The 144,179-nt window shown below is 38.5% G+C and overlaps 1 long non-coding RNA gene, 1 other non-coding gene and 1 pseudogene across 3 annotated transcripts; 1 reads left to right on the forward strand and 2 right to left on the reverse strand.

Moving 5' to 3' along the window:
* Positions 1-29,017: 29,017 nt before the first annotated feature.
* On the reverse strand, positions 29,018-95,255 carry LOC106843188 (uncharacterized). 2 transcript variants are annotated; one of them, XR_011495362.1, is made up of 4 exons: positions 95,168-95,243; positions 42,527-42,590; positions 37,617-37,685; positions 29,018-33,038 (listed from the first exon to the last, which is right to left on the reverse strand). It is a non-coding gene; the product is annotated as an uncharacterized lncRNA (long non-coding RNA). The 2 variants fall into 2 exon arrangements; XR_011495363.1 differs by lacking the exon at positions 42,527-42,590 and having other exon boundaries at positions 29,024-33,038; positions 95,168-95,255.
* Positions 57,017-57,754, reverse strand: LOC106843187 (large ribosomal subunit protein uL30 pseudogene; annotated as a pseudogene).
* A 43,932-nt stretch (positions 95,256-139,187) lies between the features above and the next one.
* LOC123278393 (U6 spliceosomal RNA) lies at positions 139,188-139,295 on the forward strand. The gene has a single exon (XR_006515755.1). It is a non-coding gene; the product is annotated as a U6 spliceosomal RNA (small nuclear RNA).
* The last annotated feature ends 4,884 nt before the right edge of the window (positions 139,296-144,179 follow it).

Genomic DNA, 144,179 nt, shown 5'->3' on the forward strand with positions numbered 1-144,179 from the left:
GATGTGAAGGCCTTTTCCCGCTGCCGAAGCTCCCCTGATGGCCAGCTGAGTTGGCAGCAGAAATACTTTCCAAGCTAGAAAGTCAATGATAGTGGAGACTTCCAGAAAGTTACACCAAATCTCAACTAAGCCATTGCTCACTCTAAATATTGAGCTACCTGTGTATGGGAGGCAGCAAAGAAATATTTTGGTTAATGATTGAGCACTCTTTTAGTACAATGTTATAGTCCTCATGCTTTTAACAATTATTACCTTTGTTGTTCTGAAATGCTCATTTTAAAAGGTTGTTTAAATCTCATAGAATAAAAGATATTTTGCCTTGCTAGAATAATGGAAATAGCTTTATGATTCAGTGTCTAGTGAACTCAAATTATCTCCTGGAGACTCACCCCGAGTGTTTCAGAGAGGGATCCAAACAATTTTTATTAGGGAGTGTCAATATTCATCTAGCATATAAAATTAAAGAACTTACCATAAAGAGTCCTTCAGTGCAATCACTTATTTCCGCAGTTGATAGATTCCATTAGCAGAGTCATTTTGGCACAGGCTTCCAGATGGAGCATGATTAATCATGACTCCTGCAAGGCACTAATTCATCATTAACTGAGTAAATAAATATTTTTACATCTTTAATTCCAATACCTAAATCAACCAGACAAAAATTGTTTTATTTATTTGGTAGTGAGAGAGCTCTTCTGTAGAACTGAAGGTCTATGTTGACCAGGAAAGAATCCAGGCATCACAGCAGGGTCATAGCACAGGAATGGACTATGAAGGCAGGAAGCAGAGCCCACAGCCTTTATTGAGGTTATGATAGGAAATGTGCCAGAGATCCCGGTGTTCATAGAGGCTGACTCAGAACTCAGAGTAGGGACTTGGGTGAACTAGGAGTTGTCAGGGAATATGGGCCTTGAGGCAATGAGAAGCAAAGTTATAGATGGGCTTTGATGTGATGCAGTTTCACATGATGTAGTGCAGCTGGGAGGGCCTGGCTCAATCGTGGGCTCAGAGGAGGTGGTCAGGAAGTTATTATTTGAATCAGATGCTGAGAGGGTCAGCTGTGCTGCCACTAACCAATGCGGGTGGGCATTGTGTAGAGGATCTTCTAGAACAGTGATACTCAAACTTGAGCATGTGTCAGAATGAACTGGCCTGCTTATTAAAAATGCAGCTTCCCTGGCCCAACTCTAGAGATTCTGATTCAATAAGGCAGGGATGGAACTCAGAAATCTGCATTTTTAAAACTTGCCAGGTGATTCTGATGTAGATTTCTGGTGAGAAACCAGGGCCTAGGTGCTACTCGTGAAATAAATAAGATAAAGAAATTCTCTTCTACCAGGCAGAGTGAAACACAATATATATAATACAATAAAGTATGACTGATGGCACAAACAGAAAGACGGAATTGTACCATTCCCATCCACTCTCAATCTAGCTACACTACAGGTAAATGTAAGTGCCAGATTACGTTGCCTCCAATTTCAGAGGTCATTAAGAAGCTGCTAAAAACATTTCACATTTTTTTAATTCAAAAAACTTCAATTCACTTTAACATACCAATTGAGTGCGTAATACGTATTGAAGCTAAGAACTAAGGAGTTAAAAAATCTTCCCTAGAGTGAAAACTTTAAGATAAGCTTTGCTAACTGCAGCTGTGCATATTCAGCATAACCAACTGTTGTTTAAAACTAACCAGCTCTTTGTGTCCCTCTTTAGTATATGAGTGAGCTGTCTTTCCCAGAAATTCAAGGTCCGGACATCAAGATTCGGTCTTCAAGGCCAAACGCAGGCTGGTGTGAAGGCACCAACCAGCAAGGCCACAGGCTCCCCCTACCCTACCTAAAACCCCAGCACATGCTCCCCTTCCCCTACCTACAACCCCAGAGAAACGCCCCTACCTTTTCCTTTTGAAGAGGTGGATCTGAGTTTTAGCTCCGATCTCCTCATCTGGCTGTCTTTCGAAATAATAAACCTTCTTTCCTTGCCACAAGCCTGACATTTCAGTTATTGGCCCTATTGTACAATGGGTAAAGGAGCCTGTGTTTGCATTCGGTAACAGTATTATAGTGGAACATATACTTGATACTAAAGGGAAAAACTGGATTTGAATCTCAGTTCTATTTTGGGTTAAATTTGTCATACTGACATGTTACTAACAGCTCAGCATCTCAATTTCCTTGACTAAAACCTTGAAATAATAATAATACCCGTGGAGAATCATGGTTGTAAGAATTAAACGAGAAGCATATGCAAGCTCTGAGCATGGCATCCAGTACCTGGAAGAAACTGAGTTTTGGATGAATAGATGAATGAACAAGAACATTTGAGCAGATGAGAAGCTCTATTGAAATTAAATGAAGGCTGAAAAACGTTGACAGACATGATGCGTTAGCTTTCAACTTAGCAACAAATATAAGGAATTCTTTATTTTTAATTACCAAATGTACTTCCTTTTTCCAGTGTGTTTTTCCCCACTAGGAACAGAAGTGTGGTCATTCTTTATTTTTACCCTGCTTTGCTTTGATTTCCTACAGAGCCCTGGTGTAAATCATTCAAAATACCATTTAAGCCATAGACCAGCAGAGCCTAACAGTCTTTGGATTCAGTGCTGTTGAACCTTGCAAGAAAACTAATTCATTCATTTGGCTTTCATTTTGTATACCCTTCCCATCTTCTTCAGCACTCTTATTAATTTCTAGAGCATGGCCTGTGAGTAGTTCCACAGAAGTTCACAATTATGCAAGGCCGTCTTCCATGTTACCTCTTCAAATGGCTTCATTTACAGGCACAGCTGTCTCATCTAGATTTCACTGGGAGAGAAGCAGAACAAGCATTTCCCTTCTCACAGGCCATTTATTTTTCACACATGTTGTGGCATACATTAAGTGCAATTTCTATGGGGTTGTTATTGAGGTGTGGAACTGTGCACAGTTGGATGGCATCGTGCCCTTCAAATGGGACAGAGAAGAAGAATGCAGACAAAAGAATGGACACAGGAAAAAGCAAATTTTCAAATCAGTGGCATTCATCTAATGCTGTGGAGATCCCCAAGCTTTCTCCAGGAAAAGAAGAAACTGTGTGACTTGGACGTGGATGGCACTTTTCTATTTATAAATAATTTCACACATGTCATTTGATATTCTATACTATGGCATAGGTGTTATTATAATCCTTATTTGAGGAAATAGAAGCACAACATGGTATGTAAATTACCCAAAATCATACAATTGGCAAGCTATATAGCAGGGACTAGAAATCAATTTTTTTTTTTTTTTGCTTAGTCTGTACGGCTGCTGTAACAACATCCCATAGACTGGACGGCTTATAAACAGAAGAAATTTATTTCTCACAGTTCTGAAGGCTGAGAAGTCCAAGATCAGGCACAGCATGGTTGTTTTCTGGTGAGGGTTCTCTTCCTGGCACCTTCTTGCTGGATCTTCACATGGTAGAAGAGAGGAGCTAGCTCTTAGAGACTCTATTATAAGGGCATTCCTCTCTTTCCTGGGGACTCCATTCTCATGACCTAAGAACCTCCCAAAGTCCCCACCTCCTACTTCCATCACATTGGGCATTAAGATTTCAACATGTGAATTTTGGGGTGACACAAACATTCAGATCGTATCATTTTTCTAACTCCAAATCCCAAATTTCCTCCAAAATGACACTATTTCTCTGAATTCAGATGTGACTCTAGTGTTAGCAGATTTCTTAAAAGAGGAGAAAATAAGACATAGCCAAGGAAACGCAGTTTTCCAGAGACAACCTGCATCATTTGATTCAAATAAACTCCCCCTCATTATTCTGCTCAAAGGCACTTTGTGGACACAACATTATTAATTTGTTGGCAGTCACTAACCACAGGAGATTCACTTTTTCAGATGGTCACCATTGTCTGCGTTCTTTACTTTAGCCACAGACATCTGACAGCTGCCAAGACAAACAGCGCTGTGGGATTGTGGACTGATCTGGACACTCTTTAGTCCTATTTGGTTGAATTCCTTTGGACCTGAGTGTTCTGAACTTGATTAGTTTGCAGCAATCATTTTCACAAAGGAGTTGCTTCACACAATTGAGATTTTACTTAGTACATAATGGCATTTGTTCTAAGTAAATTTTGAAAAATCTCCAGTTCAAAGGATTCTGCAGATATAACACCTACAGACATAACTCTCTCCTTCCTCTTCCCAAAAAGGCTAAAGTAAATTCATTTTTCTCTTATAGTTCATGTAAACTGCACTTCTGTGACTAAGGTAGGAACGTGTTCAGGTGAAGGATTACATGTTCTGCATTCTCAGGTCAACCTCAGAGGATCTTGTTTACCTTGTTTTATTGTGGTCTAGCAACGTCCTTATATCAATGAACTAGAGGCTTTTCTGCCCTCAGCTGAGAATCCCTTACTGAACGTTTGATTCACTGCCTTAGATACATTTTCCAGGCTCTTAAAATTGCTAAACACGCCAGGTACTATGAGCGTGAGCAGGAGATTAAGCATTTGGTTATTTGGGTGAAACTCCCCCAAACCCATGGAGAAATGCAGCTAATATTTAGAGTGAAGGAAATATGTCTTCCTCCTTTCCTCACACCACTGCCTGGGCCCAGAGTGGTGGATGTGTTCTTGGTCCTCTCACTTCCAACCTATCTCCCCACCTGCTTCTGCTCCTCAACTCTCCCCTTAGTGACTCTTCCACAGGAGAGGAGTAGCTAATCATGAGACATGGTGATGTTTATGCGCACATTGTACTAGGTGTCCTAAATATTAAAATGTCCTTAAAGAGTATCCATGAAAGCTCTCTGCCTTTTCCTCCTGCTTTCTGGCTTTGCATAGTAAGCAGACCCAGGCAAGCCCTGAGTCTCCAAAATGTGGTTTATTTCTCTCTCTCTCTCCTTTCTCTCCCTCTGAACATGAAATTGAATAGTATTAGATTCAGGGGAAAAGAAGGAGTCCTCCTTCTGGTTTAACTGATGAGCCTGTATTGAGAGACATTAATAAATTCACATCTCACTATTAATGAAATGGTACCCTACTTCTCTTTTGGCTATTAATCCTTGAATTTGTCATTCCCTTCATCAGGCATCCTGCAAGGAGAAATTCTAGATGGCAGAGTTGTATTCACTCATTCTTGGGACCCAGTACCTTCCAAATATATACCACACCTCTAATCTTCAGCATAATTATAATACTTAATTCTACTCAATCAATCAATCAATCACTGGGCCCACTACTAATGATGAAATCCCAAAATGAAGGAAACTAAATGTGTGATGGGAATTTGTTTGGGAAGATTAAGTCAATTCGCCTGAGTCCTTATAACAGCCTTATAATTTCAATATTTCATTTAATTAAATTAAGCCCAACATGATAGGTATCCACCTCATTCTCAATTTTTTTTCCTCCATCAAAACTAGCTCATAAGAGGGGTTGGCCTTGTGGCACAGTAGTTAAGTTCTCATGCTCTGCATTGGTGGCTGGGGATTCATGAGTTCATATCCCAGGCGCAGACCTACACACCACTGATCAACCATGCTGAGGCAGCATCCCACATATAAAATAGAGGAAGACTGGCAACAGATGTTAGCTCAGGACCAATCTTCCCCACCAAAAAAAAAAAAAAAAAAACTAGTTCATAGGATGTTTCTGCTATGTCTTAGCCTGTGTTCCCCTGAAAGAAGATCCTGAGACAAAATCTTGAGTGTAGTACATTGTTTGGGAAGTGATTCTCCTAGTGAGCAGGAATGACGGACTTAGGAAGTAAAACAAAGAAGGAGGGAAATTCAGTAGAAGAATGCTTTATTAAGCTGGTACTTGGTGCTTGATCTCCCAGGACCTTCTGAGAACTCTTATGAAATATGTTTTAGAACTCTCTGCCTGAGGGAAGAAAGCATTTAGCAACTGGCTTTCATCTCCCATTGGGCAATAGTTTCCCCTAGGGTATTGTCTCCCCCAACACCCAGATTGCCCACATGTGAGAAACGAGCAGGCTCCCCAAGGCACCAGAGAAGCCTTCGACAGGAAGTCAGAGGAACATAACGAAGGCACAAGGTGAACACTCTGTCAGGTGGTGTCTGTGAAGAACTAGCCAAGTCTTGCATGGAATTGCTGGTCATGGAAATAGATGGAGTAAAAGGTGGTACCACGTTCCACATAGTCTACAGTCTTCCTCTAGCATTATACAGTTCCTGGAATGCTTTCCTTTAAACCCAAAATGTTACAGAATATCCGTCCAGCTATGACCAGCCACACTGTCTGCAAGGACCTAATACAATGGATTGATGGAACAATCTCTGCTGCTGCTCCAGTCAGCCTGAAATCGTAACTGATATCCACTATCAATCTCCTCCATCTTCAATTTTCAAATTCCCTCAACCTTTGGCAACTCTTGGTTGCCTTTCTGGTCAGATGACCTAGACTTTCATCATTTAGGAATCTGAGCCTTTATTTTGCTTGTCCTAGTTGGGCCTAGGTTATTCCATTGCCTGTTCATAGCTGTCACGGAACATAGAAGCATCAAAAGACACCTCAGTGAATTCCAAAATTACAGAGCTCTCCTCCTTGACCCTACTTTGTAGCAGTAGTCCTATCTCCTCATGATAATCAGACTCAAGTCCCCCACCAGTATAGTAACTTCTGTCTTTGCCTGCTGGTCCTCTGACATGAGGATACAAGAGTGACAAGAGATAGTACGACTTCATTCAGTGGAACACTTACTGTGTCCCCTGTAGATGTATTATACACACAAGAACCAGACTTTCTATTCTGGAAGAGCCTAAGATTGTGAGGACAAATCTGCTCCCCACATGAGTCTCTAGGAATGATGTTTAAAAGAACCAATCCTATTTCCATCCCTTGTTTCCTAGATCCCCTGTTTTCTAGCCGTTGACAAAAGAGTATTATATATTGACCGTATTCCTCTGGAAGCAAAGCCTGAGACAAAAGTTCATATATCATGTCCAGAACATTTTCCCCATCCCAAACTGAAACTCCATACCCGTTAAACGGTAAGTTCTCATTACCCCTCCCCAAAGCCCCCGGTAGACACTTTTCAACTTTCTATCTCTATGAATTTGAGTATCGTAGGTCCTCATACAAGTGGAATCATAGAATATTTGTCCTTTTGTTTCTGACTTCTATTCAACATAGTATGGGAAGTTCTCACCAGAGCAATTAGGCAAGAAAAAGAAATAAAAGGTTTCCAAATTGTAAAGTAAGAAAAAATTTTCTTGGGGCTGGCCCCGTGGCTGAGTGGTTAAGTTCGCGCGCTCCGCTGCAGGCGGCCCAGTGTTTCGTCGGTTCGAATCCTGGGCGCGGACATGGCACTGCTCGTCAGACCACGCTGAGGCGGCGTCCCACATGCCACAACTAGAGGAACCCACAACGAAGAATACACAACTATGTACCGGGGGGCTTTGGGGAGAAAAAGGGAAAAATAAAAAAAAAAATCTTTAAAAAAAAAAAAAAAGAAAAAATTTTCTTCTGTTCACAGATAACATAATCTTACATGTAGAAAACATTAAAAATTCCACAGAAAATTGTAGAGTGGTGATGGTTGCACAACAATGTGAATGTACTTAATGCCACTGAATTGTCGATGTAAAGTGGTTAAAATGGTAAATTTTACATTATGTTTATTTTGTATTTTATCTATATTTTATCACAGTAAACAAAAGAAAAGAAAAACAAATTGCTTTTGATTTTTCTTGCTGCTTCGAGTTGAGAAAAATAACCATAACCATATGCCAATGTCAGAAGTTGTAAGGGCCACATCCAGCCCAGCAGCTATGTTTAGGGGTACCACTTGATAAACAAATGGCTATGTGAATACATGCAAGGAAAACAGCATTTTAACTCAGAGAGACAAGAAAGGCATCATGAAGGCATCTCATGCTAGAGACCTTGAGGACAGGAAGAATTTCAATGATGGAGATTGAGGAGGAGATTATTCCAGGCTTTCCAACTGCAGGAGAAAGACAACCGCCCTTCTGCCTTGGGAATATTGAAATCGTCTTTATTCAATTACATTTAGGACATACTTTGAATAGGCTGCTAAGGTAATTTTCATTTTTATGATTGCTAACTAGCCAAGAAGAAGTAGAAGCCATCAACTCCAGGAAATATTTGACATTTAGGAAGAAAGAGGCACCGAATGAAATCCGGGCTCTCCCCTACACCCATTCAGATTCTCCTGAAAATATTTCCCTCTGCTCCTCAAGTTCAAGTGAACTTAAGAAATCTATAATTTCCAAGTCCTTTAGGCTACTGGAACAAAATTAACTGTAAATTTGAAAGTCTCCTAAGATTTTTCAATCCTTAGAATTAAAGATAATTATTACAAAATATATTTATAAGTAAATCACGTATATCAAAATACTACTAGCATGTATTTTATACGAACAGCCCTTTCAACAACAACACAAACTCCCTATATTTTTCCCCAATGCCTCATTTTTTTCAGACCATTTCTTAAACTGTGTTTCAATGTCTTTCTTCTTTGCGGCCAAATGAAAGATGGATCTGAAGCCCTTTCTGTGTTCACATATCCAGTTGCTACACTTTCTCGTAGCATCTTTGCCAGTAGCCTTGTCCAGAGTATGAGCCTTTATGCCTCCTTCTTATAAGCAACCTCATTCTTTCATACTATAGAAATGAAAAAATCTATAGAACTTCATCAGATTTCCTACATGGACCCAAGTTAGAAAGAATAGTCTCAGAGTTAATCTTTGTTGTCTGCAGAGTAAGCTGGTGAGAGGCAGACTGTGCTGGGACTCTGTCAGCTCTTTAGTAAATTACATGCGAGGATAAAGAGGATAAAGGATAAAAAGGACGGCCCTTGCCTGCTGATAAAATACATTCTTTATTCTCCTTTTTCTACAATGTATTGAATAACACCATACAGCATGTCATTATATACTTTATATAACAAATGTACAATTACAACACATAAAGCCAAAAAATGCACCTCAAAAAACATCATGTTTCCTAACAGGAAGTGGAGAGATATTTCAGAACAGTGAACAAAGGTTTTCTCCGCTGAAATCTTTTAAAAGAGTGGTGTTTTTGAACATCTAAACTAGATTGTGATTCTGCCAGCTACATGAGTATTTCAGCCTTCTGTCGTGCATTAAAACATGAGTAGCAATTACCATTAGAAAATTTGGAATAGAGGGAGTTTTTAAAATTTACTTTATTTTCCTAATTTTATTTGCATAAAGCACTTGCTTGTGACGTCATTGACTCTTCACAGCAACCTAATGGAATGGGCATTATTACACCATTTTATAGCAGAAGTTGAGAGATGCTGAGAAATTTGCCTGAGGTCAACCTCTGAAGAAGTAAAACCCAGATTCATACAAGATCTGTTTGAATCCAATACCCTTGACTCTTCAAAGTCCAGGATACAGTTACCACTGAATGCAGGGTATAAAATTACCATTAGAGGGGCCACCCAATGACACAGCAGTTAAGTTCACACGTTCCACTTCGGCAGCCCAGGTTCGCTGGTCCAGATCCAGGGTGCAGACATGGCACCACTTGGCACACCATGCTGTGGTAGGCATCCCACGTATAAAGTAGAGGATGATGGGCACAGATGTTAGCTCAGGGCCAGCCTTCCTCAGCAAAAAGAGGAGGATTGGCAGCAGTTAGCCCAGGGCTAATCTTCCTTAAAAAATAAATAAATAAAATAAAATAAAATTACCATTAGAGTTTCTGATTTTATGGAAACAAAAATTTAAGTTTTCCTTAAGAATGAATTTAGCATGTACAATATATATCAATTATATGTCTACAAAATCTGCACCTTGAAATTTGCTTAATAAACACTTATAAAAAGTTTTTATGGTTATTTGACCTCTCAATGTTTAGTCCTATTCAGTTAACACAGTTTGCTGCAATCTAAAACAAAAAATGTTATATTTAATGGCATTAATTCTGAATAGTTCACTAGCATGATACTCGAGGTACTTTTCTTCTCTATAAATTTTTTTAATACTTAGAATGTTAGCATCAATCCTTTTAAGGATTTTAAGGAACTTAATCTCTATATATTTCAAGTCAACAAAGCAGGGAGGAAAAGGAAAATTAGACGGAGGAAAAAGAAGGTGAAATAAGGAAGCAACCAAGAGATTTACAAAAATGGAGCTCTTCTGCCACCTGGTGGCTTTTCTGTGTTATAACCAGAGCTACTTAAAACTTTTTTTTTTTTTTTTTTGGAAGAATGTTTCTGTAAATTTTTATTTCCAAAAGACAGATCACTCACTCACTGGCTTCCAAATCTGAATGGCCAACACAGTCACCCAGAAAACTTTTTCATGGGAGCCATCCCTTGATATTTTTATCTCATAGTATTTCCAGAAAGGACTTTTGTTAGTTTCTCAGTAATTCCAGTCGAGAATGATGCGGTAGATTCTCGACTGACGAGTCAGAGTTTGCAACCTTTTCATAAACAATCGTTATCGTCTTCTTTCTGGGCTCACAACTAAGCTCCACTTAGTACCTCTCTTTAACTGGGTATTGTCACATGACTGAGCCTGAGCTTTGGCAAATGGAATCCCTCCGCCTTCACCTTTATTGAATGCGGTTGTCTTGTTTTCATTGTCTTCTACCTGCATATCTTGGCCAACTTTGGCATTGGTGACAATCTCTTTCTTGAAACTTTTTCTTCTGTTGGGTTAGTTAGATTTTCTCTCCTCATTCTCCTACCGAACAAATGAACATCATCAGAGTAAAAGTCAAAGATCTCGCTCCACTCCTATGAAACTGGCCTTCCTTCTCCTCCAACACATCAGACGGGCCCCAGCTTAGTGCCTTGGACAACCTCGTGTTTCTGGCTGGAGCGCTCTTTCCTCAGATACACGGGGCCTGCTCCGCCTCGTTCAAGTCTTTGTTCAAACATTTCTTTCTCACTGACCCCTCCCTATTTGTAAATGCAACTTCCTCTCCACAAACAACTTATTCTTACCATGCTTTATCTTTTTCCATAGCAATTGTAAAATTCAACATACTACACAGTTTTAATACTTAGTATGTTTATTGTCTTCTTTACCCTGGAATATAAAATCCATAAGGGGAGGGAATTTTGTTTTCTCCGACGCTGTGTGCTCAGAAACCAGGACGGCGCCTGGCACACTGCAGATGCTCAAAAACATATTTCTTCACTGATTGAAGGGAAGAAGGTGTGAATGAATGAATGAATGATGAATGAATGAATGATAAGCCACCCTGTTGATAAACGAACACATGGGACAATATTAAGCCTCACAAGTACTCAAACATCCAAATTAACACTAATCACCATATTTTTCTATTAATTATTCAGTTATATGATCTTCAAATATAGTTCCTAAACCAGTGGTGTTATAGTGAATTACATACACATTTTAGTTAAATTTATGCAGTTACTTTTTAAATCAATTTACATGTAGTCATAAAGAGTTTATAACCTTTGACCCAGTAATACTAGTTTTGGAATTATGCTGCAACAAAAACATTTTTAAATACATATATTCTACGTAGCCATCTACTGCAGCATTGTTAATAATGATGAAGAGCTGAAAGACACTATTTTGCAACCATTTTAATCATAAGCACTGTGCTTCAACATGGAAAATTGTTTATGGAAAATGCTGTGTTATAATAAAATTTAAAAATCTGTGATTACACAGTTTTTATGTGTATGTGAAGAAATATTATAAGGAATGTACAAAAATTAGAAGAATTTTTGCATATACGCATGATGAGATTACATCTTATTTTTGTCACCATTTCCCAAATGTTTTGATTTATCACAGTAGTTTTTACAATTCTTTAGTACTGGAAAGGAAAATAAATTATCTTATTTCCTAATGTTTTACCCTCGCCTGATGTGAATTTATCCTAAGTTCCAAAAAGTGATCATTACTTGCTTTTATTGTATTCATCAAGAACAATTTACATCGCTGTGGAAATATCTCTAACCAGTCTTTAAAACAGATTTACTTGCATGGAAATGAGCAATTTAGCCAATAAAATCAGGCTGAATTTAACATTAATTTGAGAATTAAAGTGTTCTTTCTATTTTCTCATGTGTCTACCTAGCTCCCTGCATGGAGTCACTTTCTAATTGCTTGGCTTGTATAGATATAGTTGTGTCCATCATCCTTCCACATTTTAATAAATAGGATTGTCTGTAATTGTCCCTCTTTTACACACATTAATATCCATTGGTTCATAGCACACTATCCAGGAATTCATGGAAGGGAGAGTTTTTCACACCAAGAAATTCAGGGCATGGAGCCACCCCTCAAAAATTAGTTTTTCCCATGGATAACTGAACTAAACCTTCAGCCTTCAGCAGACCGTGGGATTCCTATCTCTGTGCTTGATTTGCCTCTCCCTGGAAGCTCTCAACCCAGGTCAGTCCTTACCTTCTGTCTCATGTGACCTGATGGATTGTTGAGACTCAGTCTTCCTCCAGGTGCCTTGCTCAGCATGGATGTCGGCTGTGGCTAGCCCCCACCCCTTACTGGTCATGGTGAGGGGTAGCTGCTCTCAATTTCATAGTCTCCCACTGGCATGATTCTTTGCCACCTTGTCACTCCCCATTCTGTACTGACAGCCCAAGAACTAACTTTTGGGGTCATAACATTAACTCCTTCGTGTGAAACAAAGTTAATTCAACCGTTCATTGATTCTTGTTCTTGTAAAGCTAAGGATTCATGCGACCAAAACCAAAAAACAGAAGACCCTCCCCCTGGGTCCTCTTACTCCAAACGCCCTCCCTGCAGAAGCATGGCACTGCTCACACCTCTGGCAGGCTTGCCACATAACTTACTTTGGCCAGAGAAATGTGAAAGAAAGTGATACATTCCATTTCTAATAGAAGCTGTAAGAGCCATCACATACGTCTTCTATTGCCTTCTATTTCCTCTGCCAGAAGACTAACAATGACCTAGACAGGGGCTGCTTCTTCAGCCAAAGTCCAGGAATGAGCAAGTGTCCTGCGATAGAATTTAAAAACAAACAAAAAATGTTACTGTTGGATACCACTAAGATTTTTGGAGTCATTTGTTACCATAGCATAACCCAGCCAACGCTGCCTCATACAACTTGCGTCTTCATAGCATTTGAGGAAGCAGTATGATATAGTGGGCTAGCTGTGTGACCTTGGGCAAATTACGTAATCTCACTGTGCCTCATCTATAGCATTGAGATAATACCTATTTCATGAGGTTATTGTGAAAAACGAATGAAAACTTATTAATACATTAACACTATCTGGTACATAATCTATGCTTAATAAATACTAGCTACTGCTTATTATTATTGTTATTACTATTACTATTCTGCAACAGACATGGGTTTTATCTAAATTCTGTATATTAAAGCATTGCAGAGTGTCTGATTCATATGATTAGACACTGGCTTCAACTAGACCTGTTTGCCAAATGTCTTTAATTGATCAGCCACTTCCCTTTTGTTTAGTCCTTTCATATGACCACTTCCACTGATTTCCTTTTACCATCTTTTCTTTTCCCTTTTCCTTTAAACTAGCAAAGATTTTATAACACAAACTTAAATGGAACTCAAATACCTTCAAGTCATTTAGCTCATCTTTATTGATACCCTGAAATTTGTACTGTCATAGACTTCAATCTATTCTTTGCCCTAAATGGAGTTCCAAATAAATCATCATATGTACCAAAATTTCTGCTTAAAGGACATCCTAGGACTCAGTGTGTTCAATTTGTAAACACTTAGAAGTACCTGAAATGGTCGTAAGTTATGGAGCCAGAGCTTCAAGGAAAACTCTTCTTAGAAACCAATCTTTTCTGCTGTCATGTTCTCAAGGATGGGGAATAGTGTTCTGTTATCTTTTTCCTACATGGGAAAATTATACAAGAAAACAATCTTTGTTTCCTAGAAATCCTATATTTTTTGTGTCCTTAGTTTCTTTACATCTTTCTATTTTTCTCACACAAAGCATCTTTAATCATCCATGACATTGATTTTCATTGCAACCCATTTTCCTGGGTTCTGTAAACAAAAGACACATGCTTTCCATTACCAAAATCTCACCCACCTCATTTTTCATTGCAAGAAAATAAAATAGAAAGTTCTTTCTCAGAGTAAAAATTATTCTTTTCTGTTCAACTTTATAGATGTAAAGCCTTCAGGATTGTTCTTTTCAACTGATTTTCTAACTTGCCACCTGGAATTCAGTTTCTCCCTCTACACAATCTTTTCCTTATTCTGTTGCCAAAATCATCTTAAAATTTAAATTTGATCATTTCACTTTCCGGAGTAAAAACTTCCATAGGCTCTCCAACCTCAATAGAATAAAGGCCAAATTACTCAACATGATTCTCTTCAGTATATCTTCCTCCTAAAGCCCCCTCTTCATCTCGTTCCTGTGATAGTACCTTCTTCTTCTTCACCTTCTCTTCTGTTTACTCTCTGGCTCCTTTCCAACCTCTTCCTCCTTCTAGACCTAAGAATGTGGACATTCTACGTAACTATGTCCTCAACCTTTTACATCTCCTTCTCTATACTCCCCCCAGAGATCTCAACTCTTTCCAAGCTGTCACTACCACAATCATCATCTAGAGCAGTGCTGTCCAATAGAAATATAATGCAAGCCACCAATACAAGCCACATATGGGATGTTAAATTTTCTAGTAGGCACATTTAAAAAGAAGAAGTAGATGAAGTTAACTCCAATAACAAATTTTATTTAACCCAATATATCAAAAAAAACTATGATTCCAACATGTAATTAACATTTTTAAAGTGAGATATTTATCTTCCTCCTTTTTGTTTTTTGGACTGTCTTTGAAAGGAATGTGTACTTTCAACTTACAGTCCATCTCAGTTAGGTTTAGCCACATTTCTTTAAAGTCCTCAGTGGCCACACGGAGCCAATGGTGACCATGTTAGGCAGATCTAACACACTAAATTCACTAAATACTTTACTGATGTGAGCCTTTAATGATCTGCTCAACGTCTTCTCACCATTGCCCTACCAGCACTTCAGATTGACCAGGTGTAAATGAAATACATTTTCCCCCTACATTCCCTAGTACCTGACAATAGCACCAGCTCATCCTCCTGACTTCCTGGTATCTATCCATGACCCCAACAATATGTCATTACTTAAGTTCTATAATCATCATAATACTGATAAAGCAGAAGGAATCTTTCAGGTCATCCAGTTCTACCTCCAGGATTTTCTTCTACAAGAGGGCTTCTTAACCTTTGGCTAATACATCTATGAACCTCCTGGCAGTGTAAGCAAAATGTGTGTACTTGAGCTCTTCTGGGGAGACTATCCTTAACTTTACAACGTAAAAGAATTTAAACACCATGACCTAGGCTCAGCTGAGCCTCTTCCCCCTTCTATAATGGCCACACCACAGTTTATTTATTACCAAATCTGTCCGTTCAACCTTCCAGACCTCTCTCATGCCAAGCTACTTTTCCCTTCCCACTACCATTGACTTAGATCATACTCGTATCTCTTGGATTGCATTACCTATGAAAGCAAGAGATTCTACCAGGTAGCCATGGGTCAATCTGTCACTCATAGGAGGGCAACTGTAGCTTTATCACACATGACCACTCATGATAGGGGTTCACACATGAATACCCATGACAGGGCCAGATAGGCCTAGATGATTAGAAATGGAATCAAAACCAAGTCAGTGGGAAGATGACTGTGACTTGTGCTGTGGCCAGATTCTACCAGATGGTGTCTGAGCCATTTGAATAGGTCATGTCTGAGATGTCACTGGGGTTCCCAGATTGTGGGTCTCAGGGCTCTGAGAAGATGCTGGCTGTGGTCTTTTGGGGGGGCTCCTCATCACTTCCCTGCCCAGGTACCTAGAGCAGACATGCTTCCAATTCTGGTCCCTCTTGGCTGCGCTTGCACCTCTGCCAACAGATTTGTTCTCATTTGCATAAGATGGTTCCTGGTATCCTCTGGTTGGGGATGTAGTTTAAGAGCGTGTCCTCCAGGTCTGAGTAGAGATTGTTTCCTTCCAGAGTCTAGTGATTCCTCCAGGCCCTGCCTTTTCCAGGGCTGATAACAGTTACCTGGAAATTGGACTGTGGGCTAAAGCCTTGACAACTGACCATCTCTTCCCTGGGTTTCTCTCTCCATTGCATTCTGCAGGCCCTCTGCCTGATTAAATATCCTGTTTTATAGATACAATGTCATTCCCTATCTTAACTATTTTTTGGGTGCTCCTCAGCCAAGAAATGAAATCAAAACTTCCCGGTATTGAATTAAATACTTCTCTGGGATCTGCTTTCAAAACCACTTTTGGATCCTATCTTCCATATTTCTCTACCCATAACTAACACTCCAGAAGGAGGCTATCAGAGCTTTTGATCCTTATGCTACTCATTTGCCTCATATTTTCAAAAGAACAATTTCAAATCTTCGTACAATCAATGGCATTAGATAAGAGTTGCTGCACCCTGAAACAGTTCCTATAGAGGCGGATCAATACGTGTTAATGAAGGTAATAGACAGGCCATAAATAATTTAAAGTACTTAAGTTGTCAGACCTTCTCAGACCACAGGAGTCCTGACTCACATTTATAAGCTCATTCATGACACCCTTTATCAGACCAGCTCCGTGAAAACCTGAGCAGGCAGGTGACAAGCCATCACTGCTTATGTCAGACATTGAAACTGAAAAATGTCCCCAGATTGCAACAAAAGAGACCACATTGTCCTCTAGACACTATTTTGGCCCTGATGCAAATTCCTATATTGACATCCTGTCGTCTTCTCATTTCTACAAAGATTTAAACTGCCTGGAGAACGTTGGTATTTCACAAGGCAAAGGGACAGTGGGACCCTCTGCCATGTGTCCATCAAGCAAGGGCTGGTGACTCTGAGATCCAACCCTTCAGTTGCTTGATGTAAAATGTCCTATGTTTTACACCAGCACTGTAACTAGAGCCACTAGATTTATTTCTCCTTCACACCGTTCACTAATCAGAGTCCAACTTGCTGTGACATCATTGTCTTTATCACTACCCAATGGTACAAACAGAATCAGATCTGAGAGACCATTGAGTGTGTTTAGTTACCCATGTTATTCATCAAAATGACTACCTGGAAAAAAGAGCTCAGTGCGGGGAGAAATAATGCTCAGTCTCACATCTCCTAAGAGAGAAAATATCCAAAGCTGCCAGAATTTAGGCCTTGTCAATAAACCACTTCCCAGCACCTCTGGTTCAATGCTAAGGATTCAAGGAGCTCATAAGCATGAATGGGAGGTTGCTGATTTCTACACAAAATCTCTTGTGAATTAGTTTAAAACCAGTATTTAATAATTAAGGATATTTATTTTCAAACAAATTTATTTAAAACAAATAAACGTTTATTCAAATTTGAGATAATATGATAGATGAAGTGGTAATTCTATGCGTAATATCTCAATAATATAATGACAACTCTTTTATGGCACAAATTAATATTATACCTTGAAGGTCCTCTTTAAAATTCTATAAAACAAAATAGAGGATAGAGGAAGAAATTGAGGGAAGGAGGAAGGGAGGGAGAAGGGAAAAAAAATACATCTCTAATCACACAGTAAATGAATGTTTTATTTGTCACATAAAAAAATAGATTAATTAATCACCAGTGGTGACTTTTCCTGTGTAATCGAAATGCTTATTGATATTGTCTGCATTGATCGTGGCCAGTGAAAAGCTACAAAAATCATTCTTTCTGTAAATTTTTTTTTAATAAATCTAGGGAAAATGCAGGGTTATTTGGCAAGTTCAATAAAAGCTTTCTAACTAAAGGTTCCAGATTTTGAAATTCATCACATCTATGATTCTCACAAAACACTGTCAGGTGTTGGGATCTTTGTTCCCTAACCTGATTCCAGATGTGCTCCCTGATGCAACTGTGAGGTGCTCTGCATTCTGAATTTAAACCCTGTTCTCCAGAAGAGGGCCTTGAGTTTTTAATCTGTTTGCTAACATAACGTAAAGGCAATTCATTCAGTCAGCCATATTTCTTAACAACAATAGAGAATGCATCTGATATGTGCTTTGCACTTCATAAGGTACTCAGAACTCTTTCTTATGTGAAAAATAATCACTGTCTCTGTTTTGAAATATTCCATGTGAACTACAGATATGGCAAAAAGTCTATGGAAACAAAAATAAAGCTAGGAAGAAGTATATAAAAGGACGAAAAGAATACAAGTTACCACTCCCTTCTGTAAATCTTTGTACATTTTCAGGAAATCCATATTTGCAGAAATTTGGAGGAAAAATCAAAATGAGACAAAAGTTTTCCGGTTTCTTTTGAGTGTCACAGGTAGGATTTCTAGAAGCAGATCCTAAAGATGGAGTTTGGGTACAAGATGTGTATTAGGGATCAAAGTCTATGAAAAGAATGGAGAGGAAGCAAGATTATGTAGAAGGAGAAGTCACTCTGGGACCAGGCCTCTCAAAGATGGTCCATGTGCTTTCTCTCCTCAACAAATAATATATTGGAAATACTTTGAAGCCATTGTTTTTAAAAAGTTTTGATAGATCCTTAGAATGTTCTGTCTTATTCATCTTTCCTAAGCAATGTTTATAAAAAGTTTTTAGTTATAAAGGAAATATTCTTTCATGCTGACAATGAACCATGATTGGTAGAGAAATACACCAAAATGTTAACTTTGGTGATGGATATTTTTTCTGCTTCTATATACATTTCTTCATTTACCAAATTATCTAAAGTGAACATGGATAACTCTTAAAAGAATTATAAAAATATAACAAAACCCAAACTGAAAGGGATGGGACAAGTGTATATGGGGCAATGGGTATGGGCTGAGAGAATCTGGATTAAAAAAGTAATTAACAATTATCACTGGTTAACTTTGGTTGAGCAGAACCAGAAATCATTTTGCCCTCTTTTTGCTTTTCCAACTTTCCTATAATGAGAAGTTATTACCTTTATCACAGTGAGGGGAGGGGGAAGCAAGTCCTCCAAACACATTTAATTTTCAAAATAATATTTAAAATATTAAAGAAAGAAGCTGGGTGGAGTTAACATACTTCTCTGAGCTGAGAGAAGGAGTTAAACAGCTGCCCCTGGTGGAGGCCTCCCTGTGATTCCAGTTGTAGTAGGAGGCAGTGCAGGTCTCCAAAAGCAATATTTGGGGTGAAGGAGAGGGCTCCAGTACATTGACTAGTTAGATAAATACTCTTTCAGTGATTCTCAGGGTTTCTGAAAATAAAAACTCCTTTCCTTGCTGGAGCACTTTTGAAAGAGACAACATCAACCTATCTTTCCTCCATGTGGGGGCTTTCCAATCGTATCATATGCAGACTACAGCTAGTGGCATCTGATTGAGAGCCCTGCTCACGCCCCCCTCCCCCATGAGTCATTCAAGCATTCATCACACCCACAGACCCTCCACTCACACCATCATCTCCCACCATCAGAGTGGTTTGTGAATGTGTGACTAGAGGTCTGCTGGATTCTCTCCTCATCCACTGAGATGAAGCTTCTTAGAAACCACACCATGAACTCCAGACAGAGTCTGTGGGGCAGGATTCAGCCTCAAGGACTCAGAGACTGTTCTTGGTGATCACAGAATTAGTCAACAGGAACTTGACTGTGTTGGGGGAGTTTTCCAGGCCTCTTCTCATCTCTCAATTCCAGAGAGCTAATATGAGAAATAAACTAAACCTACACGAGTAGTGCTGTAAAATCAAAAGGAAAATCATAAATGTTGTAAAAAGTACAAGCCCAATGCCATTTCAAATGTCAAAGATATTAAACCTTTCCAGTCAATGCAGTTACTGAATTATATTCTATCTCCTTCAAATTAAGCAGTCCACTTAGTGAGATAAGCTGGGTATGAATACATTCTACTTTATGACACTCTAGAGATAGAGATTAAATGGATTCTTTTTAGAACTTTAGAAACCTGCAACTAATTACCTCTGTAATATATATCTATTCCAGGAAATTATTGTCTAAAAATCACCACTGGAAGAATTTCCAATGTATGTTGTTACTTATAGTTGGAATTTCTGATTGTTTACACAATGTAATCTTTTAATTGTCTCATTTACAATAAATGTTCCATTTAAATAAAAAAAACTTTCCTTTCAGTTTCTGAATTTAAGTTCAATCATCTTGTAATTATAATAAAATGTTCTAAAAAACTGTTTTTTCTGCTGTGGAAGATTCACCCTGAGCAAACATCTATGCCAATCTTCCTCTATTTTGTGTGTGGGTCGCCACCACAGCTTGGCTGCTGACGAGTCATGTAAGTCCACACTGGAACTGAACCTGGGCCACTAAAGCAGAGTGTGCCAAACTTAACCACTAGGCCATGGGGCTGGCCCCTAAAAACCACTTTAATCTAATATCTGATTTCATGGGATTAATTTTTTATTCTAAACAAGTTGAATCTTAACTAAAAATGATTTGTCTGTAATCCAGCCCTCAAAATAAAATTCAACTAGCTATAAGCCATTAGATGCCTGGCTTATGGGAAAATGAAATATTATTTATGAAGGAATTCTAGTGCTCATGTCCTAGAGGCCTAAAACAAGAGTATAAGATTTCTAACAATTGAAATGAAAAGTTCATAAATTAAGTGTTAACTGGACTAAAGCATAAAGGGTAGAAGGAGTTCTTTAATGAGATTTGAAGAAGACTTGTTTTAGAACAGACTATTCCAGAATAGAACTTGTGTCTTCTGGTGAGATTTAGAATGGTAGATAACATACCAAGGAAAGTAGTTCATTAGAGAAAGGATAATGCAAAAACTTTATTTGGAGAATAGAGCGTGTGGGTGGTGTGGGTGGCACTGTATGAGAGTTGAGGGTTTATCCCAGGATACCAGAGTTTTCTGGTGTAAGAGCAGTGGAGAACAGTGCTTGGCACATGGTGAGTACCACATAAGTGTTTGTTATTATTAACAGGTCAAAACATAGGAAGAATGTATTAGGTGGCACATGGGTTTTGCATCACTCTAAGTGATGTCATATATATGACAGCTAACTATTCTAGCTATATTTAAGGCTAGCCTTGGAGAAAAGGATTTTAAAAGAAAAAGGTTATTTATTTGAGTATGGTTCTTTGCTTATCTAAACACAAAGCAAATTTTTAACAATCTTTTTCTTCTTACTTTAAATTTGTCACTGTTAATTGGGTGCAGGCCATTTAGAGCATAGATGAAAGAGCATATGAGTTAACATAAATTCTCATTTAAAGCACTATTCAAGTGAAGTCACAGTCATGTAATCCAATCTTAAGATATCACTGTATTCTGAGGATGAATGATCCCAAACCCCAGAGCCACAGTCCCCTGGCTTGAAGCAAGGGCCCATGTGGGGACCTTGAATTTAACAGTGAGAGAATGAAACCCAGAAGGCCTGAAAGGAGGAGACAGAGAGTTGGAGAGAGCAAGCAGGTTGAGCCAAAACTTCACTTTTAATGGTAACCTCTGATTAAATCCGATTACACGTGATGCAACCATGAAAAAATGAGAAAGATTTTCAATTAGAATCAGGATGCATAGAGTTCATTTTATGCTCACACTTTTGTGTAGGATGTTAAATATGTTTATTCCTCTTTTCTCTCTACACAAGGGCAAGGGATCTCTTTTTTATAAACCCATTTAAAAGTAGATAAAATCCAAGGAACTTTCTTAGTGTGGGAGTCATGTTATGGCAACTGAATAGAGATGTCCATCCCAGTGGAAATTCTGCACACGGGCAAGTTTGAAATATCTATTGAGGACATACATCATGTAAAACAATGTTCTCATATATTATAGTCCTCAAAAATGTTGATAAATTTAAGAAAATTGAAACAACATTTGTTCTTTCCTAGGGCTGGATTTATATTGGAATATTTTAATATCAGTTAAATACACAAACTTTAGGAGCATTCTAAAGCAGGATATTACTAGTCAATAACTTGTAGGAGCACTTGGAATTTTGAGGAAAACTTAAAATAAGTCCTAGAGCTGTGAGGAAATGACAGACATTCCAAAGAGGAATTATTAAACTCTGTAAAATAAAAATTCTAAAGGCAAGTTTTAATTTATAATATGATTTTTCATTGAGTTCTATCTTGTGTTATTTCAACAGTAAAACTGTATGGTGATTAATTTTGTATGTCAACTTGACTGTGCCACTGGATACCCAGACATTTGGTCAAATATTACTCTGGGTGTGTCCATGGGGGTATTTCTGAATGAGATTAACACTTGAATTGGTAGACTGAGTTAAGCAGATTGCCCTTCTAAGGAGGTTGGGCCTCATCCAATCAGCTGAAGGCCCAAATAGAACAAAAAGGGTGGCCCTCCTACCAATAAGTGAGAACTCCTCCTGCCTGACTGCCTTGAGCCAGAACATCGATCTTTTCCTGCCTTCAGACTGGAACTGAAACATCAGCTCTTCTTGGGTCTTGGGCCTGCCAACTGCAGATCTTGGGACTTCTGAGACTCCATAGCTGCATGAGCCACGTCCTTATAATGAATCTCATTATTTATTTGTATATGTTTATACATATATACATATTGATTCTCTATCTCTGGAGAACCCTAGTAATAACTAGGACTCCCATAATCACGATGGGCATATTGAACATTTGCCCAGGTGAATTGCCCAGAACAAGTGATCTAGCCCAATTCCTTACCTGTGCCTAGCATTTCACCTATTTCTTGAATGCATGGATTTATGAATGCACAAATAAATGGACACATGAATGCATGAATAAACGAATGATTAAGTGTTCAAATGATAAGATGGTTTCTAAGCATAAAAATTTGTGATTCTTCAGTCATCTAGGATTGAAAGTATTTCAAAAGTAAGTGCTCAGATGGCCAACTTCTTTCTTGCACAAAGTAAAACAATGCCAAGTGACCTAGAGAGGTTTCTGGGAAATGAAGTTTGGCTATGTCCATGTAGACCAAAGATAAGGTTGAAAAATGACAGTGGCAGATGATTGTTGATGCCAAGTGAGACTGGCCAATGTGTTCCCACAAATGAACGAGTCTCAAAGGCAACATTATTCAAAGTCTACACCTTGTTAGGCAATTCGTGCTCTCTCTACTCTGCTGAGAATAGAGCTGACTCACTACTGTTTTCTTGCAACTTCTTCTCTCCTGTAACAGACACCCATCTAAGAGGCTGAAACAAGAAATGGAAAACATACTCACAAATCTGAAACATTTATCCTTTCTATCATACTAGAAACCTGGAAAAAAAATGACATTCATTTCTTGCAAAATAAAATTAAAAACCAGGTAGAAAGGCATACTCCTTTTACTCTAAGCTCCATTAAGAGTCTATATTGGTTAAAAAGTATTAGAAATGGGGATTTTTTTAAGCAATTGAAAAATCACCTAAATAGATTCACCTAAAAGTTATTGAGTCCTAAACCTCTGTCAGGTAATTTCATGTTTTTTTCTCAACTAATCTTTAAAACAATGCTTTAATAAAGGTATTACTGTCTTTATAATGAAACTGATATTCAAGTGGGTTTAGTAATTTGTCCCCATGCAGATTTATTGGATGTCAGGATCCAAATTCATCCTGTTCTCTCTGATTCCTGAAATTTAGATCTATCAGTCTGACTTTAAAGATAATTGTACAGTAAGATCTGTAGTTGGCCATTCTATGAAGTTCTGGCCCAAATGTAGCAAGGATTTTGATCATTACGAATGCTACTGCAGACATTCAAACAACTAACACCTTGAGAGACATTCTAGGTTAAGTGGTTTTGAAAGTCATTGCCTCTTAGAATTTTCTAATACTTCCTGACATGAGTATTCCTGGTGTGTTATCCTTGGTGATTGTGTCCTACTTGCAGGACTAACATCAGACATACTCGGAGGTAGAATTCAAGAGGCCTCCCTCATTTTTATACATCACGTGTCTGAGTCAGGAAGAAAACAGAGAAATGAAATCGCAACCTTTTAAAATGTTTGTCTGCTTGCATTACTTCACTCAGTTCAAGCAGTGGTTTGCTGGCAGTCACACCACTCTACAATTTAACTGCTCCAGAAACAAAACCAGACCTTCACATTTCCCTGGAGTGACTCCATCTATTGCACACACACACATACACATAACTTCATTGCTCAACACTTTCATTATTTCATTGCCTAAGTGTGGACCCTCCAATAGGGGACACTTTCAGGAATGTCAAGCAGTTACTGACATCTGAGCCTTTGTTAGCAAAGCACGATGAAATAAACCACAGTTTCCTGCCCCTGGCATGTCACCATATGGTGCTGGTGCAGTGCCTAGCCACGAAATGCCAGATGGCCCTGAGACATCAATTGTTAAAGAATAACATCATACACACTTTGAACAGAAGTATATTTTAGCAACATCTCTGTCGTTACCATGGGCAACAAGAAGTCTACAGCTGCCTTCACACTTGACCTTTGACAATTAGCATAGGTCGCAAGATTCTTTAGAAACTCTCCAGAAGAGTTGTACTACTCTCAACTATGAATTCCTCTCTGTAGCACTACATCCAAAGCCTAGAACCAAATATTTATTTGGAATTTAGAAAAGCAATATTGAATATTCATGCCATGAGACATCACGTTACCAATCTCCAATTATGTTGTACTGTGTCATTGAAAATGTTGATGTTAGAACATCATACCCTGCAGGTATCTCTGGGGAATGCTAAACTATCTTAAGCTCAATGTGGAGAGATTATCTAGCAGAGAAATTGCCTAGGGAATGAAAGCAATTACAACTCCATATAACACTCCTTAGATTAGAAAGTCTGCATTCAAATGGAACTCATCTTGATATTTTGTCAATTCTACATAACACAGAGCAGGGATTTATTTCTGTGAAGGCACTGAATAAAAGCGAAAATCTACCAACCTGTTAATTGATTTTTATATAGAATAAAATTTTAAGTAAAAATAGTATGTGCTATACTACTTAGCATAAAACCACCGAAAGTAATTTTACGCCCTTGGGAAGTGACCAAGAAACCTTGGGCAAAAATCAATATTGACTTTTCAGGGCTCTTCCAAGAGAAGAAAGTCTGGATTGTGGTCACCTCCTTTACAAAATGAGCTGTAAAACCCATATAACCATCTTAAAATGCTGCCACTATGGTCTCATAATTGTGATTGCCAGACACTAACATTTCTGCCAACTAATCTGAATTTTCATCAGTTGAGCTAAAGGAATTTTTACAGAATTTTTTTCCAAACAATGTGGATGAAAAATGCAGATGAATAAAAATGTGCTGAAGTGCACTGCTGAAGAAGGCTGGCCAAATAGAAACAACCAACATAGGGTCTCTATCAATTTACAATTTGTGCAGCAAATTGTAAGGTGATGCAATATATTGTCATTATCACAGGATGTTAAAATATGAATGGATTTTTCCCTAAAGTTTCCACTTTCCCTTTCCCACCTGCACACCCAATTCAGGCAAATAGTGTATTCTGAGTTACTTCCTGAGGATGTGATTGTGACAGGGTGGGGTGGAAAACAGAAACTTCCTATAAGTCTCTGGTTTATATTTTCCAAAATCCTAAACCCATAAAGGAGTTATTTCCAGGGCAAAAATGAATCTGGGGGAAACAGTCAAGATTTATATAAGGAGGGGTTTTCCCTGAAGACTATAGAAATAATCTCCTTGGCTGGGAGACAGCAGAAGAAAGACTTAGTATGGTGGCTTAGAGAAAGACACTATTGACTCTGCTTTCCATGTGAGGAGGCAAGACAGTGATGTGGTTTAGGAGAAAGAGAACAAATGTGCATATTTGTCCCTCTTCTTAGGTCATAAACCCATAGAAGTGATAAGGTAAGAGATTAGGCGTCAAGGCAAATGGGGCCATAGATATGTTCCAGGGAAAGTCTCATGCCAGAGAATAGGATGGAAGCAATAGAATGATGCCCCAGTTCTCAAGCCTGGCATGAAAGTAGTAGAGAGACCCATTGGACATGCAGCCCTAGGTGGACAAGAATGAGAGTTGTCCCAATGGTTTACTACATGGATCAGTGAGCAAAGACCAAACAGCTAATATCTGTGTGGGTAGATGACTCAGGGATAACACAGATCATAAAACACCTTGAAATTACATAAATATCCCTGGAACATAGACACAAGCCAGGAAAAAGAGAGACAGTTTTAATGTCTGATGTCCTGAGGAATGGAAGATTCAAAGAAAAACTTAGTTGATATGTAGAAGAATAAAATTATGTTTCCTACACATTGGTTTATTTTGGACTGAGATTTGTACCTGTTCTGACATAATATAATTAAGACCTATCACTTATGTATCATTATTATTTGTACCTATTAGATAATATAATTAACGCATATCATGAATGACAGTTTATGAGTTAGCTTTCAAGTACTTGATCTCCCAGATTTTCCCAACATCATGAACACAGTGAAATTTTGCTGCATCATCTGTAGACCCATCTAGTTTGTCATCATCTGCCTTCACAAATGTTCTTTTAGCTTCATATATTTGCTCACAATGTGCATTTCGCTTCTCCTTTCTTCTTTCTCCCAAGTTTTTCTAGAGAATACCTATGACATGTACAGCCTGATAGAGTAATGGTCTCTCTGTCCTTTAAGGTCCATATTCTGTTAAATTCTTATATGAACTATCATTTATTGTACATTAACCATAGTAGGAGCTTTACAAGAACTCTCTCTTCTTTACAAACACAAAAAAAATTGAGCTCAGTATTATGATCCCCTTTATATAGACAGAAAGCAGAGGTTCGGAAAAGCTGCATAACTTACCTAAAACTAGATTGTTTGAAAGTCAAGGAGGCAAGCCTCAAAATCTTTTCTATTTCTAAATCTCCAGCCCAAGTTGATCTCTAGGCTATCTACCACCTTTTAAATGTATTGTCACCTCGATATGTATTACTTTATTTTCTTTTCCTTTTTTTTATTTTTCATCATACAACTAGGTTCTTTATTATAAGATATCCTAGTTGTTACTTACGTGCTAAATTTGCCTTCCAAATAAAACTGGAAACAACCAAAGGTCATAGATGAGACATCCTTTGGGGAAACTTCTTTTTCCTATATTTCTTACGTTTTCCTAAATAGTAGTGCCCTTCCAGTAATATTTCAGCTTGCCATAGTTTCTCCTCTCAAAAAAAATTGGCATTCCTTATTCCTCTTTTCCTCTAGGTACTTACTCTATCTCTCCTTTTCTCTCTATAGCTAAGATTCTTTAGAGTGTCTACATTCTCTGCATTCGCTAGAGAACACCTCTTATTCGCTCCCCAATCCACTGGAATTTGCCTTCTTTTCCCACTAAGCCACTAAGGGATCTTTGTAATGTCACCAATAAATTCCTTGTTGCAAAATCCATTGAACACTTTTTGGTCTTTATCGGCCACTGTGGTACTAAAATATATTTAAGTATGAAGAGGAGAGGTCGTGTGCCTTGAGCATCTTTTCCAAAAGTGAAACCTTTAAAGCATTTATTTTTGAGATAACATGTTCTCATAACCAGGACAGTTATTAAAACTATGGTGTAAATCAGTAGAGGAAACAGTATGAAAGCTAGATAACAAGACACAGAAAGAAGAGAATCAAAGGTTTGCTCCTTTCTGAAGAGCTGAGGTCCCCTTTATCTAGTGGTGGCAGCCACTGAGGACTCTCTTCACTGATACGAGAACTTAGAATCCTCTTATTAGACACTTTCTCCCCTTGGATTTTGGGACACCTCTCAACTCCAAGTCTTCCTCATAAACCACTTCCACTGCCTGAACCTCAGCTTTCCTGGCTAATTTCTACTCATGCTTCAAGTCTTCACTTAAACATCTCTTCATCATAGAGGCCTTCCATGATTCTCCAGGATTAATTAAATCTCCCTTGCTTTCAACAACTTGACAACTGCTTCCATAACATTCATCACAGTTGTAATTACTCATTGAATGTCTATCTTTGCTAACTGTGATCTTCAGGAGGACAGATGATCGTGTTCACTGACATAACCCCAGGGCCCAACAGAGTGTCTGGCACATTATACATGGCTTGATAACTATTCCCTGAACTGAAATTTTCTTAAATCATCTTTATCATCACATTTTAGTAGGTTCATTTGTAACATAAGGAACATTAAAGGAAGAGGGTTATTACAATGATAAATGTCTAGAAGGGCTGTCAATATGGACTAGCTGAAGAACCTGGGAATATTTAACCTACAAAAGAAAAAAGTATGTAAAGCCCATCCTATGGAAGAGAGCCTGGAATTGCTCCCTACGACCAAACTAGAACATAGAAAAATGATTCAGCTCAATATGAGGAAAGACTTTCCAACAACTGAAGCTAACAAAAAAGTGGTATGCATCAAAGTGGGAGCAGTCCTCTGACCCTGCTCTAGTTTAGACACACAGGAACTTGAGAAGGGCTTTCCTCATTGGACAGGCAATTGGAGGATATGAACCCTGAAGATCTTTCCCCACTCTCAGGTTTCCTTTATAAGTGAAGGAAAAGTGAAAACTGATATCATCCCTCTTCCGTTTGAGCCATCCTAAGTTTAAAGGGGGGAAAGTTGCAGAAAGAAAAAGAAAAGGTGGACATAAACTTTCAGAAAAGAACAGTGTTTGACACTCATCGTTGTTATGATTTTTTTTCCTGCAGGTATATTGGACTTGTTCTAATATTATTTTCATGTTCAGTTTGCCTTTAGTTGAAATTTGTTTGGTTGATTGGTTGGTTTATTTGTTTTTTAGCATATATGAACGTGTTATTCATGAAAACAATTTTCTATACTTTGCTCTTTCTTCTGAATTCTGCAGCCCAATTTTGTGGTTAAACTAGGAGCAATTGCTCAACAAACATGAAAATGATGATTCCTTATTGTTGGTGTTTAATCCAATTATTCAAAAATTCAATGAACACTTTTATAGATGCTCAAAATTTCCAGTCAGTACACATCCCTTGAGATATGGCTGGTAGCAAGAAGTAGCTTGCCAAGGACAGTTTAGAGGAAGGAAATTATTATTTTTTTTTTTTTTTAAAGATTTTATTTTTTCCTTTTTCTCCCCAAAGCCCCCCGGTACATAGTTGTGTAGCCCCCCGGTACATAGTTGTGTATTCTTCGTTGTGGGTTCCTCTAGTTGTGGCATGTGGGACGCCGCCTCAGCGTGGTCTGACGAGCAGTGCCATGTCCGCGCCCAGGATTCGAACCGACGAAACACTGGGCCGCCTGCAGCGGAGCGCGCGAACTTAACCACTCGGCCACGGGGCCAGCCCCAGGAAGGAAATTATTTTTGAAAGAAAATCATGAAGCCATAATATTAGTTTAATTGATATCAGGGTTCTGGGGTTAAACACAATTTCTGCATTAGTAACGATTCTATTTCACATTCTTTCTGTCTGAACTTTCTTGACTTTCAGTGCCAGGAAAAAAACGGTAATGATGGTGAATATTGAGGTATTTGGAATTAAAAGTAATTATACAAGCAATTTTCTAAGACAGAGACAGTATGCAAGCTGAGCTTTTTTTTATTTATTCTATTATCTTAACATTATTTAGTCTTTCTCTACTATTCAGTAATATAGCACATACACAACAGTTCTCATATAAAGAAAATCAAAACTTTTTCTTTTGAGAAAATAGTTGTTTTGTAAAATTCAAATAAACACTTAGAAATGAAATCACTATATGATGAATTTAAGTTTGACTTGAACAAATGTTAGAGTATGTCAAATTATAGCATAATTGAACTTATTTTTCTCTCTTTTGGCACTCATTCTCCAGACTGTAGAGAATTTTCATTCAATTGTTTAATACAGTGAAAAGATAGACTAGAACTGGGAAGAACCTAGAAGTACATGAAAAGATGTATACATAATAATACAGGGGCAGAATGGGGGAACCTGGGCAGGACAAGGCAAACCTCTTTTGCATCTAGACTCCCTCTGAGAGGTTCATGGTTATGCCTAAAGCAGGCAACAGACAGTGAGAGAGTCTAGTGAGAGCTTCTAAGTCTCTAAAACCCCAAATGTTGTCTGGATAGGGAAGTTCTAGGCAAGGCCTCAAAGCTACTCCATCTTAAAAGACAACAGAGAGAGTTCCACTTCTGGAAAAAAGGAGTAGACTTACTTTTCCCTATTCCTTCTGCTAATTCCAGCTAAAAATAACCCAGGACATTATATATAAAACAAACATAAGAAGACTCTGAAATGTGGAGAGAAGAAATAAGACTGGCTAGGCTAGAGACCTGGGAACCCATGGAAAGACACAGCGGTGAATTATCTAGGTTTTTGTTTTTCGTTTCTGGGGTTTTCTTTGTTGCATATATTCCAGACTGCTTTTTGGAGAAGGCAGCAACCCAGAAACACCAATTAGAATCAAAAAAAAAAAAAAAGAGCCCAAAGTAAATCCTTCTCCCATGATCCAAAAGGAGCATCCTATCAAGACAGAAAACTTTTAGAAGATAATTATTGTACTTTAGCTAAACATCATGGTCAAACCTCCATCAATCCTACTCCTACCAACAAAGGCCAAGTGGGGTACCAAGACTTCTACCCTTGCAAGCCTGTAATGAGGCACTCCAACCCTTCCACAACAGTGGGATCAGAGAAGGCCCAAATGGGAGCCAGGATTTTTACTATGCCAGGCCCACCCCCATCCCTGTGGTGTCAGTGGAGAGGCTGTACTTACAATCCCGTGCCTCCCTCTCCCCACCAAGTGATATTAGAGGAATCCATCTAGTGATAAGGAGGACATTCCTTTATCACTGTCTAGTGGTAAGGAGGACATTCTTTTCTCATGGTGGTTATGGAGGCCATGTGAGGAGCAGTAATGAGGCACTCCTGCCCATCCAAGCAAGGGAAGTATCAGCAGAGACCTAGGAAAAAGCCTGAACTCCCATCCACACCCCTATCCAGCAGTAATGAGGAACACCTCCCTCCAGGTGTCAATGGAGAATATGGACTTCCACCCTCACCTGGAAGGCATGAGGCCATGCCCCACTTCACTCACCAGACCCGAGTGAGAGGAGGTCTGCTATAACAGAAGATTTAAATAAGATCTGGAATCTCATAATACAATACCCAAAATATCCAGGTTTCCATCAAAAATCACTCATCCTACCAGGACCTGGGAAAATGTCAACATGAACAGGAAAAGATAATCAACAAACACCAAGACCAACATGACACAAAAGTTAGAAATATCTGACAATTTTAAAACAGCAATCATCAAAATGCTTCAACAAGGAATTATGAATATGCTTGAAATAAATGAAAAAATAGAAAATCTCAGCAAAGACCTACAAAACGTAAAGAGGAATCAAATGGAAATTTTAGAATTAAAAAATACAGCAATGGAAACAAAAAAAAATAATGGATGGTCTTAACGGCAGAATGGAGAGGATAGAGTAAAGAATCAGTGAACTTGAAGGTAGAAGAGTTTCCCAATCTGAAAACAGAGAGCAAATTGACTGGGGTCAAAAATGAACAGAATGTCAGGGACCTGTGGAAAGATAACAAAATATCTAACTTATATGTCATTGGAGTCTCAGAAATGGGAGAGAAAGAGAATGGGGCTGGAAAAGTATTCAGAGAAAGAATCTGAAGATCTGAATAACACTATCGAATTAGCACCATCAGCTCCCTGCTTTTCCCACCCCACCCGCCCTTAGAAGCTAGAGTCTGGCTTGCAGAATTTTAGGAAAACTATATTGGCTTCATAATGTAGCACCAGGAGGGCACTTAATGAAGCATCCTAAGCCCAACTCAAAGACAGATATTTTGGTAAAGTTTGTATAAATTAAAAACTCTTTTTCTGACCCTAATAATTTCCCAGTTTGCTCTCAGTTTTGGTCCCTTCCCAGGATAATGATCCCAAGACATCTTTCAGAGACACAGAATGGCTTTCAATGGCACCACACCCCAAATCAGGCAATCTGAGCTAGATTTGGCTATGGGGGAGGGGCAGGTGGAGTACATCTGACCCTTGGATTTTCTATTTTGAGGAGGAGTAAAGAAGTCTGCTGCTGCCCTGCTGTCTTGCTTCCTTTACCAAAAGCCCCTAGTTGGGGAGACATGAGTAATATTTTGAACTTGAGACCACCTGAGAATTTTATCTTGAAACAGTTAAAGAAAATCCGTGATTTTCAAAGTTTCTACCAATTCTTGGATTGCTAAATGTACATCGCAAAGTAGCATTTTGTTTGAGAGAACGTATTATTGGGACTTTAAAAGGCAATGTCTGGGGCAGAGTCTGGAATCAGAAGGTTGAAAAAAAGAAAGCTAAATTGTTCCATTTAACAAATTATCAGAAAATTCCACATGCAGTAATAATATCCATTTTAAAAAAAGGTTTTCTTTGAAATGAGTGGGAGGTGAATTTGGCTGCTGGGAAGAAAGAGGAGGGGAAAATAAGATTCTGGAGTAAGAGAGCAGACCCACAAAAAATGGCAGCAGGCCAGGAGCCAAAAAAGAAGCATCAAAAGATGAGAGTCCTCTAGAGCAGTAACAGCCAATGAACTTGAGAAAAGATGATTCATTTATTCTAATTTACACTGTTTCCTGGTTCTTGCTGTAATTCCTTGCCACTATCACCAAGCCTTCAGATAGGTAACTTCTCCATAGCAGCTCTGGGCTGGTGATGCACAAAGGCAGAGAGGAGAGGTGACTGTTAGTGGCTTTGAATGGACTGGTGTAGGCCGGACACAAGTATAGCAGGATAGTAGATCCAGAGTAATGGATATTGGGAGGCATGGAAAAATGGGAGACTACATGAGCATCTTGTACCCATTCGCCTTCCCTTCCCTACCTTGAGAAATCAGAGAAAGGGTATTAGATTGACTGCATCCTGTATTGAATTTGTTCAAGAGAGACTCAGTTATTGAATTTGTATTTGAAAGCACAGGGTAACTCCAGAAGGCTGAGGCTCTTGGAAATACTCAGCTCACGCTTCTTCTTCTTCTTGAGGATTCTGGAAATCTTGCAACTTACAGTTGAGCATTAAAAAAGTTCCCAAGCAGAGCTGGGTAAGTTTGTTTCTTAGGCTGTTACGTGGGTTTATGCATGTTTCCAGTTCAGGGTTCCCTGTCAATGAATGAGACAAATACCAAAATTACATAAACCTTATATAGCAAATAGAGGAAATATTCTAAGACAAAAAAATATCAGTCAAGTTGTCCTTGGCTGGACATAACCATAAATAAGGAAGTGCACGCAGCCTGTTAGGGAAATTGTATAGGGCATTATGCGGAAACCTGGAGCAGAAAAGTACTGGTCACATGAAGTTACTAATGTTACTAAGAACTCTACCACTTATGCTAGTGTCTTGGTTTGAGTCTCGCTGATAATGGAGCCTAAGACACAGACCTGGACCTGGGTGCAGGTGGTGTATTTTGGATGAGATCCCAGGAAGCAGGAATGAGGAAGTGAAAGAACGAGAAGAGAAAGAGGAAAGGAAATATAAGGCTGTGTTATCATAAAGGAGGGTTTATTTATGCCAGGCCCTCTGAAAAGACAACCAAAACTCTTGCGAAATCGTCCCCATAAAGAACAGGAGGCTGAATCATTTCTCCAACAGCTTCCCATCATCCTTGGTTAAGGATTGCTCCCAGGGACAGAAATCCCTGCCACTTCCAGACTGCACTTTCCTGAGCCAATTCTCAGGAAAACAGGACACAGTTGCCCACAGGAGATGAGTCTGAACTCCCAGTGAATGCCCATGGAAGCTGTGGCTGAAATAAGAGGTGGGCCAAGAAGGGATGCAGGGTGCCCAAAGCATCTCCTGCCACTCAGTGCCCAAAGCAGCCACACAAGTTCATGTCAAGTCTTTCTTTCTTTTCAGTTCCCACAACAAGCTTGTTAGTGGCAGCCTAAGTGTAGAATTTAGTTTTCCTGTCCCCCTAAAAGTGAAGCTTTTCTTCTTCATCATGCCTCATCCCAAAAATTCCATCTCCAGCAAATCAATTGACCTACCTACTCATTCAATTAAATTCTTAGTGATTGGGGTGAAAGATGAATATATCTGTCACTGCCCTCATGAAGTATATGACTCATTAATAGAAAAAAAAAACAAATGAAGAGATAATTTCTAACAACATGATGAAGACAATGAAAGAAATACAAACATGGGCACATAGCACCGGAAGAGGACAGAGATGGGCCCTAAGCCCAGCCTGGGGGTGGGACTGTGGTCAGTGACGTCCCCTGAAAGTGGGATGGAAAAGCTTTAAAAAGGACCCAAGAGAAATCAGCATGCTGTGTACTTCTGCTTTCCTTATTTGTTCCTTACAGTTTTTACATCTAATAATAGTGCCTTAAGCTTTTCCTTCTTAACAATGTTTAGTGTACAGGAACTTTTTCTTGCTCATCCCATGAAGACAGCCTATTTCTGTCTTTTTTATTTCTCTACCTCTAAGAGAAACCTATTGAGGCTCTCAATGTTTGGTGAACAATTTAAAGAATGAGTGATATTTATAATCTCTTTAAATTCTATAACCTGCAAGAAGATTAGGAGCATTCCATAGTAGACAAGACCTGGACCCATCAATTAAGAGCAAAAAGGACCCCAGGAGGTCTAATCTTGCATCTCTAAGACATTTGATTATTTACCTGCCTTGAAACAGTAGGTAATTTATGTTCCAGGAAAAGCTGTTCATTTTCATAATCTAGAAAGTATGTTTTAAATGGAATATTGGAATTATTTGGATTTTTGTGAATATTAAGTCTTTATTCATCACAAACTTTGTCTCTATGTAGGAATAGACTGAAATATGGAAATCCAGTTGCTTCCCTGAAAGTTATCAGCCTCTTCTCTAATACGTGTCTGGGGCTCCTGGTGCCCACAAGTGTTTTGTGGGGTGGGTGGTGGATACATCCATCTAATCAGCAGTCTAGGTGCACTGATCATGATGTTGGCAGTTAATCAGACCTGACCTTGACAAGTACATTGACAGCACAGTAGCTTGTCTACAATCCCAATTCAACAACATTCATGTGTAGTAAGCTTAGGTATCTTGTTTTCACTTTTAACCTTGTATACTTTGGTAAAGTTCCATTTTTACTTGTAAATTACTATTTAATTTGAGTGCCAACTAATACATGATATACTTATCCAGAGGAATAATCCTTGGGCAATTTTTAAATCATTTTTGTAGAATTGGTGATGGATTGGTTCAGGTACATCTCTACTTAAGAGGCTTAGGTTTAGCTATGCCTTATAGCAGAAAGTTGCAAAACAGTGTATAAGTTTAGAAGAGTAGTCTATTTTCATGGAGCAAATTAAAGCTAACAATCCTTCCAGAATAGTCAATTTGAAAATGTTATTCTTTCCACAAATATTTATTAGGTATCTGCTATGGACTAAACATTGCACTGTATGTCAATACCAAACATCAAGGGACTCAGAATTAAGCTTGCTATTTATGTTGGATTACATTGGAAAACATTTCAAAGCCTCAAAATTCATGCTAGGTCTATAAATATGCTGGGATCAATGAGCAATCAGTCAACATGAAACAAATTTTTTTTTTTAGTGAGGAAGATTGGCCCTGAGCTAACATCTGTTGCCAATCTTCCTCTTTTTGCTTGAGAAAGATTGTTCTTGAGCTAACATCTGTGCTAATCTTCCTCTATTTTGTATGTGGGATGCCACCACAACATGGTTTGATGAGCTGTGTGTAGGTCCACGCCCAGCATCCAAACCCACGAACCCTGGGCCCCCGAAGCAGGGCATGCAAACTTAGCCACTATGCTACCTGGCTAGCCCCTGAAACAAATTTTTTTACTCAAGAGTTGAACCAAGAAAAGAGAAAAGTTATGCCTGTGTTTATTACTCTGTTACATATCTGTGAGCATCAGAAATAAAAGCAGTATCATGCCTTAATAGTTAATATTTTAAAAAACAGAAACAAATTTATTCTGGGAAATTGATTTTCCTATATGAAAACAAAAGTATTAATACATATTTCCATATGAAGAGAATAGTTTCAAATTTTAAATATGTCTATCTTGGCACAGTCCCTTTAGCCACTCTGTTTTTTATTTTATGGCAAGATGTTTGAATAGATTTAATTTCACTACTTTACAACATTTTAGAGGAAGATTCTGTTCTAATTCATTGATACAATATTATTACAAATAATTATATTAATTTTAATGAGTCCTTTTTAGTAACAATGTGATCATCTTGACAGATGAAGAAAAGCACAAAAATCAAAATTAAATAATAAATAGAGTTAAAAGTTGGTGACCAGAATCTACTCATGTACCTTAGAAAATAAAAACATAGCTATAGAATTTTTAAATTACTGTGGAAAATATCTTATCCCACCAAACCCTTTCTCCTTAGTATAGAATTTTTAAATTACTGTGGAAAATATCTTATCCCACCAAACCCTTTCTCCTTAGTATACTTTTAGAGCCATTTTTTTCTACTTGGCATTATTTTAGGCTAAAGCTTGTTTAAGTATAGAAATGGACTTTTTATTTATCAAACACTCTCCTTTCTTCTCCTTCAAACATCTCTTTCTCTCTCTCTCTCTCTCTCTCTCTCTCTCATTCATTCTTACACACCCACCTACACACTCACTACACACAATCTTCTTGAGTCCTATAATCAATGACCCATGAAGCATTTGTTCTTTGTGACTTCCTTTTTTCACATTTCAGAAATGGAATATGATGGTATCTGTTTCTATGTAAGAAAATCAGTGGAAATTCGAAGTAAATTTCTAGATGGCTGTCCACAGTATACACTTTTTTTTAAGCACTAAGAAAATTGAAGTATTAAGAAACTTGAAAATTGAAATGTCAATTTTATACTCTTAGTTACTCAAATTTTACCTTCATTATTCTTATTCAAAGAGACACACATAAATAAAAAGTGACATTTGCAGTCTTTCTCCTCAGTTATATTGAACATACATTTTATTCTGGAGCTGCTAGAGCAAAAAAAAGGAGTATTCTCCAAATGTTGACCCAAAATCGAGTTCATTTTTCCAGAGAACTGTTTCATATTTGTCCCTAAGGTAATAAGAGTTCCTCAGATCCAAATGACGTACAGAAAAAAAAAAGTGTAATTGCCAGGAAGAACTAAAATTTTTTTCAAAACTTTTCTGGGTTCTCCCATTTCTACTTAGAAAGTGAGTGAAGTGACGAGACTTCAAATAAGGAAATTCCCCTCTGATTGTAACTTACACTGGCTCAGAGAAGCCTAGAAGAGTAGAAGTGGTCTAGAGACTCACCCTTGGAGGTTACCAGTTATAGAGTACTGAGTTTCCTCGCTATGCAGAAAATGTCCTTCAGGACTAACAAGCCCTTATGGGAATAACCTTGACTTTATATGTCATATAAAAATGACATGCAAATTCTCTTCTTTTCTGCTCTTCCCAGCCCTAGCTTCATAAGATCAATCTACTTCCAACCAAGTCATTGTCCTCTATATTTTCATAATCCTAACTATAAAAGGAGAAACCATCCTGTTGTTTATTTTTGTTCTGATTTGTAAACCTCTAAGTTTTAAAATTTTTTATAAGGAAAAGGCATAGATTTTTGAAAGTACACAGAGTATAACAATATAAATGAGGGCGAAAGAGAGAAAGGAAACAGAATATAGAGAAAAGCACAACTGGAATAAAATTTTCTTCTTGAAAAGAACAGACCTACCTATAAATCCACTTCTTCTGTAGTTAAAGGGTACTCCACCAATTGAAAGGGGCAAATCCAGGTCATTCACTAGATTAGGGGAAAAATATTAAAACAGGGTTATGCCTACTTTCTTTTGAGTCTCGCATCTTCCAAATCTCAGCTACCACTTAAACATTTACCACCAAATCATTAAGCATAGTCTTAGTAGCAGACCTCACACCCACACAACTGGAGGTCACAGTGGTCATCCTCCCCTTGTCCAGGGGAACTTGAGCTATTTAAAATAAGTTTCAGGCTTTTGAAGTTCTACCTCTTAGTCTTGAATTCCTTGCTGTTTCCGGTAAAGTAGAGGCAACAAAGGAAATAAAATGGGTTCAAAACCTGGAAACACATTTTCCCAATCCTACAACCTCCATGAATCCCACAATTCCCAAAGTATGAAGTCCATATTTTGTGAGTGCTGCAAATGCTTTCCATCTTGGGTAAGGCCTGGGTGAGGATAAATGAGAACTTAGCAAGAGTAAAGACTGTAATTTCATCACATGCTTTACTGGTGGCACCAATCATTGTACTTAATCACGTAGTTAGTATTTAATGCATATCTGTTTGATAAAATAAAAGCAAATAAATGAAATCACAATAGCAGCATGTCAAATAAAGCTGATATCTAGGGCTTGAAATGTGCCATCTTGGAGATATATTTCTTTTGGATAGACTAAAATAAAATACTGGCATTGTCCAATTTTCTCAGTTGTGATTCACCCACATTTGGCCCTCATCTCTCAGCTGGAAAAATTCCTGCAAGATTTTATTAGTTTCTTATTTTTCCCTTTTTCTGACTTCAATTTTTCTCATTATTAAACAATTTTTTATATTTTCTGATCGAAATTCCCCTTTGAATTGTGATAAAAAAAATTGCAGTGCAAAAATAAAAGACATTTGTAGGGACTTTGCTGTGACTCAGATGTGAAAAAGAATTCAAAGTGAGCTTTCAATATTCCGACATATAGCCCCAAATAGTATCATAATTATTATTTGACCACCACCAAAGGCTTTCCAGTGACTCTGTCCAGAATAGAATCTTAGTCATTTCTCAACTAGACAATTCATGAACAAAGCTATGTACTTTCTGAGACTGACCTAGGTATACAAGGTAGGAATAAAGGAAATAGTCCTTTTGTTCAAATCAATGAAAAATTGCTTCCTTTATGTGTGGATTTGTGTCAAGGAGTTTGTTTTGGTTTTTTTTTATTTTTTCATTTTTATTAGTGAATCTACAACTTATGTGATATTTAGTTTGGATTTTTAAATCAGAAGCATGAAAGTTTAGGAAAGCATTGCTTGCAGAAAACACAATATTTCTTCAACACAAAATTTGCCATCCCTGGACTGTTTTCTAACTAACTGCACAAATCAAATTCTAGTGGATTTTAATGAAAGTAATTGTCTTCAGAATTAATTGCATTCTCCAAATTGTGAGTTATAAAACGTTTGCTAAATATCCCATTTTAATGTTCCAGAAAAAAATTTTTCTATTCACTTCTTAACCAGGGTTATGGAGAAACATATTAAATGAGAGTAAGTACCAGTGCCAAATAATTTTTTAAAAAAGAGGAAAAAACGTTTGTTTAGTATGTTTGTTTTACATGACCCTCAATTCTTAACACTTAAATCTCATATTCTAATTATGTCTCTTAATATTATTAATCAGACTTTTCTTGGCAATAAATACAAATTCCCAAATATGTATTACACCACTCTAGGGTATAAAAACTATTTCAACTCTGATATTTACCTGGGTCTTGTTTTTCATCTACAACACTGACATTTTTTAAAAAGTCGACAGTAATTAATCATCAAGTATTTAAGTTTCACACAGGAAATATAAATCTGAGTGCTGTCCTCAAAGTACATACAAGCTACTGGAGAATAGTGTTTTCACACAGTTTAAGGCAAATGCTAATCCAAATGTTACAGTCTAAAAGAAATAGAGATAATGAAAAGGCCTTATTGGCTGGAAAATGGTAAAGCCCAAGAAACAGATGAAAGCTGAGCTTACCTGCCGAAGAATGAGAATAAAGCAGTGGTTCTAGGCATTTGGAAACATGGAGATTAAGTACAAGCTAAAAACTCAGAGCACAGATGTAGATGTCATATTTTTCATCATCAAGGTTATGGTGAAAACTCTAGGTAGATAAAACTCTGTGAAGAAATTAGTGTATAAAAGAGACGACAAAGCTAAAGACTAATCCTTGAGAAACTCCAATGACTGGGATGTGGGAGGGAACAGAAGTGCCAATGAGGAAAAAATTGAGGATGTTGTGGGGACAAAAAGGAAGAGTAAGAGATTTTTCAAGCAAGGGGTTCTCAACAGAATCACATGCAGCTGAATAGCCCAAAAGGTTGAGGACTTTAAAAGGTCACCAATGACCTTCCATAAGCAGTTTCAGGAGGCTAAGATTCCATTTCAAAGTGTACAAACAAAACAGATCATGGAAAAATGAGAGTGAATGTAGACTAATTATTGGAAGAGTTGGTCATGAAAATGAAAGAAATAAATTCAAGTTTCACTAAATACGCATTAGGATCCAAAGGAAAATGTTGATTTGTTTAAAGTAATTGACCTCTGGACATGAGTGATGGCAAGAAAAAATTTTTTTTAAAAAGTAAGACGGAAAGAAAGAAGGAAAGAGATAAAGAAAGGAAGGAAGGAAGGAAAGGAAAGAAGGAAGGAAAGGGAGGGAGGAAGGAAGGAAAGAATGAAGGGAGGGAGGGAGGGTGGGAGGGAGAAAATGAGAAAGAAAGGAAAGAAAGAGTAGAAGAGAAAAAAGATTGAGGACTCTAAGGAAAGTGGGGTGCGGCAAGGGGTAGGAGCAAGGCCTGAAACGCCAATCAAGGATGAGTCCCAAAGCAGAGAAGAAAAGTTAACTTTAGAGATTAGAATAGAAATAATAGTGATTAACATTTATTGAGCAATGGTTACGTGCAAAGAACAGTTCTAAATGCTTAATGTGCATCATCTCCTTAAATACTTATTAAAAACCTTACAAGATAGATATCATCAATCCCACTTCACCTATGATGAGATTGGAACTAAAAGCAATTAAATAACTTGGCCAAGATCACCCAGAAAGCATGAGACTGTGTTCAAGCTCAACCATTGAAAGCTTTTATTTCTGATCAATTGCCCAGTGTCACAAGGCATAAGAGCACAATTCTCACTTGACCTGATTGGTAGAAGTAATATTCTTAAAACTAATCTACAAAGCCACATAATTTGGACCCCCACAGCTTCTGATATTGAAAATAGAGATTCTTCATTCAACATTTGCTGCATAGATTATACATACTCAAAGAGACTCTGAAGGTGGAAAGGATACCCCCTTATTCCTACAACAGTCTCACAGTATGCTTTTAATGCATTGGGTGCACAACTAGAGAAATTATATAAGATTGCTTTCAGTAATTTTACTTCAAAGAGTCAAAAGAAATTCTTTTCTACCATGCTACCTCTTTGTGGATATCAGAGTGATGCATAAACCCCAAGTAAGAGCTCTCTCCCTAGCCCATCTCTAATCACAGTGAGCACTATCCCAGTGAGGAGAGTGAGGAATAAAAGTTCCCACTAAACTGAAGAGAAATGTTATCTCAATATTCACCCTTTTGCTAAATTCAGAGGATACATTTCAGCCTTTTCTCACTTCTCTGTAGAATTTGAAGCTGTTCCCCACATACCCCTTTTAGAAGTTCTCATCTCTCTTTTTTTTATTAACTACGCTCAGCCATGGATTGCTTTCTACCTACCTAGCTTTTCCTTCTCGTTACTTTTCTCAGGCTCCTCTTCCTCTACCCATCTTTTAAATGCTGGTGCTTCCTCTACTCATCTTCTTCTTTCTTTTTCTTCACACTGTCCCTAAAATATCTCATCCTCTTTAATGACTTGAATCATCACCTTTATGCCAATGAGTTCCAAAAGCCTAACTTTAGTTTTGGCTTGGACCTCACTGCTGGGCTCCAGGACGATTTGTACAACTCTAAACCTCCCCATCTGAGTGTCTGTAGAGTGTCATTTTCCCAGTAACCTATTCCTGCTCTGTTACCACTCCTTTGATGAAACAGTCAGCCAACACAGAAAATTAGCAACCATTCTTGAGGGTATTTTTCATCTTTATTCATCTCCTCTTCACATTCAATCCAATTACCAAATCAGTAAATTCTGTTCACAAACATCCCTCAAATCTTCTCTTCCTCTTCATCCACATTATCACTATTTTATTTGGAGACTCATCTCTTCTTGCATAGATTACTTTTTAACAGCAAAATTTGGTTTCTCTGCCACCGGTCTTGGTCACTTCAAACCTAATTTCCACACAACCTCCAAAGAGACGTTTTCAGAATTCAAATATGATCGTATTACTCTTATTCATGAAATCTTCAAAGTCCTCCTACTGATTTATGGATAAAATCCAATCCTTTAAGGTGCTATATAATGGTTCCATACAAGGTCCATACCCTCCTCTCTATTCCCAACCAAGATCACTCCTCAATTTCCACTCTGGGTCCCAACATCACAAAAATAGTATGTCATTTCCAGCAAGTGTACATGTCTTTCCCGGTGCCTGAAATATGGTTTTCTTCTGTCACTGTTGACTGATTCTTACTCATCCAGCACAATCACCTTCTCTAGGATGTCATGTCTCATGCCCTCAGTCAAGCTTAGGTTCCTCCCCCACATTCTCCTAGTGTCTATGCTTTCTTCCACCATAACCTGCTTGATTGGTTACTACCAGGTTTCTCAGTATAACTAGAATTTTATTCCCTTGAAGGCAAAAAAAAAAGATGCTTGGAAGCCATAGACTATATTAGTTTAAGAGTACCAGATTTGGAATGAAATAAACTTAGATTTGAGTCCTGAAACTTCCACTTACTTAATAATTGGTGTTTGTGGAGAGGGGCAGGCAGGTTCACCTCTCTAAACTCCAGCCTTTGTTTCTGTAAAATACAATCAATAGTATCTTTTAGGGTTTGTTGGGGGGGGGGGCTTATGATTACTATTAAATACTACACAGTAAGGCTTTGACATAGTGCCTGAAATATGAAAAAATGGCATCATTTCATCCTATTTTGCCCAACATGTAACTGGTACATAGTAGACATATAAAGGGTATAGACATTGCTACTAGTGCCCCCGTATTGGTAGCAGTGCTTAATGAAGTCTTGAAACAATGGCGAGCAGACAGAGATCCAGTGAAGCCTTCAGAATCTGAATACACTTTACTGATCCTAGAATCACTGAAAGGTTGCAAGCATCGGTGAGGGGCTTTGCAAAGTCTCCAGCTCAGCTTTAAGGAATGCACCTTCATAAAGGTTTATGCCTTTATCCCATAATAAACTGCTGCCTCCTAGTTCAGTCCTTCTCTAATCACCATAAAAATCTACATCCCATTATATGCAACATGTGACTTGTCAGGGATAAGAAACACAACCCCTCACTACAATCTTTGCTCCCAATTCAGAGCTACTGTCTTAGGGCTGTAAACCAGAGATACTGTCTTCTTACAGACTCTTCATGTAATCTTTACACTCTTCATTTACCTTGAGAAAGCTCCAAAATAGGTCTAGACTCTACTGACATCTGGTACCACAGGTAACACATGAAAAAGCTGAAGATATTTGCTTTAAGTAAACTAAAGTAACATTATAAAAGGAAATGTAGGTCAATCCCAGTTCTCCTTATGCCTAGATAAAGAAAGGTAAGATATTAGAGAGCTATGAAGAATTGCTGTTCAAAAAAAAGAAGAGAAAGACGATTCTTCTGATTTCAGATTTTTACCCTTGAAGTTCAGCTCAATCGTTTTTGCATAACCCCCTCAGAAGGCCAATGAACCAGTTTGTGAAACAAATAAAATAAATGCATTTGTAATATTCTCCAGTGTGTTCTGTATGCCACAGCGGAAAATTTTTGTAAAAACACTTGTTCATATGGCTACAGGGATGAAACATTTTCATAAGGAATGAGACTTAAGGTCTAGGCCAATTGGTTTCATAGCTGTACAACTAAATTTTGAAGTGTAGCCAGATGTGATCTCTTTAGTTGTCCATAAACAGCAGGAGCTTGGATTAATCCCTTCTGAAGAGAAAAAGAAAAACCCATCTGAATGATTTCTAAAAGCCTCTGGATCACAAACCAATGATGTCTCCTTGTGCATTTTTGCTGATTGTGTAAGATAAAACCCATCTAACAACATGCATTTCACACCTCATTGAAGCAACATCTACTCTGCTTGGCTACTGTTTTTTTACAGCCAATCTAATTGGCCAATATGAAATAAATTTCCATTCTGAAAGCCAAGTTTCACAAGAGAAAGAATTTTTTTTAATAGCTGCTTCTCATATTTGTCTTTATAGTTTACAAAAGAAAAGAAAAAAAAAACCTCACATACATCATCCAATTTAATTCTTGTCTTGGTCATGGATTGTTTGGTGGCAAGGAAAATAGTTTTCCCAGACACAGGCAAATAAAAATAATTTTATTAGAAGGCTACATAAGGCAAATATCATGAATATTGATAGATGAGAAATAAAGTGCAATAGAACCTCTTAAAGACAGACTGGGGACTGGAAATTCAAACATTAAGGTCATCTCTCTTGGTCAACATGATTTCTCATCTCCTTCTCCCTAATAAACTTTACCTTCTGATTATGTGGTTCAATTCATTGTCTCCATTGTTTCCATTCAATGTGAGTAAATGCCATGAGTCATATTCAAAGTGTGCAGGAAGATACTGCTTCAGGCCACTTTTTTCTAAAAGGAAGTTATAAGTATAGTAGGTCTTTGGAGCCTCATAAACTCCTCCATTCTTTTTATTACATGAGGCCTCATTACCCTTGATCAAATAGTGGATTCCCTCTAAGTAGTCCACAGCTTCCAGATGGAAGATGGATACACATATAGAAAGAGGGAAGAAAAGTGAATCAACATTCTAGTTAGGAAAGTCAACCAAAAGTTGACCTCTTTTCAAAGGGCTGATGAGAAATGAAATGTTTCCTGGGACACAGAGGAGAGATAGGAAAATACCTCTTTATGAGGGAATTGAAACACGAGAAAATGTGTTTCGTGGCCAAAAATATCAGCAATTTTATGTGGTCCAACTTAATAAAAAGTGTATAATCAGACAAGTCATGCTCATTATTACTAATAGAGAAGCTAAAATTGTGTGACTCTATTTACGTACTTAAATGAAACCATCTTGCTTTTCATTCACTTCAATTTATTTGTTCGTTTTACCACACATCAGGAACAATCTTTTTATTCATTAATGAAGATTTTTCTCAATTTCCTGAATCCATATTTCTCTTCCACTTAATGAAGAATATACAGAGCTCCTGGTTATGGGACCTTCAGAGCTCATTTTCTCTTAATCACATTTCATTAAAAATTACTCAGTTTATTTTTCCAAAACAAAAATGTTCAGAAATAAGTACAATCACTGAGAGTTCAGATGTCCAGTATAATCAAGTAACAAAAAAAATGAGATGAGCATAGTTACATGATTCTTGTCATTCCCCAAGGTGAGAAACAGGAAGATCCAAAATATAGTGTGAAAGAGTAAAACAGCATGACCTGGTTCCATTTCCAAGTTCTTCCACCCACTAGTTTTATAATCTCGGGTATGTCAATAAACCAACCGAACCTCTCTGGTTCACATGTAAACTGAGGAATGAAAGTACCTCTGAGGCAGAGTTGATATGAGCATTGATTGAGACCATGAATTTACCTGTCAAGCTTCTGTTACATGCCAGCAGTTGCTAGGACAGAGATACAATAGGAGGGAAAAGAAATACACAGACCCTTTCAGACTTCTTGGCACTTAGCGGGGGATATAGGCAATAATCAAAGGATCACACGAATAAATCCCAATTATCGTAAATTGTCTGAAGGAAAATAATGCTGAGAATGTCGGGAGGGGAGTTCAGGCAGAAGAAACAGGTCCGATGGCCAGAAGGACGTGATTGGACGAAGGAGATGACAAAAGATGTGTGTGGCTAAATGAAGAGAAGCCTGATGTGAAACGGGGCTGGAGTGATAGTTAGGGTCCAGAAATTACTTGTCTTGGATTTTCTAAAACAAGGATTTTTTAACTTTATCCAATGAACATGAGAAACCATTGAATATTTTTATAGAGTAATGATAGGATGAGATTTGAAATTTAAGAATACCAGCCTGTCTATTGTGTGGATATCAAGAGGGGGTCAAAAAGGATGCACAGATCTAGTCCAGTGACCCCGGTGAGAATTGATGGCAGCCTTGGATAAAGTCAAGTAAAACTAGTAAGTAGATGTTGGGTTGGATTTGAAGAATAAAGGAGATGGATGAAGGATAACTCATAAGTTTCTGGCTTTGTAAGATAAAAGTTGAAAACACTCAAAAAGAACAAGGCGTATGTGGTGGGGGACAGGTGACTACATTTTAGGACATGCTGATATGAGATGCCCCTGAGCCATACGATGGAGGTAATCAAGGAGGCATCTGATTAGTCAGGTCTGGAGCTCAGTGGAAGAGCCTGGAAGGTAGACACAAATTTATGGGTCATGTGCAGTATCTGTGGTAACTAAGGTCTTGCAAAAGCGGGTGGGATGTTTTGGGGAGACAGCATAGAATAAGAAGAAGAAAGAGACAAGCACTGAGCTTGACCAAAAGGAAGACTAATTGTGCCAAGGAGTCAAAGTTGGAGCATCCAGGAAGATAGGAGAAAACCAGGAGACAATCACGCTAAAAATCCAATGTTTTGAAAAGTGTGGCTGAGTGCTGCTGAGATCAAGTAAAATGAGGACCAAAAGGGATACCAAGCATCACGCCAAGTCCATACCATTCACCATGTGATGCAAAAAGTCAATGCAAGTTGGCTGAACTCTTAGTCATAGAACATAGTAAGAACATACTAACCGAGACCCTGCTGCTAATTTTCCTGTGGTAAGACAGAAAGCGAAGACCAAAGAAGAGCGTTTGACGTTCCTTTCACCTTCACCAGAATTCACCCCTTTTCAATAAGTCCTTCGGGATCTGTCCAACCTCTCATCTGTCCAGATTCTGCTCAAGCACAAACTTCTTTAACTAAATATGTACTGAGATTCATTGTGTCAGGCACTGTTCTAAATGCTTACATGTAGAGCCAGCCCTGGTGGCCTAGCAGTTGGAGTTCGGCATACTCTGCTTCAGTGGCCCAGGTTCCATTCCCGGGAGTGGAACCGCACCACTTGTCTGTCAGTGGCTATGCTGTGGCAGCAGCTCACATAGAAGAACTAGAAGGACTCACAACTATACACAACTACACCCTGGTGCTTTTTGGGGGGAGAAAAAAGGAGGAAGATTGGCAACAGATGTTAGCAAAGGGTGAGTCTTCTCCTGCAAAAATAAAAATAAAAATAAATAAATGCTTACATGTATAAAATAAATTAATTCTCACCAAAATGCCATGCAGAAGGCTTAAAAAACTACCCCCATTTTACAGATGAGAAAAACAAGACACAGAGACATTAAATTTCTTGCCCTGGACTATACACATCTAGTGAATTGGCAGAGCACAGACTCAAACCTAGGCACTCTGGCTCCAGAATTTGTGCTTTCAGAGATCTCACCATCTCTGCAAAGCCTTCCCCAGTAGCACCTAGAAGATGTTCATGTCTTTCTTCCATGTTCCCATGGCACCTTGTGCATTTCTCTTTTTGTGAAACTTGCTATCTATTTTCATAAATGTCTAGAGCAGTTGTGTCCAAAAGAAATCTAATTTGAGCAATGAATGTGACCCACATACACAATTTTAAATTTCCCAGTATCCCTATTTTTAAAAGTACAAAGGAACAGCTGGAAATAATGTTAATAGTATATTTTATTGAGCCCAATTGTAATGATAAATTTTATGTGTCAATGTGGCTAGATTATGGTGCCCAGTTGTTTGATCAAACACAGTCTAGATATTGCTGTGAAAATATTTTTTAGACGTGATTAACATTTAAATCAGTAGACCTTAAGTAAAGAAGATTACCCTCCATAACATAGGTGAGCCTCATCCAATCAGTTGAAGGTCTTAAGAGCAAGGACTGAAGTTTCCCAAAGGAGAAGAAATTCGATCTCCAGACTGCAACACAGAAACCCTGCTGTATTTGTTTCCTAGGGCTGGCATAACAAAATGCCAGACTGAATGGCTTAAACAAGAGAAATTTATTCTTTCACAGTTATGGAAGTGGGAAATCCAAGATCAAGACGCCAGAGGTTTGGTTTTTCCTGAGGCCTCTCTCCAGCTTGCAGAGGGTCACCTTCTCACTGTATTATCCCGTGGCCACTTCTCTCTGCTCACGTATCCCTGGTGTCTCTTCATATTCTTATAGGGACAACAGTCATATTGGATTAGGGCCCCACATTTATGACCTCATTTAACCTTAATTATCTCTTTAAAGGCCATACCTCCAAACACAGTCACATTGGAGGGGGTTAGGGCTTCAACACATGAATTGAGAGGCAGGGGGGACTAATTCAGTCCGTTACACTGACTGAGTTCCCAGCCTGCCTGGTCTACCTTGCAGATTTTGGACTCAAGACTGCAACACCAACTCTTACCTGAACTCCATCCTGCCAGTCTGCTCTGCAAATTTCAGACTTGTCAGTCGCTACAATTGCATGAGTCAATTCCTTAAAATAAATCCCCCTCTCTCTCCTATCTCTCTGTCTCTGTCCCTCTCTCTCTATCTCTGTCTGTCTCTATATAGATAGATGATAGACATATGATAGATAGGTGATAGATAGATAGATAGATGATAGATAGATAGACATAAATAGATAGATTGATATTATTGGTGCTTTTCTCAGGAGAAACCTGACTAATATACCAGTATATCCAAAATATTATCATTTCTACATGTAACTAATATAAAAATTACTAATGAGATATTTTACATTCTTTTTCATACTAAGTCTTTGTCATACTTAGTCATACTAAGTCTTCAAACAAAATCTGGTTTGTATTTTGTACTTACAGCACATCTCAATTTGGACTGGCCACATTTTGAGTGCTCAATAGCCACATATACCTAGTGGTTATCATCTCAGTGTGGGTCTAGAAGGAAGCAACAAGATGAAGTGTAAAGAGAAATAGATGTGAAACCATAGACCTGGGTTTGAACTCCACTCTGTCACTGAGGCTCAGTGAATACCAGCTATAATTTCTACTCTCCTAGGATGTGGAGAGAAGGGAAATGTCATACACTGCTGCTGGGGGTGTAAACTGGTGCAGCCACTATGGGAAACAGTATGGAGACTCCAAAAAAAAATTAAGAATAGATCTACCATACAATCCAGCTATTCCACAGCTGGGTATTTATCCAAAGGACATGAAAACACGAATGCATAAAGATATATGCACCCCTATGTTCAATACAGCATTATTCACAATAGCCAAGATTTGGAAGTAACCTAGGTGCCCATCTAGGGATGAATGGATAAAGAAGATGTGGCACATATACACAGTGGAATACTACTCAGCCATAAGAAACAATGACATCCAGCCATTTGTGACAACATGGATGGAACTTGAGGGCATTATGCTAAGTGAAATAAGTCAGAGGGAGACAGTCAAATACCACATGATCTCACTCATAAGTAGAAGATAAAAACAACAATAAACAATCACATAGAGACAGATTGGCTTGGTGGTTACCATAGAGGAAGCCGGGAGGGAAGAGGGTGAAAGGTGTGATTAGGCGCATGTGTGTGGCGATGGATTGTAATTAGTCTTTGGGAGGTGAACATGATGTAATCTACACAGGACTCAAAATATAATGATGTGCCCCTGACATTTATATAATGTTACAAACCAATGTTGCACAATACAAAAATAAATTAAAAATTAAATTTTAAAAAAAATGTCTACTCTCCTAACTGGAGGACCTCTCAGCCTATGTTTCCTCCTACATAAATGAGGGATAATGGTACCCACCTTGGAGAGCTCTTGTGAAGAGTCATTGTAAAGCCCCTAACAGAGTGCCTGGGAAAGTGTAGATGCTCAGTGAACATCAGGCACTGTCCTTTCCCTCTTAGCCTTCAGGTCTGTTCTATCTTCCCTCTTTAAGGAAACAATCTGTGTTTGTTTCATCTTTGTTTCTCCAGTCTGGCATATTGGTAGGCACTCAATAAATGTTTGTGAAATTAATGAATGGTCTTATATTACTCTGAGGGAGCATATCCACTTGTTGACACATTTTCCTTTAATAAATCATTCTTACAAACACTTTGGTAGGACTTTCAAATTGTGGAGCTGTTGACATTGTCCCACTGGGTGGTCCAGTGGAGAGATGAGTCAAGGTCTGAGCTTGGGGATTTAAGGGAAGAGCCTGTTAAACTAAGGGAAATGTGGCAGCATCACAAATAATGCAACCAGGAAAGATGTACTACAGACACTCTGACATGAGAGTGCCCCAAATTTTTAAGTTCATTACCATGTATAATCTTCCATGACTGAGGGTAAATTTGACACGTATTAATGAGATAGGACGTTAAAGAAAAAAATAGGAAAACATTCACACTGAGTCACAGAAAATCTAATTTAGATGAAAATATGTTTTTCCTTCCAGTTACTACATTAAAGACCTAATTCATTTGCAAAAATAAAATTTTCTGGTGATATGCCATATCATGAAGACACCTGATGTATTATTAGTCAGGGTTCTCCAGAGAAAGAGCCAACAGGATGTATATACAGAGAGAAAGGGATTTGTTATAAGGAAGTGGCTCACTCACTCATGAAGCCTGATAAATTCCACAATCTTCAGTAGACAAACTGGAGACCCAGGATCACTGATGATTCAGTTAGAATCTGAAAGCAAGAAAAAACTGATGTCCCAGCTCAAAGTCAGTTAGGCAAAAGGAGTTCCCTTTTGTGCAAGAGGATCAGCCTTTTATTCTAGTCAGATCTTCAACTGATTGGATGAGGCCTGCCCACATTGGGGAGGGCAATCTGCTTTGCTCAGTGGACCAATTCAAATGGTAAATCTCATCCAGAAACACCATCACAGACACATTCAGAATAATATCTGACCAAATGTCTGGGCACCCATGGCCCAGTTAAGGTGACACATAAAATTAGCCATCACACTTGATAAGGTACAGTATGCCATCACAAGAGAGATTTCTGTCAGAAATATAAGTCAGAGCTTCTGTCAATAAAGCATAGCCTTCAGCAAACTATTCTCTTTTCCTCCCTGCTCCGTTTCTTCTCAATACACTATTTCTTTTCCCTCTTCTTCATACAAGCTGTCAGAGGAAACACTCTGGGATGGAAACTAGCATTTGTGGTATGCCACTCTATACCACACATTTCAGCAGGTGCTCACTCACCCTGACCCCACAACAAGTAGGGAGGCCCGGAGAACTCATCAAAGTGGCAACAGCCTTGGGAAAACCATTGCAGCCCACACTCTGCTGCTCAGGCTTGTCTATTTGAAAACTCAACCTCATCAGCATCCCAGACTTCGCTAAACTTGGGAATTGTAACTTATACAAACTAAACTCTGAAGACTTCTGTAGAAACCAGAAAAAAGAATTCATTAATTATAATGAGAGATAAAACTGCCAAGGGTTTTTCTAGCCAAAGCATTCCTTCCTTGTAAAGTTATATCAGAAATCAAAGTATAATCAAAATAAGGCTTAGTGAATATGAATTCGGAGTAAATGGGAGTTGATTTAAATAAGTTTAATGGCATCAAGCAAAGAATAGCTAATGCTACAGTTTCAATAATCAGCACCAGAGAGGACAAATCTTGGGAACAAATTTCTCTAGAATTCTCTGCCAAAATGTACTTCATGGATTCTTTGCTTTCTTCTTTCGTATGCCAGGCTGACCAACTCCTTTTCTGTTTAATACATTATTTCTTTTAAAAATATTTAACAGGTTACAAGGCAAGTCTCAGTGGTTTATAAGCTATTTGGTTTCAGTAAGATGACTTCCATATTTCTGCTCTTAATTCCCTTAGGTTCTCAAAGAGAATTGCACTGTTTGACTTTCTTTTCATTAATATCCATTTAATCATTACAGCAATTCTGTTCTGGTAGTCTATTGCTGATTATCATAAAATGCAATAGCTTAAAACAACCATTTTATTAATATCACTGCTATTCTCAGCACATCCTCAATGTTATTTTCAGCTCCATTTATTGGTGTAACTGACATTAGGATGTTCTAATATTTTTAAATGTTGTTTTCGGGCTCTCCTGACAATTTTGGGAAGGAGCAACTTTTATATTTTCTACTAAACATTCTTCATAAAGGTGCTGCCCTCTAGACACTTTTTACTCCATACCATTTGTATAATCATATCCCTCCTGTGTTCTGACCTCTTAGAAATCCAAAGACTGACTGGCTAACTGATGTTTTAGACCACTTCATCCTAAGATGTTAATGATGGTTAAAAATAGAAGGTGGGGGCTAGCCCCATGGCCTAGTGTTTAAGTTCAGCATGCTCTGCTTCGGCAGCCTGGGTTCACAGGTTCGGATCCCAGGCATGGACCCACACCACTCATCAGCCATGCTGTGGCAGTGACCCACATAAAAAATAGAAGAGGACTGACCACAGATGTTAGCTCAGGGCAAATCTTCCTCAGCAAAAAAAGAAAAGAAAAGAAAAACAGAAGATGATTTCTCCTCTCAGACAAGAACACTCTTCAATACCAGAAGCTAAAGGAGTTGGTAAATTTGAAATAGGAGCATCAAAGAAGTGTAGGTAGAAAAAAATTTTTGGTCTTGGAAAGGGAGATTTGATGAATTAATTCATTTATAGGAAAACACATATTGACCTACAAGACATAATTCTTTGGTGCAAACTGTCATTTAGTGACAGGCAACCCAGGAAGGTAAATTTATACTTAATAGAAAGGTTTTTTAATCACATTAGTCTCTATAAAGGGTTTATAACCTCTGGCAAAATTCCCATTCTACAAATAATGTTAAATAAAGAATTGCAAGGCACTGAGGCATCTAGCTTTGGGCCTCATATCTCATGATACTTACTTTAAGGATCGCATAAGAGAAATTCATTAGATTCCTGACACTTCATGGTTCCTAGAATTCTGAGACCTCAGAAGACATTTTTTTCTTGTGGTTTTCCACATAAAACCACGAAGTACAAGAATTTGTTTTTTAAACTACTGTGTTCATTTATTCAACAAATACTTGTTGTACGTTGCTATATGCCAGGAACTGACAAAGGTGGAGGAGACACAGTAGTGAGCAGGCATGACCCCAGCCCTGAGGAAACTTAAGTCTGAATAAAGACTCTCAAACCCAGAATCATGTCAGAACTTTCCACATTACTTTCTTTCTTTTTTCTTCCTTTCTTCCTTCCTTCCTTTCTTCTTTCTCTCATTCTCTCTTTCTTTCTTTCATCTAACTCTGGCTGTGGTCATCTGTCTGCCATATTGAAATGATTAAGAAAACAAATTCTAGAGGTAGAAGGCTAGGATTTATAACCCAGTTCCACAAGGAAAAAAGTGTTAAAAAGTGATAGGTAGATTAGATAGATAGACGATAGATCAACAGATGCCAGGAGAAATCATAAGCAGTGTCCCTATGTAAAGCAGAAGGCTGACAATAGTCACTTTAAGTTCCAGGTTAACTCCCTAAGCAATTTTTTTGTCACAGCTACACTGTTTTTCCTTAAGAAATGGTTTTTGCAATATTTTCAGACAATAAGCCCAAGATATTTTGTAAATCATTACATTCAACCTTATTTTTCCCTCTCCCCTGTGAACTTTCAGCCAAGGAAACAGTTTCATTTTCACTTTTTCAAAATGATAGTATAAAAAAACAGAAGTGAAAGTATGAATCATAATATAATCAGGCGTTCATAGTGAAATATCCATTTATAACTCAGAAAACCACGGGGTATTTCCAAACTGATGTCATTCATAGAAAGAATGCCATATGTCGTGGAAGAATAAGAAAAATTACCTAGGTCAACTGGGGGATTCAGAATACGTATGGGATATTCCCAGGTAATTATTTTTATATTTTAAAATTTTTATTACAAAGATCGACCTCTATTTGAAGTATTTAATTTGACATTCATCTTAGAAATTACACAGTGGACTCTGGGTTATGCTTTTTAATTCTGATAACTGAGACAATGTACAATGAGATTTTACTTTTGAAAGCATAAAACCAGTATATGTTTGATAACTCAAATTTTTCTTTTATTTTCTTTAAAAAGCTGTATAAATACTTAAAATTACCATGAAATTCTGTGTAGCTGTCTTGCTTACAAAAAAGAAATTTTATAAGAAAAAATTGTAATCTCTCCTCAAATTATTAAAATCGATTTTATTTTATTCTTTTTGGGGGGAGAAATAAGTATAAATGTTATTTTTTCCAAATAAACAATTAAAACAGGAGTTTTTCCTTCTCTCCACTATGTCCCGGTTTTTAGAAACTTAAAGGTTATAGTATATGTTAAATAAATTAGTGATATTACAGAGAGGAAACATTACTCTGAAAATACTTTCCTCTGGGTTGTCTATATTGCATGGAAAGTATTTTGGCTGTGTTAGTTCTGCCATATTTGCTGCTATGTTCGCTGGTTGGTTGGTTGATTTGGCGCAAATCCTGATATCCACTTGTGCAGCCAGGCCAGTTATATCCTTTTTCAGTCAGTGAATGTCCATGGTTCCCCATTAGCCAATGTCCCTGACATTGGGAACTCCACAGCAATCACCCCACTCATTAATCCGCTAACACCACTAGTCTACTGTTTGGTTTCTCAGGCTTGTCCGTGAGCCCAGTGGTTTACCCAATGTCCAGTCCTGATGCCTGCTATGAACTGCTCTGCTATCTTGGATCTTTCAGTGGGGTTGCAGGTGAAACTGCCAATAAGATGGCCTGACCCTGTGTGATTGAGGAACAAGCTGTAAAATGTATCTGAAAATTAATTTCCTCCTCATTCTATACACAAATAGGAAGACCACATGGATTAAAGACTTAAAGGCTAAAAGCAACCTTTAAAAGTTTTAGAGGAAAATGTAGGAGACTATCTCAGAACATTCAAGTAAGAAAAGATTTCTTAAAACATAAAAATGTTCACAATTGTAACAAATCTGGTGGGGATGTTGATAATAAAGGAAGCCAGGCATATGTGGGAGCAGAATGTACAAGGGAAATCTACGTACCTTCTGCTCAATTCTGCTAGGAACCTAAATCTACTCCAAAAAATAAAGTCTATTAAGAAAAAAAAAAGACCAAATCTCTAACTGCAAACTAAAAGATGAATACATTTGATTACATTAGCATTTTACATTACTATACATTAGACACCACAAACAAAGTTTAAAGGGAAGCTAGAGACAGAGAAAATATTTACAAGACATTTTGAGAAATAATTGAAATCTAGAATATATAAAAATATCCTATAAGAAAAAAGATAAAAAGCCCAGTAAAGAAATGAATACAAACCTTCAGTTCACAGAAGAAAAGCTCTATATGACCAATAAAGACAAAAAAAAAAAAAAAAAAGCTGTAACTTGCTTGTAATAGAAATATGCACAGTAAAACAAGATACCCTGTCATGTCGGTCAGACTGGAAAAAATTCAAAAGTCTGACAATGGCAAGTAATGATGAGGAGCTAGAGGAAACAGAAACTTTCAAATTCTTAATGTTAATTGCTGATGATTAATGAACATCAAAGTTTTACCATAGAATACTTAGTTTACATTTGAGAAAAAAAAAATATAAGTGGTTGAGAGAGCAAATTGGTATAACTTGGAAAGTATTTTGGCAATATCTAGCAAAGTTTGAAGCTTAGGACCCAGCAAGTCAACTTATAAAGTATAAATCCCAGAAAAATTCTTGCACAGGGACACAAGGATATTCAGTGCAGCATTTTTTGTAATTCCGAAATGTCTGCTGTTGGGGGAATGAAACCTCTTCATTTCATCGGTGTCAATACCAACCATCCGTTTCCTCCATGGGGTCTTAACATTCACTTGTTTATGCAGCTGGAAACTGGGCACTGACTCTATCTCCTTGCTCTCACAGACTCCTCCCTTCACCTCCTCCCTCCACTCCTCTATTCCCATGGGAATCTCTTTCTATCTTGGTAAATTTACCTCCCATCATGTCTCTGACCGAGACACTTGGTCAATGCCCACAAATCCTCCTTCATTTTGTCTTTTCTAGCAATCTTGCCTGACTTCTCCTTCAGACTCAGGTTACTGAAAATTAATAGCCAGAAACATTATCCTGCCTCACATTTCCCCAGGGCCAACTATCTGCTTGAATGAGGGGAAACGGAGAGAGGAAAATATATAGAGGGAGAAGAAAAAGCATATATTAATAATTTCACTTATTATCCTATCATGTTCTTCTCCTAGTAAATCTTTGGACAGTAACACCCACATGCAAATTGGTGCTTAGCTCTGTGAGTGAGATGAGGAGGGAAGCACGGATATCTGGTGAATTTCTTGACTCATCTGGAAGTTTCTACTCATACTTGGAGTACATGCACCTTCATCCATCAATAACCCTCTGCTGCCCTCATCCTCCCCACCCTTGGAGCTTGAGCTTGGCATAGGTAAGGGCAGAACTTCTCCTGAGGCAGGATATTACTGCACAGTTGCATGTAACTAGGAAGAGAGTACAGGGAGAGGAGCTACCAGTAACTCAAGCAACTTGGGTGATCCAGTCATTCTCTTCCTCTTCATTCCACGTTCTTCTCCAAATCTCTGTACTCAAAAAATCAGAGGCTGGCCCAGTGGCATAGTGGGCCAGTTTATGGGTTCAAGTTTGTGAACTCTGTTTTGGTGGCCTGGTTTCATGGGTTCGGATCCTAAGCACAGACCTACACACTGCTCATCAAGCCATGCTGTGGTGGTGTCCCACATACAAAATAGAGGAACAATGGGACAGATGTTAGCAACAATCTTCCGCAAGCAAAAACAGGAAGATTGGCAACAGATGTTAGCTCAGGGCCAATCTTCCTTACCAAATAAAAAAGTCAGAGGCAGCCCCCTGCTTCCATTTGGGGGGAGATAACAAGGCTGGCTGCCATATTGTTGTCCGGCTCTCTTCTCACCCAGCACTCACCACCAGAATGGTGTTCCACCTTTTCTTTTCTCCTGTCTATGTCTTCCCTTTTCTGATATACTAAATGAACAAATGTAAAGTAAATGAAATGAAAAGTAAATAACTCCGCCATACCACCCTTAGGTAACAAGTGTGAAGAATTGGGTGTGTACTCGTCTCAATTTTTCTTCGGTCAATCACATAACTTGTTTTTTTAGGGAGGAGGGGGTTGTTTTTGTTTTCGTTTTACATTTCAATCTGAAAACAGTCACTGTTTATTAACTGACCAGATTACAAAAGTCATCATGGTAGACACTTTAGTTCATCTTTCTAATAAGTCTGTTGATTTAGTCTTCCCAGTTCCCAGCATCTTCTCTTTCTACAAAATTATGGTCTTTCTCTTCATCCTATCTCATAGAGAAGATCATTTGAAGGGCCAGCAGAAGTTCTTTGCTTTTTGAAGCATTTTCCATCAGTATAGATCTCATGAATCACATTCCCCACGTAGATGATGTCACATTTACCAAAAGATCGGGAAATCAACATGTTATTTGTCAAGGCAATTCACTTCTTGTTGAGTTTGCCATAACCATGCTTGTAGATCAATTTATTTACTGACTTCAGGTTCAGGTACCCTCATGCAATATATGGTTCCACAAGCCTCAGCATGTTAACTGAAGCCCTGCTGAGCTTAACAAAGGTACCATTGAAAATCCGGCAAAAATGAAGAAGTTGCGAGACCTTTCAGACCTCTGGGGTCACACCATTCACACTGATCCTGTTGATAATGCCAATCTGGGTTCTGCAGGTATGTTGAAGTTGGCAACTTTTCTTGCCATCCTAGCCATTCTTGTCTCAGTTCTGACACCTGCCTATACTCCTTGCAATAGTGCTTACCTTTTTCGTAGATAAGCTTCTTCCTTGCCTTTCAAAACACTTTTTGGGCAAACTTCTTTCTCAGGTGCTTGATCTTTAGCTCTGTGAAATTCCTTCACTTTTTTTTAAGGGCTCTGGCACAGCAGGAACCATCTTTTCTTCTCTTCTGCCCCCTCCATGGTTTTAGCTGGACAAGAGGACCACTTAACCTATTTTTACATTTTGATTTTTTTTAACAGGTGGATATTATTCATTTTACTCAGTGTTTGCTTTTTCATTTCACTTTATATTGTGAACATCTCTCCCATTTGGAACATTTATGGAACCCAACACATCATTTTCCATGGGGTGTGTGTGTGTGTGTGTGTGTGCACATGTGCCATGATTTGTTTAATTCCTTATTCATGGGCATTCAGATTGTTTATGGTTTATTGACACTGCAAACAATGCTACAAATAGCATTACATTTGTATATGTCCTTTACCAAATGTGATTTTTTTTTTTAACATAAGTTAGGATTCAAGAACTGGAATAGTTGTATAACATATAGTAGTTTTAATTCAAACAATTGCTTCCACATTTATCTGCCAAAACAGTTGAGGAATTTACACTCCTACCACCAAAGCAAAGGAATGTTCATATCCCTGAGGATTTGCCAGCAATGATTGATATTGCTTGTTTAAAATATTTGCCAGTCTTCCCATTCAGTATCCTAGGGTAGGGGTACAGATGTAAATCCCAAGCAAAGACAAGTCTGCCTGACAACCTGAAATTCTTAGTTGCACCCATTGGTATCGCTTTCTCTGCCTGACCCTGGCTTGACACACATTCCTCCTTGTGGAGGTCTGAGAAAGTTGGAGGTAGCCAGTATTTTCCTTAGTAGTGTTTTCTTTCAGCTCAATGGGATTATGTCAACTGTTATTACAAGGAAAGTCCATAGACACACCAATTTAAAAAGGAAAAGGTGTGTCCACCAGCTAAAACAAATAAAGAGGCAAAACACATAGAAACAGTTTTAAAACCTAACAGTTACAATAGTCCTGAGGAAGCTGGTGGGACAAAGCCAGGCTCAACGCTTAAAAACTCGGGGTGTCTCCTGAAATTTATAGCCTAGTTTGGGAAATTAACCGTAGGACAACCTTGAAAAGGTCTGATAGTAGCATTGATACGAAAGAGAGTTTCAAAAGTGTGTTATCTGTGGTCCTGCTTATGGCCCCACTTGATACCAATGATTTCAGAACTATTCATGACTAATGAAAAGGTGGCCAAGCATAAATTACATAACACACTGATGGGGTATGAACACCTAATTTTATTTTACATCAAAACAGAAAATTGATGCAATTGTAAACCTTTAACACTTGATTAATTTTAACTCAAAGTCTGTAAGAAAATATTTTTCGTAAGTGGCAAGTGAGTCAACTCCAATTAAAAACAGACCGATTAGTTGATAAGGGCAATAAATTGACTTAGAGGATGTGAAAATCATCTAAACTTTCCAAATCATATTGATGGTACATTGAGGAAGAGATAAGACCAAAGAGAGATGTTGCCTCAGGAAAAGCTTTGCCACAGTCACTGAAACAAGCATAAATTCTGGCACAAGATCCTAAGGCAGCTCAGGAATAAAATGTTCTACCTAAACCATAACAGAATTTTTTGTGGCTCACCGGACAATATCCGCTATGTCAGAGATCAGAGCAGAAAATAATGGACTACTACTACGAAAAAAAAAAAAAAAAAACAACCCGCAAATTAAGATATATTGATGGGAATCACAGTATAGAGAGACATTCTTGCTGGAATAGCATGTGTGCATTTCTACTTGCTTGTCACATGGTGTTACCATCTTTGTAGGTGTTCAGGTCAATCTCATTGATTAGACTATAAGCTTACAGGCAGACTCTTTCATTCACCTTTATAATGCCCCAAATCAAGCACAGCATCAGATACAGAGTACGTTCTCCGTAAATGTTGATCGTGGAAATTGAAACATTGGTGCCAGCTCCGTGGCTGAGTGGTTAAGTTTGTGCACTCCGCTTCAGCAGCCCAGGGTTTTGCAGGTTTGAATCCTGGGCACGGACATGGCACTGCTCATCAGGCCATACTGAGGCAGCCTCCCATATGCCACAACTAGAAGGACCCACAACTAAGAATATACAACTCCGTAGCGGGGGGCTTTGGGGAGAAAAAGGAAAAAAATAAAATCTTTAAAGAAAAAGAAATTGAAACATTGTGCAGGATGCTAAACCACTGAAAACATTCATATAGTTAGATCTGTTGATATGTCAGTGCTATGGACTGAACTTTGTCCCCTAAAAATTCATATGTTGAAGCCCTAACGCACAATGTGATTGTATTTGGAGATGGGGCTTTAGGAGGTAATTAAGATTAAATGAGGTCATGAGTAGAGTCCTGATCCAATAGGACTGGTAGCCTTAGAAGAAGAAGAAGAGAGAAAGATCTCTCTCTATGTGAATGCACCGAGGAAAGCTATGTGAGCAGCCATGGAGAAGTAGCCATCTATGAGCCAGGAAAAGAGCCCTCTTGCCAGGAACAGAACTAATGGCACCTTGATCTTGGACTTCCAGACTCCAGTCTCCAAACTGTGAGAAACTAAGTTTCTGTCGTTTAAGCCACCTAATCTATTGTTTTTGTTATGGCAGCCCAAGCAGACTAAGGCAATCAATAAGCCAGCAAAAATTCGGAGGGTTTTCATTGTTTTCATGACAATGAACAAGACTAAAGAAAAATGATTTTTTAAGTCAGTATAATGATCATCCAAGAATGCATTTTAGCACAATATTTAACACGTATGAATTTAAACATGAGAGCTTGAGAATAGTATGTAACAAAGTAGAAAAGAGGAGAAAAATTAAAATACAAGTTGTAATTTTTAATACAAAAAGATTTTGTACTATTTGGAAACTTTTATTCAGCCTGCATGTCATTTGCGAGAGGACTCTTTGATTAAGTTTAATGAACTCTGGTAAAGTTTGAGAACCATTTCAACCTAGTGCAAATGTCCCATTCTCTTCTTAGAGTTCATCAAAGATTGGTAACAAATTACATAAATGTTACTTTTAAACTATAATCCCAATGCGTTTTCTAAATTGGAGAGAAAGGAAACCCTTCAAGTGTTCCTTATAAAGCATAGGATGCCACAGAAAAAGAAGTGTCATTTATTTCTCATAATTGTCTCATAATATGACATATTTCTATGTAAAGCTGGTCATCAGAAATTTGCAAACCAAAATTAGCAAGATAACAGTTTGCAACTTCACCCTCACTATAGATTCCTCGAACAAAAGTTGCCTCTATGGAGAAAAGGAGAAAGGGATTAACGGAGAAATTTGACACATGCTTTACGCATTTATCACTATGTTGCCCAGAATGGACATACAAGTGCAGATTTAGAAGTCCAGATCTCTAGTTACTTTCTCTGTTTACCAACTTGGAAAGCAGTGAATAGAAGGATGTTCTAAGCCATTAGTACCAGGATGCTTGATATTTTCATAACAATGTAAGCAACTTAAGAAGGACAGTTATTTGGTTCTTCTGAAGGTAATGACTTTTTCTTTTTCTTTTCTTTTCATTTTTTTCCTTCAAAATTAGGATTTGCCTCACTCAGTTGCTAGCCTGAGGATATCGCTAATTTCTACGGCATTCCGACATATTTGTCCTCATCATCTCTCCAACAGCTTTAAGAATTGTCACAGTGAATTTTGAACACTAAAACTCAAAAATGTATTCTCTTGTACATTCTAGGCCTTTTTGTTGATAATTATGAGCCTCATGAATTGAATTTGTTACTTTGTCCCGTGGCAAAAACTTTGAAAGTAAAATTGTGAGCTTTAGTCTTTATTGTATCATTGTACTCTAAAATATATGTTCAAATAGATTTTCCATACTGTATAGTAGTGCACAGTGTAGAGAACATTTGTAACTAGGTCAACAAACAGTTTCTAGGCACCACCAAGGAAATCATTTTGTTATACCCGCATTAGAATATTACCCGAGTAACGGGACAAGAATGACTCATTAGGTCCTTGGTTGGAGTGCTTGGTGATGCAAGTGATGCTAAATTGAGGGCTCAGAAGACTGATGCAGTTGTGAAAGTCTCTTTAAGAGGTCATAAGTGACTTTCTTCCAAAACACAAAAGAATCAAATAGGAGAATGTGTTGGACTGAGAGAAAAGAAAATATAGAAAGCATTGGAGAAAAGACCTAAAGGAATTCCTCTTCCGCTCTGAGAATGCACGTGCAGACTGATTATCACCCATGAGTCTTAGAGGAAGCAAAAGAAGCTGGTCCACACTCAACACCTTGTCCTGCGTAATCTAGAAGGGTAAAAGAATAATCAGTTGCTGCCCTTTGGGGTTGGGGCCACCAGTGTGAGAATGATACGAGACACCTGGATCTGAAAAGGAAGAATTCATACATCTTCAGTCATTGTGCCTAACAAAAGCACTTTCAAAAAGATCAAGAATTTGGTAGCATGGAGAAAAGAAACTCTCTGCTTCATATCCAAGCTATGGATATAGTGTCTATTTTGTTTTATTCATTGAGTCAGTACTTATTGCTTCCTGTAAATGAGATACTAAGAAAAGGACGCAACACTGACCAAGCACATATGATTCCTATCCTCACACAGCTTGCCATCCCATGAGGAGATAGATTCCACACTCACCCGCCCTCTCTCCCTTTCTGCCTCCTTTGCTGGCTCTTCCTTATCTCCTGACCTCTAGATTCTAGAGTGCTCCAGACCTGAATCCCTGAACTGCTTCTCTCTTTTATATACGTGCTTCCTCTAGTTCATCTCATCCAGTCTCATGGCTGTGAGTACCATCCACACACTAAAGACTCCCAAATTTACATCTCCCATCGGAACCCCTCCTCTGAATTCCTAATGCCTGCCCAACAAATCACTTGGAAGGCATTTCAAACAAGATGACTAAAACCGAACTCCTGATAACCACCTGTCTGCCCCCTCCCTCAAGCTCCAGACTGGCCCTCTCTCCAGTCTTCCCCATCAAATATAACGGCAACTGCATCCTTCCAGTTATCAACCAAAAACTCCGTGTCATCCTTGATATCTTCCCTTCTTTTACACTCTGCACAAAATTTGTCAGTAAATTCTCTTTATCTTCAGAACATGTCCGTAATTGACTGTTTATCGTACATCAACCCAGCCCAAGACACAATTATTTTTGCTATTTTCCTGCAATCACTTCCTGACTGCCCTCCCTGTTCTATGTGTTTGTCCAGCTTCAGCGTATTCTCCAAAGTGCAGAGATAGAGATTCTATTAAAATATAATCTCATCTGTCTACTCACAACCTTTGATTGGCTTCCTAACTCACTTAGAATAAAAGCTAAAAGCCTTACCATGATATGTGGGCACCTATGTGATCTAGCCCCCATCACGTCTCTGAGCACATCTCCCCCAACTTCTGCCTTTTCCATTTCATCTTAACTAAACTGACCTCATCACTGTTCTTTAAAGAGAACAGGGAAGCCCCTTGACCACTGCTTTGCACTTAATATTCCCTCTGCCTGAAATGTTCTTTCCCCTAATAATCCAAATGATCTAAGAAAGCAGTGGAGCACACACTTAAAAGTTTAAAACTTGCATTTCTTTTAAAATTTTTAAAACTCAGACTAGTCGTCATTTCGTACTACCTCATGCCCAGTTTGGTTATATTAGCAAGATTCTCTGTATACAAATACTTTACGGATGCTTTAAATCTTGCTCTAAGCCTTTTTCTCCACTAATTCTAACCATCAACACCATATCCTTGACATTCTTTTTAGTCAGATCCTAATTTTAATATAAATCATAGTTTAACATAAATCATAGTTAATACAGCCTGACTAGTGGCATCAATTATTCCACAAATGCCAAAGCTGAACAATAATTTTCTTGTCTTTGAAATTCTGTGAAGATGGCAGACTTTGCGCGCATATTTTTTTCTAATATCTTACAAAACCACCCTACTAATAAAAAAGTATAAAAAGGAATAAAGTCATTACAAAGAAGAAAATGTGGTAGGGAAATGGAGGGGGTGGGTGATATTTTGCCAACAAATAAGAAGTTTCAACACATTTCTGAAAGATCAAAAATGAATGGAACTTGGTTGATGAATAAAACAAGCCAGGAAAGTCTTGAATAAACTGCTCAGTATCTGCAAAGTTAAAAGCCAATCCTATGGACAGAACATCTTTTATCATGGTTTTTCCAGGACAGTCTTTAGACCTGAAAACATAAGGCTGAGTAAAGAAGCCACAACCTATCATATGATTCCAATCATATGAAACATCCAGAATAGTTAAAACAGACACAGAAAATAGATTAGTGCTTGTCAGGAGCTGGGGGAAGGAGGAAATGGGGAGCGAATGCTAAAGGGTACGGGTTTCTTTGGGTGGTTATGAAACTGTTCTGGAATTGGATAGTGGTGATGGTTGCACAATTCTGTGAATATAGTAAAAATCACTAAATTGTATAATTACAAGGGTGAATTTTATGGCATGTGAATTATATCTTGATAATGCTTTTATTTAAAGAAATGTAAAGATCAGTAAGTTTTTAAAGACATTTACATAAATAACTATTAAAGGCAAAAAATGATAAGAAAGATACCAAAAGAGAATCCTTAGCAAGATTCAGAAAAAGCATCATCACTTTCAACTGGAATTATTATAGGGTCGTGTGAAAGATATGGCAAAAAAGCTGAACACTGAGAGATGAATGGTATTGGGATTTTTCCTTTCTTTTTGAGAGGACAAGTAAGAAAGAAAATGCCAGTGAGAGGGGAAAATGTATAAGCAAGGACCTAGAGGTAGGAAATAGAGAAGAGGAACAATTATAAAAATCCCATGGGATTGTAATTGAAGTGTAGATAAGGATGAGAATGTGAAGTTAATTATTTATAGATTATTCTTTAGATCAGGGTCTTTCAACCTCAGCAGTATTGACATTTGGGGGCAGATAATTTTTGCTGTAGGGAGCTATCCTGTGCATTGTAGGATGTTTAACATCCCGGCACCCCAATGCCCTAGTTATAACAACAAAATATTTCTGTAGATATCGCCAAAAGTCCCCTGGGAGACAAAATCACCCCCACTTGAGAACTATTATTTTAACAAAAGAGAGTCATTGAAGATTTGAAGCAGAGGATGATATTATAAAAACTAAAATCAGGAAAGATTAAACTGGCAAGACCGCACATTAACTGGGTAGAGTAGATGGAGAGAAAAGTCAACATACTTTCACAATATTCCTACTCAAAGATAATTGGATTCTGGAACATAAAAAAGGTCACGGAACTGGAAATGAGAAATTAAATGATATTTATGAAGGGAGACACACATAAGGATATTTGTTGTTTTGACAAGGGACAAGAAAGATAGGAATCAAAAATGACCTTGATATATTGAACCCGTGTGACAAGGTAATGGCTGTAACAACAATGGGAAATAGTGATAGAAGCAGATTTAAAAGGGAAGATGAGAAATTCAATTCTTCGAACTGCTAAAAATAATGTGCTAGAAGAATATCCAGATAGAGATGTCAAGCCAGAAATTGGAAAATTGAGACTGGACTTTGGGGGAAAATTCAGGAGTATAAACATAGATTGAGAAACCATTCACATGGAAAGTAGAGTTGAAGCCATGAGATTAAATTGCTCAAGAGGAGAGCTCAAAATAGAGAGAAAAGGAAGCAGCCAGGGACAGATGCTCCTGGGACACTGACATCTGAATGGATATCACTTATGAAGGAAGAAAAGAGAGTAGCTGGAGGTGTGGCATAAGAACAAGGAGATAACAAAGTATTTAAAGAGACACAAAAGAGAGATTTTGGCAAAGAAAGGGTGAGTGGGTTGATTGATTAATGGTGTCAATTGGTACATAAGGTTAACGAATAAGACAACTGAGAAAATTCAAAAGGCTATTGGATTCAGTGAATAAGAAGTTGCTAGGGGTTGTACAGAATGCACTGTAAACAGGATGAGGACGGAAAGTAAATTAGAATGAATTTAAAAACAGATAGGTGCTGATGAAGTGGATATTTTAAAAGTTCATTGTTAAAGGGAAAAAAGAAATAGAGTGATTGTGTTTCTCAGGAGAGAAGTTGTGCATATTTGTGATTGTGAAATTAAATGAGAGTAATTGAAAGTGTAAGAAAGGTGGATAGAGGCAGAAGAAGCGATACTCAGTGAAGCATGGTTCCAGAGGAGGTGGGAAAGTTCAAAATTAAAAGCACAAATGTCCAATTTTGTGGAAGAGGAATATATCATTCTCTAAAACTGGAAAAAAAGAATAAGAGATAACGTGGTGAAATATTTACATAGAAAAGAGCTTTTTTAAGTGAAACAGTTGAACATAATTTTCCTATTCATGGGAACACTTGGAAAGAGGAAGCCCTTCACCAGTCTCAGAGCCAGGTGTTCATAGACTGAAGCCAGACTTTTATGGTGTACTTTATTATTCTGTTCAAACTAAATTCCCAGAACGTCAGCACATGCTCAGTTAAATACGATATGAAAACACATCGCAAATACAGAAATGTTATTTTTGGATTATCCATGGATTTTGGTCTATTTATACCTCCATACTGCCCAATGATGGCAAGCACTCATGTTATTACAGTAAAATATCTTCTTAAGTAAATTCTATTATAACTTACCCTGCAAATACCCCAGGCTTGGCATCAAGAGAAAAGAGGAAAAAGAAATGTTGTGCAATTTGAGTTTCATTTCTTAGATTCTCTGAGAAAAGCTTACTACTTCTCCCATTCCCTTTCATGCAACTTTCTCTTACATACCAGCACAAGAACGAAATAAGAGAATTCTATATTGTGAAGCAATTAATACAAAATGTCAATGAGTCATAATGGCAATTATGGAAGTTGGGCAAGATTTTAATACCCCAAGTGTTATTTTCCAACCACTAAATAAGAGGAAAGCATTAGTATTCTTTTTGCTTTGTTAAATTAACATCCTTTTGTTCTTTAACATATCTTATCTGAATCTATTAAAATTCCCAATAAAATCTAAAGCTTAATTAGTCTTTATATGTATGTATGTATGTATGTATGTACAAAGATATCTTTATACAAATGAAGATATTTTCTTCCAGCAAAAGATACATCAAAACAAAAAAGCAGAGTGTAAACAAATAGATGTATCGAGATTGGAAAATACTGATAATTGTTGAAGTTGGGTGATGGGTACATGGACTTCTTTGTACCGTTCACTCTACTTTTGAGTATATTTGAATATGTTCATTTGTAAATAACTAAGTAGTAAATAATTCTAATTACAGATGTTTATGAACACTTTCCCTCAGTTCTGAAAGACGAAACCTTCTACTACTGCTCTAGAACTGAGAAATGTGGCAGGCAAACCAAATAGTGGAGGTCTTGTATGGTGTGATAGGAAGAATGGCCCCCAAGTATATCCACACCCTGACCTCTGGAACCAATAAATATATTGCCTTATGTGATGGTTAATTTTACGTGTCATCTTGACTGTCCTTGAGGTGCCCAGATTAAACATTATTTCTGGGTGTGTCTACAAAGGTATTTTCCAGATGAAATTAGCATTTGAATGCATGGACTCAGTAAAGTAGATAGCTCTCCCCACTGTGAACGGCATCATCTAATCCATTGAGGGCCTGAATGGAATAAAGGCACAAGAAAGAGAAATTTGCTCCTTTTTTCTGCCTACCTGATTGAGTCGAAACATCTCATCTTATCGTCTCCTGCCATAGCACTGGGATTTATGTTATCAGCTCCCCTGGCTCTCTGGCCTCTGGGCTTGGACTGGAACTACACCACCAGCTTTCCAGGGTCTCTGGCTTGTAGACAACACATCGTGGGACTTCTCAGGCTCCCTAATTGCATGAACCAATTCCTCATAATAAATAAATAAATAAATATTTATATATTATAAATAAATAAATATTATATCTTATAAATATAACTAAATATATATATGTATCTTTTTGGTTGTTTCTCTGGAGAATCCTACTACCCCTTACTTGACAAAAGGGACTTTGCAGATGTAATTAAGGTTACAGACCCAGAACAGGAAGATTAGCCTGGCTTATCCTATCCAGGTGGGCCCAATCAAATCACATGAGCCCTTAAAAGCAGAGAACTTTCTTCAGCTGGAGGCAGAAGAGATGCCACAGAAGAATTCAGAAACGTTCGACGGGTGAGGAGGACTCAACGGGAAGTTGCTGATTTGAAGATGCAGGTGGCAACATGATGAGGAATTCAGGTGGCCTTAAGGAGCTGAGAGGGGCTCATGACTGTCAGCCAGCAAGCAAACAGGGACCTCCCCTCTGCAGCTCAAATAACTGGACTCTGTCAACAGTCTGAAGGAGCTGGAAAAGACTCTCCCTCGGAGCCTCCAGATAAGAGTCCGGCTTGCCAACAACTCCATCTCAGCTTGTGAAACTTGGGCCAGAGGAACCAGCTGAGCTCACCGGACTCCTGACCTACAGACCTGGGAGATAATAAATTTGTATTGTTTTAAGTGGCTAAATTTGTGATAATTTTAAGGTAGTTATCGGTAACAAATATATCCTACTTAACATAAAAAAGATCCAGTAGCTGAACAAAATTTGAAAGGCTTATTCCTAACACAAAAGTAAGACAATGAGAAACAATTATAATTTAATGTGCTACATGTTATGTTGGGAAAATATATAAAAAGAAATCGTGGTGGAGAAATGCATTACTTCATTACTTCCTGATGAGCTCCTGATGGCATATAAATTGGTCCAAAGTGTTAGGAGAGTAATTGGTGATATGTATAAGAAGTCAGGATAACACGTTTGACCTTTGACCTAAAATTCCACATCTATTTTTTGAGGAAGTAATTCCAGTATTTTGACCCAGTAATTTCACATCTACATACCAAGAAAATAATTTTAGATGTGTTTTATATGAAACTAAATATTAAATATCAAAATCAGGTGGTAGATAGGTGCTTATTAACATGTAAAAATATTTTAAGGGAAAAAAAATCAGGTGACAAAATAGCATTACAGTAAAGTGTCTGAAAGTATATGCACCAAAATGTTGCCAATTTTAGGTCCTCTCTGCCGGTCTGCATCCTTTTATTTTTCTTTTATTATCAGATTTGGTAATAAATAAAAGACATTTTATTTTTAATAAAGTTTACATTTCTCTGCTTTTAAGTAAATTTCTAGAAAGTTATTTACTCAGGACAAAAATGACTATATATATTTCAGGACAAATGACAAAATATTTCTTCTTTATTTGGAGCAAAAAATTAAGACAAAGAATGTCCTCCTATTCTTCAGATGTTTGCAGCTGTTGTGTAAGAAAATTTATCACTAGTTTTATCACATCAAAAATATGCCCACTAGCCCTCTACCATCATTGCATCCTTTCATTCTGTTTAAATTGTGCACCACATTTCATTGGTCAGACTCATTCATCTGAACCTAGATGTCACACAGTTTAAGTGCTCTCATTGAACTTAAACTAAAACAAGAACTGCTCTCTTGCACTCAATCCCCCTGCCTTCCTGCACTACCACAGAAACTGTATCTGAAAGTCTTGTGTCCGAATATCGGCTGGAGAAGGATACGTGATTCTATTGATTCTGAACATATCAAAGATTGTGGTAAAATTTGGCTTCAAGGGAGAAAGGAAGTGAAAAATTAGTTTTTGGAGATAAGTACCTATCTGAGACAAACCTGAAAGACACATTTAAAGAGATTTTTCTCAATTTCAACCTTCAGTTCTTGTATTGACTGGCATAGGATGACGTTTTAACTAAAATCAAAAGGTTATGTTTGAGATACTTTGTGTGTTTACTTGTTGCTAAGTCCTGAATTGCCACTAAAGCATAGGAAGCAAAAACTGGGGTTGATTCTTAAAAAAAGAAAATCCATTTCTGTTTAGCCCAGTGGTATGCTGGAGAGTTGATGATGCACATTTTCAAGTTGATGGCTTGAAATCAGTAAATGCTACAAATCAGGGCTTTTCCTTCTTTTTTCCTTGGCAATCCAGTTAAGGCACAGCTCTGCTTTGACCCCTCGCAAACCATTAGGAACACTTGAAGTAGTTCTACGAGCATCACACTTACATAATGACTTGGACCCTTGGCTTTTAGTCTCTGTAGTAGCCTTGGTTAGCTGACATTCATGGATGTCAGCAACATCCATTGTGTCCCATCGAATTTGTGGCGCCAAAGAGGCTATCAAACCAAATACGTCTTGGCTAGTACTTCTTTTATCCTAGGTAGATGCTGTTTAGGATGCAAAGATACATCAGGTAGATGGAGCAGCACATAACTACAAAAACCAGTGGTGCAGAACATATATGCAGGAGCATACTTCAGTACTAGCACGAACAGACAAAAATCTTATTTGGATACACCAGAGTCTGTCTATCTTTATGGTCAATGGGACCAAATTCTTAACATTCTCTTATTAAATAACACTGGAAACAGCGTATGGATGGACTGGAAAGCAGAAAAATAGGAGGCAAATAAAACGTAATAGCATTGGGGCTGGCCCTGTGGCCGAGTGGTTAAGTTCGCGTGCTCCGCTGCAGGCAGCCCAGTGTTTCGTTGGTTCGAATCCTGGGCGTGGACATGGCACTGCTCATCAGACTATGCTGAGGCAGCGTCCCACATGCCACAACTAGAAGGACCCACAACGAAGAATATACAACTATGTACCGGGAGGCTTTGGGGAGAAAAAGGAAAAACTAAAAAATCTTTAAAAAAAAAAAAAGTAATAGCATTGTCCGAGATGTCTTTATTTAGTTGATTGTAAGTCAATTCAACATGCGGTCAATGCTCAATTATCCCAAAAACAATCATATATTAAATTTCCCAATTTACTTCGTTATGCCTCCTATTCCCTAATGCTTAGGCATTTTAAACTGTTATGTATTATCCTTCAATTTAATTTCACATTTAGGAATTATCTATGAATTTTACTATAAATGAGATGCTCCTCTCTATTGGGAAATAGCAATAGTTCAAAATAAATATCATACCAGAGTGAAAACGGAGGGAAGCATTAGTTTTTTTATAATCACAAATTATTCTAGTGCAGAATTTCAATCACAAGGAACGAAGTAATGTTTTTCTATAACTAGAAACACATTCATTAACCCAACAAATGTTTATTGAGGAAATAGTATACATGAGACACTGGTTGTTGCTGTGCTGAATCAAAATGATGGAAGATAGTCCCAACCCTGACAGAGATGAATAGATGATACTTTATATTAATCACATTAGTGATACGAGCAAAATAGCATTGATAAAGGCAAAAAAAAAAAAAAAAAACCTTTATGGAGGAGGTGGGATTTGAACTGGACCTTGAAGGATGGGGAGGTTTTCAATACAGTGTTTTTGAGCCACAAGTGCTGGACTATTTTAATGATATAATGTATCTGATGAATATTGTTCACATCGACATTACCCAATATTAACACGGAAACTAATAAGGAGCCAATTAGCTATAATTTCCTTTTTTACACTTATTTACAGCAGGTATGTACTAAATCTGTGCACTATGCACTAGAATCTCCTGGAAAGCTTGCTAGAACATAAAGAGCTTCACCCCACCCAATGCTTCTGGTTTAGCAGCTCTGGGGTCAGACTCAAGCACTTGAGTTCCTAGGTGACGCTGATACTGCTGGCCTGACAATCACAGTCTGAGAGCCACTGATTTAAAGCATCTGCTCTGATGCATTACAGCACCTGGGTTGGAACCCTGACTTCATAACATGCTAGCTGATCTTCAGAAAAGTCTCAACCTCTCAAGACTTGGTTTTACCATTTGTAAAGGTAATGAAAATCTCTCTCTTGTAAGCCCGTTTTGAGAATTAAATTGAGTAATGTATATAATCCAGAGCCTAGTATAATAAACGCCCTGCACTGGATAGCCATGATTACTACTAGGGGAAGCTAGTGGGTGAGGGTATGCCAAGTGTTATGGACTGAATGTTTGTGACCCACCAAAATTCACGTTAAGGCCCTAAAAACCAATGTGATGATATTTGGAGATGCAGCATTTGCGAGGTGATTAGGTTTAGATGAGACCATGAGGGTAGGGTCTTCATGATGGACTCTTATAATAGGAAGAGACACCAGAGCTCTCTCCTCTCCCTCTCTCTCTCTCCTCTTCTCCCCATCTCTCTGCTCCCCACTAGCATGCACCAAGGAAAGCCCACGTGAGCACATAGCTCTAAGGTGGTTGTATACCAACCAGCCAGCAAGTCTTCACTAGACAATGAATCTGCTCGCACCTCGATCTTGGACTTCCCAGTCTCTGTAACTGTGAGAAATAAATTTCTGTCCTTTAAGACCCCCAGTCCATGGTATTTTGTTATAGCATCCCAAGCACCTTGGTGTCCTGAGACATCAAGGAAACAGTGTGAGATATGGTACACAGGTTGGAAGGGATCATATGTGTTCAGAGAAAGGCAAGCAGTTAAGACAAGCTAGGATGTAACATTCATGTTGGGGAAGGAGGGAAATATCAGAGGACTTGAATGAGAATTGAGAAGAGCGCCGGAATTCCTTAGGCACCTCTCTCTTCCTAATTGTCTAATGTTTCTGGCAATTATTGGCCTCTACTTTCTCTCAAAATGCCCACTATTTCTAGAAGAGCAGCAGAAGTACTCAAATAACTAGCCAGCAATCATAAAAGTGGAAATGACTTTAGATACTCATCCAGAGCATGTCCTAAATATAATTGAGCAAAGAAGAGTTCAATATTCCCCAGGCAGAAGAGCAGTGAAAACTCTATATCCAAGAACTCCATTAACGTCCCAAAAGGATCCTCACAATGAGGCTGTGCTGAGGACCATATTACAAAGAGGTACTTAAGCATCCTTCTCATTGACCTCAAACTGCAACCTGCTTATCCTTTTGCTTTGAAATTGACCCCTGGTGATTTGCAGTTGGTTTTGGAAATGCCCTTATTTTAGCAGACAGACCTACTCTACCAGCTCTTTTCGCTTTGTGATGTTATAATTAAACGTGTTAGAATGAAACAGTAAACAGAGCAGGTATCGCCACTAAGTTTCAAGTAGCTGAGGTATAAGAAATTACTGTAAATTTGTAACTAGGACATCAATACCACTTGGTACAATTGACGTGGTAATGGTGTTCTAGATCCTTGCTATTCAAAGTGAGTCCACAAACCAGCAGCAGCAATAGCGTCACAGAAGAATTATTAGAAATGCAGAATCTCAGGTGCCACCCCACACCTACTGAATCAGAATTAGTATTTTAACAAGGACCCCTCATGATTCGTATGCACATTAATATTTGAGAAATACTGTTCTCGGCACTCACACAATTTATTGTTGCTTTAAGAAAGACTTCCCAACACCTCCCTGTCCCTCAACATGCTCATCAGTTAGGATTACATTCAGATGCCAGTAACAGTCCCCAAACACAGTGGCTCAAACCAATCAGGGGTTTTGTTTTTTTTAAGCAATGATAAGTCAATAATGTGGAGCTAATAAAGAAGCCCCATAATGACATCGGAAGCTCAAGTTTATTCTATCTTTACACTTGGCGATCCCTAGCACATGTACGTCTCCTTGTGGTCACAAGAAGAAAGCACCACTCCATGTCTGGGTTCCAGGCAAAAGATTTTGATTCAGCCTGCCTTTTTAGAGGCTCTCCAGGAAACCCTACCCAGGGACATTGGCTTTCATCTCATTGCTCCACAACCAGACCTCAGGGGCTCAATGCCACCCCTAACAAATTTGTGTTCTGCTGGTAACAAAGATAAGAATGATGCAGTGGGCAGCAAACAGTACCTGCTACCCCCACACCCTTTCTTTCCCCAAGTTTATATTTTAGACAAATCTAACACAATTACTGCCCCCTCAATGTCTTTTCTGTTGCTTTGTATAGAACACTTTAAAAATCAGGATGGGGGCTAGCCCAGGGGCGTGGCAGTTAAGTTTGCGGGCTCCACTTCAGAGAGCCGGGGTTCGCAGGTCTGGATCCAGGGCTCAGGCCTGGCACTGCTTGTCAAGTCATACTGTAGCAGCACCCCACATAAAATAGAGGAAGATTAGCACAGATGATAGCTCAGGGCCACTCTTCCTCAAAAAAAATTTAATTTAATTTAATTTAATTTAAAAACTTTTAGATCCTGGGTGCGGACATGGCACCACTTGGCAAGCCATGCTGTGGCAGGCATCCCATATATAAAGTAGAGGAAGATGGGCACGGATGTTAGCTCAGGGCCAGGCTTCCTCAGCAAAAAGAGGAGGATTGGCTGCAGTTAGCTCAGGGCTAATCTTCCTCAAAAAACAATTTTTTTAAGTAAAAATTGGGATGAGATTCTGGGATAATCATGGCATTCATTGAGCACTTGCTATGTATCAAGTCCCAGACTAAATATTTTATATATGTTATCTTATATAACAAGGGTTATGTAAGACTTGATATGCCTTATGTCATGTATCTTATGTATCCTCTATTTAAGTGTTATACATAATATTTGTTCTGTTATCAACCTGCTAAGAGTAGGGACTACATTTCCCAAAATCACCTTTCTTGTTTTGCTCCAAGTTAGAGTTGGTCAAAAGTGGCATTTATGAGACATTTGGGAGCAGAAGTGAAAATAATAAATCTTGATCTTTGAAGGTCCTTCTGTGGTCAGATGCAAGGTTGCCCAGCAGATCTCAGCTTGACTCTGCTTTCAACTGCTTCACACTGTATCTGCTTCCCATCTGCTGGCTCTGCTGGCCAAGAGCAGCCCCAGAGCCACCAGTGATGTTTGGCTGAAACTCACACAGGTGGAAGCCACGCAGAGGCAAAAGCTTGCTATAGACTTCCACAGCTTCTCCTTCAAGGTCCCACAGTGGCTGGTCATGCTTGACCTTTCAGCATTCCCTCCTGCAGGTTCTTACTTGTTCACTAGCACCAGAATTTAAGGAGAGCTAGTTAGTGCCTGTGACTCTTATCCTCCATTTCCTCCTCCTCCTTGCTTCTTCAGCTTTTCCCACAATTGGTAAGATCTACTTCCCTCAATAGATCCCTTATCTCATTGTGCTCATCTTGGCTCTGCTTCCCTGACTGAGCTCTGACTAACAAAATCCCAACAGTGAGGTCTTTCCAAGCCCATTCTAAAAATGAATCAACTCAATAGAAGTTAGATAAACAAACAAAAATGTTCATGTATTCAACTGAAAAAGAACTTGAGTACTGAATTTTTAGTTCTCATATAACTGTAGCGAAACAAACTAATCCTTGATATTTGTATAAAGTAATTTTCATTGTGTTTAGTTGTGCACCATCTGTTTTTATCTTTTTCCAGTCTCTCTCCACTCAAATACATCCTCCACCCCACTGCCAGAGTAACTTTTATAAAATACAGATCTATTTAGGTCAGTCCCTTGGTGCCTCTAGACTGCCTAATGGATAGAATTCAACTTATTGTATGATAAAGAATGGTCCTTCCCAAAGGTCCTGATATTTCTTTAGAGCAACAACTCTCACCACTGCCCCCACGTATTCTATTCCCCCCTGACACCCAGCTCATCCCTCTTTTTCACACATCTTACTTTTTTCCACCACTAGGACTTTGCATATAATATACCATCTGCCTATATCTCCCTCTCTTCTCCGACTGGTGAAATCCTATTTGTTCCTCAAGACCCAGCTCAGATACTAACTCATCTGCGATGTCTTCCCAGCCCTGATGGGTTAGGACATGTCTCTTCTGTGTGTGTGTGTGTGTCTGTGGGAGTGTGTGAAACATTGTCCTGTAATTTATTTACTTAAATGTCTATAGGCTTCACTCTATTTTGAGCAGCGGGTAGTACCGCTGGCTATTGTACTACCTGACACATCGTAGGCATACAATAAGCATTTGTTTAATTAATTCATCTACTCAGAAATTCTGAGAAAATGTTTCTTTTTCTCAGCAGGATTACTTTGGCTCTTTGCAGGCCATTCAGATACATGATAGAAGTTGGTTCAAATAGAACTGTGAGGCTTTGGATATATAAACATGCATTAAAACACTAAGGGAAAAGTGTGAAAATGCAAATACATGTTATGTGACTATGAAGGAGACATTGTTAAAAAAACTTGGAATATTGAGCTTGATTAGACTTAATCCATAAATTAAAACCTTCTTGCAAAGAAAACTCCAGGCCCAGAATAATTCTTACCAACATTTAAGGAAGAAATAAAATCAAATGCACACAAACTGTTTCAGAGATTAAGGAAAGAAGGAACGTTTCCTGACTCATTTTATGAAGTTGGCATAATAATGATACATCAAAAAAAGAAATGGATCAGTATCTCTCATGAACATAGATACAAAAATTTTAAACAAAATAAAAGCAAATAGAGTCAAATAATATATAAAAAGGATAATACAGTATGAGGAAGTGGCATTTATCCCAGGAATACAAGATTATTTTAACATTCGAACACCAATGAATATCATTTAACACGTTAACAGAATAAAGGGGAAAAAATTATTATCCCAAAGGATACAGAAAAAGCATTTGGTAAAAAAAAAAAAAAACAATTCGACATGATAAAACTTACAGCAGAGGGATCTCGTCAAGACAGTGGCATAGGCAGACTCTGAACTCACCTCCTCCCACGAACACAACCAGGTTACAACTATTTTTGGAAAAATTACCCTGGAAAGAAAACTGAAAACTATCAGAGAAATGCAAATCAAAGCTACAATGAGGTATCACCTCACTCTGGTCAGAATGCCTATAATTAACAAGACAGGAAACAACAAACATTGGAGAGGATGTGGAGAGATGGGAACCCTTGTACACGGCTGGTGGGAGTGCAAACTGGTGCAGCCACTATGGGAAGCAGTATGGAGTATCCTCAGAAAATTAAGAATAGATCTACCATATGATCCAGCTATTCCACTGCTGGGTATTTATCCAAATAACTTGAAAACGCAAATGTGTAAAGATACATGCACCCCTATGATCATTGAAGCGTTATTCACAATAGTCAAAACTCGGAAGCAACCTAGGTGCCCATCAAGGGACGAATGGATAAAGAAGATGTGGTATATATACATAATGGAGTACTACTCAGCTATAAGAAGTGATGAAATCTGGCCATTTGTGACAACATGGATGGACCATGAGGGTATTATGCTGAGTGAAATAAGTCAGAGGGAGAAAGTCAAATACTGTATGATCTCACTCATAAATAGAAGATATAAACAATGACAAGCAAACACACAGCAACAGAGATTGGATTGGTGGTTACCATAGGGAAAGATGGGTGAGGGGAGTGTGAAAGGGGTGATTAGGCACATGTGTGTTGATGATGGATTACAATTAGTTTTTGGATGATGAACATAATGTAATCTACACAGAATTCAAAATATATTACGATGCACACTTGAAAGTTATAATCCAATGTTACTGCAATAAAATAAATAAACTTACAGTAAAAAAGTAATAAAAGGGAAATCCCTTAATTAGATAAATGGAAGTCTCTTAATTTGATAATCTGATAAAACTTAATCTACAAATTACCTACAGCTACCATTGTATTATTTCCATTCAACATTGTGCAGAAATTCTAATAAGTGCAATAAAGCAAGGGGGTGGGGAGTGGATATAAAGACTGAAATGAAACAAGTAAAACTGTAGTTATTTGCAGATGACATGGTAGTAGAAATAGAAAATTCAAAAGAATCCATATTACAAACCATTAGAATTATTAAGTGAACTTAGAAAAACCTCTGGATACAAGAATAATATACAAAAATCAATTGTTTTGATACACTAGCAATAATTAGAAAATACAATTTTTAAAAGTTTATGTAGCATCAGAAGTAAAATACCTAAGAATAAGTCTAATAAAAGTTGAATGAGACCTCTAAAGTGAAAACTATAAAACATTGCTGAGAGACTTTTAAAGACCTGCATAAATGGACAGACACCCCAATGTATGGGTTAGAAGATTCAATATTATTAAACGTTAATTAGTCACAAATTAACGTAAATTCAACATAACCCCAATCAAAATCCCAGGAGGTTTTATTGTGGAAATAGGCAACTCTAAAATTTACATAGTCAAAGTAACTAGCATATCCAAGACAATAATGAAGAAGAGTGAAAATGAAAAACTTACACAATTCAATTTCATGACTTACTATAAAGCTACAATGATTGACATTAGGTGCTGGGTATTAGTGTGAGAATAGATAAATAGACCAATGAAACGGAAGTGCAGTGGGTTGAGTGGTGGCCCCAAAAAGATATGTCCATGTTCTAAACTCTAGGACACGTAAGTATGATCTTATCTGGAATAAGATGTGTTTAGATCGTAGATGTAATTAAGTTAAGGGTGGCCCTAAATCCAATGACAGGCATCCTTATAAGAGAAAAGCAGAGAGAGATTTGAGACTCAGACACACTGGGGAGAAGGCAGAGATTGGAGTCGTGTAGCTCAAAGCCAAGAAATACCTGCAGCCACCAGAAGCTGGAAGAAGAATAGATTCTCCCTGAGAGCCTTCAGAGGAAGCTTAGTCCTGCCAACATCTTGCTTTCAGATTTCTGGTCTCCACAACTGAGAGGGAATACATTTTTTGTGTGTAAGCCGCCCAACTTGTGGTAATTTGTTAGGGCCACCCTAAGAAACTGATATAGGAAGAAACAGAAGAGATTCCAAACATAGACATAGCTTTACAGAGTAACTTGAACAACACACAGCAAAAAGTTCTTTTTAGTAAATGGTTTTAGGTCCTCTGAATATTCATGAGGGAAAAAAATGACTCTCATCTCACACCATACACAAAATTCATTTGATATGGATCATAGACCTAACCAAGATTCTGGCTGAAAACATAGGAGAATATTTTCATAACCTTGGGGTAGCCAGAGATTTCCTAAAAAGGATACAAAAATCACTAACCGTAAAAAGAAAGTATTGATAAATATGATGTGAGTTTTAGAATAATAGCCCCCGCAAAGATGTCCACATCCTATTCCCCAGAACATTTGAATATGTTAGGTTACATTGCAAAAGGGAATTAGGGTTGAGAGGGAATTAAGGTTGCTGGCTTTGAAGATGGGGAAAAGGAACAAAAGCCAAGGAATGCAGAAGCTGCATTCCTAGAAACTGGAAAAAGCACGAAAATGAATTCTCTTCTAGATCCCCCAGAAAGGAACACTGCCCTACCAACATCTTGATTTTAGCCCAGTGAGACCTGTGTCAGACTCCTGACATACAGAACTATATGGTAAGAAATGTATTGTTTTAAGCCTCTACATATGTGGTGATTTGTTACAGCAGCCATGGAAAACAAATGCCTATGACTTCATTAACATTAAGTACACTTGTTTAAGAGAATGCAATTAGAGATTGAAAAAGCAGGACCCAGACTGGGAGATGATAGTTATTATACATATATCCCACAGTAGACTTGTATTCAGAATATAAAGTTAACTCCCACAAATCTATAATAAAAGGACAGACAACCCAATTTTAAAGATGGGCGAAAGACTTGAAAAGATACGTCACAAGAGAGGAATCAAAATGGGCAATAAAAATAGAAAAGATGCTCAGTACCATTACTGATCAGGGAGGACAAACTGAAGCCATGTGAGACAACTCTACATCCTCACAGACTGTCTAAAATTTAAAAGACTACAATGTAAAATGTTGGCAAGGACAAGGAGCAAATGAAACTCTCAAACATTGCTGGTGGAGTGTAAACTGGAACAATTGCTTTAGAAAACTCTCGTAGAATCTACTGAAGTTAGACATATTCCTATCCACCTATCCTACTCCAACATCAATCCTAATTAGAATATTCAAAGCAGCTTTATTTAAATAACCCAAAACTGGAAACAATCCAAATGCCCCAAATAAGGAAAATGGATAAATAAATTATGGTATATTGATACAGTGGAATACTATATCGGAATAGAAAGAACAAATACACGCTCAGGGTGGGGATGACTCTCACAGACTTATGTTGAGTGAAGGAAGCCAGACACAAAAGTGTATATATTATATGATTCCATCATATGAAGTTCAATAACAGAATTATTAGGTAGTGGAAGAAGTTACTATAGTGAATGTTTCTAAAGAAGGAGTGGTTGTTGTCTGAGAAGGTACATGAGAGAAACCTCTGAGATGTTTGAAATATTCTGTATCTTGATATGGATAATTTCAAAACTCAGCAAGCCTTACATTTAAGATACTATTTCACACACTTTACTCCATGTCTGTTATACTTTAATTTTAAAAAGTGAAATAAATGTAAATATTATATTCAGATTGCTAGAATGGAGATTTCCAAGCATGTAAAGTTGCGAGCATGTAACAGGCAGAACATGATACACAATCATGTTCAGCGGCTCTGAAGTGCCGAAACCAAAAGAATAAGAAGAGAAATTAGCCCAGTTTTAATCAAAACATGGTCAGGTCCCTGAAGTCTTTATTGTGTAAGTCATCTGCTCCTGGCATAGCCAGATCTTCAAGGAGATTTATGCATGTCACAGAAAACATGAAGGCGCAAGTACACTGTCTCTTACTGGCGAGGACTTTGACCTCCAAATGTAACTTAGCATCACCTAAGTGACCACCTAATTTGGAGCACATGTGACTCACAGGTGGTAAAGGTATACCAAGGCATCCAGGTCCTCCATTCCTTTACACTAGACTCTAGACTGTTCCCTCCTTGGCTTTCTAAGGCCCAGCATTCCTCTGAAGTGGAAGGTGATCTAAAGCCTGACATCTTACCTGAAAATGAAAAATCTCCAAAAGAGGCAATGTAAAACAAAAAGAGAAATGATCCATATTGGAAGTGGGGGAGAGAAACAGAGAAAGAGCTAAGTTAAAAGAAAACTCCACGCTGAAGGTAAGCATTAATGTCTTTGCTGCTACCTGCTTCTTCATCACCCAAGCCCAACTATGTAACCCTGCCCCACATCCTATATCACCCATCTTTCTCCTTGGAGATAGATGGGGGATGGCAAAAGGGTTCCTTCCCAGAGGAGTTGAGTTTTCTCTACAGGTTAAAATATATGGCCAACAGAAAAGCTATAAAAAGAAAAGTGCAGCAGGAAAGTAAACTATAGAGTCAACCTCTCAACCCTCGACCCCTTCTTTGACATCTTTCTTATTTTAAATAAGATCCAAAAGTATTGACAAAAGTTATATAAAATTCCCTAAAAACTAAAACCAGTTACACTACCAAATCCCAACCGATTTTTTTCCAACCTTATCTAATCTCATACTCCTTACATATTTCCAAAGCTCCAATCATACAATGCTCTCAGTAAACCAAGCACATTGCCTGATACACCGTAGAGGCTCGATAAAGATTTGCTGAATAAACAAATGATTATGCATCTTCCCTCAGGATGGCTAGCATCATCCCAGATTAACGTCCTTCCACATCTCCACCTTTAGAAATTTTGCTTCTTCCTTAAGGTGTATACATTGCCATATTTCCCATGAAGCATCTCCTGACCCCTTAAGTTAAAATTCTCTCTCTCCTTTGTGGCTTCATAGAAATTGTCTGTAATATTATTATAAGGCTTACTATATCCTCCTTCATGATCCATGCCTATGCCATCTCCTCTGATGAGGAAAATGATAATCAACAGAATTTGATTTTATGTGTTCAAAAGTTAGCTCAACCTACAGACAATATCCTCTATGCTTCACTCCCTAAATGTCATAGTTCCCGTTGTTCAAGTACAAACACAGTGGCTCCGTTGTTTGTTTTGTTTTGTTTTTAAACTAAACTTGAACACCTTTTCACAGGTATATTTTGCATTGCTTATTACAACTCCCCTTGTTTTCCTCCATTACACTTGCTTCACCCTTTTTTCAAAATATGTACTTGAATCTCTTTCCAAATTTATATGTTTATTTATTTGTGAGTATAAGGGCCTCCCTCAAGTTTGGATTCAAAAACATTGCCCAGAAAGATCAGGGAAATCTTGGGTTTTACTCAGGTATAAAACAAGAATCTGTATTAATCCTCGGCTTCTGGCTGGTGGTCAACCCCCCTCATTTCTCCTTGTGTGGAGACTTTTAAGTAAATATTGAGTCTGTGGGCATATTTTCACAACAATCTGGTGTAGCTGACAGGATCTGGAGCAACACAGACTTGGGTGACAGTGGAGTGCACTACAGGATGACAACTAAGTGAACGTAGGATAAAACCTCTTGTCATCCTATTTTCATGATCTCCTCCTTATCTTCCCTCCACTGCCAAAGGATTACAGACACAGCTCCATCCCTGAGCTGCTTTCAGTTCAGAATGCCTTTTGTCCTTTCAGGTAGGAATTATAGACCAAGCCCACCTATTTGTTTAGGTTCTGTGTTATCTTTCTCCACCTCTTAAAAAGAAAAGAGAAATAAAAGAAGGAAGAAAGAAAAAAGGAAAGGGAGTCAAAAAGTTAGGATGGATTTTTAAAAAACTGTTTGAAAGACTTGAGCATAATTGTAATCATACTATTTGAGAAGCTCCAATAGCAGAGAACATTTAAAGAAACAGGCAAGAAGGGAAATCAACCACATGCACTTGGAGAATCCAAAAAGGCACAGGGACATTCCCCTCTATGCCTCTACTTTTATATCTGTATACGACAGTCTCCATCACAAATGGAGCCTCTCTGCCTCGCTCATCATAATATTACCAGTACTTACCACAGTGGGAGCACATAGTAAGTGTTCAAAGGAGAGGGAGGAAGGAAGAGAGGAAGAGAGAAAAAGAAAGAGGGAGGGAGGAAGAGAATGAAGAGTTATTTTTCCCTTGTTCTATATTGCAAGCAATCATTTCCTTTTGAGTAACAACCACAACCTACCCTATAGCAAAAGATTGGTCTTAGATAATCATCATAGAGGGGTACATGTAAATATCTTTTTCATATCATAAATCTTATATTTGTATTGAATTTTAACTAACCTCAGTACGGTTCCCCTCTCTTTATATTTCATGTTTTCCCTCAGATAATCTTTATCTCTTTGAACATTTCGGCACGCTCGTTCACATTTATTGATAGTATTTCTACGGTCGCTTCCATATATTACATGTCCTCTCAGATACTCTCCTAAAAAGTCTTCCCTTCCACTGTTAAGATTGACAGGAAAAGGCTAAATAAAGTTCACAAGTTCTTCCAATATGTATAGACTCTACTTTAGTAGTTCTTGGACTTAACAGTACTTCATTGTCAACACCTCTTGAGTGCATGCCATGATGACTTGGACACGTATGTATTTAGAAAATACTATTTAAAAGGCTACTGATCAGACAAATTCTTTGAGACAAAAAAATTACATCAATCATCTAGAATATAATTAGTATTGCTAAATTAGTATCTATTTTTGAGGGCAAAAAAAGGCTTCCTCCTAGTTTGTAATTTTAAATTTAGTAAGTGCCAATGGTAAATGTCTTTGTTTGTATAGTCTTCATGCAATGTAAAATTAAAATTTAAAACCATTTGAGCAGGAAGAGGTATGGAACTCAGCGAGGCAATTTATTGGAAACAATCTAAAACCTTAATGTCAGTTTTTTACAGCTCAACCAGGTCAACTCATAAATTTACTTTTGATGCAGTTTTGAATCAGCACAGGAAGATTTTGAATAACAACACGGACCAAGACTTACCCTGAAGCCCGTAAATCATTTCTGACATGTATGTTCATAATAGCAGCCTTCAGAAGAAAAAGGAACAGTGAAAGTTCTAAGAAACTGGGCAGGAATACTTCCTAACGTTCAGTGGTTTAGATGAGTTGCTAAATTCTAAATTGCAAAAGTATGTGTAGTTTGCATGAAAAAAAATTTTATTAACTCTGGACAAAAAGTCCCTTTGAACATGCTCTATTTGGGGGTAATTTTGTGACTCAAAGAGTTCTTCATATTTCCCCAGGGATGCCTTAATCATTTCTCCCTTTTGCCCTGTAAAGACCTCAAAAACTCCAGTTATGTGTCATAAATGTACATATTTACCAGAGACATTCAGAACATATATTTCCTGCTAAACAATTAGAGTGGAAGAACAAGTTTTTGTGAGCTAAATGATAGGCTTTTCATACAGTTGAGGACAAGTTTCTCAAAACTCAATATTTCACAATAACTCCTTAATATTCATTAAGGGATCAATGTCCAAACTCAACTATTGTGGTTCTGAGAGATTTTCTACATTGCACAGTTCAGCCAAAGGGTACCTTTTGAAGCAATATCTGAGACCTCAGGAAATTTAATGGAAAATATACATATATATATTTAAAAACAAACTAAGCCCAAATCTTCACAACTAAACCAAGCCAGGAAATGCTGGATTTAGACAAGGGGTATTGTTGGGGGAGTAAAATAATTTCTGTGTGCTCTCATACAAGAACTACAACATCCTATATAGGTCACTCCCGGATGGAACAACAATCCTTTTCTTCTGTACTTGCCATTATTTATTCTGATACTGCCTTCTTTCATTCTCTATATTTCAGAGAAATTAGCAAATCTCTCCATTATTAAAACTTTCAATTATTTCATTAATGTAAACATATTTTTCATCTGGAAACATAAACTCATATAAAATGACATTCATCTGTCTTAATCTTTATTCCCTACATTTGCTGCTGCTTATAGCATTTCCAGTCTGAAAGGTCTGCCTTCTTTCTATCATCTGTTATATTATGCTAATTTCCGTAAGTGGAGGGACTGCCTCTCACTTGTTGGTTTATATTTCTTTTTCCTCCTGAGAGTATGAAAGTCCTTTTTGGCTGTTAGAATTTTTCTAAGCCACAGCTTCTCTGACCTCAGACAACTTTTAATGTTCATCTCCCTCATTTCACTTCTCCAAGAGCATAGCCTGCCTCTGTCTATACGCTGCTCATTTTTCTGTTAAAATCTAAATATATCTTAGAGCCTCTTAGATGCCCCTCCTTTCTTGTTAGGGATTTGTTAGTTATTGTTCAGAAAGATGCTTCCAATTTCTCTTGAACAATGCTATCTACATACTAGGATCCTCGATATGGAATTACACCACTTTTTTGCCTTGGCTCTACTTGAAATTTGTTTCCCAAAATAACAAATAAATAAACAAGATAATTTCAGTTGTCAATTGCCATCAATAAAATATATAAAATGAGCCAGTAATGATGTGATGGCAAGAATATCATAGATCGGGCAGTGAGAGGAAACTTCTTTGGGTGGTGATATTTGAACTGTAGTCTGAATGGCATAAAAAAACAGCATTAAAACATCTGATCAAGGAAATGCAAATCAAAACCACAATGAGATATCACCTCACACCTGTTAGAAGGACTATTATCAAAAAAAACAGGGGACAAATGTTGGTGAGAATGTGGAAAAAAGGGAACCCTTGTGCACTGTTGGTGGGACTATAAACTGGTGCAGCCACTATGAAAAACAGTATGGAGGTTCCTCAAAAAATTAAAAATAGAACTACCATATAATCCAGCAATTCCACTTCTGGGTCTATATCCAAAGGAAATGAAATCACCATCTCCAAGATATATCTGTACCCCTGTGTTCACTGCAGCATTATTCACAATAGATATAACCGAAGTGCCCATCAATGGATGATGGAAAAAGAAAATGTGGCTTATATATACAATGGAATAGTATTCAGCCATAAAAAGAAGGAAATTCTGCTTTTTGCAACAACACAGATGGAGCTTGAGAGCATTACGCTAAGTGAAATAAGTCAGACAGAGAAAGATAAATACTCTCTGTTCTTACTTATAGGAGGAATCTAAAAACACAAACTCTGGGGCTGGCCCAGCAGCGTAGTGATTAAGTTCACATGCTCTACTTTGGCAGCCAGGTTTGCAGCTTTGGATCCCAGGCATGGACCTAGACACCATCCATCAAGCCATGCTGTGGCAGCGTCCCACATATAAATTAGAGGACGATTGGCACGGATGTTAGCTCAGTGACAATCTCCCTCAAGCAAAACGAGGAAGATTGGCAACAGATGTTGGCTCAGGGCCAATCTTCCTCACTGAAAAAATACATAAAAAGTAAAAAGAAACAGGCGATAAAAAAGTTAACTCAAAGAAACAGAGAGTAAAATGGTAATTGCCAGGGTCTGAGACTGGGAGAAATAGGAGATGTTGGTTAAAGGGTAAAAACTTCCAGTTATAAGATAAATAATTTCTGGGGATGTAATGTATAGCATGGTAACTATAATTAACAATACTGTATTTTATACTTGAAAGTTGTTAAGAGAGTAGATCTTAAATGTTATCATCACAAAAAATGTTAATTAAATAAGAGGATGGACATCTAAACTCATCTTGTTATGCTCATCATTTTGTAATATAACAGTGTATCAAATCATCACACTGTACACCTTTTAGGTGTGAAGGCCCTACAGCAAGAGCAAGCTTTGCATGACCATGGAATAGAAAGATGCCTAAGTGGGTGGATCATTGCAAGTAAGAGATAGGCAGAGGACAGATCAGGCAAGACCTTGAAAGCCATGGTAAGGAGTTTGGATTTTATTCTAGTTCAATTGTAAGCCACTGGAGGGCTTGAAAAATAGTGATACCATGTAGGTTGCATGTGAAAACACAGTTCTTCCATATTTGCTGAATGAATGCAACAAATTACATTCCCTTCATTTCCGTATCATCGCCAAGTTCTTTGTGTTAGTTTTTAAATCTTGAATTGCTGTTTCAGAATTGGAAGAAGTTGGAGAAGAAAGCCTATGTACTACTCCTGACTTGCTGGCATCCTTCCTCCCAGAGTCTGCACTCACTTCATTGTTTTGATCTTCAAGGATAGCTTATTCACACACTGTTCCCCCTGCCAGGAATGTCCTATCTCCCCTTCTTTTTCTGATCAACTCTTGGTCATCTCCTAAAGAGAGCTACTGAGTAATCTACCTCTGAAGGTAGAATATATCATCTAGTTTGTAATGACAGTCTTTGGTTCATATTTACAGACTAAATAGAGCTAATATTCCAAAACTTCTATACAAAGAGAATTTGAGAGCGTTTTGCCCTTTCCCCCTATCTCTCATACGCCCTCCCCTATCCCAGCAAGATACCAGTCTTATCTGCTGATCAACTTTCCTTTGGGTGTGCTCGTCAAAAGTTGAAAATGGGGCAAGTGGTGGGCAAGTGAATTGGGCAGGAATTCAATTGTTGCCCTGTATCTAAGTCATAACCTCCGATCTAGCTTTTATGGGTAAGAAAATGGATTATTTTGGTCTCATTTGCCTGACTCACATGTCTGCTCCAAAACTGGTTCTGAATTCAGAGCAAAAAAATAAGGGATTTCTAAAATCCCAGCAAGATGCAGTGTGACATGGCTGAATGACACTAAATTGAAAGTTTGAGAACCAGCTAGACCTGGCATCTAGTTGCAACTCTACTGCTAACTAGCTGTGAAACTTTAGGTCTGTCACTCAAAACCGATAACTAACTCTTACTTGATGTCAGACCTTCCTTAAGCACTACATAGATTATGTCATTTAATCTTCAAAACAATTCTGAGATCAATACTCTTATATCCCATTTTACAACTAAAAATTGGGCACAGACAGTGAGTCTGATAGCAGCAATTTGAATCCAGACAGCCTGACTTGAGAGCCTGACTCAGCCTCTGCAAGTTTCCATTTTACTCACCTATAAAATCCGCGGTTGGACCAGACAATTACTGAGATGTCTTTCAACCTTCAATTTCTCTGACACTTACTCCCATTGCCTCATCTGCCTTCTCAAAGATGAAATGTCCATCTTCAGTGCTTTGATTTTGGCAAAATTACTCCTGTTTTTCTGTCAATCCTTTATGGAAAATGGGGCACCTCTTTCACGCTGGTGTTTATTTCTGTGAGTAGTTGGTGGAAGGCACACTACTTAGCTTGACAATTGTAGCTGACTATTTACCCACTCTCCCTTAAAATGAATGTAAAGCTAATTTTATCAGATCAACATATGTTTTCCACTCTGTCTCTTAGCAGAAGCTGATGACTCTAAAAATTATATCATATATTTTGGCAATATCTGTTTCTCCAACGATTCTTTCTCCATATCCTCTTTCTCTTCCAAGCTGCAACCTTCAACTGGAAGAACTGATTGATACCCCACACTTAGTTTCCCACTCTAGACTTTAAAATCACCAGAAGCATATGGTACCTCGCTTCCCGTTATGTTGTTTGTTTCCGTATGACATACATGCTGACTGTATCCAACTGGTATTATTTGGAACCATAGTCACACAATCCTGACTAATTGCTCTTGTTTAAAATTACTCATCCTGTTCCCCATTAAACTCTTTTTTATATGGGGAATGAGTTGATGAGTCTTGGCAGACTCTTTATCCCAATTCAGATGTGTCCCCGAAAAATAAGCAAACCTCTTCAATGGCCCCCTTAGGTTTGCTATGGGTCCTCATGGCCCTCACCTCAGAGCTGCCATCACACCTCTCATCCACCTGGAAGCTAGCAGAATCCTCCCGTGGTCTGTACCCAATGTCCTTCTTTTTGACTATGAGTTCCAGCATGCATCTTATTTTTTGCAGGTACAGATTCACACAACATGCGACGAACCAGAGAACTGATGGCTGGCTCTGCTGAGTCCTGATGGTTTTTTCTTTTATTTTTGTTTCATGTATGAGCTCACTCTTGACATTAGTTTTTAATACACACTAATAACTCAGGATCTTCTTTGTCTTGACCTCCTACTAACTAAACCATTCTGTGCCCTGTCTTTAGTGAGTATAATGGTTAATACAAATAGCTAAAATATGCTCACCAAAAGATGTGTACTAGAACATTGCAAACAGCTCTATTCAAAAGTGCCCCAAACTAACCAAATGCCCGTCAACAGTAGCATGAGTAAATAGATTGTGATACATTGCCACAATGTAATACAGTAAGAATGAACAAGCTTAACTACATACAACAATATGGACGAATCTTGCAAATGTAATTTGAGTGAAAACAGCCCAAGACAAAATAATAAAACTATATGCTTCCATTTATATAAAGAACAAAAGCAGGGGAGAGCAAACCAAAGCTGTTGGAAGTCAAGATCATGGTTACCCCTGGGGTTTGGGGCATAGTACCTGAAAGGGAGCAAAAGGAGTCTCTGGGTACTGGCCACATTCTGTTCTCGATATGAGTGCTCCTTACAGGGGAGTGTTCGGTTGGTAAAAACTCAACGAGTTCTACACTTTAGGACATGTGCACTTTGTATATATATTTTAGACTTTAATAAAAAAGTTTAATAAACTAAACAAAAAAGACGGAAAAAATGAAAATAAACTGAAAAAAACTAATTGATATCCTTTATTAATTACTTGCTTTTGTGCCAGTTGATGTTTATCTGTGTCATTGTTATGTGCTAATTCATTTCATCTACAGTGGAGTCCAATCCAGGATTCTAAGGCAGGCAGGCTGAGTGCTGGTTTAAATCTTGGCTCTGCTCATTTCTAGGTGTTTTGTTTTGTTTTTGATGCTTTCTCATCTTTCGTTTTTACTTCTTTAATCCTCAGTTTTTTTGTTTATAAAATGAATGCAATAACAGTAGCTACTTCATAGGTTTGTGGTAAGTATTAAATGAGCAAATCCTATTAATATACTTAAAGCCTAATGTGTGGTAAGTGCTCAAGACATCCTTACTAAATTATAGTTTCTGGTTTATCTTGCCTAGAAATACTCATCTCTTGTAAACTGAAACATTGTGAGATAGTCCAGTGTCCCCCTCAGAGATCAGAAATTAAGTAAGAGAGCAGCATGGCATGCTCTGCCAGGAATGAATGAATGAGTGAAGGAAGGAAGGAGGAATGAATGAACTAGAGACAAATGCCAGCCTAGCATGTGAAGATAGTGACTAAATAATGGTAAGAATGGGAGGAGACAAATTTAAAGCTGTCAAGATACATGATCATCATCAGATTTTCTAAAAGGAGTCAGTACAATTGTGCTTCTCTTTGAATCCTGACACTCATTATTGTAGTCTTGTACTGTGCATCCATAGCAGGCAGTAGGGGTAGTGGTTAAACTGTTGACTCAGAGACAGAACACCTGGACAAATAACTTCCCCTCCCCATCTCCCCCACTTGCATGATAAGATGATATTAATAGTACCCACCTCATAGTCTGAGGCTTAAAGCAGTTAATATTGGTAAATAACTTGGAATAGTTGGCATATAGAAAGCACAAATAACTGTTTGTGAAAGGCAATAAATAAATTAAATATTCAAGGTTTACTCTGGGCAAAATTATAAGGTCAAAAATTTTGTTCTATCCTGTCTCAGTTTTCTCTGAAGTGCTTCCACCCTGATCCTCCAGGCCCCCATACACACAGGCCAGCCTTTGTAACTCAAAGCCCTCCTTGAAAAGCACTTCCCCCAGGCCTGCCTGCTCCCCATCCCAGATCCTCTCCTTGGACTCTTCCTAAAATTTACTTGTGCCACTTATGTTTCATTCCACTCAATCTGAAGAAAAATGTAATCCTTTCTAATAAATAATAATGTGTGAATTTTTCTCAGACAACGTTTCCGATTTGAACAGAGCTTTCTGAAATCTGTTCCATAACCCCATGAAGTGACACAAATGGTACAATTTCGGCACCATTTCTTGACAAGTGGGAGATATTTTCAATCAGAAAAATCTTGTCATTCTAGATCACAACCAATATATGACTACCTGTTATACTCTGATTATTTAGGAGCCACAAATTGCAAAAGAAAAATAATTTTCTCTTTTCTACCCTTTCATACCCAAATTTTTTTAAAAAGTGGAGAACCAAGAGAAGGAGTATGTTCTGATTATTCTATGGCATTTTAATTTCCCTGGGAAATGGCCAGGGAGCTGCTATATGCAACCTGTTCTCTCACATGTTGAAAAACTCTATATTTCCCTACACTCTGAAGGAGATAGTGCCTTTGCTCACCCCTACCCTGAATTTCCCTGATTGATTCCAGGAGAAACCACATGGCACACAAGCACATACACATGTGCACACACACGTGTGCACATTCACATAAGCACACATACACATAGAAATGCATTGCCAGCCCTATGCCACTCCCACTGTTTATTTCCCCAAATGAAAACAAGCTAATTCTGATGACCCAATATTCACAACCTGGACCTCAGTGGTAGCCCTGGAATCACAAAAGAATTTAGTTAAAAACAAAGACCAGCCTGAGTTGCAGAAGCTCAGGTTTTGTTGACTATACAATGCTTAGGTATCACAGAAGAAAATAAAGTGGTAACTCAAGCTCAGTTCAGCAGTCCAGCCGCCCATGTAGTACACTGTTCACCCTTCAGAATGGCTCTCTTAATCTGCACTTGTCCTTTAGTCCAAAATGGCATTGGGGGTATTATCAGTAGGTAAAAAGGAGTCTCTGACTTTAGGAAATGATTGAGTAGCAGTTTACCCCAGAAGTCCAAATGCCTCATCCTCCCCTTCCTCCATAGTCATCTGGCCTGCCAGGCATTGAGTATAATAGGGACCCATCAGGGGTCTGAAATCTCTATGTGGGAAAGGATGTTCCAGACATTTCTTGGCACTCATGGTTCTCTCCAAAGAGCCAGCATTGATATATCAAGATGGAGCCAACACCAACCTTCCCCAGAACACCAATCATGCAGCAGCGAAAGAAGGTAAATTCTCACCATTATGTAATCACAAAAATGCCTAGGAAACATTCTAAACATTGGTTGAAAAGGTGTATCTGATGATGAAAATCCACACTAACCCATGACTCAGAAAGTACCAGCTATCAACAATTACCCATGCACAGAAAACACTTCCAAGGAAGCTGAATCAGGTCAAGACTGAAAGATGGTTCAGGACATCCAGTATGGAACCTTCTTCTTCCTTTAATCTCTGCACAGAAAGGACTGTCTGAAAAGCTTCTTAAACTCCTTCAGTATTTTGGATTTTGTGAGTACAGCTTACACATGGGTAGTCTATAATCACAAGGCTGTTCCAAAAATCTGAATCCTAAAGTCCCAGGGTGGCCACCTGCCTTAAGGTGTCCTCACTGGACAAGAGCCCTGTGCTATCAAGGTCACGTGGCCCAGCCCAGTGCCTCCACGCTGGCTCAGTCCCCTAATTCCCTCCTGGCAGAGGTCTACAGCCAGCCTCAGCTCCATCCAATCTCTCACTAACCTCAGTGCTTTCCAACCATTTACACTCTGATCTAACCCCCAACAGTCCCACTCTTTCATGGACTTCTGCAACAAGAAGAAAAGTGCAGGTAGAACTCTGGCTGCTGTATCTGTGGAAAAAAAAAATAGATTGAATTTTTGCACGCCCATGGCTAAAAGCAGTCTTGCCCTTGACCTGGATGAGGACCAGCTCTCAAAAATGCCAAGATGCCACATTTTAGGACAGAACTCTGAGAAGTGTGAGAATTACAAATTTGCACCTGGCCTCCCAGGTCAATATAACGTGCATTTGTCAAGAGAGGAAGACAAAACAATTTTTTTAACAGATTATTCATTTAAGTGACAATTTTTCAAATAATTTAGACATATGGTTTGTGGGCCTCAGTTGCACTCTTGTTCTGGAGACAATATTAGGGACAGACCTGATGAAAGGTATATTTGCTTAAAGTTCATTGTCTTCAGAAACTAACTTCTGCAAGGGATCTACTCCTAAGAAGTCTCAAGTCACAATTACACTCTTCAGGATTTCCCTAGGACCAGCAACATTGCTCCTCAAAATAACATGGTACCAAATAAGCACCATCATGTCAATCCCATCATGATGTACCTCAGGCAATATTTGGGACTCAGTCCTGAATCAGTCGTCTTTTCTGCTAGCCCTCCTCTTGTGTCACATTCTAAAAGTCAACCGGTGTCATTTGCCAGGAAAACCAAAATCAATTCCCATTGTGCTGTGGGTCACTTAAACATACACACAACAGGAATAAAATTAAAAATCACATCTGCTCTTGCTTCCTCCCATTAAGAAGCATTATGCTCTTAACAATCCTAAAAAATTAAAAATTTCTTATGAAAATCAAGGAAATGAGTAAGGAAGAAATGCTGGTTAAACTAAAAAGACAAGCTGGGTTTACACCTGAAAGGGCAAAGATGTACTAGAGGGATGAATTGTGTGGATTGAAAGAAGTGGCGGGATATGAGAGAAATAACCTGAGAGACAGAAGTGGAGGAGGGCAGGTCTGGACAGAGTTGGGAGTGGGAGACAGAAAGATTCAGGAGCAGCCAGCATGTGTGTGAGAAATTGAGAAAGACAGGCTGGAGCGGATTAAAGATGGCCACAAACATTGCCACTACACCCTTCAAGAGGGAGCATCTTCTTGAATTCCTTTGAATCTGTGACTTGCTTTGGCCAATAGAATGTGACAGTAATGGTACCATATAACTTCCAAGCCTGAGCCAAAAGATCTGCAGTGGCCTCTTACACACACTTAGAACACTCCCTCTGAGAACCAGGCTGCCATGCTGTGAGAAGCCTATACCTCATAGAGTGGCCACACTGAAGAGAACTGAGACACTGACTGACAATCTCAGTTGAGCTCTCAGCTGACAGCCAACTCCAAGTCCAGCCATGTGAATGAGCCATCTTGGGTGTTCCAGCCCTAATGACCTTCTAAAAGACTAGAGCACCAGCCGACAGCACAAGAACGGAACTACCACCCAGGCAATCTCATCAACCCAGTTATTGATGTTAAGCCACTAAATTTGGGGGTGGTTTGTTACACAGAAATAGATAACCAAAATATGGGGAAAAAATTTTTCAAGATATTTCGCTGGACATTATGGATATATGCTCTTTGTGTTCTCAACAGATTGCACTAAAAAGAATTAATTTGCTTTTCAGTTACTTCTGGACATTGCTTTAGTGTTGAGATGGAGCAATGAGACATATATGCCTTATATGGACTATACATATAATGCCAACCTAAAGCTCTGAATAATTAGCACAAAAATCATGTTTTTCATACCCAGACAAAAAGGACTGGATTTTCACGCTAACTACTCAAAAGTAAATGAATAATACAACACAATGAAAAGGAAAATACAACTTGAAAAAAAACTCCAACGAGCCATAAAATTTGTAGTAACTACAAAGAGTCAAAATTCCATCATCTCCTTTTCTCCTCCAAAGAACACTATCCACCAACCACTTCACTGAGAAGGATGTAGAAACTAAGGACCCCCAAGCGCTATACTATGCTTAACAGAACACCCAGTCCTCAGCATCTAGACCCACGCCAATATTACATGTGTTATGGAAACCTACGCTCTTCAGCATATGGGCCCCTTGTGCTCCTGAGCCTCAACATCTCAAAGGACCACATATTAGTAAATCTGAGAGAGGTCTAAAGCACTCAAGGGGTCATGCCATTCCAATTTAGGTGACCATCACACACTGTGGGATTCCTGCCCCTCCGTCCAATTGTTTTGGCTGCTTGGAAATGACCACAGCTCCTATGAGTCAGTGCTACTTAACTACAGTTTGCAATGCTGCCAAGTTTGGATCACCGGCATTGTTATTTTCTCTGTGTAATACAGATCTTTGGCTTGTTTGCATCCAGGGCTGCCACACCCACATGTTTAAAGACATTCAACTTTAGTCATAGCAGAGCCAGATAAGCACTTAGCCATGTCTGCTTTCAAGTAGGAATTATGAGTTCCTGACTGATTTATTTGCCCACCCATCAGATAAACTAGTTGGTGGTGTCATTGAAAACACAGTCTTTCTTCTCCAAGAGCACATCAGCCAGCATCCCCAACCCCAAAAGTTCTGTATCATTTAAACAGAGCTGCCTTCTGCTTCCTGAGCCAAACTCCAGGCCCCAAAGGAGTCAGCTGGAGTCCTGAACAATCCAGATACTGCCCCATGTGAAGATTCCTGCAGAAATGAACTGAATTACTGCCTTAGCTCTAGGAAAACACCAGCAATAGCTGCATCACATGTCCCCCCATCGCAAGCCCAAGCTCTCTCTTCCACTGTTGGAAACACTTGAATCCATAAAGTGGGAATTAGCTAGAACCTTAGACCCAGTGTCAGAACAAACGAGACTTGTAATTTGGTTCCCCTTCAAATCAATATTGTTTAAATATTTGTTCAACATTCCTGCAGCAGGAATGTGGAGACACTCATTTTCCATTCTCAAAAACCACATGCAACTTTTTTATTTATTATTTGTATTATTCCAGGGAGAAAATTTATTGAGAAACATATGAAACCATTTAATACTTAAATAATAAAGTAAACCAAATGTTCGTGGTAAGCTGCACTAGAGTGGGCCTTAATTGGGAAATATATATAAAGTCATCATCTATATGGTCCAATCTGAATAGTGTTTCAGTCAAGGATGCAAAATGCAGCAATTAAAATCACTCATTTGTCACCTTCTCTATCAGTTAGGATTACATTTGATTGAGCAGCTTGATCACCTTACATTGACTTTTTAAAATTAACTTAATGAAAGAGTTAAATTAAATAGTTAAATTACTTTTAATTATTTTTTAAAATTTGAACAATAAAGTTAAAATAAAATTTAAAATTAACTTAATGAAGTTATTTACAGGATGGCTTAAATTATTAAAGTGTGCTGGTTAACCTCAATCTCCCCACTTACCTTCACCAATCTCTGCCCTGTCCTATGTCCCAGGAGGCTGACCTTAACCACCAGCAGCACCCAAGCCCTTCTGCCCTCTGGCTTAGGCGGGAAGAGAAAAGATTACATATTTATTCCCCATAATCTCCACCCCCTTACTTGCGTAACTATATTTCTGGCAGAGTTACTTTCTTTTGTAGCCACAGGTCATATGAGGCAGTACCTCTTCTCTGACTCAAATTCTTGCTGGCCCTAGGGAAGACTGTTCCCTCCCTTAACCTGTCAGAATGCCCATCATTTCAAGTCCCTGGGTGCGGCACCATCTCTTATTAGTTCTTATGATGGTTAATTTTATGTATCAACTTCATTGGGCCATAAGGTGTCCAGATATTTTGTCAAACATTATTCTGAGTGTGTCTATGGAGGTGGCTTTGGACGAGATTATCATTTAAATTGGTAGACTGAGTAAATCTACTCAGACTACCTAAGGTGAGTAGACTACCTAATATAGGTGGGCCTCATCCAATCAGTTGAAGGCCTGAATAAAACAAAAAGGCTGACTGTCCCCGAATAAAAGAGAATTCTCCTGCCTGATGGCTTGTGAAGCTGGACATCATCTCTTCTTTGCTCTGTAGCAGCCAGCCAGCCTTCTGACTCAAATTGGGACGTTGGCTGCATATTTTGGACGTGCCAGGCTCCATAATCACATAAGCAAATTCCAAGAAAGAGAGACAGAGAGAAAGAAGAAAGGAAAAGAAGGAGGAAAGGAAGGAAGAGAGGGAGAGAGAAAGGAAGGGAGGCTATTGGTTCTACTTCTCTGGAGAAACTTGACTAAACCAGTTCCCTTATCCTTGCTCACACCTCTATAACTGGTCTCTTCATTAAATTATTTTCTAAAGCCTTTTGGTCCACCACTGCCAGGACCTTATCTGATACATAAGGTTTTTCTCTTTTTTTTCACATCACAATGTCCAGAGGTAGGCAATCCGGTTTCAGTGCAGGAGACCCTCCATGTTGCTCCTTCTTTCTCCCCATCTTGCCACCCTTGGCAAGTGACTTCCATCACTACATTTCCAAGTTCTGGAGGGATAAAAAAGAAAAGGATCAAGAGCTTTCTTCCAGCAAGGCTTTATTCCGAAATATGAATTTCACCTCCCCATACACTTCAGCCCATATCACTCTGGCCAGGATCATGTCCATGGCCACTCCTGCCTGCAAGGGCACTGGAGAGATTGAGCACATTGTTTTCCAGTCTCTGCGCTACAGAAAGGCAAGGGATGCAGAGGCTAGAGTGTCAGATCGCCAAACCCTCAGTACCTGCCACACGTGGGGTTTTCGAACCTCATCTCCGCTTTCCTCACATGCCACAGCTGCTCACATATCTCTTTTATACACAGTCCCTAAAACAATGGAAAAAAGAAACTTTTCCTCGTCTGCCAGCTGCAAGACTGTTGTCCTTTCTGTCCTCATCCTTTCCTTCTTGTTCTGCATCATAAGAGCCAAAAAGAATTCTTCTGTCAAGGCAGCCCCCCTCAAAGGATGCAGAACGGGGCATGATGGACCCAAAGAAACTAGAATCCTCTTGGCAGGCAGAGGGAAATGAAAGTCTGTAAACACTCATACATGAATAATGTGTAAGCCATCATATTTTGCTTCAGAATTTGAGCTACTGACAACTGCCTGCTTCAGGTAACTATCAACTGGCTTGTCTCAGAGCTGGTGACCCTGCCTGTAGTTATATTGTATAATTTGCACTTGCACAGCAGCAAAATTCTAAGCAGAAAAATTACATGTGTAATTTTTTCTCTCAAAATTTTTAATATCATTATGGCCACAAAATGGCTGCCTCATCCCCAAGCATCATATCTATGTTCCAGATAGGCTTTATTGAACAGGAGAAGCCCTCCCCCAGTTCCCAGGAAGAGATACAAATTTATGTATTACCAAATATTACTTACTGATAGTTATTTAAGGTGTGGTTTGCAGAAAGCTGAGTTAACTGGCACCAAATTTCCAATTTACTCTCCTGGCCATTTAGTGACTCTTGTAATCACCTCCCGGGCACTTGCTCCCTATCACTTAAGGAATAAAGGAATACCAGGCACAGAAAAACTGTAGCTAGGAGAGAGGAATGTAAGACAAGCAAGGAAGGAAGGTGGACCTTGTCACTGAGTCAGCTTCTGGCTTGTGCTACTCTTCCCATAAATCTCAGCCTTACTTAAGTATTCCTCTCTTAGGAGCACCCCCAAAACTTAAATGTCTGAAATCCAGGCCTGAAATATTCTGATGTTAACACTAGAGAAAGACTTTCTGCATTTTCAAAGATCATTGCATCACTTTTAAAAGAATGACCTGGGAAATATTTGGAAATTAGCTTAGAGAATCAGAAGCCTCTTAAAAAAAGTGATGTTCTAAGTTCAGTAAATATACGTTGATCTTCCCCATTACAACACCTTCACATGGAATTGCCTTGGTGATTCCTAGAAGTGTTGTTCTATTGGTAACAGAACATATGAAATAAACATTCAACCAAAATAAATACCTTTAGGAATTTCTGTCAGTATTTTACACTTTCAGTCATACTTCAAAAACTTGATCACTGCCTTTGAATTCAAACAATAATTATTATTAATTGACTTAGCATAACGCTTGGTACTTATTAAAATTTAATAAATAATTGTTGATATTATGTTAGATGACGTTGAATTATAAGGTAAACACGAAAGAAGTCATGCCATCAGAATCCGTATAAATTGCTTCAAATCTGTGCCTCTATTTACTGTTCTTATGTCTACATGCTTCAATTGCTACTAAAAACCAGCTGCTTTTTATACATACTACCATGTCATTCCTCCTTAAATCAATTGCAACTTCTCTTGATTAACCAAGAGTAGAATGACTCACTATGTCAATAAGTGTTCTGAACCACATGGCAATATAGTGGATACAGCAGACAGCGGTGGAACATACTTAAAAATTACATGGTATTTAAAAGGCGTATATGCTAAAGTGTGTGTCAGTCTCTGGACAGCAACATTGCAGCAGTGTAGCTTCCTTCACTTGAAATTTACATTTTAATGGAAGCGCTCCGTGCAAGCAGGTAGATTTTCTCAGGCCACTGCCAAGCCTCATTGCTTTGCAATCTCATACTGTTTTAGAGATCCTAGCCCACTAGATTAAAATGGTGTGCGTAAATGATAAGCGTGAGTGGTATATTTTGAATAATCAGGAAGCATTTTCTCTTTAACAAAACCAGTTTCAACATTTATGAATCATTTGTAACTTACATGGAAAATAAATCGAACGATAAGAATGACTAGAGAAAGGCAAACACGGTATGATTTCACTTGTATGTAGAAGATAAACAAACAAACACATAGATACAGAGAACAGACTGGTGGTTACCATAGGGGAAGGTGTGAGGGCAGGGTGAAAAGGGTAAAGGGACGCATATTTATTCGATGGTTGGAAACTAGACTATTGGAGATGAGCATGATGCAGTCTACACAGAAGCTGAAATATAATGATGTACACCTGAAATTTACATAAGGTTATAAATCAATGTGACCTCAATGAAATAATTAAAAAAAAAAAGGATGACCAGAGAAATTTTCCTCAGCTTATACAGAAGAAAGAACATTCTAGCCTTAAATTCAAGACGGCTACCTCTCTGAATTCTGATGAGAATCACTATATTCTTGATTCCACCATGGGATTAACTAGTACATGAAAAAGATAAAATAATAACAAATTCCTAACTCTTAGTAAAAAATGGCTGGAAGACTTTCAGCGTACACTCAAGATGCCAGATATTATGGCCAAGTCATCAGCTATGACATTGAATGCCCCCAAGGCAAAGAACAGCACACCATCACCCAAGACCTCTAAAAGTAAACATGATAATACAGCTAGCACTTACCTAGCACTTTTTGTGCCAGGTATTATTATAAATCCTTACATAAAATAACTCAATCGCTACTATAGCCCTGTATAGTAAGAACTATTATTGTCTTTATATTAAAGATGCAGGAACCAGGTACAGGAAAGTTAGGTAATTTGCTCATGGTCAACAGCTAGAAATTAGCAATCTGTCATCAGAGTCAGTGGTCTTACTTATCATGCTGACATAAAGACATCTATTCATCCATCAAGAAACTTACAATCCTGCTGAAAAAAAATTCAGATGAAAAAGATGTGAGAATACTCACAAGGTAAAAGATTAGATTGAACCAAAAAGAAAAAGACTTATAAGTAACATACTATGTTAAGAAAGTATTTTCATCAGAGAACGCTCTGATTCTGCATGCATTAGAGACAAAGGATGAAAAGACATCTTTGATTAATCTTCCCTTTAACTTTATAGAGTCCTGGACTATGACAAAATGTTTTAAATATTTTATCTAAGAGTTCTAAAGTTATGCTAAAGATTGAGATTGATCCATAAATAGCAGGCTCAAATCTCCCCATGTGTCAAGAGCTGGCCAGCACAGTTATCCAGCTATTCCAGGAGGCAGCTCTTTGAGTTTTATCTTACTGGTTAGAGAAATGGCCTCACCAGTACAGATAATTTAACAGGAGTCAGAGGCTTCCAATAAAGCAGTATGGCCTTGCTGACTATCCAGGAGCCATAAGAACCTGCCAACAGATAAAGTGACCCACTAGCCTGACTTTGCCCAAGACTTTCTCAAGCTTACAACTGAAAGACCCACATTTCAGGAATGCCTCTTTCTTGGGAAAACCGGAATAATTCGTCATCCTAAAGCCAATGCTATCTTTGGCCTTGGGCCAGGCAGCTAAAAGCTGAGGCAAAAAAACAGAGGCTTCAGAAAAAGACAGACTTATATTCCAACTCAGCCTCTGCCACTTCCAGTACAATCTGAGATGAGTCATCTAACCTCTGAGTCCCCATTTTTTTTATCTGTAATATGAAGACAATTGCCCCATGACCTTTTGAGAATTTAGTGAGAAATCATGAAGTTTCTGGAAAAGTGTCTGGCCTAAAGAAGTTGCCCAGCAAACAGTAGGTGTTACTACTGTATTCCAGGAATTCTAAAATCAAACTGTAACTGTCCAAGCAACTGTGTCTAGACAGGTTGCTTTTTATGTTTGAAGTGGGGGTGGGTTTATCTATAACCATGATTATTTCAGTTTTTAAAAAGTCAATTTATTTGAAGGGATTTCTTTGTCAAAAATGCACATTGACTCATGCCCAGTTGTTGTAAGATCAAGTGCTTTCAAAGCTTGTTTATGCCTAAAATTCAAATCATCTTTCCTAAAATAAAATTTTTTTTTAGAGCTGTGTGGCATTTAAGTTATTTGATCAAATGGAACCATATTAACATTCCAAAAGTGACAGCATGCAAACCTGATTGGTACAAAATATTTAAGCCATGATATGACTTTCTCCTAGAAGTTTACGTAGTTTGTTCTTTTTTTTTAGTTGATAATTTTTTTTAATCACAATAACATTGGGTTATAACACTATATAGCTTTCAGATGTACATCATAATGTATTTAAAATTCTGTGTAGATTACATCATGTTCACCACCCAAAACCTAATTATAATCCATCCCCTCCCACGTGAGCCTAATCACCCCTTTTACCACCCCCCCCACTTCCCCTATGGTAACCACCAATCCAGTCTACATTGCTATGTGTTTGTTTGTTGTTGTTTATATCTTCTACTTATGAGTGAGATCATACAGTATTTGACTTTCTCCCTCTGACTTATTTCACTCGGCATAATACCCTCAAGGTCCATCCATGTTGTCACAAATGGCTGGATTTCGTCATTTCTTATGGCTGAGTAGTAGTCCATTGTGTATAAATACCACATCTTCTTTATCCATTCGTCCCTTGATGGGCACCTAGGTTGCTTCCAAGTCTGGGCTATTGTGTATAATGCTGGAATGAACATAGGTGTGCAAGTATCTTTACGCCTTCAAAGTAAATATTTAAGTTAAGAATATAACTGCCTGCTACTCATGGAAGTATTTTCCTTTCAATGGAATTTTAGGAAAAGAGAGGTATGAAGAAACAGAATTATCCAAAGTGTCCAATTATCTCAGTTAAACTATAATATTCTACACTAACAGGTTTTTATCTAATAAAGCTTTGATTTATACTAACTAAATTTTTAAATGTTAATTAGAAGATAACCAATATATAATCCTATGCTTTAGATTCTTTAAATTGGCAAGCAATGATAGGTTTCCAAGCATAAGATCCATTAAATTCTATGATTTTGATTTTGTGTTGATATTAACTCATTTTTTAGAGATGATTACTTCTGTCTTATGTTGTTCTCTAAATACCTACTAAAGTGAATATAATTTGCTATACTTTAATTTTTAATTACATAAATAGGAGGCAATTTGATTAATTAATTTTAAAATTCAATCTCCAATTATCCATCTTCTCCTATAAAAGGACTTTAACTCACAATCCCAACCACGTGCCCTGGAATCCATTTTCCCTGCCTCGGAAGTCTTTTCTCTTCTACTGAGTATTACGTTGAATTAAATTTTTCAAATCTTACCAAAAATTTTTGTCACTAAAATCATTTTTCTACTTTATTTTTAAGAATCATTTTATATTTGAGCCCACAAATTTGCCAATTTATGGCATGAGACAATTCAAGCTAAGCAGTTAAAAGATTCTGGGAAGGAAACCTAAATTGCTCAGAGAAAGTGTGAAATCCCATGTGTTACTAAAATCAAAGGACTGTCTTGATCAAAATTTTCTGAATACGTTGCAAGTGGATAATTTATTTTAAAAACTCCCCACCCACATTGTTCTCTGAAGCACGTCTCAAAGTCTCAACTCTCCCATTCCTTAGTATAGAATATACGTTGGTTTCTTTTTCTCAACATGTGCTTCCTTTAAAGTCAAATATATAACATTCAGTCTTGGGACATTACAGGAAATGTGATTTAGATTCTTCTCATTACTGCAACATAACACACACAACACATAAAAAATCCCCTCTCCGCTGTGCTCATGTTCCTTCTTAAATATCAGCTCTTTAAGTCAATTCTGTCACTATTTTAAGAAATAAAGAACTGTCTTTTTCATTCATTTTTTTTTATATTTCATAGCATGTCTCACTTGTTCTCTGCTCCCACATTTCTGATAACTGTAAGACCTATGACATGAGTCCAGGGGATATGTTCAATGACCACTTTCAGCAGTTCTCAGCCCAGGGCTCAGAAAGTTCGAGCATGTTTCAAATTGGGTAGAGAAGGTTCTGAATAAAAATCTTTCTCTTCCTCATATATTACGCTTATAAAGAAGCACGTTAGACCTATCAGATAAGTAAATATTTACTAATCAAATTCGTTGCCAATTGTTACAAGCCAATTACTTTGCAGATGGCTGATTTGGAACTTCGGGAGCACCAAGAATTGCTGAAGTGACTCATTTACTCAAATGCTTTTAAAACATGTTGTGTTACCACTTGCAATTCCGTCCGGTAAAGTGAACCAGCCAAGCAAAACCAAATTCACCTGAATGCCTAAGAGAACTCATCATAAATCTATAATTCAGTTTTGATCCTTAGGGAAAAAAACCCAAAATTGACAACATAGACTGCTTTAGCTACTCTCTGGTACCCTCAGGATTTCAAATGTTGACCGACATCAAACACCAGCTATCATCGCCAGACAGAATTCGTTTATTGGACGGATAAGGGTTAGTGGGTAGGTTTCTGAGAGGTCATGTTTAGACATTTATTTCACTTTCGAGGTTTAACTTAACTCTTTCCTAAATTGCTGTTTATTGTCAAAATGAACTGAAAGTCCATTAAGGTCTTTCTAGCCTTCCACTTCATCTGGCTATGAACCTGGCCTTGGTCTTAGAGTTACGTAATTGCACCTGAGAATAATCATAGAGATAAAATCAGGTCTACTTTTTTCGTCTAGTACTTGTTATGGTATATACATGGCTCTTGCTGATATCCCAACATGTTTTTAAAGGATGGAAAATTTTCAAAAGCCATGAAAGTATATATTATTATATCATTTTTCCTCATTTATCAGTTTTCATTGAAACATAATTATATATTTTAGAGAAACTTGAAATTAGTTTATTGTAGTAAGAAGATTTAAACATTTCTAGGTAGGTTTAATTTTTGTCCACAACAAACTACTTAATTTGTAGGAATGAACATTGCTTTGCCTATTGAATAAAATCTAAAGGAAAATGAGTAGTATCTGTAATTAAAATAGAATATAACCAAATTGTTCAGGGTGCCATTTCAGAGAGTTGGTATCATTGGTATGCCTTCAGGCCATTTTCCCCATTTATTGTAAATCCAGATTTCTAATAGAATTAAATAAAATACTTAAATTGTGTAACAAAATATTCCCATACCACTGAAACCTTCTTCAGCCATGAACTCAATAGGCTTTTGTGACTGGCTGTGAAATTCTCCCCTAATTTTTCCTGTTTGTAAGTGTAAGCTAAAAGCTTCTTCACTGTTTTGACGTAATTAATGACTGATTTGACTAGCATTTTCTCTTAATAATTTTTTCTCTATCTTTTTCTCTAAGTGCAAATAGAAAGTCTCCTTGATTCTAAGTACTTTGCACCTCGTAAAAATTTAAAATGATAATGTGCACTGCCTCTCACACTCTCCAGCTCTATAAATCCTTCTTCATAATCCATCTCTAACATTGTTCTCACTGTGGTAAAGCTAACTGAAAAATAAAGCAACACATGAGCCAGCACTAAAATTTTAAGAACAGCGGCTATTACTCCTTAACACCAAGCAGAAGGGCAATATCTGTCCTTTCTCACAAATGGAAACCATAGGAGGGCTCATTACAGTCACTCACAATGATTAACTCTCTACATTTTAATGGTAGAACAGTCAACATTAGGAAAAAGTTGACAGGGCAACTTGCCCAAAGACAAAGGATAAGATATGCCTAGAATTCAAAACTGTGGTTGATAATAGATGATGGGGAAGGCAGGCCAGAAAATGTCATGCCTCGGAATCAGCTAGGCTGATGGGTATAGAAGTGCCTGAGATACAGAAGGGATGGGGAGAAGAGGGAGGGGACCACAGACAAGAGACCAAGTCCTCTAGAGAGAGGACTGCCTAGAGAAAAAAAAGAAGAAATCAGGGTTTTATGTCATCTAATAAAAAAAACAAGAAGTAGATTCCAAGGGATCATGTGTCAGATGGAATAATGGCCCCCAAAGATGTCCATGTTCTAATCTCTAGAACCTGTGAATATGTCATGTTTTACATGGCAAAGGGAATTAAGATTGCAGATGGAATTAGGCTGCTAATCAGCTCACTTTAAAACAGAGATTTCCTAGATTATCTGGGTAGGCTCAATGTCATCACTAGGGTTCTTAAAAGTAGAAGAGGGAAACAGAAGAGAATCAGAGGAGATGTGACAAGGGAAGCAGGCTCAGAGAGATGCTATGTTGTTGGCTTTGAATATGGAAAGGGGTCCCCCAAGCCAAGAAACAGGAGCAGTCTCCAGAAGCCGGAAAAAGTAAGGGAAGGGATTGTTCCCTAGAACCTCAAGGAAGGAATACAGCCCTACCAACACCTTGATTTTAGCCCAGTGAGATCTGGGTCAGACTTCTGACCTACAGAACTGTGAGATAATAAATTTGTTTTGTTTTAAGCCACTAAGTTTGTGGCAGTTTGTCAGGCAGTGATAAAAAACTAACAGTTCTGTACCCAAGAATTGAGAACAAACAAAAGGGGACAAACAAGGTGTTCAATAAATGTTTGATGAAAGAATGGAGAAATGAGTGAATAAAGGAATATGGGGTCATTAGCAACCACATTCTGCAGTCCATCAAAGATAAGATAAGAGAGTCTTCACACAACATGATGATAGCAAGTGATCCAGAGACTCATCTTAGCATCATTTTCCCTGAACTTTTCCATTCTATTGAGTGTGGATAAAACATGTCTAGTGAAGATTATGTGTAAAAATCAGGCTTAATCAAGTATGTGAAGAGGTGCCCAACATAACCCATCATCAGGGAAATGCAAATCAAAACCACAAGGAGATGTCACTTCACACTCGATAGAATGGCTATTATAAAAAAAACAAGAGATAAGTGCTATCAAGGATGAATGGATAAAGAAAGAAATATATACATGTTTAGGAATATTATTCAGCCATAAAAAAGGAAACTTGCATGAAACTTGAGGGCATTACACTAAGTGGAATAAGTCAAACAGAGAAAGACAAATACTGTATGATCTCACTTATATGTGGTCTAAAACACTAAACTCATAGAAACAGAGAACAGTTTGGTGGTTGCCAGAGGCAAAGGGTAGGGGGTAGGGGAAATGGGTGACGGTTGTCAAAGGGTGCCAACTTCCAGTTATCAGATGAATAAATCCTGGGGATTTAATGTGCAGCATGCTGACTATAGTTAACAAGACTCTATTGTATATTTGCAAGTTGCTAAAAGAGTAGATTTTAAGTTCTCACCATACAAAAAAAATTGTAACTATATGAGGTGATGGGTGTGTTAACTAATCTTATCATAGTAATCATTTAAAATGTATACATATACAAAATTACCACATTGTACATCTTAAACTTTCCCTATGTTATATGTCAATCATATCTCAGTAAAACTAGAAAAATAAAAATCACCTTTACCTCCCAAATCCCCAAGGTATTATGGCAGTTGATCAAAACTGACAAAATGGTATTACCTTGTAGCTGCTGATCTTTTGTCCAGAAATTAGCCCAACCTCACTCCACTCCCTTCCTCCCATCATACAAAACATCTACCAGTCATACCACCTTACCGTGGTTTCTATATCTCCTAGAATTTCAAGCTTGCTGCTGCCTCTGCCTGGCAGGGTCTCTGGGTCTCCCTTGTCTACTGTTTAGCTTGTAATCACCAAGAATCTTACAGATTTCCTTAAAGAAATCTTCATTTTACTATTGATTTGGTTCAGACCTCCATTGCACATTCCCATAGATGCTCATATACTCTACTTCATGACATTTGTTTAGCGACTGGCATTTCCCAGTACACCCTAAAGCAGGAACACTGGTACAGCCCAGTAGTCAGAAGAATGCCTGTATTCATATCAATACACTTCCACCCTTACTGATTTAATTGGACCAAATTCTGCTTTCCTGGGCTGTCATAAATGCTCCAAAAAGGCAGGGATAACGTCTACCTTGCTCATCATTGGCTCCTCAACATCTAGTACTGCATCTGACACAAGATGGGTGCCTAGCAAATTTTTGTGGAATGAAAAAACTAAAAGACTGAAACAATAAATTCTAGATCTTTTCCGGAAATTCATTCTCGTATTCCAATTTTCGTTCCTGTCACCATGATGAGTGTTTGGGATGACTATTGATATTCTCTTCAAAGTTAAAGTGATATTGCCTTTTATACTTTTCCTTTCCAGCAAGAAGATTAAAAAATATTTTATAACATATTTTCAGCTTTAATATATGGATAAACTGAAAGTATATCATGTCATATGTGTGTGTATGTATATATATATATATATATATACATGTATACACACTGTATTAGTTAGGGTTCTCCAGAGAAACAGAACCAATAGGAGATAGACAGACAGATAGATGGATAGATAGATAGGTAGATAGGTAGGTAGATAGAGATTGATCGTAAGGAATTGGTTCATGTGACTGTTGAAGGCGAAGTCCCACAGTCTGTCATCTGCAGTCTGGAGACCCAGAGAAGCCAGTGGTGTAGTTCCAGTCCAAGTCCAAAGGCCTGAGAAGCAGGATAACCAATGGTGTAAGCCCCAGTCGAAGGGCAGAATAAGACTGATGTCCCAGCTCATCCAGTCAGGCAGAGAAAGTGAATTATCCCTTACCCCACCTTTCATCCTATTTAGGCCCTCAACAGATTGAATGATGCCCACCCAAATTCGAGAGGGCAACCTGCTTTGCTCAATCGGTGAATTCAAATGTCTTCTGGAAACACCACCACAGACACACTCAGAAACAATCTTAAACAAATACCTAGGCACCTCATGCCCAGTCACGTTGATACATAAAATTAATCACACACACATACATATGTATAATTTATTTTATTTTCAAATAACCCTTATTTTTACTAATGTGTTTTGAGCCATGGAATGTTCTTCCACTCTCATTTCTGATGATTTGGTGAACAAGAGATTTCAGGATTCAGATGGCTGAACGAAGATATACTGACTCTCTCTCCTCCAATACTACGTGAATTAAAGCACATATACTTCAAAATTAACAAAATAAGTTCGCCAAGAGCATTCAGAAAAAAAAAAGCAGGGTCTAAATACATCAATTTCCAAAAAAAGGTGCCCAAGAAGAAGAACCCGAAGCAGAATCAGGCACCATAGCATGGTGAGTCCTACCCTTTCGCCCTCACAGCCTGATCACAGACTAGTCAGCCATCAGAATCACGACATTTCTAATATCGCCATGTGTTCATTTTCTATAGCTGCCATGACAAATTACCACAAATTTAGCCACTTAACACAAATTTATCATCTCTTAGGTCTGTATGTCAAGAGTCTGGTGAGCTCAGCTGGTTCCTCTGGCCCGAGTTTCACAGACTGAGATTGAGATGTTGGCAAGCTGGACTCATCTCTGGAAGCTCCGACGGAGAGTGTTTCCAAGCTCCTTCAGACTGTTGACAGAGCTCAGTTATCTGGGCTCCAGAGGGGAAGTCCCTGTTTGCTTGCTGGCTGTCAACCATGAGCCCCTCTCAGCTCCCTAAGGCCGCCTGAATTCCTCATCATGTTGCCCCCTTCATCTTCAGACCAGCAACTTCCCATTGGGTTGCTCATGCTTTGACTGTCTCTGAGTTCTCCTTCTGCTGCATCTCTTCTGCCTCCTGTACTCTGCTTTCAAGGGCTCATGTGATTAGATTGGACCCACCTGGCTAGGACAATCCAGGCTGATCTTCCTGTCCTAGGTCTGTAAACTTAATTATATCTGCAAAGTCCCCTTTGCCATGTAACATAACATATTCTCAGTTCTAGGGATTAGGATACAGCCGTCTTTAGGGGAGAGAGGGGATATTCTGCTGATCACACACCACATCTAAAAGGAGCTAAATGCAGACGGGCGAAGGTATCCTCTTTCCTCTCTTCTGATTCAGGGACACTACAAATGATTTCTAGAGAGAAACTGGTGAAAAATTATCGAGAAACAAGATCCAGAATTACATACATCAAATTGGGGGTCCCACCTGAAATGCACAGATATTCTCCCCCAGGAATGAGATACAACCCCCAACCAAGTAGAGTGGATCCTGGAGTGGCTTCACCGGTTTAGGCAATCTGGGAAGTGACAGCAGAGCTCAGGACTTCTGGTAATGGCAGCACACCCCATTAGCTGAGCTCTTCCTACCAGCCTGTGCTGTGGTGCTACAAAAAGTAGATGAATCATCAAAAATCCGGCAGTCAAACTGTGGAGCAGTGGAGGAAGTAAACATGTCAAAGGTACGGTGGAAAGGGAAGTAAGAATTCTCCCATACTCTATCAGATTAAATAAAATTTAATTTGGAGGCAGAGCTACCCAAGCATGGGTAAGCTAGAAAAAGGAATGTCCTGGCAAACATGTAAGCTACACAGAAGAAGGAAGGAAGGAAATAAAGAAGGAAGGAAAGGAGGAAGGAAGGAAGAAGAATTGAGGGATAGAGGGAAGAAACTGACAAGTAGAAAACAAGAAAAGTGTCCGGCCGGGTAGCGCAGCGGTTAAGTGAGCATGTTCAGCTTCTCGGCAGTTCGAATCCCGGATGCAGACATGGCACCACTTGGCAAAAGCCATGCTGTGGTAGGCGTCCCACATATAAAGTAGAGGAAAATGGGCACGGATGTTAGCTCAGGGCCAGGCTTCTTCAGCAAAAAAGAGGAGGGCTAGCAGTAGTTAGCTCAGGGCTAATCTTCCTCAAAAGAAAAAGAAAACAAGAAAAATATGTATATAACCTAAGGGGAAAAAAATTCCCTACAAGTGCTTCAAATTAATTAAAACATTAATAAAAATGCTCAAAAATAGGTTTTTTTGTTGTTTTTTTGTGAGGAAGTTTGCCCTGAGCTAACATCCGTTGCCAGTCCTCCTTTTTTCTTTTTTTTTCTTTCTTTTTTTTTCTTTCTTTTATTTTCTCTTTTTTGCTTGAGAAAGATTAGCCCTGAGCTAACATCTGTGCCAGTTTTCCTCTACTTTGTATGTGGGATGCCACCACAGCATGGCTGATGAGTGAAATAGATCTGTACCTGAGATCAGAACCAACGAGCCTGGGCCGCTGAAGCAGAGGACCCAGAACTTTAACCACTTGGCCATGCGGCCAGCCCCATAGATTTTAAAGGAAAAAAAAAGAAGAATGACATGAGAAGATTGCAGGGTTAATGAAACAATTTGAGGGCCTAACAAATATTATCAAACACCTAATGAATAAATCAAAAAACAGGAAACAACACACATGGCTACAGACTGAATAATTGACATGGAGGAAAGATGAAGATAGTCACACTGAAGACAGATGAAAAAGACAGAGATTAAAGCAGTCAGAGAAAAAGTGATGATGATGGAATCTAGGTAAAAAGATAGTCTGGTATAATTGATGTCTGAAGCAGAAAGCCCCCAAAATAATGCTGGGGTAGCCCTGTTAATGAGAAAAATATTCAATGGCACTTGTTAAAGATGGAGGGCAGACGTTATTAAGGACCATTGCGACAGACATAGGGACCACTGCAATGGGATTTTACCGCAGGGGAGAGAGATTGGGCTCAACTCCAAATACAGCGTGGGCAGATGGGAATTTATAACCAAGGAGCAGGGTGGGGGTCAGTGGGTGGAAACTTACTAAAAGGAAACATCAGGGGTCACAGGAGTTTCTGGCTAAACCAATCTGACAGGATTCTCTGCTGAAGACAGGCCAGGGTAATCAACGTCCCGGGGGATGGTGAGGGGTGAGGAACCTCATCAAACATCGAAGGTGATCAGATATCGAGGGTGGGATGTTCGGGTTAAACCGACATAGCAAGGTTCTTGCTGAAACTGGATTTTTACAAGGAAGGGCACAGATGGACCTAGTTCGAGAAGGTTCAGGAGCCTGACTAAAGTTTGGTCAAGCAAAGAATCTTTGCCAATCCCCTTCTCCCCTATTCCTCTCTCTATGGAGAGGAGAGAAGCTCTACTCAGTTCTCTATGAGGAAAAAATACGGAACAACAACTTCATCTTAACTCTGTCCTTTCATTACATTTTCCCCAGGGACAGAGTGACTTATCTGATGGGTGAATTAGGAATAAAGGACTGGAAATGGATGGATCCCATTTTGGCCCTTGAGTCTGATCTACCTGTTTGTGGAGAGGTACAGTCTGCTCTGCATCTCCGAGCCTGTTAGAGGGTGTCAGAGGGGCATGAGACAGGGTGAGTAAACTTGTCTAATTCAGGAGGAATCTCATAAATCCACTTGGCCTCAGCTCTCAAGTCATAGTTTCCAGCTTTACAATAATAAAGATAACGTATTCAACTCCATCGATCTGTCTCCTGGGTCTTACTTCTTTCTTGCTTTCAAACATGGGAGGGAAAGAGATGGGTGCTATTTGCCAATCCTCCTAAATCCAGCAAAATACTTCTACTAAAAATATTCAAAGATATAATACAGAAAAGTGTTTCTAAAATTAAGAAAGAACTGAATATGGCAAGTTAAAGAGCACATGTGTTGCAGGTCCATCTGTTGCAGACTATGGCTCACTCATAACTATCCTTTTTAATTGATTGAATTTCAAGGACAAATCAAACATTATTCATACATCCACACAAATCTCTTAGAAGAGGGGACGGAAATCAGGCTGGGGGAGATTTCCTGAAGGCAAGTACCCACAAAGACCTAGGAGAGGGAGGGCTCCAAGATATTGGAAGAGGCAAAATTCAAAAGTCTTTTAGTTTATTTCTTTGATATTACACTTAGAAAGGCTTTCACATTCTTCTCAATTATATAAATATTCACTCATATTGTTTTCCAGTATCTTTATGTTTTCTTTAATCCAACTGGAATTTATTTTTGTTGTTATAGAAGCAAAAGATGGACCTTAATCTTTTTCTGAATTTTTAGCAACCGTCTCAAGATCATTTTTAAGTGATTTATTCTATTTTACATTGATTTGAAATATCAACTTAATGAAGAAAATAAAAATACCTATTGAGAACTAAGTAAGCCATGTTCACTATGCTATGCATGCTTCAATACATCATTGATCATAATTAGTATGCACGAACACACACATGTCTATTCCTGGACTTTCTACTCTATTTTTTTAGATTGACTGTGTATTCCTGGACCAGAAATCGCTGTTTTTATTTCCATAGCTTTACAATATGTTTTAATATCATGAAGTTTAAGTCCTATTCCTTAATGCCTTCTCTCCCCACACACATACACGCACACATATTCTTCACCTATTTAAAATTTTCTTAGCTATTCTCTCTAATCAAGTTTTCGAAATGAGGTTTAAGCTCTTGAAATTAGATTAATCGTAATTCTTGGTCAATCATAGTTACTGGAACAGATGTATTTTACTTTATTTATTTATTTAGCATTTATTCATTTGTTGTTTAGTAATGAAAAGGATATCCATTAATCCATCACTCAGCCCAAGAATGAAAAGAGTAACATTAATTTGCATCTGCCTATGTCCTCTCCGTTCTAGTCTTCCTCCCCTTCCCACACACACCTGGAGCTAACCACTATCCTCAATTTTGTGTTTCTTATTTCCTTAATTTTTAAAACAATTTTTACCTACCAGCATGTTTAATCAAACACTGTTTATTTTACTTGTTTTTTAACTTTATAAAACATTAGTTTTATAGATGACTTTAGAATCATTTTGTCAAATCTATCCCCCCAAAACTTTTTACAACTTTAATTGAAATGCATTATGTTTATAAATGACTTGGGAAAGAATTATTACTTCTATAACAATGAAATATGTATGAGTGATTACGACCATTTTCATTTATAATGTGTCTCTGTCACTCTCTCTCCTGCTGCTGTTATTGTATTTGTTGTTTTGGTTGAAGTTTGCCTAATAACTGATCCCTTAATGAATTGTTTTGAATGCATATACTAGAATTTGTTTTTAAATTCATAATTTTCTGCTTTAATCTTTTTAGTTCTATCCTACTGATGTTCTTAGATTCCTTATTGTGCCCTCTTTTAACTTCTTATACTAATGCTGAGTCTATTTAATCTTTATTTTTTCTTATCTAACAAATAAAACAAATAAAATAAAATAAAACAATTTTAAAATTCTTCAGTACAACCTTACTATTCTGGTTGTCGCTCTGTTCTAAATATCCAGGCATTGCAATTTTGTTTTCCTCTAGATCTTGAAGTTCTTTAGGATAACCTTTTTATTTCCAAGTGTTTGGGTCTTTAAATGAAACTTATGCTATTTCTCTTTTCCTACATTGTGTTCAGGGGTTGTGTACCCTAAAACTTCAGCTTTTTTTTTTAACACATTGAGTTTGTGCTCTAATATTAGTCTTGTTTTAATGTCCTACGAATATTTCTCTGTGTATGGGATACAAAAATTGATCATGATATCTACATTATTTAAGTGGTTATTAGTGAAAGAATAAGATGTCTGGAATATGATTTAAAACACAACAGCAATGACTCACTAACTAAATGCACGCATACATAAAGGGGTAGAGATAGATGAAAAAGGATGGAAAATGTGAATTTTACCCTTTATCAATAGACATTGATAATGGTTTTGCTTTGAATGCCACCTTTCTTAGTGTTTGCATCAAGCTTTGCTCATTCCTTTAACTTTTTAGGTGATTTTGTTTGAATGATATCTTTTTTTTTAACATTACCTTGTTGACTTTTTAAAATCCTGTATGAAAATGCTGTTCTTTTAATAGAGTTTAACTCATTTATAACAATTGGTATAATTTGTATATTTCATATTAATTCTATCCTTTAACGCTGTTTTTAATCATTTCTTGTTATTCTTCACCACATGATTCAGCTATCTATGCTAGTTTCTAACATACAGGGAAAAAGTCCTATTTTAAAAAATTCTATTTATAGCAATGTTTATGTTTTTAAAGGGTTTTTTTTTAGATTTTTTTTATTTTTCTTTTTTCTCCCCAAAGCCCCCCGAGTATATAGTTGTATATTTCTAGTTGTGGGTCCTTCTAGTTGTGGCAAGTGGGATGCTGCCTCAGCATGGCTTGATGAGCGGTGCCATGTCTGCGCCCAGGATTCGAACTGGCAAAACCCTAGGCCACCGAAGCAGAGCGCATGAGCTTAACCACTCGGCCCCGGGGCCGGCCCCTTTAGTTTTTTAATCTATAAATCCAAATTTCAGAATCAAGAGTGAAACTCAGGGACTGGCCCTGTGGCATAGTGGTTAAGTTTGGCACATTCCTCTTCAGCTGCCCCGGTTCATGGGTTTGGATCCTGGGCCAGACCTATTTGTCAGCCATGCTGCAGTGGTGACCCGCATACAAATAGAGGAAGATTGGCAATAGATGTTAGCTCAGGGCGAATCTTCCTCAGCTGAAAAAAAAAGAGTGAAACTCATATATTCAGTCAACAAATACAGGTAGTCCCCAACTTATGATGGTTCAACTTGTGATTTTTAGATTTTACGGTAGTGCAAAAGCAATACACATTCAGTGGAAACTATACTTTAAATTTTGAATTTTGATCTTTTCTCTGGCCCGCGATATGCGGTGCAATACTCTCTCCCGATGCTGGACAGCAGCAGCTCCCAGACAGCCACGTGATGGTGAGGGTAAACAACCATACACACCCATTCTGTACCCACCCAGCCATTCTGTTCTTCACTTTCAGTCCAGTATTCAATAAATTACATGGATATTCAACAATTTATTACAAAATAGACTTTGGGTCAGATGATTTCGCCCAACTGTAGGCTAATGCAAGTGTGCTGAGCATGTTTAAGTTAGGCTAGGCTAGGCTGTGATGTTTGGTAGGTTAAGTATATTAAATGCATTTTCAATGTGTGATATTTTCAACTTATGGTGGGTTTGTTGGGACATAAGTCAAGGAAAATCTATGCATATTGAGTCCTTATTCTATGCCAACTACTGTGATTGGTTTTGAAAATCAAACAGCAAAATACGATGAGCCTAAAATCTATATGTAGCTTAAAATCTAGTTGAAATATAAGCAAATGAAAAGGTGTTTATAACTCAGGGAAATTATGAGAAAGCAGAAGATGCTATGGAAGCATAGAAGAGATTCTGCCTTACAGCGATGTTCAGAGAACATTTTATGGAGAAAATGACAGTTAAATCGAGAACTTAAGACTCAGTGGGAGTTAGTCACGATCTTTTAAGCTATCTTATTTGACTTAGAACATGTTTAATCCCCACCCTTGCCGTCACTACTTCTCAGTTGTTATTAATATTACTTTTTATGACAAACACATAGCAACAGAGATTGGACTGGTGGTTACCAGGAGGGAAGGGGGGTGGGAGGAGGGGAAATGGGGTAATCAGGCACAGGTGTGTGGGGATGGATTGTAATTAGTCTTTGGATGGTGAACATAATGTACTCTATAGAGAATTGGAAATACATTATGATGTACCCCTGCTATTAGTTTAACATTTTTGCATCCTATATTTTCACTTTTAGGAGAAAATGTTTACATTTTTTCTCAGATTTTAACAAAATAAATTAGATTTATGTTTATTTCAACTACCTGTAGTGCTGCTATCTAGGTCTTTTAAGCTGCTATCTCCCTATTCTTTAGTTGTTATTTTCCCTGGAAAATTCTGGTTGTTTTTCACTGAGTTCTGATTCTGATTCTTCCCCAATGTCTTTAGGGATATTACTAAATTAATTACTCCTTCTTGACTGTATCTCTAGCTCTCCCCCTCTCTCTAGCTCTTTTCCTTCAGCATATAAATATTCTCATCCCTTTTTCTGTTTGAAAAGTCCTGCTCCTTAGCCCTCTTACTTCTTGTAGCCACAACCTTACGTCATTTCCTTCAATGCCAAACTACTTCCTACTTGAAAAGAGTTGTCTGCTCTTACGTCCCCAATTTGTAAACACTTATCTGCTCTTCAAGCTTCTGCTGTAAGCCAGTTTCGATCCTCACCTCCCTCCTGACACTACTCTCACCAACATCAAAGACCTTGTTCCAGATTCAAATAAAAATTTTATTAATTTTCATGTTATTTGACTTCCCTGCCACACATAACTCTGTAGAACGTCTCCCTGTGTCACCAAATTCCCTCCTCAGTTGGTTTTTAAGACTGTTTGGTGGTTTCCCTCCTAACTTTCTTGCCCCTCTACTTTTTTGTCTTCCTTCAGTCATCTCACAAGTATTGGGGTTCTCAGACTTTTGAGCAGGCCTCTCCTCTCATCTCTTCTCTTCTCACAATAATGTTTTTCCCAGCTGATATTATATAATCTCCATGGCACCAACTAACATCTATATGCCAGTGACTCCAAAATATATATCTGAAACCAAACTTAATGTTCTGGGTTCCAGACTATTATAGCTCATTTTTCACTCTTATCTCCACTTGGATGTCCAATAAGCATCTTAGTTCACTGTGATCATCTTCCTCTCAAGATCCTCTTCACATATTCCCTGGGTTTTTCTCTTCTCCAAAACCAGAAACCTTGACTCATCCTTCTCCCTGACCAATATGGTCAGGCATCAATTAATTAATTAGATCCCTCACAGAATTATTTCCCTAGAACACAATTATGATCATGCCCCTTACACACTTACATCTTTCAATAATTTTTGACTGCCCTGAACATAAAATTCAAATGCCTTAGCCTAGTAAACAAGATGGTTCCTGATCTAGCCCTTTCCGTTAATTGCAGTCTTATCACTACCCAACTCATATGTACAGGCTCACAGAAACATTTTCCCTAACAAGACACTTTCTCGCCTTGCAAAAGTAGTTCCCTCTAACTGAAAAAAAAAAAAAAAAACTACCTTTCTTTCTTTAGCTGACCAATTTCTACTTATCCTTCCAGACAGTCCATATGTTGTCTCCTATCCTCCCTACCAGAAGGCTGTGTCTCACAATTCCTTCACTCAATCTGGGTTACATATTTTTTTCAAGTACTTATATTGCTCTTATAACCTATTTTAGTGTAACTGTTATAAAATTTAAAATTACTGTCTCCAATATTCAACTAGGAGTTCAAAGAGGACAGGAATCATGTCTTATGAATCTCTCTGCTCTGAGGGCCTATCGCCAGAGCCCTGTGATCAAGATACTGATATATGTTTTTACATGAATGAAGAGCAAATAGTTTAGCACAGATGTATTATAAGGACATACAGGAAAATGGCCAGATCACTAAAAACCTTATATGTCAGAAAAGGTCTTTGAATGTCATCAAAGGTCTTTTAACAAGCAATGATAGGATAAAATGTACATCTTTGAAATCTCATCCTTGTGGCCATGTAGTGAATAGACCACAGAAGAATAGAACTGGAGGAGGCAAGAGGCTTTGAAATGGTACAAGTGACCAGTTATAAAAACGAAGTTGATGCAGTGAGGATGGGGAGCGGGAGGCAGATAAAAAAGATATTTGGAAAGGTAAGCGAATTGGACTAAGTAGCCAATTCAATAGAGGGGTTAATGAGGCATTAAGAACCAAGAGCATCTCCAAGACTTCTGGCGTGAGTGACTAGGAAGATAGAGTATTCATTTTGTCAATCATCAAATCATATTAAGCATATGCTTTAAACAGGAAATATGCCAGGTTCTTAGACCACAAGATAAATAAAACACAGACCCTACCCTCCAGAATGTGTAGTGAAGGAGACATGTAAGAGAAGATAAATGTCATATAGATCTATAGCCAAGGTCCTATGGGGAAAAGAAAAGAAAGAAAATGCTTAACTCTGCTTGAAAATATGTAGTACATAAGACTACTCAGAGCCAAACAAACTCCACGTAGAATGAAGTACAATCAACTGAAATAGGGAATTGAGGAAGTGGAGCAGAATCTGAGAAAGGAAGGGATAATGTTTTCTACTTGAAGTTGAGATTGAGCGGCTTGTTGGGTAATCCAGAGACAGCCATCAGGCAGTCAGGATCCAGAGTTCATGGAAAAGTGCTGAGCTAGAGACCTCTGGCACCAGGATTATCACGAGGGACTTGTATTCATTTCCTGTAGCTGCTGAACCAAATCACCACAAGCTGGGTGGCTTAAAACAATGGAAATTTATTGTCTAGCTGTTCTGAAGGCCAGGAGCCTGAAATCAAGCTATGGGCAAGGCTATACTCTCTTTGGAGGTTCGAGGGGAGAATGTTTCCCTGCTTTTTCCAGCTTCTGGAGGCTGTCAAGATTTCTTCATTAAGGGGCCAGCGCCGTGGCTGAGTGGTTAAATCTGCACGCTCTGCTTTGGCAGACCAGGGTTTCACCGGTTCAGATCCTGGGCGTGGACATAGCAACACTCATCAAGCCATGCTGAGACGGTGTCCCACATAACAGAACTAGAAGGACTTGCAACTAGAATATACGACTGTGTACTGGAGGGGCGGGGTTTGAGGAGAAGAAGAAGGAAAAAAAAAAGATTGGCAACAGATGTTAGCTCAGGTGCCAATCTTTAAAAAAAAAGATTCCTTCATTTGCGGCCGCATCACTCCAATCTCTGATTCCATGCTTCCATTGCCTCCTCCTCTTCTGTCTGCATCTTCTTTTCTGTCTGTCTCAAATCTCCCTGTCGTTCCCTCATAAGGACATTGGTCATTGGATTTTTGGCCCACCTGGATAATCCAGGATGATCTCCTTGTCTCAAGTTAATTATATCTATAAAGACATCTTTTCCAAATTCAGTGACATTCACAACTTCTGGAGATTAAGATGAGGACATATTTTGCAGGGGAGAAAAGGGGGGCACCATTCAACCCACTACAGGCATCCCAACTGAACTCCTTGCTTTCATCACTGCTTCCTTCAGTCAGTTCCCCGTACTGCAGCCAGCGAGACTCTTAAAACTTAGCTCAAGTCACTTCTTTCTTCAGATAACCCCTGTTGGCTCCCACTCCAAGTAATAGCCAAATGGCCTACCAAGCTCGAGGATATCTGGCCTCCATTACCTCTCTGGCTTCATCTTCTCCTTCTCCCCCATGTTCATTCCACTCCAGACACACCAGCCTCCTTGCTGTTCCTCAACATGACGGACACATTCCATCTAATATATCATATTGTAATGGTCAATTTAATGTGTCAACTTGACTGGACCTTGGGGTGCCCAGATATTTGGTCAAACATTCTTCTGAATGTGCCTGTGAGGATATTTCTGGATGAGATTAAAATTTTTAAAAATTTTATTCAGGGCCAGCCCGGTGGCACAGCAGTTAATTTCACATGTTCCACTTCTCGGCGGCCCGGAGTTCACCGGTTCGGATCCCAGGTGTGGACATGGCACCGCTTGGCAAAAGTCATGCTGTGATAGGCGTCCCACATATAAAGCAGAGGAAGACGGGCACAGATGTTAGCTTAGGGCCAGGCTTCCTCAGCAAAAAGAGGAGGACTTGCTTAAAAAAAATTTATTGATAACTTATTGTCAGTAAGAAAGACCGGCTAGTGGCAGTTTTCAGTAAAAAGCTTTATAAAACCATTGAATCACAAATATACAGACACTATAGACAACTGTGTCACTGTGGTTTGGATTCTAAACAGGTATGCAGAAGGTCCCCATTCCACTTTCCAACAAAGAAAAGGTTTATAATTCTAAAGTACAGCAATCTATTTAAGACATGTCTAAGTTATTAGATCTTTCTTCAACCTATGTTCAGCTAGAAATGAATGACTATATTGAAATGTATTAATGAAATGTCATACTTCAGTAGAAAAGAACATATAGTGAAACCCTGGCTATATTAAAAAATAGGAGTGCCAGGTAATGACACCAATATCACCAAAATTCAGTCAAAAGCAAATGCATAAAGTATCCTGAAAATCTAGTTAAAATTATGAAAAATCAAATCTGTACATAAACTTTACCAAAACATACAGGAAAATTAAAATAATCATATCTGTAAAAACACATGAATCATGCTAACAAGATGGTAGACCTGATTTTTGTTTCATTATTTTAACACAAAGTGTAAAAACAGAAAGCTGTTCAGAAATGGCACAACCAGCATGAATCTCATCCAATTATAGGAAGTTAGGAAACTGGAAATGTCAAAAGGCATGTGATTCAATGCAGCCACGCCCATTTTAGGTCCCGGGGGGGGGGGGGGGGGGCGCAACTTAAGCGTTGCTGCAAAGAACAGTGCAGAAGATTATCTATATAATCTCTAGGTTCATTAAAGCCCAAGCACTTTGCTGGGGGTTGGGGAGGGGGTGTTGAGCATCAGACTTTCGTATGTTGTTGCAAATGTAGTGGAGGACTCGTCACCTCTTCAAAGTGGCCATCGTCTGCACTCTCAAGGTCATTCATCATGACTCAGACTCCACAGCATGCTGACACGCCAGAACAAGAAACTGTGGAAGCATACACAGACATGGGCATGTTTTCCAAAGTGGGGGCTTCAAAGTTTCTTTGATACCCTGGAGGGCAAGGGGCATATGGTTCTCTACAACTACCATTCTCACCAGCACTTGTTTTTTGAGGTTCAGACATATCTATGGGTCAGCTGCTCATTCAAGTTGAACTTCTGCCAGTTTCTCAATGAAGAACCCAAACTACCTACACTGGGCTTGTCTCTATGAGGGTCTATGGATTCAAACAGATCACTGAATCCTGAAGGTAATGGTGGTAGTTTGTCAGGTGTAGACAAGTCTTCTGGTGGTGGTTTCAATGTTGTAACCTCCAGGTAATAGTGTGTATTGATGGCATTTGGATCTGTTGAGTACAGAGGGATCTGCTCATCCAGAATCTCATAATTAGGGAATTCTTGTATATCTGTCAGAGGGAACTTGATACCCAATCCAATGCATCCCAGTGATACCCACTGTCATCACACGATTCAGACTGAAAGGAGCTAAGGGATTGTACTTCAAACAGGATTTCCTGGGCACTGCAGGTTTGAGAAGAGCTTTCCTCTAGAGGTTTCTTGGAGAGGCGAGAACCAAGATCCACGACTTTAGTACCCTATTTGGAGTCTCAGTTACATTTCTGTTTCGAGGCACTGTCAGAAGGAGAGTTCAAAGGACAATAAGAAGGCAAGTTTGGGCTACGCTGCAGATGGACACTGCATTCTTGTGTCCATGCACAGAAAGTTACTGAATTCAGGATGCTCTGGCATAACAAATCCTTCAAAGGAATTTCAGTCAAGATTGTTCCTAGAGTCACTTGGGATGCTTGCGGTGTAGAAAATAGGACGGACAGACACCTGTAGCAGTATGTCTGAGAAAATGATCTTATTTGGCTTTGAATCAAAATACGGTCTTTGCAAGAAAGCTCTGGATGGTCCCACGTGTTCGTCTTCAGGTTCAGCCTGGTATTTCTTCTTTCAATTAATCATCTTGAGACAAACAACAAACACCACCACCAGTAAAAATATCCCTGTTATAAAAACACTAATTCCTATTCCTTCAGCCAATGCAACATTCCACGGAGTCGACACATTGATTGGGAGTGGCGTCCTCACAGCTTTTTCCTCTGTACTCACGGCTGCAGTTACAGTGATAGGAGCCATGCACAGTCTCACAAAGAGGCCTGTCACAGCAGGGGTTTCCAGCACATTCGTCAATGTCACTCTGACACCTCTCTCCCCTAACACCTGAATCACAGTAACAAACAGCACCATCTAAACTGTCCAAACACGTTCCACCATTTTTACAGGGTTCATTTTTGCAGCGTGGACTAACCTGACACCTCTGACCAGTATATAATCCTCTACACTGGCAAACAAAGTCTCCATTGTGCACAAGGCATGGATTAGAGGAACACGGATTGACACTCACTTCACAATATGTCCCCATGTTTAAGGCACTGCTTTTGCAGTAATAACCTCCAGTAGGTGACGGATTGCAAACACCTCCATCTGGCAAGGGTTACTTGAGCAGTCTTCTGTAGGTGTTAATAAGCCCCCAGGAGACACATCCACCAATTCTTCAACGTGTGCATAGCTTCCCGGTTTGCTATTTAAAAGGAGCTCCTGCACATTCAAATAAATGGAGTCGATACAACCCCTGAAACCAGTACCAACTTGGGGTTTCTTCCATGCCTTGTGCCTTACTGACAGGTATGGCCGCCAAAAGCCACATGGTTGGTTATCCAGGTTTAGGGTTTTCAGAGTCCTTGGGGCTGTGCCTGATACACTGTGGACTTGATCTATAACCAACCTAGTGTGGTTTCCCTTCACTTTAAGAGATGCTGCAGGTCACAGGCCATCATTGACTTGAATGCTTTAGACAGAGACAATTCCAGGGCCTTTCCACAGTCAAATTTCTGTTGTAGTCTTCCATTATGAATCTCCAAGATACTATAGTTAAGTTCCTCAAGCATAATTACAACTGCATGAGTAGAATATGTTCTAAGCCTCATGGTCAGTTCCACCTCTAATTTGTTTTCATTCTCAAGATGAACATTTTATTTTATTTTATATTAAAGATTGCACCTGAACTAACATTTGTTGCCAATCTTATTTTTCCCCCCTCTTCTCCACAAAGCCCCCCAATACGTAGTTGTATATTCTAGTTGTAGGTCCTTCTGATTCTGCTACATGGGATGCCACCTCAGCATGGCTTGATGAGCAGTGCTAGGTCAATGCCCAGGATCCGCACCGGTGAAACCCTGGGCTGCTGAAGTGGAGTGTGTGAATTTAACCACTAAGCCACAGGGCCAGCCCTGAAAATGAACATTTTAATAGACTGAGTAAAGAAAATTGTCCTCCCTAGTGTGGGTGGGTCTTGTCTAATCACTTGAAGGCCTGAATAAAACAAAAGGATGATCCTCCCACACAACATGCAGCTCCTTCTCCCTGACTGCCTTTGAACTGGGACATTGGCTTTTTCCTGCCTTCGAACTCAAACTGAAGCGTAGGCTCGTCTTGTGTCTCAAGTCTGCCAGCTTCTGGACTAGAACTATACCTTTGGTTCTCCTGGTTCTCGGGCCTTAGCACCCAGCCTGCAACTAAGCCATCAGCTCTCCTGGGTCTCCAGCTTGCTGACACACCCTGCAGAACTGGGACTTCCCCGCCTCCATAATTGCATGAGCCAATTCCTTATGACAAATCTTCATATATATGTATCTGTGTGTGTGTGTGTGTATACACACACACACACACACACACACACACACACATCCTATTGATTCAGTTCTCTGGAAAACCCTAATACACATATCTTTCACTTATTTATCTTGTTTATTGTCTGTCTTCCACTAGAATGCAAACATCATGAGGTCAGGGATTTTTCTGTCTTGGTCACCAGTCACTTGGTGATTTTTAGAGCCTAAAATATGTCTAGCACATTGTATGCATTCAAAAAATCTCTTATTGTATTAATTCATGGATGTACACAGATCTGAGGGTACTCAGCAAAACACTGCATTCTCCTTTTAGTTTAAATAACATAATACACAGAATATTTCTTATAATTTTCAGTGGATTATGGTTAACCTAAAATATCAATGGTCTTTGGTAGAAGAGTCACACAAGAAAAGAATTAAAAGTATAGTGAAATTGCAAATAAAGAGGGGAAGGGTTTGAATCGTACAATATCAAGGAGTTAAATATGCAACCAAAAGAGGAAGAGCTAGATAAGAATAGGTGGTGAGAAGAAAATAAGTCAAAAGTAGGACAGAATTGATAAGAAGTTTTAGATTATGTCTTCAGGATAGAATATGTTTCAAGAGAAGTTAATTAGAAGCTTCTGTAAATGTGTATATGCATAATTATATTTTTAGACTGCTTTTTCTGAAAGTTTTCTGATTTATAGACTATGAGGATTTTATTCAAAGGAAACATGTCATTGAATTATATCATTTAAAAATTTGAAAGTTCTGGGGGCCGGTCCAGTGGCACAGAGGTTAAGTGCACATGTTCCACCTTGGTGGCCCGGGGTTCACCGGTTTGGATCCCAGGTGCAGACATGGCACCGACTGGCAAGCCATGCTGTGGTAGGTGTCCCACATATAAAGTGGAGGAAGATGGGCACAGATGTGAGCTCAGGGCCAGTCTTCCTCAGGAAAAAGAGGAGGATTGGTGGCAGATGTTATCTCAGGGCTCATCTTCCTCAAAAAAAAAGAAAATTTGAAAGTTCTGGCTTCCATTTGATGATAGTTGACTAAGCATACACATTTTTTTCTCCTCCCCCCACAAATCCCTTTGAAATGACAGAATATAAAAACATGAATAAATATAGTGATACAGGAAAGCCAGGAAGATTCGGACAGAAACATTGAGGAGTTTCTCAAAGATATAAAGGAGATAAAATGGATACTGAAACTTGAGAGCTAAATGTCCTCCAAAACCAGATATACACGAATGAGGGTTTCACTCAAAAAGTCAGTTTTTTTCAAAAGAATCCTGGAAAACTCCTAAAAGCATAGGCAGCAAACACTGAGCCACTATTACGCTATAAATTGGTGGGTGAGGAAATTAAAGTACCACAGGGCTCCAAGTTCAAGGTGCGGTTGAGTAGACGTTAATTTCCTCCATCTCCCAAGGCCGGATTACAGCATAGTAAACCCACAGCTGGGAGAACAGGAGGGTAACTATCAGTAAATAAAGGATTCCAATAAATTTCTGGAAGACACAAAAAATGAGGAAAAATAGCTCTTGATGCTGCAGAACTGAGGAAGGTGCAGCCTGAAACACACCCAAAGAGGCCGCACCAATGGAAGGAACCCACCTGGTCTGCTGGTAAGACTTGGAAATACCATACTGTAATTGGGATGGCAGGTGGCAGATGTGAGGTGTGAGCCCCAAAACAGGAGGCTACAGAAGAAACAGTGAATCCTCTCCTGACAGCCAGGTGTTTCTCCCTAAGGAAGAAAAGAAGGGGAAATCTCTTTTTTTTTTTTTTTGAGGAAGATCAGCCCTGAGCTAACATCTGCTGCCAATCCTCCTGTTTTTGGTGAGGAAGACTGGCCCTGAGCTAACATCTGTGCCCATCTTCCTCTACTTTATACTTGGGATGCCTACCATAATATGGCTTGCCAAGCGGTGCCATGTCCGCACCAGGGATCCAAACCAGCGAACCCTGGGCCTCCAAAGCGGAATGTGCGCATTTAACTGCTGTGCCACCAGGCCAGCCCCAGGGAAGTCTCTTTAAAAACTGGGTGAACTCCCTGGAGAGAACTGAGGCAGCTGGGGATGAGCACCTCAGAGACAACCCCCTCCAGGTGCCCTGAAAGAAAACTTGCCAGTTGCTAGGTCCCACCGATGTTCACAGACCTTGTAGTCAACTTTTCTATTTTCTCACTTTTAAATACTAATGGAAAACCAAGGATCACTAGACATTTGTGGGGAAAAAAATAACATATTAACCAAAAAATTACCTCAAGGAAACAGATAAAAATCAGAAAAGAACTTAGAAAGATGCTATTTAGTACCCTCAGAGAAATTCAAATAAGATGAAAATCTAGGTTTTTGTGTAACCTAAAGCTTAATCAATACTGGGGGTCTTTTTAAAAACACCAAATTAGAAACATAAAAATTAGTGCAAAAAGGAATATTTATACATGAGAAATATGTCACGGTTTAAATTATGGAATCATAGAGATTCCAATCCCTGTCTTTCGAGATCTATTTAGCCAGAAAAGCTTTCATAGAACGGCTTGCTGATTGTAACCTAGCTTTACCTTCCCTACTTCGAATACTCTACAGTTTCTGGAACTCAAGTGTGGTATCTCCTGCTTCATGGTAAATCTACTCTGACCACAAAGGGGGGTGAGGAGGGGAGAAGGTCAGAGAGCAAGAAAGTGACATTGCAAAATGTTACTGCCAAAAAACAAACATCAATACAGGTTTTGAGAGATATAGTTGAGGAAACTTCTCAAAAAATAAGACAAACACCTCCCCCCCAAAAAAATGAGAGAAGAGATTCGACACAAAGAGGATTCATCCAAGTGGCCCATCATCAGACCAATAAAGGTTCCAGATAAAAAGATCAGAGACAACAGAACAGACACAGGTATAAAGTAAAAGTAGAGAATTTCCCAGGGCTGAAGAAGGACTCAAATTTTAAGACTAAAATATCTCTCCCTATGCCCAGAAATAAAGACCCACATTTGTACACATTATTTTGAAATTTTAGAATGCAAGAAATAAAGATTCTAAATATTCCCAATTAGGGGGGAAAAAAAGGAAGCCACACACAAACAAGAATCAGTCTATCATTAGACTTCTCCTTAGCAGTGCTAGATGCTGGAATACAAAACACATCTTCAAAGTTCTAAAGCAGGAATTCACAAACTACATCCCACAGAGCAAATCCAGCCTGCTGCCTCTTTTGAAAATGAAGTTTCACTGGAACACAGCCAGGCTCGTTCACCGAGCTCTTGTCTGTAGCTTCTTTTATGCTACAGGGGCAGAGTTGAGTAGTTACGACAGAGACCACATCGCCCGCACAGCCTAAAGTAGTTACTATCTGGCCTTTAACAGAAGTTTGCTGACCCCTGCTCTAGAGGAAAATGATTCTCATCCTAGATTCCTACAACCTCCCAAATCAGCATGCAAGCTTGAGGGTAAGATACATTTACAAACGTTTACATGAATTACAAACTAATACATGACTCTATCCATGCACTCTTAGGAAGTTAGGAGAGAATGGAATACACAAAGTGGGGACATACACAGGAAAGGAAAGGACATGTGATCCAGCTAACGATGGCTCTAAGCTGAGAGAGTAATGAGAAAGGTGTCAGGATGACAACTGTGCGGCAAGTCATGCGTACCTAGTCCATACTGGATTGGGAACATGGAGGAAATGTCTCTAGGAAACATAAAGTTTGACAGAATAGACAATATGATGGAGAGATTGAGACAGTTGGGAAATGAGGCTATGGTGAAGACAATGCTGTTCAAGGAGAGAACTCTATTATCTCTAATAATGTACACTAATGATGTAAATACTGGCTATCGAGTTTCAACTTGTAGCATCAATCTGTAAGCAGACATAAAAGATTCAATCATGGTTGCAAAACAGAAAGTAAATGTCATCAATCATTATAGTGTAAACGTAAAAATGTAGATCAAAGAAGTTGAAAGATTAAGGGGAAAGGAGACTTGAAAGAAAGCTCTCTCTCTTTGAGATATCTTCGTCTTACAAAGAGAGGCATGATTCTAATGTAACAAGTAATAAAGGGGTACAATGGTAGCCAATATAGAAATCAAAGGGGATGATAGAACCACACTGAGAAGCAAGGAAAGAGGGAGTTGTGGTGTAAGTGAGCTAAAATGTCTAAATATAATCAAGTAAGTGACTGTAATAAAACACGTCATTTAGAAATATGGTTGAAATCACCTGGAAAAACGGGGTAAAACTCTGCTCTCGGGAAGCAGAAGTGGGAGCGAAAGGAATGGGACAAAGGATTGATGTTTTTAAGCATAAGTCTCTCTGTATTTGATTTTTTAAATGATGTGCTTGGTAAATGTTTATTTTAAGTGAGTAGCAAGGTCATTATTGGCTTCAAGATAATGAAATGAAATGAAAAGGACTGCATATAGAATAGAGCCACCATTCCCACACTCATGGCAGCTGGCTGCTACAATTGCCTCTAGGGTAAATAAAGTAAATTTGCTCCAATATTGCTTTATTACCTCCTTCTTAACTATTATTATCAAACATATTATATATTGCCAAATATACATTTTTTCAAATGTATACATTTTCATATAAAATATTTACTCAACAATATGGGGTTATAATTAATTATTGATTTAAAAATTCTTGTGTTTTTTGAGAAAATTAAGAAAAAATAGAAAGAAAATAGATATATGCAGTCTTTTATATGTACCTACATATTTAACATTTCCCATTGTCTTCATCTCTTCTATGGATCTGAGTTATATCTGGTGTCATTTTCTCCCTTTCTGGAGCACTTCCTTTAGTATGTCTTGTCATGAAAGACTGCTAGCAATGAATTCTCTCCATTTTTCTTGATCTGAGAAGGTCTTTATCTCACTTTCATTTTTGAACAATAGTTTTGTTGGCTATTGGAAGGTTTGTTTTTCCCCAGAACTTTGATTATGCCATTTTATTGCCTTTGGGTCTCCGTTGTTTCTGATGAGAAGTCAACTATTGACTACTATATTTTTCATATAGTAGTGTGTGCTGAGTTGTTTTTCTCTTGCTGCTTTCAATATTTCTCTTTATTTTTGGCTTTCCATAATGAGACTATGATATCTCTAACTGTAGTTCTCTTTATGTTTATACTGGTTAGATTCACTGAGATTCTCAGACATGTAGGTAAATGTTTTTCATCAATTTGAGCCATTATTTCCTCAAATATTTTTTCTATTCATTTCTCACTCTCTTCTCCTTCTGAGATTCCCATTACATGTGTTGTATACTTTGTGTTGTCATAAAGTTTTCTTTTTCTTCAATCTTTTTTCTCTACATTTTTCAGATTGAATTATTTCCACTGATCTTTCAAGTCTCTTATTTTTTTCTCTGCCCTTTCAAATCTGCTGTCAAGTCTGTCTGACAAATTTTTCATTTCAGTTTTTGTATTTTTTCAACTCTAGAATTTACATTTGGTTCTTTTTTTATACCTTCTAGTTCTCTATTTATATTCCCTGTGTGTTAACTGATCCTCATCACATTTTCCTTTCATTATTTGAACATAATTTTCTTTAATTATTTAAACATATTTGTAATAGCTGCTTTGAAGTTTTTGTCTATCATCTGGGCTTCCTTTGAGCAGTTTCTATTGACTGCCTTTTTTTTAATGAGTATGGGTTATATTTTCCTGTTTCTTTCATGTTTAGTAATTTTTGTTTTAAAAATGAACATTTTTAGGGGCTGGCCCGGAGGCGTAGTGGTTAAGTTCGCATGCTCTGCTTCAGCAACCCGGGGTTCACGGGTTCAGACTCCAGCCATGGACCTACACATTGCTCGTCAAGCCATGCTGTGGTGACATCCCACATACAAAATAGAGGAATATTGGCACAGATATTAGCTCAGTGACAACCTTCCTCAAGCAAAAAGAGGAAGATTGGCAACAGACATTAGCTCAGGGCCAATCTTCCTCACCAAAAAATAAAAGATGAAAATAAAAAGGAACATTTTTTTAGATAATTTTTGATTCTGTTTTATTTTTCTTAGGGTTGTAGAGTTTTTTAAAAACTCTTTTTAGTAACTTACTTGGACTTAAAGTGTGGAATCACTGATGCTGTATCCAGTTTTTAATTCTTATTTTTGTTTTTTAGCCTATTTTCCTAAAGGTCTCCCTTTTATGTGCATAGCTTAGGGATAAGCCAATGATTTGGGCAGAGGTTAAGCTCAAATATCTTAGTCTCAGAGGGCTTCCACCTCTGTCAATTGATTTTTGTGTTTCTTGGGAAATGCATTCAAAGTTACAGCCAATTCTCAAGTCTTCCTTGGCTTTCACCTTTCACCAGGCTCTCTCAGGTCTCCTCCAAGCACATATAGTTTTCTAGCCAGCCAAGAATGTATGAAGAGATTATCTCAGCCTTTGCATAGATCTCTAATTACCAAGATCTCCCCCATTAAATTTCTGACTGGTCCACTATTCACCCCAACCAGGACCACATTGTCAGACTTGCAAATCTATATCTTTTCTCCATTTGCTCCCAACCATATCCATCCCTTTTAAACAACAAAGCCAAGTATTTTCACCCCCCACTCAAGTTGAGTTCACCCCCTCTACAGCAAAGCTGTCAGTAATCATCATCATCCCTATGATTATAAAACTATCATTCTTGCCAATCAAGTTTGAGTGGAGGGAATGAGTGTAGTCACAGTGCAAAAGGCCACACTCTTACTGTTCTTCCCTGAAGTTCTACTAGTTTTTCAAGAATAAATGCTACTCAATTTGTTATCTGCCTTTGGTTGATTTCTAATGCCCAACCTCTTCACAGTGCCATGATTGAAAATGCCTTCCCTCCAAGATGTTTGAGAAAAAATTTCTACCTAAAAATACAACAGACTATTATAAAACAAATCACACACAACAAAAGCTAACCACCTAGAAAAGTTTAATTCTTTTATAAAGTGTTTGAATTGAAGAAATCTAAACTCTAATTATCCACTAATTAGAAATTAAGAAAATCAGGACAATATAAAAACTAATGAAATTGTGCCAGGTTGGTACTCAAAGAAGTATTTTTAGTTTTAAGTTTATTTATAGGAAGGAAGAGAGAGAGAGAGATGAAAGAAAAAGAAAGAAAGAAAGAAAGAAAGAAAGAAAGAAAGAAAGAAAGAAAGAAAGAAAGAAGGAAGGAAGGAAGGAAGGAAGGAAGGAAGGAAGGAAGGAAGGAAGGAAAGAAAGAAAGAAAGAAAGGAAAGAAAGAAAGAGAAAAAAGTATTAAAATTCAACTTCAGGAATTAGAAAAATAACAATAAAATAAGCCAAAATAAAATAGAAGGAAGAAAAGCATAAAGTTAAAAGAAGAAAGAAATGAATCATGGAAGAGAAAACAGATCAACAGATCTTGGAAAATAAATACAGGAATTGGTTCTTCAGACCAATAAAATACACAACTTCAAATTAGCCTAGTGAAGGAAAACACGACTAGAGTTAAGATGCATGAGAGCCTCGTTTGCCACTGTATTCTCAGCACCAAGAAAATTGGCTGTAAATGTTGTTAAATGAAAGAAAGAATGAAAAGACATTATTTTTTTTAAAAGAGGACAGAACAAATACAGAAGAGAATTTTTTAAGTACTATATGACAATAGTTCAAATCTTATAAAACGCTCCTCAAAGGAACAAAAACAGACATAAACTAATGGAAATATGCTTGTATTAAACAGTCATGGCAGCCATAGTGCTGCATCTCAAATAACAACGCCTTAAAATAATAACCAGGGGCCGGCCCAGAGGTTAGGTGTGCATGTTCCACTTGGTGGCCCGGGGTTCGCTGATTCAGATCCCAGGTGTGGACATGGCACCACTTGGCACGCCATGCTGTGGTAGGCATCCCACATATAGAGGAAGATGGGCACGGATGTTAGATCAGGGCCAGTCTTCCCCAGCGAAAAGTGGAGGATTGGCAGCAGTTAGCTCAGGGCTAATCTTCCTCAAAAAAAAAAAATAATAACCACACGTTCCCGACTTATAGGTCTGTGAGTTGGCTACATATCTGCTGGACTATGTTGGATTCTATCCTCAAGTTCAGGCTCTAAGTTCCAGGCTCAAGGCTAAAGGCTAGGTTCAGTTCAATTCCATGTATCTCCATCTTCACCTTGGACCAAAGTCTGCTCAGTGGATGCTCTTCTCATGACAGATCACTGACATACAAGAGGCCAAGCCAAATTGTGCAAGCACATTTAAGGCCTTTACATACATCCATCCACTAACAGTTCATCATCCAAAGGTTGGAAAATATTGGGGGAGTGTCTTAGTCTATTCAGGCTGCTATAAGAGAGGACCATAGACTGGGAGACTTAAACAACAAATATGTATTTCTCACAATTCTGGAGGCTGCAAGTCTAAGATCAGAGTGCCAGCATGGTCAGGTTCCGGTGAGGACCCTCTTCCTGGCTTGTAGATGGCTGTCTTCTTGCTGTATCTTCACACAGTGAAGAGAGAGCTCTTTTGTGTCTCTTCTTATAAGGGCACTAATCCCATTCATGAGGTCTCCATCCTCATGACCTAATTACTTCCCACAGCGCCCACCTCTAAATACTATCACACTGAGGATTAGAGCTTCAGCGTATGAATTTAGGGGCAGAAACATTCAGTCCATAGCAGGCAAGAAAATATACCACACCCACTCTAGTGAACTACATGGTTATATGCCAGAAAGAAGTAGGGATGATTAAGAACAGTAACCCAACCTACCACAGAGCCCAACTTCATATATAATAAGAGATAATGCAAAATAAGACTACAGTGAGGTAACATTTCTTACTTTTCCAATTGAGAAAAATCCTGAATATATCTTCTTGGCGAGGCTGTGAGGGTACAGGCATTCTCATACATTGGTAGTAAACATGCAAAATGGTACAATCCCTCTGGAAAGGAATTTGGCAACCTCAAGAAAAATTACATACACATTTATCCTTTGACACAGAAATTCCACATCTAAAAATCTATCCAAAAGACACATTGGTGTGACTGTCAGTTTTATGTGTCCACTTGGCTAGACTATCATCCCCAGTTATTCACTCAAACACTAATCTAGATGTTTCTGTGAAGGTATTTTGCAAATGTGGTTAAAGTCCATAAGCAGTTTACTTTAAATAAAAAAGAGTACTCTAGATAATTTGAGTGGGCCCAAATCATTCAATTAGAAGACCTTAAGAGCAGAGGCTTCCCTGAAGAAGGAGGAGGAGGAGAAGGAGGAGCAGGAGGAGGAGCAGGAAGAGGGGGAGGAGAGGAAGAAGAAGAAATTCCTCTTGTGGACAGCAGCTTAAGCTTGTGCCCAAGATTTCCAGCCTTCCCTTTCTGACAGCTCGCTGTGGATTTCAGACTGACCTAGCCATCTCAACAATCACTCAAGCCAGTTCCTCACAATAAATATCCTACTGGCTCTGTTTCTCTGGTGGAACCCTCATAAAATTGGTAAAATACCAAATGACATAAGACAAGAGTATTCATTATAGCACTATTTATAATTGTAAAAAATTGAAAACCACTCAAATGTCCATCAATATGAGGACCACATTGGAGGACTATTGCTACAGACTAAATGCTTGTGTTCCCCCAAAACTTGTATGTTGAAATCCTAATCCCCAATGTGATTGTATTTGGAGATGGGAGCTTTAGGAGGTAATTAGGTCATGAGGGTGGAGCCCTCATGATGAGATTAGTGTCCTTATAAAAAGAGACAGGAGAGAGTTTGCTTCCTCTCTCTGCCGTGTGAGGATACATGGTTTGCAGACAGCTGTCACAACGAGAAGACAGCTGTCTGTAAACTAAGAAAGGGCCCTTATCCGACACTGGATCTCCCGGCACTTTGATCTTGGACTTCCAGAAAAAATGGAAGAAGTAAATTTCTGTTGCTTGCCCAACCAGTCTATGGTATTTTGTCATAGCAGCTTGAACTGACTAAGACAATTAGACATCTGTACTAAGGAATAAAGACTATCTCTATCTTCTGCTATGGTGTGATATCCAAGATACATTGTAAATTAAGAAAAACAGGATGGAGAAAAAAATAGACAGCATACTAACATTTATCTAAGAAAAGGAGGATAAGCTATATATGCATATATTCAAAAAACTGATGAACCAGCCCTGATGGCCTAGTGGTTAAGTTCAGCATGCTCCGCTTCAGTGGCCCAGTTTTGGTCCCAGACACCATTCATCTGTCAGTGGCCATGCTGTGGCAGTGGTTCATGTACAAAAAGAGGAAGATTGGCAATAGATGTTAGCTCAGGGCAAATTTTCCTCAGCAAAAAACCAAAAAATCCAATTTTTAAATCCTTACTAAAAAACAAAAATTGGGGCAAGCCCCACAGTCAAATGGTTAAGTTCATGCACTCCACTTTGGTGGTCCAGGGTTTCACTGGTTTGGATCCTGGGCGCAGACATGGCACCACTCATTAGGCCATGTTGAGGTGGCATCCCACATACCACAACTAGATGGACTCACAACAAAATAAAAAAATATATATACAACTATATACTGGGGGGATTTGGGGAGAAAAAGAAGAAGGAAAAAAAAGATCGGCAACGTTGTTAGCTCAGGTGGCAATATTAAAAAAAATAAAAAATAAAAATAGGCGCCGGCCCCATGGCCGAGTGGTTAAGTTCGTGCACTCTGCTTTGGCGGCCCGGGGTTTCGCCAGCTCGAATCCTGGGCACGGACATGGCACCGCTCATCAAGCCATGCTGAGGTGGCATCCCACATGTCACAGCTAGTGGGACCCACAACTAAAGATACACAGCTATGTACCAGGGGGCTTTGGGGAGAAAAAGAAAAATAAAATCTTAAAAAAATAAATAAATAAAAATAAAAATATATATATATTTTTAAAGATTTTACTTTTTCCTTTTTCTCCCCAAGGCCCCCCAGTACATAGTTGTACATTCTTAGTTGTGGGTCCTTCCAGTTGTGGCATGTGGGACGCTGCCTCAGCGTGGTTGATGAGCAGTACCATGTCCGCGCCCAGGATTCGAACCGCGAAACACTGGGCCGCCTGCAGCGGAGCGCGCGAAGTTAACCACTCGGCCTCGGGGCCAGCGCCCCAAATAAAAATATATTTTTAAGCAAAGGAAAGAAAAAACACAGAAAAGACAGGGAAAGAAGTGTTCTCAAAACATACCTTGTTTTATAAATCTGAGTTTGAAACCATGCAAACGAGTATGAAAATACATAAAACAAAATAGCTCAAAATAAAACATTGAAAGTAAATTAAACAGTTGAATTTAATTGTGCGTTAATAACTTAACATAGCAAACGGGGAGAAATTACTTTAAAACAAAATAATTGGACTACACACCCCCTGTGGGCTATACTCCAAGGACAAAGAGAACTGAAAAAAAATTATGAAGTATTACACTGTTTCCAGTAGCACTATTTCAGCATTAATATTCAGCAGTAGTATTGGTGTTAGACATTCTGGTGTGTGTCTGTGTGTAGTAGGATAAAGCAAGCACAGTAATGTTGATGCTGTTGGGAGCCAGGATATTCGACGTGAGAAAGAAGAAATGCAGGTAACATCAAAGTTAAGTAACGTTGTGTAGTCCTAAATTTGAATTAGAAGTATTAGTAAGAGGTAAGAGTTAATGATAAGGGTTGACTTGTCCAAGAATGGTCACCTGCAGGAAGAAAGAGTTGGCCCCTGCAAAGCTCTGTGACAAGTGGCTAGAACGCAGCCACCTACACAATCAAGCCTGGTCAAGCAGGAGGTTTAGACGTCAGTAACTCCATCTGTATCGCTTTCCTCTGCTGCTGTAACAGATTCCCACAAACTTCATGGCCTAAAACCACATAGATTTATGAATTTACAGTTCTGGAAGGCAGAATTCTAAAATGGGTCAGTAGAGCTGTGTTCTTTTTAAAGGCTCTAGTGGAGAATCTGTTTTCTTGTCATTTCCAGCTTCTAGAAGTTGCCCATATCCCTTGGTTTATGGTCCCCTTCTATCTCCAAAGCCAACAATGGCCAGTTGTGTCTTTCTCACATCGCATTACTCTGACATTAACTTTTCTGCTTCCCTCTTCCACATTTAAATGACCCTTGTAATCACATTGGGCCCACTTGAATTATCCAAAATAATCTCCTAATTTTAAGGTCAGTTGATTAGCAAACTTAATTCCATCTACAACCTTAATCCTCACTTGCCATGTAACATAACATATTCACAGTTTCAGGGATTAGGATGAGGACATCTTTGAGGGGGCCGTAACCTCTTTATCAAACCGCCCCACCCAGAACACGCCAGGAAAGAGGTTCATGCTTCCCCATCTATGAAGGCTAATGTGATGAATTCTGTCCCCAGTTTGTTATACTGTCTAGCTGCAACCACAAGGATGGGACTCTGGTTCCTGATCACATCAAGAGAAAGTCAAGTGTTTCCCTAGTCATGATACTTAAAGGCTCACAGCCCGGGATCAATGCCACTCTCCCAGAATCTAACATCTAGCCCTATCAGGTTGCCATGTGAATGGCAACAAGAAACCTTCCCATCTGCTACTGCCCATGGGCCCATGAATTCTCCCCTGTGAACACTAATCCAGCAGGTTTGATGCTATTAACCTATTTGCTCCATGGAAACTAAGTACAGCCTAGTGCATAAAGCAATCAATTGTGGTCAACCACAATGCTTGGAACCTGTTCCATTAGATAATTTTGATGAGAGCAAATGAAGGCACTTAACACTCCCGCAAATTAAAGCAAAAGTTTTGTTACAGAAGACAGTAATGCAGTAATGGAGAAGAGAATAAGAACAACAACAGAAAAACCCACACTGCATCCAGAACCCATATTCACACAACCTAGAGAGACAGGAGCAGTAAAACTGAACAGGTAGTCAGCAGCAGCAGGAAGTGGGCACTGCAACTTCTCTCACTGGGATGAGACAAAAAGTGATCTTATGACCCTCATGGTACTGGGCTACTTATACCCCCAGAAATCCCACAGTTACTTACACAGGTAACTAATTACACAGCCATTTCTAGAGCTAAATTTGCCTGTTGTATAACAGATTTTTTCAAGTTTCAGAATATGCAACACGCACAAAAGTTAACTCAAGGTGGATCCTAGACTTAAATGTAAAATGCAAAATGATGTAAGGACTCAGACAATGGTAAAGTCTAATTACGTGTTATGTATATAATACTGCTAGAAGATAATATAGGAGAAAATCTAGATGATCCTTGGTATGACTTTTTAGATACAACACCAAAGGCACGATCCATGAAAGAATAATTGATAAGATGAACTTTATTAAAATTAAAAACTTCTGCTCTGTGAAAGACAATGTCAAGAGCATGAGAAGACAAGTCACAGACTGGGAGAAAATATTTGTAAAAGACGTATCTGATGAAAGACTGTTACTCAAAATATACAAAGAACTATTAAAACTCAACAATCAGAAAATACACAACCTGATTAAAAAACAGACCAAAGACCAGGGGCCGACCCCGTGGACAAGTGGCTAAGTTCGTACACTCCGCTTCGGCGGCCCAGGGTTTGCCGGTTCAGATCCTGGGTGTGGACATGGCACTCACTCACCAGGCCATGCTGAGGTGGTGTCCCACATACCACAGCCAGAGGCACTCACAACTAGAATACACAATTATGTACTAGGGAGCTTTGGGGAGAAGAAGGAGGGGAAAAACAAAAAGAAGATTGGCAACAGTTGTTAGCTCAGGTGACAATCTTTAAAAAAGAAGTTTTTAAAAAATGGACCAAAGACCCTAACAGATCCCTCATCAGAGAAGATGTATAGATGGCAAGTAAGCATGTGAAAAGATGCTCCACATCATATGTCTTCCTGGAAATGCAGATTAAAACAACGAAATACCGATACATACCAATTAGAATGACCAAAATCCAGAACACGGACAACACCAACACCACCAAATGCTGGCGAGGACGTGGGGCAAAAGGGACTCTCCTTTACTGCTGGTGAGAATGCAAAGTGGTATAGCCACTTTGGAAGACAGCTTGGCAGTTTCTTACAAAACCAAACATACTCTTATGGTACAATCCAGCAATCACACTCCTTGGTATTTACCCAAAGGAGCTGAAAATTTATGTCTACACAAAAACCTGTACATGGATATTTGTAGGAACTTTCTTTGTAGTTGCCAAAACTTGGAAGCAACCAAGATGTCCTTCAGTAGGTGAATAGATAAACTGTGGTACATCTAGACAATGGAATATTATCCAGCACTTAAAAGACATGAGCTATCAAGCCATGAAAATACATGGAGGAAACTTAAATTCATATTACTAAGTGAAAGAAGCCAATCTGAAAAGGCTACATACTTTATGATTCCAACTATATGACATTCTGAAAAAGTCAAAACTATGAAGACAGTAAAAAGATCAGTGGTTGCCAGGGGTTGGGAGGAGGGTAAGGGATGAAAAGGCAGAATACAGAGAATTTTTAGGACACTGAAACTAGTCTGTATGATACTATAATGATGGATACATGTCATTATCATTTGTCCAAACCCATACAATGTACAACACCAAGAGTGAACTCTAAGGTAAACTATGGATTTGGGGTGAGTATGACCTATCAATGCAGGTTCATCAATTCTAGCAAATGTACTGCTCTGGTGGGGGTACATTGATAACGGGGCAGGATACGCATACATGGAGGCAGGGATTATATGTGAAACCTCTGTACCTTCCTCTCAATTTTGCTGTGACCCTAAAGCTTCTCTTAAAAAAATAAAGTCAGGGTGGGGCCTGTGGCCTAGTGGTTAAGTTCTGTGCACTCCATTTTGGCGGCCCATGTTTGGTTCCCGGGCACAGACCTATGCCACTCAGCAGCAGCCATGCTGTGGTGGTGGGCCACAGACAAAATAAGAGGAAGATTGGCACAGATGTTAGCTCAGGGTGAATCTTCCTCAACAAAAAAATAAATAAATAAAAATAGAATAAAGTCTTTAAAAAAAAAAAAGATTTAACTTGTCCAGCATTCTCTTGTTCATCCTTGGACACTTGTCCAGTAGATTCATGGTCCCAAGATATTAACTCCCTGAAAGATTATATTAGTGTTTATACACAATATTATTCCTTCTGGGGATCAGAGTTATTTATAAATTAATCTATACACATCTTTTCTGAATATGAGGTTGGATCTTCTATTTTCTACAAATTCACCCAATGCGGGTAGAACTTCTTGAACTATTTTATGTCATTTCTCAGGATAATTTGTGAACACGATTTCAAGAATAGTGGTAAAGACAGCATGTAAATGCAGCAAGAGTGATCACTTAATGGTTGGAGAAACAAGAAAAAGAAGAGAACAAAGGACTTTAAGAGTTAAGACGGCAAATTTAGATTACCAAGAAAAATGGCCAAATCTTATAAACTAGACAGGCGATTTTTCTCATCAGTTTCATTTATCTTATGTTAATAATAATTTTTCCAATGGCCATAGGTTGGCAGTCTACTTCTGGAAGTCATCTTTTCTGTTGATCTTGGGTTAGCAGTCCACTTACTATCAGCAATGTATTTGCTTATGGATTGAAACATTCCTGTAAATTCTGACATGTAGAGTCTTAGTATAGCCCCTAACTCTATGATTCTAAGTCAGCATTTCTTGGATGTCTCTTTCAGAAGACACAATCATTAGCCTGTAGCTTATGGCAGAGGCCTTCTAGCAGAGTGAAGGGGAAGCAGAAGCCAGATCACTGAGTGGCTTGGGTTAACTGATTACAGTAACTGAAGAATACAGAATGGAGAAAAGTGAAGTCCTCTATTGGGGTAATATATGAGTATATGGGCCTATATTATTTCTACTCAGACCATGGTAAAGCATAATTATGTATTAGAAAGTGTTTTATAAATGGTAAACACACTGATAAATGTTTAGGACTTTTCAATTTTACCCCTAAACTAGGAGCCACAAAAGTCACTAATGGACAAGTATATTTTAATCTAGAAATGAAATTTTCTTACAACTCTGTTGGATCTTTGTGTCAGTTCTTGCACATGAGTAGGAGCATATTTCTACCCACCCTAAAAAAAGGTATACATCACTGAATCATATTTATATGCATACTTTCTATGTACCTTTTTTAATTCTCTACCTTTCAATGTTTGTCTCTAAACCATAAACTAGCTCTTATAATATTGTTTAGATAATTTTAAAATATGGAGCATACCAAATATATTTCAATATTTACAGTATCCTCCTTTTACAAAATGAGGGACCAAACCTTTAGTGCTCCCTAGAAACATCTGGGAAGCATCGAGGATGAATTGGGTGTCAAAGACACCTGACACTTTTATTTTTCTGAATTTAGCATCTGATCTCAGGAAGGCAATATCAAAAATTGTTAGAGAAAATAGATCCTACTAACAAAATAAAAATATAGCCTTAGCTATTTCACGGACAAAAGTGACGGTGCAGTATTTTAAAATAAACAGAACAGATAATAAATTATAATCATCAACAACTTTAGTATTTCCTGAAATAAAGAGTCCTTGTTGCTTAACTTAACACAAGCCAGGAGCATGATAAGGGGCAACATAGAAGCACCACGTTAACAGGTGCTCGAGAATTGAAAGAATTCATAAGGTAAAGCTGAATGAAACTTTTGCTATCTGAAAATATATAAAAGACAAAGAATAATTATTTCTTCACATGGAGAGCAGACTATCTAAGATCATTTTGTAATTACTAGTTCTTTTCTTAAGCTTCTCTTGTTTATTATCAACATAGCATTTAGTCTGACTGTGTGTATGTATATATTATACACATATATATTACATATATATTGAGAGAGAAAGATTACAATGTTAAATAAAACCTTTTAAAGTAATAGACTCTTGTGCTCGCTTCAGCAGCACAGATACTAAAATTGGAATGAAACAGAGAAAATTAGCATGGTCCCTGTGCAAGAATGAAAAGCAAATTTTGTCAAGTTCCCGAACATCATGCCACTCCTTGCTGATAGCTCCAGGGAAATGATAAGTCCAAGCACACCATGAGGCACCCCATAGTGAAATCGTAATTTTTCCCTATGAAATATATATATAGTAATAAACTTTTGCTCTAAAATATGTAACTATGACAACATAGATGGGAGTGGGAGGGGTGGACCTCTGTGGGGCACCTTCATGGATAGGTTGCTCCCTGAGTCCTCAGAGGTACCTGGTGGGGATAGGAGTCCTGCTATAAACTGTCCTCACAAGGTAACATCACCACAGTGACATCCCAGACATGAGCAGCTTGTGGGAGGCAGTGCCTCTCCAGTTAGCCGCCCAGCTGAGGATTTACCTCACTTTAGACTTTTTTGTGCCATTGCCTTCTGAAGACATTCTAGCCCTGTGGTGTTGGTGTATGGTGTGGGGAACATCAAAGACCTTCCCCACCAGAATCTGTAACCCTCCATGTGAGCACAGACACACTTAGGGGACTCTCCCAGAGCCAGTTCCTTGGGGACTTGTGTTTGAATTAGGAAGTGAGAAGGAACATCTTCTCTGAACCCAAACCACTTTTTTTCTCCCCAAAGCCCCAGTGCATAATAGTATATCATAGTTGTAAATCCTTCTACTTCTCCTATGTGGGATGATGTCACAGTATGGCTTGAAGAGCAGTGTGTAGGTCCACGCCCAGGATCCAAATTGGCAAACCCCAGGCTGCAGAAGCAGAGTAGGCGAACTTAACCACTATACCACTGGGCCAGCCTCCAAACCACTTTTGATGATTAATATTATGTGTCAACTTGGCTAGGCCACAGTACCCACATATTTGGTGAAAGAATATTCTAGATGTTTCTGTCAAGGTATTTTTTTTGATGAAATTAACATTTAAATTAGTAGACATTGAGTAAAGCAGATTACACTCCATAATGTGGGTGGGCCTCATCCAATCAGTTGAAGGCCTTATTGACCTCGCCCAGAGGAAAAGGGAATTCTGCCAGCAGACTGCCTTTGCACTTGAACTGCAACATCAACTCTTCCCTGGGTCTCCAGCCTGCTGGCCTACGCTGCAAACTTTGGACTTGCCAACCTCCAGAATCACATGAGCTAGTTCCTTACAATAAATATAACTTTCATACATATATATACATTTACATAAACACACATACATAGACACTTACAAATATCACATTGATTCTGTCTCTCTTGAGAACTCTGACTCATGCACTGCTTGAAATGCATTGAGAGAATGCTACCATTAGATCTGCAGGCAGTCCTCAACTTACAACAGTTCAATTTACGATTTTTGACTTTGCGATGGTGCAAAAGTGATACACATTCAGTAGAACCTATAATTCAAATTTTGATTTTTGATCTTTCCTCAGGATAGTGATATGTGGTGTGATCCTTCCTCATGATGCTGGGCAGTGGCATCGAGCCACAGCTCTCAGTCAGCCACATGATCTTTAGGGTAAACAATCCATACACTTACAACCATTCTATACCCAGACAACCATTCTGTTTTTCACTTTGAGTACACTATTCAATAAATTACATGAGACATTCAACAGTATTATGAAACAGGCTTTTTGTCAGATGATTTTGCCCAACTGCAGGCTAACTTAAGTGTTCTGAACATGTTAAAGGTAGGCTAGGCTACGCTATGATGTTCAATAGGCTAGGTGTGTTAAATGCATCGTCAACTTATGACATTTTCAACTTACAATGGGTTTATTGGAATGTAACCCCATCATAAGTTGAGGAAGATCTGTATTATCTTGCAAAAACCTAGGAGACAAGTACTCAAGACACTGGACACTTTGGGCACCAAACTCTGAAGAAATGATCACTTCGTGAAAACTAGATTATCCCAAGGGAAACACAGTTTACATCTCTGAGCATCAAGGATTCTGGGGGGCTTCAGATATACTCCTACCATGTAAACTGTGTTAATTCTTAGAGCAGAAGACCAGTGCTGGGAACAGCAACGACCTGGGACTGAGGAACTGACTATCCAGCACCGGGGGTATTTGCTGACCCTGCTTTGAGGTAGAAGGCATGTGTCGTAGAACAAGATTCCGATCTCTATCAGGCTACATTCCTCAGATCTCTCTCTTTACTCATCCTTGACCTTCTTTGGGTCACGATGTCCTCACAAAGAAGCCAAATAATAGGTAAAGATACACTAAAATGTTTAAATTACCATTTGAGGGAAGTCATGTGGATCTCTCACCCAGCTTAACCACTGGGGGCAGTTCCACCGTACTGGGAACAGTGACGTTTATTCCCCTCGAGGACCGGGGTTAGCAGAAGAGTCCATCCCACAGTGTTGTTTCCTTATCTTCTCAGAAACTTCCCTCTTATTGCTTAGAGAACATGAATTCAGAAGAAGCACAGTGGTCAGATAGAGGCAGGCTCAATGAAGTTCCAGGAATAAAGATAAGGCCACTGTGGCTGAAATAGAATAAGAATGGGAAATGCATAGGAGAAAAGATCCAAGGGCTGAGTGGGCCCCAGATGCTAAAGGACTTTGCAGACCAGGCTGGAAGTCTGGAATTTTGTCTGAGTGCAATGGCAAGCTATTGCAGAGTTTTAAGTAAAGATGTCACATCTGACTGAGATTTTTAAAGGACCACCCTGGCTATGTGTGCATTATAGGACAGGGAAAAGGGAAGCAAGACAGTTGACTGAGTAAAGAGGACGGTGGCTTGCTCTCGGGTGGTAGCAGCAGAGATGGACAGAAGTAGGTGGGGTCAGACTACGGTTTAGAGGTAGAGTCTATAGAACTTTTAATGAACGGAATATGTGGAGCAAGAGAAAGCAAGAGATCAAGGGTGCTGGAGCAACAAAGTGGATGGTGGCCCCAATGACTGAGATGAAAAAGACTAAAGAGAAATAAATTTGCCCACATAAATCAAAAGCCCTGAGCAATTTCACTTGAAAATTAATTTCTGTTATTCTTGAAAATTAGTTTCTGTTATTCTTCAAGTAAGGGCATTCATGAGTCAATGCAATTTTATTAGTACACATATACAGAAATAGACTAAATACTTTAGTATATTCTAAATGCTTGATTAGCGTCTGCAGATCTTCAACTGGTTGACTCCAAAGTGTACTCCTGTTTAGAATACTTTCAAATATATACACTTGCTATCCTTCTGTTGACCTCCTGTCTCCTAGCAAAGTTAATTTAATTCAGGACTTGTTAATTAACCACTTTGTGCTTAACATTAAGCACTAGGCCAAGTATTATGAGAAATAGCAATTCAGTAAGTAAAACATGAATCCACTTCTTGAAGATGTTAAATTTTCATCCTTAAGACAAAAACAAATACCGATAATGCAGCTAAATAATGAAATCAAGTGATACAGCATTAAATACAAAAGCTACTAATAGAGAATCTGAGTATCAGTGTCGTAAGAGTTGGGACAAAAAGTTTAGACTGTGAAGGCTGGAGAAATCAGGGAAGGCTTTTTGGAAGGACAAATATACGGAACTCCAACAGAAAGCTCTATTTAAAAGTAAGGTAGGAATCAGCATGACTAAAGTTTCATTCTCTAATATCAAAGATACTGGTAACTTCTACAAAAGGGACAATTTTAGCTGCACAGTCCTTTGAGGCTTGGGTGAATATAGTATGAGGGAAAATAAGGTCTTCCTATTACATTTATTTAGTAATAGAAATCATTAGAAAGGATTTCGTTGCTATTTCAGAGATAATTGAGCCTAGAACATATTGAATTGTGTGTGTGTGTTTCCTATTAAATATAGGAATGCTAAGTCACTTTTGGGGTATTTCTATATTATTTCTATAACCCATTTGTCTCCGCCAATGATAACCTTGCAGCTCAAGACTCGCTCTGGTTTCCACAGTTTACTCTCGCGATTCATGCTTCTTTCTTGGATCCACTTTTTCCCATTTCCTAAGCCCAGCACTGGGGTCATTCTTAAATTATACTCAACAGAATGAACATTAGAGTACTGTTCTTAAAACAGGCCTGGAGCTGCAGAAGAGGATGCAGAAGCACCAGTGAGGATATTTAAATAATTTGAAAAAAATCTGTAAAGAGAAAACTGGGATTATTCTGTTTATATGCAAGAATACAAGGAGAGAAACAAACACCATTATCATGGTCAGTGAATGCTATGGACTGAACTGTGTCCCCTCAAAATTCCTAGGTTGAAGCTCCAGCCTCCAGTGTGATGGTATTTGGAGATGGGCCTTTAGGAAGTAACTAAGGTTAAATGAAATCATAAGGGTGGGATCCTCATCTGATAGAATCAGTGACCTTAGAAGGAGAGAGAAAGAGAGAGAGACATCTCCATGTGCACACACCAAGGAAAGACCATGTGATGAGAAAGCAAGAAGATGACCATCTGTAAGCCAGGAAAAGAGCCAGGAACCAGGAATGGAATTGCCTGGCACCTTGATCTTGGACTTCCCAGCTTCCAGGGCTATGAGACATAAATTTTTGTTGTTTAAGCCCCTAGTCTATAGTATTTTGTTATGGCAGCCCTTGCAGACCAATGCAGATTTCTATGCCATGAGGTAGGGTGCCACTGTAACAAATACTTAAAAATGTAGAAAGAGCTTTGGAATAGGGTGATGGGTAGATGCTGGCAGAGTTTTGAGGTATATGCAAGAAATATGGACATAAAGGGCAATTCTAGTGAGGGCTCAGAAAAAAAAAGAGGAGAGCCAAAGAGAAAGCTTCCATCTTCTAAGCAAAGTGTTGAAGGAGTGGCTTGTTCCTCCTGACTGCTCAGAGAGAAATGTGAAAGGAGAGAGATGAACTGAAGAAGGAATTGTAAGCATAAAAGAAGCAAAACTTAAGGATTTGGAAAATTCTCAGCCTATCCATATTGCAAAAATGAGAAAGCACATTCTGAAGAGAAT

Source organism: Equus asinus, chromosome 18, assembly GCF_041296235.1.
Source record: "Equus asinus isolate D_3611 breed Donkey chromosome 18, EquAss-T2T_v2, whole genome shotgun sequence".
Lineage (NCBI taxonomy): Eukaryota > Metazoa > Chordata > Mammalia > Perissodactyla > Equidae > Equus > Equus asinus.